Source organism: Anopheles marshallii, chromosome 2 (assembly GCF_943734725.1).
Source record: "Anopheles marshallii chromosome 2, idAnoMarsDA_429_01, whole genome shotgun sequence".
NCBI lineage: Eukaryota > Metazoa > Arthropoda > Insecta > Diptera > Culicidae > Anopheles > Anopheles marshallii.
Window position 1 is genome coordinate 43,035,010 of NC_071326.1, and position 144,179 is coordinate 43,179,188.

Sequence of the window (144,179 nt, forward strand, 5' to 3'; positions counted from 1 at the left end):
TTGGAATTAAAACCGAAGCTAAGTGCTGCACAACCAAACCTTCCCCAAAATGCCGCCATATTTGAGCCAAAGGTACAACACAATTCCCTCTGCTCGTTCCCGGTATTGTGTGCGTGCTGTTGGGTGTAAAATCAAATTGCAATTCACTCGAAACGGCCGCTAATGGTTCACTTTCACCGCTCGGGGATTGGGCGCCTCCATCCCGCGCCCATAGTGAGAAACAGCGTGCCTAGTGAGTGAGCCGCGCTCGAGACGCTGGTGAGTGAGTGGAAACGCGTATTACTAGCGGAGTGCGTGAGAATGTTCTAGTGAGATTTCTCGTTTCTCACCCTCGGTGCTCTCGCTTGCTCTGTGCGATTGCGCTGTTTCGCGCACATCCGCACCCAGTGAGAACGAGCGCATCGGGCAAGGTGAGAAGTGTTTCGGCACCCCGGCACCGTCCGGTTCGCCCCTTAATGGACCGGTACCGAGCAGCAATTGTTATCCTTTCGGAATGTTTGCTTCGTTTGCTGCTTCCCACGTGCGTGCTCCGGCTACCGAGCTCGGCCCCCCTTACCGGCACCGAACGATGGCCGGTTCCGGTTCCACGTGGTAGTTTGCGTGCAAGGAGCCTGTCCGGATCGACGCTTCAAGGACACTGAACCGGGGTGGGAAGTCGGTTTTTTTTTTGTTTGTTTTCGCCCCCCTTCCGCCCTGTCCAACATAAAAGCCCGTTCTGTTCTAGACCTTGCTCTCGAGCTGGTCGCTCTCGAGTGGTTGAAGTTTGCTCGCCGGAAGCGAACCGGGCACTGATTGTGTTTCGTTTCGTGCAGAACGAGCTGACCCGACGTGCGTCGTTTGCAGCTGTGTGTCCTGGCGACCGCTGCTGACCTCCACGCGTGCTGTGTAATGGGTGAAAGTTGATAGAGAGTAGAACGCTGTCCGATGTGTGTTTGTTAAATTAAAATCACGTTTCAATTTATATGGAAATATAAATTAAAGTAATTATTGTATTCATAAAGGGGAAAACTAAGGAAACGTTCAAAATCAGTCATTGTAAAAAACACATTTGTTCCTCCATTTTCCATTTATAGTTCTGACACTAGTTCCAACGCATGGTGTGCGTTTCAAGATCGTGACGTCAGCCATTGATTTTGTGAAGCGTTTCATTTTCCACCCACCGTGCCGTTGCCTGCATCGGGGGGAAAACTGTCGTTTGGGGCCAATAATTGAAACTATCGTAAATCATTGTTGGGTGATTCCGATGGAGCGCCGATTTTACGATGTTTGCCAAGGGCCTCAGAACGGTAACATCTGTGGCATTGAATGACGCCGTTAGCTTCATTCTAGGGATTTTTGCCAGGCATCGGCTCGAAAGAAAACAAAACACTCGGCGAGTGTACACAAACTAGTGCATAAATGTTTATTGCGTTTTTGTTGCTTTAAATCTTGCGAAGCTTTCCGTCTCCATGGTGAAAGGACCACAGACCACTGTGTGGTGGGTGTATCGGTGGAAGAATGGCTTTCCCAGGCCCGGAATCCGCGGCATGCAATGTATACTCTCCTGCTCGGTTGATGGATTAATTTTATAATTATTCTTGGCAGTTACTTGACACGCTACCGGGATAATACTAGTCAGGTGCATTCATCACAGAACACAGGCGGAGAAAAAAAGGGGAAGGAGGGGGGGGGGGGGGGGGGGGTGTTTGCAAAAAGTGTGCCCAATCAAACCCTTTCTTGAATTTCTTAAAGACATGTTTTTAATAATTGCACCAACGGAAAGAGGTAAAAAAAACCCCCGCGGCAATTGGTATTTTCATTCCCCCAAAGTGTTAGGTTTGATGGGGTGGCCATTAGCCAAAACGTCACGAGATGAATTTTAAACGAAACACGGACTTGTTGATTAGCCTGTTGGGATGAATTGTTACGATCTTGTTTTGTGTTTGTGTTTTGCATTGTACTCTGTCCAAGGAAAGGTAATAAACAAGTAACTTATTACACAGGACGAGGAACGAAGCGTTAATCGTTAGCGCTATCGTTTCCACCCTCGTTTGCCGTCGATATAACCCGACTGGCGTGACAAACGGCTACGGTTCTGCTGATGGCCATTATTCATTGTGGATTGCTGAGGCACGCCGCAAGGGGCTGCATACTTTTGTTCAACCACTTTTCATCCCCTTTCTTATCTGGCACGAAATAATAGCAAAAGCGGAATCTCTTCTTCGGTCGAACCAAACCTTGGGCGTGAGACGGAAGGTCAGTGTCTCGCTACGGGAGGGAAACGTGCGGTCGTGTGTGGCGTGGTAGGTCACGAGGTTCCCAAAATAGACGATACGCACGGTCGAACACCCAAAGCGCATGCATGGGCAGCATGAGCTGTCCGAACATTCCGGTCCTACCGGGGCAAACCACACGTACACGGGTAGAAATAATCAAGTGTAAGCCACACCACTCACCACGACGGCAAACGTCACGATGCAGCATCGAAAGGAATTCTTAATTCTTTTCGCCCCCTGTTCTATCCCAGCGTGTGCTGGGGGTGCCTTTTATCATGCACCCTATACTGTCACTAACGCAAAAAAGAAACCCACCCCCCCACCCAAATGGGGCGGAGATCCGAGCGGAGATGATCTTGAAAAGCGGTGGCACCGGTTCAGGTGACGATTAGAATGCGTGTCAATCGGTTCGCGAGGATGGCGCTGACCTACGGTTACGCGTGATCACAACATAAGCCACCGCCAACTGTTACTGGTACGCTGCACCTCGCAACCAGCTCGAACCGGCTACACCCGGGCAGTGTTGAAATCGGTTTTGACATCTGGCGGAAAAAAGCCATACCCCCCCCCCGTCGTCGTGTCGTCAATGGGGGCCGGTTGATGGAAAAGTGCAGTGAACCGTTGGTAAAATGGTGGTCACTAACGGGACCAACGGGTAGCAACCATTTCCCGATGCTTGACAGAATGAATTATCACACCGGACAGCAGCTTATGGAATCAATTTTATCGAGCAATTTGTCGGGGGATGGAAGCTCATGTAACGTTCAATCAGTCTGATGTTAGGCGACCAAGTGGTTACCGGAGTGGAAAATGTGTTCATGTGCTCAATTTATTTGCGTTTCAATGTACGGCAATGAATGACTGTGGTTAGTCGAAAAATATAACATTGTTAATAGCATTACCGTAAGCCAAATTTGTTATCCAAATTGCATATTTTTAGGCGTATTTTTTAAATCACCCTAAACTCCATACCTCATTTTGTTGGCTTAACTGTTCGTGGCAGCTTTAAACAAGTTCCGCATCACGTCACCCAAATGTGGGTGACGCTCTGGTGCACTTCGAATATAATATTAGTTTGCACCTTTAATGCCGAATTAGTCGAAAAAGACCTTGGTGTAAATTTCTAAGCTTCATTAGAGAAATATTGTGTTTCGTATAAGAAAATAATTACAGTTAAGGGTTTTTGACGCTCGATGCTTAACCAATCTCTCAACGTCTTTGGTGGTGTTAGAGAGCGCAACTAGAGTTTTCTATATTTAATATGACCTTGTTTTAAAGAAGAGAAATTTAAGTAAAAGTATTTAAATAAATTCTTGATCAATAGTTTAAATACTTAAAGATGAGTAAATGGGAATAAAAGATTTGTTATTATATTTTATTATTATCTGTCTCTGAATGTTTTCCTCATCTGACCCAGGTGTCATATTAGACGACTGATCATGATGACATGATCAGTTTGTTTATCAAAGTGGGCAATGTTTACATGATTGTTGTCAACTTGAATTTTTTTACGTATTTTTCCCGTCATGGGATAGAGCGAGAACTGATTTGCTTATCGATTTGGTGGATCAGATCAGACTGTGCTGTTCACTCGTTGATTATGAAGGTGCAGTTAACGAGCTAATTCTACAACACCCCCAAGTACACTTGCCGATGATGATATCAGCTGTGTGGACGTACGTTCAGTGATGCTCTTGTCTGTAAAACCGACCGAGATGCATCTTATAATTGTTGCAGATGCAGACACAACCTACATATGAACAGGAGCACAACAAATAGAAAGCGAACACGCAAACAAGAAGGATGAACGATCGTTATGCGTATTTGCACATTTTGGCGCCATGTTCCTCGGGAGAGCGACACAGCCGCTGCCGACTCCCTGACAGCTATTTTTGACCGTTCGTAATGAAACTACCGCCAGGCAGTGAGAACAAATTTCATCCACACCCACACACACACACGGGCACGTTGTCGCACATTGCCCAAACCTTCGGAATAGTTGACGGTGTTGGTCGGTGGCACATTCTGCACATTAGACGGGGGCACACTCTTGTCGGTTTCGGCTCACTCTCTCTCTCTCGCTCGGGGGTTTCGGTCGGTGGTCGGGTATTTCTCTCTTTAACCCTCACTGATGAGAGGCGGGAGAGGAGAGTGTGGATGAGTGGAGGCAGGGGGAGGCATATCCGCTGGTTCGGTTCTATAAAAGCGCAAATCGCGACAGAGAAATCTTTTCAGTTAAACTTCGAAACCGATCCGAGCTAGATCAAGGTTTCCCGGCACACGATCGTCCATTTTGTGTTTGCGGTGTTTGCGATCGGTTTCGTTCCGCGCTCCTGTTCCTGTTCTCTCGGCAGGAAGAGGTACCACCGCACCATTCGTGGCTGCGCCAACAGTGTGCGTGTATGTGTGCATGTGTGTTTGTGTGCTGTACGTGTACGATTCATTCAGCAGATCAGCGAGATCGGTGATTGTTCTGCCACGTGGTTGTGTTGCTGTGCGAAACGTTTTGTGTTTTGCTTGTCCCACTACGTCCCCGTTCCGGTGTTACATGTGGTTTCGTCCGAGAGTGGTTAAATAGTGAACCGTTCCTCTTTTTAAACTCCAAACACGTCCCACTCCACTCCTACCCATCTCATCCCTCACTATCCGTCACCGCCGGTGGCGATTGTGGACAGGAGGAGAGATAGAGGGCGCGTTTGTAGCGGACGATCAGTAGCAAACCGATAGCTCGAGCGCCAGGTCTTGCGAAAAAAAAACACCGTCGGACCAAAAAATTGCCCCGAACGCTCATGCCATGCGCAGCTCAATCTCTCAGCTCTTCTCGGCAGCGACAGACCACAATGCCGAAGGGCCCAACGCACATCAGCTGCAGGTGGCAGCAACAGCAGCTCCTACTCAGTGCACTAACGGCTATGCAGGTGCGTGTTTTCGACTTCAGCCGGTGATTTGCATCCGCCGTGTTTTCCGCTAACTTCAACAGGAAGGAGCGTGACCGGGTCGGGTGTTGGATTATGATGGGATTGGGATTAAAATAGCCAAACGCGCTGGGTGCGGGGTGCAAACCGACGGGGTCGACTGTTCGTCTGTGATCCTCCGTACCGAGCGGGGAAAACAATTGCCAATTGCGACGAACAGATTGGGTGATGATTGATGTACGTCCATTAGGATAGGAGTGTGAAAATCGTGTGCACATCGTCAAGCCGCATACAGTGCCGCTGTTCGTGGATCGGAACCAGCGGAACGGAAAGATTTTAATGCCATCTGCTCGTGGAATGTTTACGTTCACTTTTATACCTCCTTTACCGGTGTTCGTAGGGTTTCAACAACTTCATACATTCAATCCCATTATTGACCGATAACGGAAGGATACTTTGGAGAGTAACAGTTAGTGTTAGGAGCTTCCCCGGTCCGGCGATGATATAACGACGCGCATTTTACCACAGCTGGCCCGTCACGTAATACCGCCAGTGCAAATGAGACCGTTCGGCTTTGGCTATCTTTATCATAAGTGGGACAGTGTGTGTGTGTGTGTGTGTGCGACGAATCGCCCTTGGTGAACATGTTCCACATGGAGGCGCCTAATCCTCAAAAGTGAAACATACCAGGCGCCTCCATTAGTAGTTAAAAATGTGAAAAATAAATGGTACAAGCGCATTTTACCAGCTTCACATGGTATTTAGCAAACAGAATGACGAAATTTGCATTTATTGTAAATGAGTTTTAATTGCAACAAAACTTTAATCACCTCAAATCCTCCCCCCCCCCCCCCGGGGTACGATGCGCAGAAGACGGTCCGAACGGTAACATTCCATGCACGCTTCCTTCGGTGTGTGACCGGATACCGTTTTCTTGTGTTCCGAAATGAGTGAAGAAAAACAAATGGCCCAAGGCCATTCACAGCGAGCCGCCGAGAGCTTGGAGCGTAACGTACTGTGTGAATCATGCCAACGAAAACAAAATCCCCCCTCCCCTGAAGATGGACGCTGTGGATGGGCGGGAATGTGTGGCGGTGCGGTGGGACAGATGGCAATCGTAAGGTCAACATGAACCGTGTGATATATATTTGCGCCGGGAGTTAGCTGATAGATGGACAAACAGAATGTTTGGTTCTGTCCCTGCCGTCGTGCACCATTCGTAAACGGTCACCGTGTGTGGCGGGCTCGAAGTGTGGAGTGATCGAAAAGATCCACTGTTTAATTGATTGAAGCTAAACGTCCCGCGATGAGTGTGGATGGGGATATTTGTGCACGGGTTTGAGCCGCTTAAGGCGACATCCGCAAGGAATAACTCTACACAGTTCATTGCCCGTCGGTTGCACTTCACGTTTTGGCCACCAGCTCCAATTGACATCTGATACAGTTCGACCGTTTTGATTATGTGCGAGCGATTGTGTCTCGTTAAGGCTAATTCTGTTCGAGCGCGACACAACGGTGCGGGTCGTACGATTCCCTTCCTTTATGTTCGGCAGTGACCGGTGACGAAACGATGATGATTTACCGTACCGAGCGGTTTTCGGGTGGCTTTGTGCCGGTTGGACAGCGCGCGTCCCACGATAAATATATCCTTCGTGAAATTAATTAGCACCGTCAAGCAAGTGCCATAATTAAAATGAAAACACGTACCGGGATCGTGCTGTGGCCGAATTCCTGTTTATTCTGTTCCGTGCCATTCGTTTGTGTCTTGTTCGATTGATTGACGTACCGTGCGCTGATGCTGTGCCCAAAGCTGGGAAGTCGCCTTGTCGCTAGCTTGTTGCTTTATTAACCGATTTGTTTTCCCTTCCGTTGTCCAGGACACAGTGGATCAATTAAAGATGTATCAAAGACAGACTGGAATTCCCGCATCGGGGACGGAACAGCGCAGCTCAACGGGACTCTCGGGCGAGGGACGTCCGAAACGGCAGAGACCGACTCATCAGGTAAGCAACCGTTCCCGGGGGTTACTTAACGCGGTTCGCGTGTGCTGCAAATTACCGCTTAATGTCGAAAGTTAAGTGCAACTTGCAAAGAACGATACGACGGGGGAAAGGGAAGTCGAGTCGTTTTCCGCGTCTGGAAATGATGTGCTCGATTTCCGCCACGGCGTTACCGAATAGGGATTTGCTTGATGCACTTGCCTGGGCCACGGTGCAGTCGCTTCACGGTTCAAACGATAGAAGGCTTCGTCTCGAGATTGCGACACTGCGGAAGTACACGAATTACGGATAAGTATCCGCCGTGGCCATGAACTTTCGATTTTATGGTATCTTGAAAGGCTAAGGAAGATTATCTTTCCGGATCCGGTGGAAGAATTCTTGGAGCAGCTTGATTCGGTTTGCGTTAGGCAATTAGGCAAGGAACTCAAGATAGCTTAATCTCTTAATTCTCCTCAGTAACTACCGGAATAGTTACTTTTTGGTCATGAAATGTAAATTAAAATTCTCTCCACCTCAATAAACTTTTTTATTTATTCTTCATGATTGAAATGAATTAATGAATGTAGTATTAAAAATACTAATTAGTTTGCTCCGATTTTAACAACCCTTTAATATAAATCTAGTGCAGACGTAATTAAATCACGGTGAAAGTTTCGCTTACATAACCTTATACATATAAAGAAAAACTCGATTTAGACGCTCAAAACATGCCTGCAATGCATAACTAGAAAATAGTTTGCCGAAAAATAGTTCGGGCTGAAATTAGTTTCCAAACTTCAATATTGACTAACCGTACCGTGCGTTGGGAGCAGTACTCGAGTGACGTGTTTTCGCCAATGTTTCTCTTTTCCAGGGACCGGGGGGATGCGGGACGCGCTGGAGGGGCCGGGCTCAGCGCAGAACGACATTATTCACCTCAAGAGACGGGTGGGACTCTTCAGTGGGGTTGCTTTAATTGTCGGTACTATGATTGGTAAGTTGGACGTCGCCGCAGATGAAAAACCCGCTCGACGCAATGTCTAACGTGCGGGATCGTTCTTCCCTCATCCGCAGGGTCCGGAATTTTCGTGTCGCCATCGGGTTTACTGGTGAGAACTGGTTCCATTGGTGTGAGCTTTATCATTTGGATGGCCTGTGGATTGCTCTCGTTGTTAGGTAAGTATTGTGTGTAGATTCTTCACTAATCAATATAGGACTTATGCACATCCGCCAAAAATTCCCATGAAACGAGGCTAAGGACTTAAAATAATTTGGATAAAATAATATGTCAAATGGATAAATGAGGAATGAAAGATCATTGGACCAAAAGGAAGGTATTCATCTTCCCTGCAAACTACAGCCAAACCTACAAATCGTGTGCGTCATTGGGTCGTATTTTGGCAGTTGACAAACTGTCACCGTTTCGTCTGCACGTCTGGTTTGTTTTGAAACAATTTAAGGAATAATCTACCGCTTCCTAAGAGCCACCCGTCGAGGATATCGCGTAAGGACCCCACGGCTCATCATGGCTGTCAGTCGAGACGTGCGTCACATCATGCCTTGCGACGCGGCTTTTTCGGTCTGCCCCAAATACGGGATCAGTTACTTTCGCTTTGCTCCGGTTCTCCTTTACTCGCGTTCGGCTTTGACACCCGGTCGAGCTGCCCGTCGAGCTGCCGTGTGATGCAACGTGCGGGCTCTTTGTTGCACGCGGGATGCGACAGCGATTGTTGCGCGATCGCTCCCGACCGATCGCCGTGTGACACTGTCCGTGTGATGTCGCACGTTGCCGGCCGTCCGAGTGGATAAGCATTTTTAAAAATAGCACTTTTACCGAACGGTAATATCTTTTATTTGCATAAAAGGCCAACTCACCATAACACACTGGGCCGAGCGGTGATAGCAAGCTGCTGAAGATCCAATTGATATGCAGATGAGGGCCGAGGGTGAGGCTGTTGGGAATTGGGACGAATTTTTCATTCCCTGCTCCCAAACGAAGGGTGATAAATTTTGGCCGTGACCATTTCTAGAACGTGATGCGCTATTGTTACATTTTGTTTTAATTTGTGCAATGAGCCATTTACGCTTCTTGCCATAATTGTAGGCTCATCCTGGTGAGCTGTGAGCGCTTGTAGGCAGAAAATTACCTTACGATCAGAATAATGTGTATACGTTAGAGATATAAGCACGCTTACACTAATTATAGTTTGAGCTTTTTTGTATGAGAAGAAATTAAATGTAGTCATATAAACTTACTTATAGTTATTGTGCAATTAGATAATAAAATTGTTGCAATTGTAGACATTTGAAAATTTAATATTCTAAGCTATAGAATATTATAATTTTCAATTTTATAATGATGTAATGCATAGGCATATACATTTGTCTAGGCAGTCATAAATGATCATTAATAGTTGAATAATTAATAAAATAATTTAACTGAACTTACCGCCAATGGAGACGCCTGGTGTTTCATCAATTTTAAACATTCAGAGAGGCTTGATATAAGAATTAGTTGCGATACTTTGATGCGCAATAACAGTAACGCCGTTGTATTGCCATTGACAAATTGGTTACCCTTGAACCGTGTTGCGTGTTGCCAAATGGAATTGTTTGTTAACAAACAGCTTAAGACATCTTTACGACGGTTGGACGGTTGGTCCTTGCCTTTCTTTTCTAACAATAAACTAACGCGGATTGTAAATGAAAATTAAACCGCAACGAACGACATCACATGAAAGTGGATGAAGCCATCTAAATGGGTGCCGAATCGTGAACGATCCATCGCTCATGTGACTTTCCTGCTGTTTGGGTGTAAGTGGCCAAACGACCACGTTAGAAGATCATCAGATCTCCTCCTTAGCTTTTCGGTCAATATTTACAAATATTTCCCATCGAACGACGAGTTTGCAGCCGGCTGTGCAAACGAGAAAAGAAGTAACTGGCCGTTATTAATAGCGAGCGAGCTTAATTGCATGACGCAGTACTATCGCACACCAATCGTAAGCGTACCAGCGATTTTTTATCGAAATTGTTATGCGAACAGTGACGATTCCGTGCAAGAAAGTGTAGCAAAATGATGCGGGCGGCCAAAAATAAACCTTACACACCCATTTTCTGATTGATGAGTAACTCAAGAAGGTTTTAATTGCGATAGCAGATCTAATGCAGATGAGCTTTCTTGTGCGCCGCGCCATCTTTCCTGCGGAAACGCACGTAACCTGGTGTGTGCGAAAGAAGCGGCGGGAAAACTTTGTCCGTGAAAGATCAAAGTTATCGACGGCAAATGGGAAAGTTGTGTGGGATCTGCATGAAACGGAATGAAAGTCCTTCTAATTTATGCATTGATAGTTACCCATTTCGTCGTATTCCTTTTGGATTTTTCGGATATGAATGACCTTCGAGGTGGAACAAGGGAAAAGTCTTGAAGGGGAAGATGTATTACAACTTTAGGTACAATAATTCCTTTGACTCGAGATTTACCTCGTACAAAATATCCAAGATGTTGTTGTCAAACTACGGAAGTGATTTGAATATGTAAAGGTTGCGCTTTACTGTAATGATGGCGACTCTTCAAGGCTTGCTTATTGTGCCAATAACCACAACTAGTAACAAACATACATGAAAATAAGAACAGCTATTTGCATAAACAGTTATTGGTTAATAAAATATCATCCCGGCTGGTAGCGAGACTCGCTTGGCTAATAAAACCCCGGGCGGAATATGCCGCAAAACGAGTCGTTGAACGATAAATGAGCATCGTTGAAACTTTGTCCCGCATGAACGCGTCGTTGACCGTAATTAAACCGGCGGACGGCGGAAGGATGCAATTGTCACGCTGCCAAAAAGGAAAGATGACTACCGTCTGACATACCGGCGGTGTATTAAAAACGATCGCCGCAATACAGTGCGGCCAAAACGACCAGACAACCGACACAACACAACCGAATCCTTGCAGAGTTGCCTGCCCCTGCCCTGCTGATGCTCTGCTAATCCACACTTTCTCTCTATCTTTCTCGTTTTATTTGCAGGTGCATTGGCGTACGCTGAGTTAGGCACGATGAATACTTCGTCCGGAGCAGAATGGGCATACTTTATGGACGCGTTCGGGGCCTGGCCCGCCTTCCTGTTCTCGTGGGTGTCGACGCTGGTACTCAAACCGTCCCAGATGGCGATCATTTGTCTGTCGTTCGCGCAGTACGCCGTCGAGGCGTTCGTGTCCGAGTGCGATCCGCCGCTGAGCGTGGTGAAGATGGTGGCGATCCTTGCGATCGGTAAGTGCGAACGAACAGGCGGCTGGCGGGAGAATGAGAAAGAGGAGAGAGAGAGAGAGAGAAAGAGATAGTTTGCCAAGTGCGCGGGATAGGAAGCGACGATGAACGGTTGCTTGCGCCGGGATGGATCGTGGATGGGGTCTGCCCCCATTTTCCACCCATCGCCATCTCCATCCACCCAACACGGTGTCCTGTGTCCGGTGTGCGCGGAACAGGGAACTCCCCGATCTAGATCCGTTCTCGTTTCGGTTCGTTGTTTTGGCGTTTGGCTTGGTTGGTAGTCGGTTAGAACTGTTCCCATTCCATTCCAGAGCATCGGACAGGCATACTGTTGTGAGGCCGAATGTGGGACGGAATTCTGCCATCCGCTTCCGTGAGCTGAAGCACTGGGCAAAGTAAGGACAACACATCGCATACCATGAGCGTTACTTAAAGAGTCCACCAAACAGAGAAAGAGAGAGAGCGAGAGAGCAACCAGGCTCGTCACCTTGACCTCTGCTGCTTTAAAGTGTTCTCTTCTTGTAGAATCTGCTGCGCATCTGGTGCACCGGAATTGGGAAGCGCACGACGTGTCCATCCTGTTCCGGCTCCGGAACACCCGACCCGACCGGTTTCTCTCGTTTGGTGTGGCTCTGGCACTGCTCGCGTGTGCATGCGTACGTCGATCCTTCCTGCCGGCCATCTCGAACCAATAAACACACGCGCTGCACGCGGAACAGGAACGGAGGAACTGGGCAAACGCCGCTTCTTTTGCTATCTTTTCATTTCATCGCCCATTCTTCCATGCATCCATGCGAAACTTATGCGCGGAACAGTTGATCGAAGCTCGGAAAGGTTTTGTTGTTTTCGTTCGGCATATGAGGGGTTTTGTGAAGTTAATCCAAACGCTATCAACGGCATGCAAATTGGTGCGATCAATTTCACAAAACATCCTTTCTTGGTTCCAAATTGATCGGTAAGGTGTACAGAAGAAGAAGGTTAACTAAAATCGGACACGGTACCACAACTCGCTTAGTGTAAAATTTGCGTCTTTAGGGCAATTACTTCCATACTTATCCATCAATTTGAACATTTGCCTGTTTTGCTTTTAATTCTTACTTCAAATTTGTTCATTAATCCAATTCGTTCAGTTAATTAATACATTCACTTTCTGCTCGGTTTAGGAGAGATATACAGACAGTATGTTCGAAAAGATTGATTGAATTTGCACGATGCTTAAGGTATCGGGAATAATGTTGTAACAAATTCTAATTAAAATACTGACAATTAATGATGTTGCTGCCGAAGGATATCGCCATGCGTTCATGTTCAATATTAAAATACGTTTTTTTTAATTAAAACTCCATTCTGCGAATGGCGAACAAGAATATCTCGGAGATCTATTAACGAACTGACTTCTAAGCTGTACAGAATATTCTTTTAAATAATTTACCAGCTTTTGAACGCTTTTAAATCTGTTTGATTTCTCATTGCTTGTCACATTTCTGTCAAATTTTTAGTCCAACATTGCTTGTTTTCAACTTTAAACGTCTGTTATTTATCTATTTTCTAACTTATTTTAATTACGACAGCTCTTCTTAGTATCCCCTTATTACAAGTATCTATTTTCTTAAAAAAATAAAAAATATTAAATACAACATAATATAATATAAGTATCAAATTATTTTCCAATGTTTTCGACAAACTGCCAGAGGTTGCCGCAAATTTAGAGCTTTTTTCACAAAAGAAACGTCAGTTTTCGTATTTTTTTATAATTTGTATTAACTCACTCTTGAATGAGTACACTTGCATATAGAAACATTATTCATTCAATAGACGCGATCGATGTTCTATTCAAAAATTCTCCAAAATGATCTTTTTTCGAGCTACTGAGTGTATATCCTTCTTAAGGTGTGTCTTGCTATTTCACTTTATTATTGTTGTTAAGCTAACACGCCGCTAGATGTTAGTTGCTGATTTTTTTTAAACACAATCAATTTTGACCGATCTGTCTTATTTAAAGGCCTTAGCCATTTCGGATTAAACGTAAATAAATACAGATAGTTTTTGTTATTGTAAATATGTCTCATAAGTTAAAGGGTTTTTTAAAGTGTTTTTCGGAACAGAAAATCATAAGATACGCCAAAAATTATCTCAAAATATTATCCAAATTTTTTTAAGTCTTTCATTTAATACATTTTCTTACTGCAAGTCGATCAATATCAGTCCATGTGTTAAGCCTCACTTCTTCCCATCTCATCTCACTGTCCTACGTTCTTTTGTTGCGTTGCGTAAAATCAATTACTTGCTTTAAATTTTGCTAACATCTCTCAACGTTTTACTTTGTTGCAAAACAAAACCGAACACATACGCGCGCACCACCACAACATTAAAAATGAAACGAAACCAAAGCAATCAATCTATCCTAACGTCTTGTTGCCGTGCCGTTCCGGAAGCTTGCCGCGTCGTCTTGCGGTGCGGTTACTCCTGGGCCCCACTAATCGACCCGCTTCCGTTTTGTCGCTCTGTTTTTCCCTATGTCCCCCCACCCGCACAGTGAGCATCCTGTTCGTCAACTGCTACAGCGTGAACCTTGGCATGGCGGTGCAGAACGTGTTTACGTCGGCGAAGCTGATCGCCGTGCTGATCGTGATCTGTGGCGGCGCGTACAAGCTGTGCCAGGGGAATACGCAACATCTGCAGAATGCATTTAGCGGTGCGACACCGTCGCTGGGTGCGATCGCGACCGCGTTCTACACCGGTCTGTGGGCGTACGACGGTTGGAACAACTTGAACTACGTGACGGAGGAGATCCAAAATCCGAGCAAGTACGTACGCGGCGGCAGTTTCGCGGAATGAAAACGCAACACTTTGCTCACTCTCTCGCTCTCTCTATTTCTCTCCCATCTAGGAATCTTCCACGTTCGATCATCATCGGCATCCCGCTGGTGACGCTTTGCTACGCACTGATCAACGTCTCCTATCTGGCGGCCATGTCGCCAACGGAGATGATCGAATCGGAAGCCGTCGCGGTCACGTTCGGCAACCGCATACTGGGCGCGATGGCATGGCTGATGCCGCTGAGTGTCACCATCAGCACGTTTGGCAGTGCGAACGGAACACTGTTTGCCGCAGGACGGTAAGCTTTGGATGGTTGAGGTTGACACGTAAAGGTCCTTCGGTCTAAACGGCCTTCAACTCTTCACAGGCTCTGTTTCGCTGCCAGCCGCGAGGGACATCTGTTGGACATTTTGTCCTACGTGCACGTTCGTCGACTAACACCGGCACCGGGGTTGATTTTTCACGTAAGTATTTCCGTTCTCAGGAAGACCACCTGTCAGCTGAATCTAGCCAGGACTTCTTAAAGCTACTACAAGCTGCTTAAATCAGATAAATCTCTTATATTAGGAGGTGGTCTAAGTCTGTGATAACAAACTCAATTTTGCTCAAGATTCAATTTGGATATTGCAACGTCACATACGTCTCAGCAAGTTAGGGCGTCATCAACGCCTAATCAATCATTCAGGCACAATTTCCATACTTCATCATACATTTGATAGACCAAGCGAATCGAATGTTTGACATGTCTGATCTAGGCGATCATTTAATTTGTTTCATCTGATTCAACTGGAGACTATCCGATCCGATCTCTGAGCTGATAATAAGGTGCATGAAGATAATTATCTATCAAGTTTATTTTAGATCTTGTAAAAGTTGATGCTCTTTAATGCATTGAAGATACCTGATCTATCTCTGGATATCCCACGTCAACTTGATCAGGTTCCTCAAATGACTTCCAAATTGTCACTTGAACTCTCATAGTATATAATGAAATATATAATAATTCACAACACAACTCAAAATCTCTCCAATAAAAGTGTGAGTAAGTGTGTTTGAGGGTACGGTCAGGAAGAAAGACACTATTAAAATAAGGGCATCTTAAGCTTTGCGGTAAGATTAAACATTTCCCACTGTTTCTGATTGCCTTCCACAGTCTCTGATTGCCGGCGCGATGGTGCTGTACGGTACGATCGACTCACTGATCGACTTCTTCAGTTTCACCGCCTGGATATTCTACGGTGGCGCCATGGTGGCCCTCATCGTGATGCGCTACACCAAACCGAACTACCCACGACCCTACAAAGTAAGTGCTGTTGGCGCAACCTGCCGTACGTCGCCTCACGTCTAATGCATCTCCTCCTCTCCCGGCAGGTCCCGCTTATCATTCCAATTTTGGTTATGGTCATTTCCGGCTACCTTGTGGCGGCTCCCATCATCGAGAAGCCGCAAATCGAGTACCTGTACGCAGTGCTGTTCATACTGGCTGGGTTGATCTTCTACGTACCCTTCGTACACTACGGTTACCATCCAAAGTTCATGGGTGAGTTCAGCAACACGTACATACGGCCGGCCAACATACGATTGGCAAAGGGGGTTTTAAAAATAGCACTTAACACAGCTACGACGGTGGTTTGTTTCGTGTGTTGTACCGCTACTGCCAGGTCGCTGGTTTTTCACCGGTAGATTTCGTTTTCCTCCGCCAATTTTCCCACCGTAATGATCGGTGAAGGTTATTGTGTTGTGCAAAAATTATTAACTTCCCGCAGGGGGAAACGTAAGTGTGAGATATGTAAGATCGAGTGAGGGTGTGATATTTTAGGTTTTATCGAAAGTTGCTGCTTATGTGCTCGCATCGGTCGGAAAGGAGTTGGAGCGAAGCGGATAAATGATTTACAAACAAGATGGGCGAGGAATGCCATTGGAGATCTGTTTTGCATGTTCTGTAAAAATAACCAAATATGTCTTATTATAAAACACAGGATAATAATCTTCTCCGTAGCGTAAGGACCTACTACGTCATGTTTGTCACTTCTAGCTTATTAGCTTAGTTTAGCTAAGCTAACTTATTTCAACCACGTAGCCGGATAGTCAGTCCTTGCCTCGGAAGAACTGATGGGACTCTTTTCTGTAAAGACTAGAAGATGCTCTGTCGATTATGTTCGGGCTATAATAGATCCTGATTGCACAGAGTCTTCTACTGGCAAGAATGGAATTCGAAATCGTTCATGCAATAGCAGACACTCTTCCATTACTGCTGCAATATTAAAACACTGTATGAGTGCCGGTAGGAACTCTTTGGTGGATGCTTTCTTGGTTCTATGAAAAGGAGTACATATTTTGGAGTTAATTTAGACAATACACTAGCCGTGAAAGTATAAGCTTTTGTGCGCATAATGTAGTAAGGTTCGCAGGTCGTGAATAGCGGAAATTCAAAGCTGAGATATGACGATCACCAAGGAGCTTTATAAAGCCCATCTAGGGTACTCGTGGAAGAAGTTATGAATGTGGAGATACTAGTGCTGAGTGAATTTTATTCAGATTTATGAGTCTGAAAGAACTTTTAAACTGATTAAATGAACCGGAATCTCTATTCCAAAGATGCATGAATCCTCTAAGATTACTACGTAAATCAGGATCTCCACAATCATCAGTTGCGAAAACTGATCCACCATTGCTCTGAGGATTCATGAGTATGTTGAGACTCGATTCTCGATTTGATTGACTCTTCGCTAAGGATTCATATGAGTGATTCTTCTCGAATGATTCATTAAGCACAACACTAGAAGGACTTTAGGACTTTATCCATTCTCCGACTAAGTCAATCCGTAACCCTTGACGACATCATCGAATAAGAAACCCTGCACCATATTCTCCGGTCTTCCGGTATACCTTTGTGATATCAGTTTGTTTTGTGGTTGAAACATACAGGTCAATATCTTCTAAGTTAATCTAATTGAATGACACACAAAGGTTGGAAACATCTTCGATGTCAGATCAGTTGATGTTTTTATGAGTCACGGCATAACTAAGAAATTAGTTTCAAACTGGCCTTCTTTTTGTGCTTCTTGGGGAAGTGATCGTACTACTTTCTACATTATTTTCATAAAATATTTATTCATCTCCTTTTCTCTCTCCCTCCAGACAATGTCACCCTCTTCTTCCAGATGCTCTTTGAAGTGGTTCCAACGACCTCGATGGCAATGTTTGATTAGAATGGCGATAACATCATCAACAACAACAACAAACACCCACCCAACGAATATACCCGGATCGTGGAAAGCAAGGCCCTTCTTCCTCCAAGACCCAACAGCAATTTAACCAGCAATGGCACAAACCTGTAAAGCCAACGGATGTATTTTACCCCCCACATCCCATTAGCATATTGGGCTGGTGTGGATGTGTGGTGGAGCATCCGTCGTGTGTTGGCATTAGTAATATAGCGCATCAGTTAGCAGTAGTGCCCCGTAGTGGATAGTGTATGTGCTACGTACTTAATCGCAAAATGCAAACAGCAAACAAATTGGCTGTTTATCCTTTTTGTAACGCTTTCAAAACGCGGAGTGTGCGACACTGCAGGCAAACAAAGGAAAAGCAGAACAGAAAAGCGACAGCAATATGCAACAGTTTGTTTTGCAACATAGCAATAATATACAATATATACCATATTGTCCGTACTTACACTGTTTGTGATGTAAGAGGAAGATGTGTACGTGAGCAATGCTGTCATGCTGTTGCAGGAGAGAGAGAGAGAGAGAGAGAGGAGTGATATCCCACCACTGAAAATAGGAGAATTTTGTCAACGCGGATTGCATACCTTTCGCTCGCACAGTGGCTCATTTTGTTCGACACGCCTAAAAGTATGCAATTGACAGGCAGCATGCGCTTCTTACGAATGTTTGGGACAGCAGCATTGCTTGGGCAATTTAGTAGTAGTGGGTAGTGTAACCAAGCTACACGAAGAGGAAGGCATCTGTTGCCATGGAAAGGGAAAGTTCATTGCTGAGTTGATTGTATACGGGCAACAACGTGTAACTCACACAAAGACCACCACCATAGCAAACCGGAAAGAGACGATTAAAGGCAGCATTTTTTTTTTTGTTAGGGGGTTTAGAGGCAATTGTGATCAATTTGGTTTTGTGTCTACCTATTGCGCCAGCCAAACTGCACGGATCATTCCCGAATGGTCGTTTCTTTTGTTGTTGATGCTGTGATTTTTGGAGCAAATTTTTGATGTGTTTCTACGTTCGAAACGGAAAGCACACCGCGTGCGTCCGTGAGTGGCCAGTGAAACACGACCATTTTTCATCATCGGCTTGGAGTGCAGGAGTCGATGAATGATTCCCCCACCCTTCCTTCCTCATTGTGGGTGGGAAATTTTAAATTTTGTGCCATATTTTTCATCCGGCTTTTCACCCCCTTTCCGCCGTGGCCGCGATGCAAACCGGAAGCGAATGTGCGGGATTCGATCGGTGCACCAACGGAGCTATCATTCCGCGCCGAAGGATCGCGCGAACCTTCCGAACAACATTGTCCAGAGCCTCCCTTTAATCGTCTCTCTCTTTCTCACTGTTTGCTTGTTTGTTGTGTCTAATATACTTACTACAATGGGTTTGTTCTTTTTTTTTGATGAAATATTTTGAAGATCTGAGGGACAGTAATTGGGCCATCGGGCGTAAAGGTGGTTATCCACCGCCTCCACGTACATGATAATAGCTGGCAGGGGTTTGACACCATTCTGATGGCCAATGTGCACCAAAACAACCACCACCACACAATACACGAACCAAACGGGCATAAAGACACAGTGGAAACCAAAACACAACACCAAATGGACTGCTACATGAGATTGGATGTTAATGAGAGCTAAAGAGGAATGAAATAAAACTTTTGGACGTGGTGCCAATACGCCACGCACGTAACAATCATTACTTTAACAGTGGGTGTGCGTAGGAGGATGGCGATACGAAGGGATTGATTAGCAGAGGGAAACCAAACCAAGAAGTGATTAGTGTAATACTGTTTATTTTGTGTTAAAAGTATAGTTTTCTTTTTTGCAAATTGATAAAATAAAGAGACGTTATTTATATGAGGAAATTGAACTACAAAAGGATGCGATTCATTGTGTCTTACTATCGTGAAGGCAACAGAAACGGAACAGGTAAGACTACGTCCCATTCCCAGTTCCATTCATATAAAATATTTTTCTTGAAAGCTTGAATTTTTGAACTTCAATCGGACTGACTTCAATAACAGTCCCATAGAAGTCGTACAAAGGAGGCCTATCGGAATAGCTTACTACAGCGCTTAATAAAACAAAAATAGGACATACAGGAATATTAAAAGACTGCCCTATAAAAGTCCTAAAGAAGTCCCGTAGAATTGGTTTAAGACAGCCTGTTCTGTTCTGTAGTACTACTGTCAGACTTTTGCAGGACTTTTCCATGAATGTCCTAGAACACTCCCAAAGTGCTGTCAGAGGGTAGCGCTGAAGTAGACCGATGAGAGTCCTATAAGAGTCCTAAAGAAGGTCGATACAAGTCTTAAAAAGGTCAGACAAAAATGAATATAAAAACAATAAGAATCCGAAAAAAAAAGTTCGATCAAACAGATAACAACAGACCGATAACAGTTCATTAAGAGTCCGAAAAAAGACCGATATCAGCTCGAGTAAATTGCGTGGAAAATTACTGAAACCACCATAGAAATCTATAAAATACATGCTAAATAACACTGAAAAATGCTGAAACCTAAAATTGCAAAAATCTTCGTAGAAACTCCTTGGAAATTTATTGGAAAACCCTGTAAAAACTGCTGGATAACCTGCAAAATTTGTTTAAATTATTGAGAAAAATTGATATATATTCTGTTGAATATTCTATGAACATAGTAATGAAAATTTGCTTTAGAAAAGTGGTGGAAAAGATACAAAAAATTCTTGGAAAACACTCTGCAAAAGCCAGGAAAAACTTGAAATACCCTTAGAAATGAAAAATTCTTACTGCCTTATGAAACTTGTTGCGTTACAACAGGCTTTTAGAATGTTCGATTAAAAAGCTCCTTTTGACAAGTCACAAATCGTTTTTACATTTTTATGGACCATACGAGGTACACAAGGATTCAAAAATTCACTTTTATTATTAAATTACTATTAAAAATGTCAAAAAGAGACTCGAATGAGCGCCGGCACGTGCTTATATCCTCTCGATCCCTTCGGTCGTCATCGATTCAACGCTTCTTCGGTCTCCTTCGGGGCCTGTGAGTCGACTGTGGCGCCCTCTGTGGAGAAATAACGTAAACTCGATCGGCTGGGTATAACGATCTCGGTCTGTTTACTGTTTACATTTGTTAACAAACTCAGTGTCACCTGTCCATTTACTCGCTGTAATCCACTGTAAATTTGTTATTTTCGATTAATATAAATTTACTATTTCTATGAATGTTTGATAGCAAATTGTTAAACGAAGAGTTTGAAAAACAGTTCCCGATCATGCTGATTGGAAGATTGATTGATTTGAAACTTTTCATTTTAGTACGATGTACTTTAAAAAAATTAGTTATGACACTTCCGTCGAATGTTATCCTGGTATACGAACTTGCAAAATCAGACCGTTTCTGGACACGATTGACTCATACTGACTGTCCGGTTCTCGCACCTACCTACTAAGAGGACATACATGGAGGAGCGATCATGTCGTCCGAGTGCCTGGTTTCAGATACCAGGGCAACAGGGCTATTATCAATCGTTTAATTTTTGTTACCTCCTTCATGGATGTCGTCCTGGTATTCGAACTGAAGTAAACGGATCGTTTTGGGGGGACCAATGGCACCTTTTTCAACCAATGGCGACCTTTGGGCCGATGGTACTATACCTCCTCCATGGATGGATTCCTGGTAACAGAACCGGCCAGTCAGTTGAGTCAATCGTGTCCCCCGAATCGGTCAGTCGAATTTAGTTCGAATTTGGCAGGTTCCGACACCAGGGTGTACCATCCACGGAAGGGGTAACACTAATCCTCACCCGTAGAACTTTTTTAGTACGACGTACTGAAATGAAAAGTTTCAAATGAAATCTTTCATGTCAGCTTCCGGATTGGAAGATTTTCTATTTTAAACTAATTAGATCCACATGAAGCAATTTTACTTTTCAAACAGAAAACATTTCGGCTTATTATGATGGATATTTTCCACACTTGTTAAGAAGTTTCCCAGCAGTTTCCCATGAATTTTCCATGGAGTTTTTCTCGGGTTTTCATACAGTTTTTTTTAACAGAATTTTTAACCGGTTTTTATCGAAAGCTTTAACAAATGGTTCATACGCTCACTTTCTAGTTTTTTTTTTACAGATTTACCAGTATATTTCCTCGGAAATATCATCAAATTCCTCCAATTTTCACTCGTTTTTTCTTGGTTTTTGCAGATTTATCAACATACTTACCTGGATTTTCGCATATGTCTTTATTAAGTTTTCGTCAGTTTTTCGCGAGAGTTTTCTATAAGAAGTGGAGTGTTTTTTTATCAAATTTTCATCGAATTTGCAAGGAGTTCCTAGCAGCTTTGCACCGGGGTGTCAAATAATGTTTGATAAGGGGTTTTCTGCATGTTTCTGTGGGGATTTCTGCTGGGCTTTCTCAAATGCTTTACCCATGTTTCGTCTGCTGGCGTTTCTTAAATGCACTTCCCATGGTGTGAAATTGAACCCAAAATAACACCATTCAAACACGGTTGCTGTTTCGTTTCTGTTCATTCACATTTCGATTTTATTTATCGCCATCTTTTCATCCGTTTCGTTCGTACTTACAAAATTAAACCACATTTTGCTTAGCATTCCATTTCGACTGTGACCGCGGAGCGTAGAGCATGTGTCCTGGCACCAAAACCACTCCAAACGCACACATGCACAATCTCCCAATCGCTGCTATTGCTTACTGCCAACCGATCTCTTTCCTATCTACGTGACATCCTTCGGGTCGGGAAAAGTGTTTTTTTTTCCCGTGTGTTAATGTGTTTGTTTGCAGCTTTATAAATAATCGCCCCTGGCGCTGAAACTCGTGAGTCTCGCCAAAACAGCAGTAATGTGGCCACACTGTTTGGACTCACCGAGTGTTTCGGTTTTGTTTGTTTTGCAATATATTTAGGATAATGATAATTATAGTATTTCGTTATAGAATAATAATATAATAATAAATGACTATTTTTCTCGATTTCTTAATTTTTCCCGTCTCGCCTTCGCCGTTCGTTTGGGATGTGGTTTCGTTTTGTTTGTTTATCGCCACCGTTCGCCAACTTGCCACACCATGCGTGTTTTCAATTTTTACGAGTTTGCATTTTGCTTCCCACTCTGTTGATGAGGAGGGGGGCGTGCTGCAGAAATCTTGACCAAGGTACAAGGGCAAAGAGCTGATTGATTTGTAGTGTGAAAAAAAAGCGTCACGTGCGCGGAAGCAACTGCACCTACAGTAACGATGTGAGTTTAATTGTGTGTGTGTACGTGTTTAATTCTGGATTTTGATTCTTACGGGTAGTATCGTTTTTAATCTGTTTATCCCTTCTTGCGACCGTTCTTGATATAGTTGGAATCCAAACAGATGAAAAACTATCGTACCTTCTTTAGCATTTCCTTTTTCTGATTTTGTAATGAAAACAAAATACAAATACAAAACCTAAATCAGAAGCAGAAGCGTTTTGGGGAGGCCCGGTGGCATGATGGTAGCGGCGCCGGTCTAGTCCAATCCCCCGTACGCAGGACCGACTATCCAGCTACGGATAAATAAAGTCACAGAAAACCGTAAATGGCAGGCCTTGACCTCTTGCGGTTGTGTTGTGTTGATAAAGAAGAAGAATTCAGAAGCCTAACCAATATTTTGCTAGTTCGCAAAATATCACAAAAAAAAAAACACCATCAAGTGTAGTGTGGCGTAATGTATGGAAGATCCTGTACATACATATTAGAACAAAATGTGCAGCTCCTTTGAGTAGGAGACTATTTTTGGCAGCATTTTTTTTTTCAATTTTACATACATTTCTAAGCACTGGGTTTAGAAACATGCTACAAACGATTCGTTTCCAACACTTTATAAAAAAAATATACATATATGGGAAAGGTAACTGTAAATAGTGAGACAGATTATTGGAAGATTCAGTGGAACTATTTCAAAAGAATAATTCATTACAAAGGAAACAGTAGGAACCGGCCGTGGTACACGCATTTGCAGCACTACCAAACCTAAATGTGAGCAGTTTGAAGATAAGTAAGCGCTCCATGTCCAATAGAACAAGACAGATGCGACGGAAACAAACATCCCATCGAGTTAAGTGAAGGTGCTTCATCAAACAGCGTGTTATGCCCGACCTCCACTTAGCAGAACGAAATGCAGTTTAGTATGCTTCTTGTCTGACAATTCCACGCAGCTACTGAAAGTTGTTTGGCCATCCTTCACTACACACGATCGCGTTTGTCCGATGTGTCCGAGGCAAACACTTACGCAAAAACCTCTCATAGCAATCATACAAATTGATCACGACGCTGCAAACGAAAGCTATAAATCACAGTCAAATGTACAATAAATACGCACCGTTTTCTTGCGTAACTATTTTTTTTTAACGATACGTGTGGGGTGTGTGTGTGTGTGTGTGTGCATGCGTGTGATTTTTTTCTTCTCTTTTTTTACTATATAAGGAAGGCATTATCCTTCCGCACTTGCGCTTCCGGGAGCTTAATTGCACACAGTGTGTAAAGCGACGTGAAGGACACTTCGGACCCGAGAGCACGATTTGCATCTACATATATATATATATATATCTATTTATATAAATATGTGTATGTATATATATGTACTATAGAATAGTTTTTTGATTATCATACAATTTGTGAGGTAATGTAAATTTGGAAACATTGCAAAAAGCGGAAGCGGAGAATGGAGGGAAAATTAAACACGAAGCATGACAAATGAGATGAAAAACGGAGAGGAAAAACGTTAGCACGTTAGTGGAGCATGCTGCATCATGTGTTGGCGGAATATCGCACAGGCCAGAAAAAAAAACATTCACAACCACAATAGACAAACCTTCGCATTTGCATCAAGCACCCAAACCCATGCTGATACTGAACGGGCCGGGTCGATGCAAAATGTTGTTGTTATGTCTGTGTTTGACATAAGAATGTTCTATATTCCTTTTATGATATTCACTAACCACACCGCCATTTTTTCTTGCCATCGAACAAACGATTTCGCAACATTTTCACAGACCCGGCCCTAAGAGCGAAAGAGAGAGAGAGAGGGAGAGAGATAGAAAAGCGGTAGTGTTCCTTTGATTTTCTTTTTAAACTTTTTCTACTACAAACTAGCAACAGCACGGTGGCGGCTCCATTTCTTCAAGCAAGCAATTGGCCGTTTAATGTTTCTATGCACATACACACACCACACCCACCCACACACACAGACACAGCATGTTGCACAGAGCGCTAAGTAGGTTGCTTATCAGTCGTGAGAAGTTAGTGATCCGAAATTTTTTGCATCGCACTGTGTGTAATAGTGGTTGACGTAAAAATTTTGGTGAAACAGTGAATAGGTCTAGAGGCAATCTAGCTCATATTGTGGAGTCAGCGTGTTTGGATTCGCGTCCACCGTGAAAACCGAGGCGGTAACTTTTGCGCTTTACTGGCGAGCTTCGTAAGACCCGTTTCGCCCTGACCACAGACTAACGGTTGCGTCTTCGAGAGGCAACCGAGTATCAGGAGCGGTCGCGCTGTGTATCTGCAAGCCGCTCACAGTGCTCACAGTGGAGTGGATTGTTTGTAAACAGCAGTAACGGGCGCTAGCAACAAAAGTGTCCGTGTTAAGTGAAAGTTTGTGTTGGAGACGCGTCCTTTTATTTTGCGTATCCATCAAGAGAGGCTGCGTCTAAGTGTACGTGAGATCAGTCGTTACGGTTGCGTTCACACACACATAAGTGCATGTGCGTTGCTGGCTTAGTGCGTGTCGGTTCGCGTTCTCTCTCCACTCTGTGCATAGTTTGGGAGAGCGATCCGGCGTGAGTGGTCTGTTTGAGTGTAATGCGTGAGCGTTCGGTGATTCCAGGCGCTTAGGGTGCATCCAGACGTGAGCAACGCATTTTCAGATGCCATGAGTGAGCACGAAGCGCGAGCCACCCAAATGCTTTGGGTACCGCACTAAAAGATATTGGTGCTTTCTTTGGCCGGAGCAGCAAGACTGCGCGCTCGCCGCCAAATGGGAATAATCAGTCGATGGTAGAAGGCGAAGTAGTAGAAGTAAGGGAGAATGTGATGACAGATAAGCCAACCGCAGGAGGAAATTGTCAACCCAGCGAAGAGCGCACGGAGAACGAGGTTATGCTGGCAAAACCCGTTGGAGGCCAGCTAATACAGCAGAAAGACAGACAAGAAAGCGTAGAAGTTTTGCCTAGTAACAGCCTGCAGGAAGCACTTGACACGGCGAGGGAACTACGTATGTTCACGAAAGACCGCAACAACGTCCATAAGGACATAAAGCGGATGTCGGTGAAGATTCTAGCCGCTCTTAGCAGTGTGGAACGCGAGCTACAATCCTGGAAGCAGCGGGAAGAAGGAGTTGCGAAGGCGCCTAGCTATGCTCAAGTAGCTCATGGTCCCACAATGACACCAATCATACCGCAAGCAGGATCGTCAAAACGCGGAAGAAATCAGAGATCGCCGGATGAAGAGGATGAGGGGCAGAAGAAGCAGAAGAGTGACACCACCCCTCAACTCACGCAGTGGAATACAGTTCCCAAGCGGAAGCAACAGAGAGCAAAACCCGTAGAGGATACTGCGAAGACTAATCTTCCGCAGAAAGCAGCAATGCGGCCGTAAAACAGAAGCGATTGTCATAGGTCTGAAAGAAAAGGAATCCTATGCGGACATCCTGCGCCGCGTTAAGAAAGATCCGAAGCTTCAAGCGCTTGGCAAGCAGTTTTCAGACGCACCAGAGAGGGCAACATGATCTTTGTGCTGAAGAAAGCCGAAACAGCCAGCGGTACTGGCTATAAGGAACTTTTCCAGGAGTCCATAGGAGAAGATGGAAAAGTTACCGTACGTGGAGACGAAGCGACCATAGAATGCCGTGACATTGACGAGGTGACCACAGCAGAGGCAGTCGAAAACACACTGCGAAGCCGTTTCGAACTAGGCAGCGCAGGACTCAATGTTAAGCTGAAGCCAGCGTTCAACGGCACGCAGACAGCGCTTATCAGAATGCCGGCAAAATTAGCAGGGATTGTAGCAGCCGTCGGTGAGATTGAGGTTCAAAAAAGTGTTATCCAGTGATTTCGAGGGGTTCATAATAGCCCAGGTCAACGGGGTATACTTCTGCAGCTACTATGCTCCCTGTTTCCGCGAAAAAAAGAGAGGTAAACAATTAGCGCGAATTGGGCTGTGTAAGATCGATGCAAGACCTGGCGATCGATCGCTGCGAAGCAGCCTAAAGAGAGAAGCGCAAGCGAGTTGGGAACAGTCTCATTGCTGAACTCATACAACGAACATCGCGTGCGATCAGAGAAAACTGAACTACAATTACTAAGGAAATAAATTTCACTCTAATGAAAATGCTTAAAAACACTCCCCAAAGAGAGTTACGATTTTAGAGTGCCAAAATCCATAGCCATGTATCTATCGGGATTTGGCGACACAAAGATTCCAACCAGGCAGGGAACTTTGGTTCCAGCTAGCCGAACGAGAGTCTTACGTCGGCAATATAAAACTAGGGGAAGTAGATCTTTCTATCCCGTGTTATTTCGGTCCCATTGAAGAAAATTTGGGGAGTTACGCTTCCTATCCATGCATAGCTGTATACGTTCAGAGGATCGCGCAGGACCTCTGGTCAGACTGGGCAATAGCAGAATCCTGGAATTTACCCGAAGGACTGTCTGGGAGTCATCCCGTAAACACGAACTGTCTGGGTTATTATCCATCAGCTCGACTGTCCCCCGAACAACTGATGTTTATGTCAGGTGTAGGGGTATCTCGTGCAGCTTTCGAGTTTTGCAACGAAGAGACTCCACTGATGAATGAGTTACTAGCTGGCGTGCAGCTGAAACTTCAAGAATCATTCAAGAATCACACTCTATCCCGTTTCCAACGTTAGAGGTGGTTCTGTGGGACAGATCCCAGTTGAGACTATTACATCCCCCCTCCCTGCTGCAGAAGGTTTCCTTGACTCATCCTATCTATATAATGTAGACAAAGCCTCGAGTAGCATGGCGATACTTAAATCGCTAATGCCAGTAGCGTATGGTACTACAAACGTCGTTCCAGAGCCTGCACGCATGCAGCTTAACGGTCTGTATCTCGCTACAACGGAATTAATCAAGCTGAAAAGCTATGAAACTATTCCGTATTCTCCTATCTCAAGGATTGGAGACATAGTCAGGAAGGATGTTGAATGAGACACCTCTTGGCGACTGGCGCAAGGATCCCAGGTCAAAATAGCACGTCATGTTCCACTGTCCAAGATTCGCCGGGCAGCGCCAGCAGCTGAACGACAAATGCGGAACGGAGGTATGCAAGTCGAACCTGATGCAGTTGATGCTACAGAGCGGAGATCTGTGGGAAGCCGCAGCCAGAACGATGCGTCTGATCCTGGTGGAGCTACAGCGGCAGTGGAGAGACGACCAGGCGACCGGTCGCGCCTGAGTGTTAAGTGTTCTGTGATATGTCTGTGCAGTGAGCGTCAGTAAGTGTCTGATAGTGTATGTTGCTAGCGCGTTACCTAAGTCAGCGTGAGTGCCACAGCACTGCCCCTCTCACGAAGTTATACCGCGAGGTGATCCCGTGGGAGGGTGCATAGGGTCCAAGGAGATTTTTTTACTGGGTAAAAATCCCATGTCGCCCCTAGTGGTGTCTTTTGAAGATTTTAAACTCCTTGTCAAAAAAAAAAAAAAAGCGCTAACTACACGACTTGCTGCGTGCTGCGTGCAGTGGCTTTTTGGTGAATTGTTTCTGTAAACCTTGAGCGGGAAATATATTGCCGTGTGTTGATTTTTCGAGCTCGAACGGTTTGTTCGTTTGCTTTTCATGCATATGCATGCCCTTGCTCTCGTTTGTAATCGTTTTCGTTTTTGTTTGTATGTTTTCGTTTCACCCTATCATTTCATCCTTTACCTGAGGCAGCGTAATTGTATGAGCGTCTTTTTTTCTACTTGTTCCTCCTACTAACACGTTTCGTACCGCTTCCACATTGCGTGTGGGAATAAAAATGTGAGAGGAGCGCTTAGCATCCCACTTTGGCTACAAACCTTGCACAATTGCAGCTTCGAGAAGCAACGAAAGCAAGCAGCAAACCGCAGGCACACATGCGGCACACGGACATCCGCAGCTAGTCGAGAAAGGTGTACATCGATCACATGGCCAGAATTTGTAGTCCCACTCATTGGTCGATCGTAGTACGGTACGGACGCCTGTGCGGTTCCGGGGTGTAGTTGATGCGGGCACGCAAATGTTGCGGCGATCCGGGAACACTTTCCGAACCACGCCGAGGTGGTGGAGATGGGGAGGTAGAATTAAAGCTACAATTGTGGAGACGGAGGATTATCAATAGAAGTGCGTTCGTTTTCCGGCCGAGAACACTTAGTGTTATGCCCTATGATACTTACGGTCTTCTGTTCAGCAACGGCGATCCGGTGTGGCCGAGCTGTTCGAGTTTCCGTTGCAGAAGTAGCGGTGATTGGCCGCGGTTTAATCTGCAAACAAATAGATGCATCAAACAAATGCAGAAAAAAATCGGACATATTACAACAAAGTTACAATAGTTACTATCTGACTTTTGCTTACACATGTGCTTAGACTGTGCTAGACATGTGCTTGAAAAAAATCTTGGGGAATACGTAAATGTGTCTCTGTTTTGAACTCTAGCAGATATATCGATGTCAACTTCAAATCGATAATATAACGTAGCGAATAATATTTCATTATTAAGTGGAATATAAAACCGAGTGCTGAACTGACCATGGTCAGACATTCTCAACTGTGAGCGGTTCAAGAAGAAGAAGCATTGGAATTGAATAATAAGAGAATAAGAAGAGTGGAAATAGAACTTGACTTATGTGAGATAAAATATAAAGTCAAGAATATACAGGTATGGCAGGCAAAATCCTTCGAGGTAGCGCGCCATGAAAAAGAAATCACACACGTTAGTACATGTTGAAGTTGTTGGCCTTAATCCAACTTTCTCCAAACTAATATCTTTGAATCTAACGCAAGGTGACAAACATAGGAGCTCACTAAATCGCTCACGGTCGAGCACCGTCGTCTACCATCATTCCATCTTAATTAATGGGCATATCACATATCTATCCATATGAACGATCTAAAAAAAAAATAACTGGCTGGATCGTCCGGTGTCATCCTAATGACATGACCAACCTACCGTTGTCTGGCGAGTGAGTTTGTGCGAAAAAATGCGAGGAGCTACGAGTATCTTAAATCTGAAATGCAGTTTCCACATTGCCCACTAGAATCAAGTCTCTGAACTCACCTCGGTGGAGGATCTGGACTACGGTGCCGTCGATCGGTCGCTGGACTGTTGAGCACGTGCGCCATTGGTGGTATGGCGGACGGTGGTTGCACTACCGACGTTGCCGAAGCACCGGGAAATGCTCCCGCACCGTAAATAATACCGGCAGAGCCCGCCGTTGCTGACATATCGAAAGGATTCGTTCCATAAAGCTGTGGTTGGTGCAACTGAAGATGGTGTTGTTGCTGCTGCTGCTGCTGTTGTTGTTGCAAGTGTTTCTCCTTTAGTGTCCGCTTGTCTCCAATTGTGGTAGTTCCACCAGTGCCCACACCACTCGTCCCCGTCCCATTATTATTTATGTTCAGCTTCACGAACGAGGCAAACTTTCGCTTGATATCTGCAAAGGAATTGAACCATCCTGTGTGTTGTTTTTTTTTCGTTGACGGTCGTATTGATCGGTCCAAAAAAAGGGAACGACCCAACAAACACGCAAAAGAAATTCACCCGAGCAATGAATGAATGAATGAGCGCAGTTTGATGCGGTGGGTGGGTGTGTGTGCAATAGAGACACAGTTTGTTGTCGTCCATTTGATGGTTGTATACGATTGTGCATACAAATGCGTGCAGGATGAGGGCCAACGATAGCCATTGTACAGAAAGCGCAAATGATAATCAATAAGTAGTATTGCCACGCACACACGCACAAACGATTGAAGGCGGCAGGTGGCGGCAAATAGGCGGGCGAGCGGCGGGTAAGTGCAACATAATGAAACAACAATCAAAAAGAAGAGATAGAAGAAGAAAAATAAAACGAAACTAAATGAATGCATTCCAAATGACGAATATGACGGGTGTTGATCGCGAAAAAATGTCCAGAGCGCACACAGCACACAGGTCTATCGTTTACGATACACACACGCCACAGGTGACAGGCGTGATCATAAACAAACCATTGTGCACTTTCAGACGCTTTCGTCGCAAGCCACACACATACACAAGCTTAATGCAAGCGATATCTATAGCAATAGGGATGGAGTGAATCGTCCATTCACGTTACCTGTCTCTTCTTTACTACCGTCCGGTACTACCATCCCTCCATTGCTGATTCCTGCGTGTCGTTGCAGCATCGCCGCACTCGTCTGTCCCTGGTGATGATACACGGTTTGGCTAGTAGTGGCGTAGAGGGGGCGATCCCCAGACAACAGCGTGGGTGCAGTGGTGCCCCCACGATCAATCACCTTATCACCCCGACCGGCACTTTTCATACCGCGGCTGAACGTGTTGAAGAAGGACGAAGATTTGTGCTTGGGACTTGCTGTGGTACCACTCGATTGCTGGTACACGGGTATGCCGGAAGCGGGAGCTGGCGGCATTGGAGCTGTCCCTGCCGTAGGTTCGTGATGTACGTAGAGCGGGATTGCACTTTGGTGTAGGGTCGGGGTGCTCAGTACCGGGTGTACCCCGTGGTGTACGGTTCGATGAGAGGGTAGAGGACTGTAACGGGTTGGGCGGGGCGATGCTTCGCTTGCCGAAGGAACTGGGGAAGGTGAAGAGTACCCGTAAACAACTTGCTGCTGCTGTTGCTGCATTGCTTCCCTTTGCTGCTCGATCAGCTGATTCTGTTGGTGATAGAATCGCTGTAGAACTGAAAGATAGACAAAATAGGAAAATGCAATCATTAGTTATGAGTTCATTTAACAGTCAGTTCGCTTGCCACTCACCAATTGGACTAGTGTTTCCGTGCAGATGTCTATACTGCGTGTCTGATTCCGGCACCTCGTGCGCCTTGCGGAGTAGCAACAACGGTGAGGACGGATTACTCGCTGGTCCAGCACCGTTGGCATAGAGCGCGGAGGATACTGGCATCGGGGAAGGAGAGGTAGACACTGAGCAGGCCAACTTCGATTCACCCGGCGGAAGTGATTTGCGCTGTGCAAATGGTGATGTCGTTAGGTTTTTGAAGATACTTTGCCCCAAACTGCTCAGAGTCGATTCCTTCTTCGGGCTACCGTTGCCGTACTCGGAGGCGGTGCGTCGCGTAAGAAACGGCGAGTGTTTGTACTTTCGTGCTGGTTCGAGGGAACCGTTTCGCTCCAATCCCGGTCCACCTCCGATACCCGTCGCTATCGGTACGCTAGTGCTAGTAATGGCACTTTTTGACTGCATTTTCGCTAAATAGTAGGCCTGGGGCGAGGGTGACCGGTGCGGATCGAATGCGGCCGGAGAGGAAGACGAGGTAGGCGGCGTGTAGGTGGTGGTGGAGGTGGCGGCCGTTGCTACTGGTGTCGTGCCTACTGCTGCCGAGATGGAGGATGATGAGGAAGCTAGACTAATGTTGCTTAGTTTGCTCTGAAGAAGTTGCTGCTGTTGTTGCTGTGATCGTTGCTGCAGATTGCTGAGGTTACTAGGTGCTTCGTTGGCTATGTGGGGGGATAGGATGGTGGCGGTTGACTTGATCGGGATAGATGAAGCGGCGATGGCGATGGTTTGTTTTTGCTGGTTCGATTGCGCCTGGACCGCTTCCGTCATGCTTCCGAGCGGTGTCGGTATTCTTTGCACGCGCACAGCCGGGCAATGGAAGAAAGAGGCGCAATAAGACAGACAGAAGGAAAAATGAAGCAACCGGCGGGAAGCAGCAAATCGGCGAGAGGAAAAGAGAAATAGAAGAAAAAAGGGACAGAATAAGTGAAACTAGCATAAAGAAAACACGGCACTTAAAACGACCCCACATTGATATGTATGTACAATGCTACGTTCTTGTGATGGGACTGGGCTGGCTATTTATTTGCATAATTCTAGAACGATCAAGGTCGTCGCTAAGGTTTTGTATACTTTTTACATATCTATCGAACCAGGGAGAACTCTTCTTCTGCTGTAATTTGCGGTGTGTGTAACTACGATACCTGGAACGGTTCAGTTGGATCCACTTTCAAATTTGCAATCACAGTACACGGTTAGTAATGGTTAGCATCTGACATGCACGAAAAGTATGACTAATGGGTGTTAAATAATTGTTTTCATAGGGAATGAGGACATTCGAAATAGGGGAAAACAAATTTTTGACAAAAATAAACAATAAAATGCAAAAGAACCGCAGTACAGTATGGCCAGAAAGCAGATAAACACACAAAGAAAGGATAAAGCATCTAGACACAGGTATGTATAGGTGTGTGAAGCATGTGTACAAACAGTATATATGTTTATATGTGTGTATATGTGTGTGCGCGAAAACGATAGCAAGCAAGGCGAAAGGACGTATAGGACGCGTGTATAATAAGGTGATCGTAGGTGTTTTGATTGTGTGGTATACTTACTCATAGAACAACTTAAAAATTACTAAAGAAATAGTTACCTACAAATAAGAGAAATCAAATTTTAAAACAAACAGCAAACAGACAACACGGGAAAACATTGTTAAGATAAGAAAAATAAAACGATGGAAATTTCTTGCACAAAGATTGGATATACGTTTTCGGTTGAAAAGGCCAAGAGAACCGGTTGAAACGGACGATAATTTAGCAATTTTTGTCTTAAATAGAAAACATTAGTATAAGTTTAGCAGTCGTTAAGAAGAGCGTTAATGTGAGATCAAATTGTAACAAAACTCACGCAGACAAACTTCGATCAACAAGTTTCAAACAAAAACAAATCATTAACATAGAGAACACGTGATTCCTCTGCATTCTGCAGTTGATTGTGCTTAGCTCGGAAAGAGGATCTGTTAAAACAGAGAAACATCTGCACAATAGCTATAAACGTGTTTGGAAAACAAAAACATGCCGAAAAATGTAAAACGTAAAATCTGTGTCGTCGTCGACAAACAATCCCCAAGGCAAGGTGGGGACTGTGAAGGCACTAATTCAGTTTTAAACCGTATTGTGGAGAGTTGAGAAACAGTACCGAGGTCGAAACAGTGTTTGCTTACCTGGGTTGTTCCAAGAATACGGCCCAGGTTCGAGGGGAAGTGACGGAAGCGGATGAAGCGCTCGGAGGTTGTGGGCTAGTAAGCTGAATGCCACAGTTGACAGCCACATTACGGAACCATTCGCCAACGTTGATGTTGGTGTCGTGTTCGGCACGCTGTAGGAAAGCGTGTCTCAGCAGATCCGGATATTTTGGTCGTGCTTGATAGTCCTTCTGCAGGCATAGCTGCACAAAGTCACGAAATTCTGGACTAAAGGACTGATCCTCTGGCAACCGCGGCGGATTCGAGGTGAGCACTTGCGTGAGCACTTCGAAATCGGTCACACAGCCACGATAGGGAAATACACCGGTTGCCAGTTCAACCAGCGTGATACCGAGGGACCACACATCTGCCCGTATGTCATACACTGTTTTTGCTGGATCGATTCGCTCCGGCTGAAAGTGGAAGAAACCTCGTATTGCTTTAGTGTTGAGCGAGCGAGAACATTACATTGAGGAGTCTTACCGCCATGTATGCAGCGCACCCGGCTGACCGTGTACGGGCATTCGAGTCCACCAATCGACCACTGATGCCAAAATCACACAGTTTAATATTACCCCGATCGTCGATCAGAATGTTCGAGGGTTTAACGTCCCGGTGGATCACCCGGTGGTTGTCCTTGAGGTAGGCCAGTGCCCGTACCGTAGCCACCGTTACCTTACCGAGGATTTCTTCCGGGACCGGGGTCTTGGACTTTTTCTGCAGTTTGTCAAAGCACGTCGTCATCAACTCCATGCAGATCCAAACGTCTGCATCGGTGATAAAGCAACCCAGACACTTCACTATGTACTTGCAGTTTTCCGACTTCAGCACCACGTCCAGATCCATTATGATTCGTTTGTTTTCTTCGTCGTTACCGGTGCGTCTCATTTGCTGCAAAGGAAGATGTGGTACTGAGTAGCAAGGAATAATCATGCGACTGAACGTTTCTTACCTTCACAGCAATGATGGCACCGCTCGGATTGTGTCGCATTTTTACCACATGACCGCTGGTCCCGTTCCCAAGTTCGCCCAAATCCTCCAGATCACTGAGCTGCGTGCGATAAATCTTATCGTTTATCTTCAACTGTCCGCTTTTGTCGACGATCTTCTGGAACTTGAGTTCCGATTCACTACGCCGATTGCCGGATACGATGGGCAGATTCAAACCTAACGATGGTCGATTGGCTACAATAGAAAAAGGGAGAGAGAAAAGGAAAGCAGGTTGGTTGATGATAATACGAGAGTAATATTTTTTGTATGCGTCTCTTACGTCCTGACCCTCCGCCCATGCCACCGCTTCCGGTGCGATTGAAACGATTCGTCGGCGGCTGCGATGTGATCGGCAGCGACAGTGAGGGAGTCGCACGGGGGCTCTGGATCATCTGTTCCATCATCGTGATGCGGTTTTCTATGGAACTGCCGGACATGGTGGTGCCACTGTTCTTTCCGACTTCGTTATTACTGTTGTCGGAAGGGGCGGTCGGGTGCGTTCCCGTCGGTAGCATTGACTCCTGGTGTTCTGGCCCCGGCAGCGCCTACCAAAGTCGATGGTTCGTCGATACGCGGGTAAACAAAGCACCCGAAGCGAACCGTGCCCGTTCGCGGAGGAAAAGGTTCGAACCAACTTCTCCTCGCTGCGCTTACTGCACCACGACGCTCCGCATCTGAGGGTTCCGAGTCGCGTTTCGCTCACAGAATCGGGAACCTGCACGGAGAAATTGAAGGCGTTTTTTGGGAACAGGAAAGTTTTTCACCCGATAATATATGATAAATATACTTTTCTTTTCCTTTTCCTTTTTTTCTATAAAGTGATGTTTCGTAGCTGTCATTGCACTCTTGAAGTGGAAGGGTTGGACACGGACGCAGACAGATTACTGACAGCTGCAAATTTTATTTTGGAACTATCAATATTTTGAATGATTTATTAGTTTAGATTCAATGGCAGGCGATGAACTTAAAAACATATCACATGTCATGCACGTTCATGCATTTAGTGGAAAAGATTGCAATATATTTTGTGATTCAGAATGCACCACTCCACAGTGGATCGACCATTGTGCAACGTCTCAAACAATTCCCAGTGAAAAACTACTAAGATTAAATGAAACTGATTTGCGTACACGCAATGTAGAAATTGGGAATCCACGAAAAAACGAACGCCTTTGTCTTTGTTATAACTGTTACTAACCTTTTTTGATTGAAATCAATGAAAATACGAATAAAAATGTGGAAATGCAGTAGGAAGGTAAAGTATTGAAGTTGACTATTTAAACTAATCCGTTAACTGTCAAACAGACCGACGCAAACTGTGCGTATCAGTACCCTGGCGGCACAAAATCGCTAAAAGGAAAACCGATTAGACCCTGTCGGCCAGATTGTACGAATAGGCGAGCTGTCAAACCGATGCAGGCTATGCTACCCTTGTGTAGATATGTGCGTGTCCGCGAGCGTGTGTGTCACCCAGCTCGTCATCGTATCTTTGCCTTGTGTGGTTGTGTACCTAGCGTTGTTTGGCGTTAGTGGTGACTCTACGTCTCTACGACAGGGTATTGCAGACTGTAAACAAACAACATATTCTTTGCCGGAGACGGCCAATATTTCGTTTCCAGATAAATACGGTAAAAACGAATATAAAATGTCCAAATTGCAAAAGAACGCAACGCGTTCGATATTGGAGGAAATAAAGATGGAGGTCGAATCGCACAAAAATTCGCCAGGTCCGGCTCACAGTGGCAAAGACGGCGATCTGTACGAGGAAGAAATCACATTATTTGCCGATTTCGACATCTGCCTCGACATGGACGATCCCAACCTGTACATCAAGGTGATCGGGATCGAAACGGAAACACCCATCATACAAGTGAACGACGAAGTGTACCGGGGGACGGCCGATCTAGCATTCGGGACAAATGTATTCTTCGAGAAGGATCCCAAAGCTACAGCCACCCTGGATCCCGTGTTCGAGAACAACATCAAAGATATGTACCAGTACGTGGCTAGCACGGATAAGGTGCTGCGAATGAAGCGAATATTTCTCAACGCAAAGGAACAGCAGAAACAGGACCAACCCGCACCTGGACCAGCCGCGAACGCACGCGAAAGTTCCGAAGACGAGGAGGTGAGCAATTGTGAGGTGAACATGACGTATGAGGAGGCGCTTAATTTGCATCTACCCGATGGCGGTGTTCCCTGTCGAAGCATCTCCGACTATTTGAACGGCGTAGCGCTAATGGAAAACCGCAGAATTAAAGGCGAACCCATGCAGGATGAATGAGCAGCGGAATCGAACCGTTTCCAGCTAAAAACATGTGATAAGTGGTGGCTAGCGAACAAACAAACAATTCTTTCCCGGTTCTTTACTACACACCTGGCTAGAAATACAGTTTTTACATAAAATGCATTAAGACGGTCTTGTCGATAGGTTTTATTTTGTATACGATTTATATGCATGTATATTTATAAAAATACGCTAAAGAACGAACGCTACGGAATTACGAGGAGGAGGGATTCGGTGGCGTGAAACTAGGGACGAACCGGGTTTTCTTCCTGGTACACCTGGGAATTACATCGGGGTCACTCGTCGATCGGGAGATGTATTTAAAATTCAACTGTTTGTTTATGTTTGTGAGCGAATGTGGTTGGGTGTTGAATAGAACGAGAATCAATGTCTTATGGAAGGACCGATGCAGAGTGGTGTTCCTGATTGTTAAAAAAAATCCACCAACGTTCGCTTGTCTATCACACATGAATAGGGTGGCGGTGCTCATTGTAGGCAACATTTTAATCTTGTGTTGGGTGGTGGGCTGGGCACATGAAAGACGTTATGTCCGGCAGTGTTTTTGGTGGAACATATTTCATCTTCTTTACCATCGTTGCTTCAATTCCACTGCATCATGCATGTCTAGCACCGATCAGCGTTCTTCCCATAACTGAGGCAAAAAGCTTCCCCATATCAAAACAACGAAGCTTTTGTAATTTCAAAGCTTAATCACATGTTATTCTGCAAACACTAAGTGCCTAAGATGCGCACACTTGGCAATTCAATGGTTCCGCCTCGATCGGCGCGACATGTGTGGCAGTATAATGCTGCAAAAGCATTCACGATTTTGCATACGACCACTGAATCTTTGTACGTTTTGACGCAACCTATCGTAACAAGCTGCATGAAACGTGATTCTTTCCTGTTGAAGCTTCTAAAAGCAGCATGCACAATGTAAATTGATGTTGTATTCTCTGTCCCTTCATTTTACTGGCAGACCTGGTTTTTTTTGCCATTGCGGTCCTATTATTTGCGTTACCGTTTCCTACAAATCTATCGCGGACTGTAGCTGTGCTTTATACAAGTTCAAATTCTTAAAAAGAGAGGAAAAAAATCCTATCCCTATTCTGCGACTTCCTGCCAGTCCTGCTCTGCCGCTGCTTTTGCTACACGTTCCCCGATTCTTCTCTGTGTAAGTTTTCACAAGTAGTAATATTATAATAATAGTGGTTTATACGAGTAGTGATAGTGTAGCAGTAATTCTTAATATTTTTGTTTCACCCAACGTCCGTCACGTTCAACCCTCCTCGCTTTACTGTGGCCCTATCACGCTGCAAGAGCAATACAATTAATCACAATGTTGTTGTCATTGGGGGGAGTGGGGTTGCATCTTTGCTTCATGGCTGCCCACCTTCCACCTCCCACCAACAATAAGGGAAGAGGCAAACAAATGTGTATATGACCACCCGATATCCGAGGAATGCTTAATAGTTTGACTGTTTTCGTGTGTTTCCTCGCGCAAGTGTAAATAGGCAGCATAACATCCGTGCCGACAACGTGGCGCTCTACTAGGTGGCGTCGTATGTATGTGTAGCAGCGTATATTTCTATTCTATTTAGTTCATAAAATGGCGCCACTAAAAGGCGTCCAAAAACCGGAAGATGGATACATGTTTGTGGCTCCCACTTCTTCCAAGAAAGTCCTACATAATCACGAACGGTCGTCAATACACACTTAATCCCGGCTGAGCGCTAATTATCCCATCGGTATGTGTTTCAACGCACGAAAACGTAGAATAGCAAATTTAGTAACTAATCGTTATAACGCGCGGAATGTGCATATTCTAATGTGGGTGCGGTGCTGATGTGAGACAACTTGGAGCCTCCTAGCCGAACGGGAAGAATTTCCGAACAAAAAAATCGACGAGCGCCGCTTCGTGCCGACTCCACTACGAGACGCTAGAACGTCTAAGCCCGGAGGGTTGGAATGAACAAATTTAAAATTCCAAAATATGAACTGTTATCGCTATGTATTCCCATGCGTGGTATGGTTTTGATGTGACTTCACTCGTTCACTCACGCCGCATGCATGTTGGAGGGTTAGGTTGAACCGACTAAATGATGTGCACAAGCACGCACGCGTTTCTTCAAGCTCCACGCTTTTCTACAAGCTAAAGTGTATACTGTACAACAGGTGTCTCCCTTGTGTGTGGTGGAGAACACATCCTAGAGCTTCTCCCCGGGTTGCCCGGACACAGGCACATTGCATCAGAACAGCAGATCCGTGACACGTGTGCCCTGGCTCCAGTTGACCGTTTGTTCGTCCGAGGCGGGCTTAAGGTACTGAATGCTTTCCGGTTCGCCCGTTCCGCTAAGCAGCGGTTCGCCGGTACCGCCGTTCAGGATCGTGTCCGATGGCCCGTTAATGCTGCTATGGCCGTTACTGTGCAGACCGTTGTTGTTCGATCGGTCGACCTGATGGTTGTGGTGAGGGTGATGATGATGGCCGTTCGGTACGGTGTGCGGCAACGTATGCTGCTTCTGCTCACCGTTGTTACCGTGGCCGGTGGCGGATTGATGACTATTGCTGCTGCTGCTGCTGCTGTTCGAGGTGGTAAGGCTTCCGTTCGAGCCGGTGCTGCTAGTCGTACTGGCTGCCGATGGGGACGGTGTACGGGTCACTCCCAGCTCGAAGGTCGTGTCTATGGCGGCTTTTACTGGGGTATAACTAGCGAACGGGGCCGAACCTACAAAATGGCGAAAGGAAGAACAAAACAGTGCATTCAGTACGGTTGCTATAGATTAGTAAAATTTGTTTCGTTATTAAGATATACATTCAAAAGCTTAAGAACAGCAAAAGCACAGCATCATTCATCATTCTAATTTGTCGCTTAAGTTAGTAGGTTGTTCTGCTAAACGATCGATTCATTGCCGATGGGAAGAACCACCAGACGCGTGGTAGTGGTTAGTGCGGCCCGCGGTTTCTGGTGCACCCGCCGGAAGTACACGGTCGTCTCGGCCGTACGCAGTACGAACGGTGCCACTGATGGACGGTGCGAATAGCGATGGTGGCTGTGTTGTTTCTGCTGTGCCCACCACTGCTCATGCCGCGCTGGTACAGTCACTCGGTGTTGCTGCTGAGCGGATGAAATAGTTTTGCTCGCTTTCACCATCCCCGCAGTGGTGGCAACTAGCAGCGGCTGCTGCTGCTGCTGCTGACGGCAATGGTTCCGACGTACGCCGGGAACGGTTTGGTCATGACGACCGCGGTGCTGCTGCTGTACCGTCTTCGGCGGGCGACCCGTCTTCAGGACAACTGAAGATGCGCAGCGTGTGAGAAAGAGGTCAGGTATGAGTAAAAGAACACAACACGGGCGAATTCTTTCCTTCTCGGGGCAAAATCGCCCAAGGTATGCGCGCTGTATGTCGGTATCTTTTGATTGACAGCGCCAGCAAGGAAAGAAAACGATGACGATAGTCAACATCGTCAGAAGCGAGAAAGAAAGGTTGCTAGTTGTTGCCATGGCGATGCGAAAGGTTGCCAGCAAAATGAGTGTGTGTGTGTTTGGGGCTACTAGCGAAGGGTGACGTTTAGCGAATTAATGCCAATTCTAAATGAATGTAATTAGGGTAACCGTAATGAATGATGCTGGCTGCTGCCGAGTGTACAAGCAAACGGAATGGCAGGCCTTCTTCGGTCTCTTACAACCATACTTGAAATCATTTTAAAACGGAATAAAATTAAATTACTATAAACTATAACAAGGTAGCTTAGAATGATTTAAATGAAAACTATTCTTTTCAACAATATTTCGTTTAACACTAGCTCGGAACAGATATGACTTTCATATGAACGCTGATTAGAAGTTTAACTGTATTTTTTTATATTTCGAAAGGAAAAATCTGTCGAATTTTCATGAGAATTATAATTCCCAAACGGAAATGTATCACAAATATTGAACCGTTTGCCGATTGAATTGAAAACTTTTATTAATGTAAAAAAAATCTTCAAAAATATACCAATGTTATTTGCTAACGTTAGTTCTCCATCTATTTTTATGTTTCAACAAGTAACCCATTTTGTCATACAATAAAAATAATTGGACATTGTGATCAGACAGAAAGCTCTCAAGTTAATGCGAAAGTTTTCATGCAAATGGGTCTATTAGGCCAATGTCCCTGCCCCTGAATATGACAGATAAAATCGGTGACGGAGCAGTGTCATCGGCCTTAAGCAAAAGACCGAATGGGTTAAATGGAAAACAGGTTATGTTGCAAAGTTCTGGGACAGTAAACACCTGTGTACGTTCTATTACGTAGCCGAAGAAGTCCTGGCCTCGCGTGGAGTTGACAGGTTTAAGGCGCTATTCGACTCACGATCTTCGTAGTGTTAGATCGAACACTAAGACACTAAGACCGTACGGTGGTCCACAAGTTATGATGAGTTTTAGGCCTTACAGTATGTGACGTATTGGATTGGGCTCTGGTCGTATGTTTCAACTCACTCCCCACGGCAAGCAGCAGCAACCCAACAGATGGAACAACATTAATCACAATGATGCGATAAATCACCTGCTTCTAACCTCAAAAAAAAGGCTCACCCAATGAAGAAGAGTTCGCCAGATATGCATCGTTTCCAGCTGAGTGATCATCAATTCAAACACACACACACACACACACGATGAAAAACAAACACCGGTTCGGACAGTCTACCCTTGCCTGAAACCTGCGGAGTCGCCCTTCCCCCTCCCATTCCTCTCCTTTTGTTTCCTTCTTGATCCACATGACCAGTGCTGGAGTTGTAGCCACAGGCACAGAGGTGATATTAATACAGGCCCCGGCCTCATATGCTCGTGGCATTCGGGGATGATTTTACGGTACTTTTTCTTTCGGATGAAATATATGTGGAACCATAATTTATCGAACACCGATCGGGATGATCTTGCGGATCGCGAACGCGTGTGGTGTGTGGTGTACCGTTTTCCTTTTGGGGTTGTTTTTTTAAGGTGTAGCATTCAAGGTGCTCTACACCAATTAGGCGCTGGTGGGAGGTGTTTCATGCATCATGCATCCCGTTCTATTTTCCTTGCGGCCGTTGTCACGCTGTGATACCACCGGGTCAGATTTGGAGAAACAAAAAACGGAAACTTTTTCAGCACTCGGAGAAAGCCGGCCCACCGTACGATCGATCGACGATGATCGCACCGCGCCGCTGACAGCTTCGTTCATTGATGCGTGCCCCCCCGAGTCGGGCAGGTAAGTTTTGTCGCGCGGTAGATATCGTTGGACAAATTGCATCTTAAGTTGCTAATGAATGCAACAACACTGCTGCACAGCTGCACCTTGTAGCCGCGATCCACTCCCCGCCGGGCAGATCTTCTCTTGGGGGCTGCCTAGGTTTCGCCCGGTTTTCCCAATTCGTATCGCGTATCTGGTGCTGCGTTTCGTGACGCTTCACAAACAAAACCCTTCGGTAGAAAGTGATAGTAGGGCCGCGCGCGTGTACGTTGTGCGTCGTTGTGTTGGAACATTTTCCTTTTTCTCACCTAACTACCTTGATTTTCACCGTCTAACGAAACGGCGGTGTTGGCAGCGGGTGAAAATTAAACAAACACGATCACGTTCACCGGGCCGAGTTAGCGCCCAGGATGGCCCTAGACGCGGAGCGGCGCCAGACGTTGGAAAAATGGTGGGTAGGAAGAGCAAAAACACAACGACCAGGCAGGCTTGGGCAGCTTTGCAGCGCCGATGGCCAGCAAATAAAAGGGAGAAGCTAAACACACAGCACACACCGAACGGTTGCGCTAGGCTCAATTAAAATGCCGGACCATTTATTTTCCCTCTTGTTGCGCGGGGTGCGCAATAGGATTTTCTTGACCACCGTCGCTTCTGATTATGGTGCATCGTTACCGGCCAGGGCTGGAGAGCGAGCTTTAGATGTCTCAAATCGTTTGATAGTGAAACGTCGCTCGAGAAAAGAAAAACAAAACGATGACCATTGCATGTGCATTTGGCCTGCAGTAATAGCAGCAGAAGCATTGCATCGAACATACCGCAGGAGCTTTAGCGCGATCGTTTCGTACGTCGATTGTGTGTGATAGCGAAGATTAGCGTCATTCATCTGCTCATCTGTCCTCCCTTGGGCGAGTCCCGGAATGTACGCGACTTGGCCACTTTGTTAGAAATTATATGAAACATGATAAATACACTAAACGATCCAACACCAGAGGGCGATTGCATCGACAACTGTGGATATATTGATCATCAAACAGGAATTCCCCGTTCCCACAGCAAACAAAGCAATAATCCATCTTGTGTAAGGGACAGTTCCGACCTTCGTAATGATGTCGTCGCGACGTGCTAATGATGCGTCACCGAAATGCTATCCTTTTGTTCGGTTACCCGGCCTCGCTACGGTAGGGTTGAGCAGATTGCGAACAAAAAACAAACAAGCAGTTCATACGTGTCGCCATTCCCGCAGGAAGTCATCAGCCGGGTAAGGAAACCATTCGTGCAATATCCGGTCGATTTCCCTTTTGCAAATACATTCGACGTCACCATTCTACAACTTGGGTCGCTTGTCTTGTCTTTTTTCTTTCTTTCTTGAATTTCGCTACTCCTACAAGTAGCCTACCGAGCGTCCCCTCCAAAGGTGGCTAATTTGCTGATGGGAACGCAAACCCACACACACACACACACACGCGCCCTATGCACGTTAAAGTGATGCTTTTCGCTCGCCCATTCTCAGACCTAGACCCTAACCCCTGTCCAGGCAAAAGACACATGCGGGCAGGCGGGAACGGGAGCAGCAAAGCTTTCTCGCCAATTAATTTGTTGGCGAATGCCCGAAAAGAAGAAAAATACACTGTGGCCGGCACCCGATGGGCGAGTTTTCTTTGCAAAATTTTCTTCAACGGGTTTTGCACAAAACAAAAAAACATTTCCCTTTTGCGTCTGCAACTCTATCATCGACAGAGTGCGTTCCGGTGTGCTGCTAGCATAGAGAGGACCTTCAGAGTTTCTCGGTCGGTTTAGCGAACGAAGGGGCCATTTTCGTGCTGGACGCGCTTTGCGCCCATTAACCCAGTTCGATGCCGCGAAGTGGTATGGCTGATTCCACCGCCGACCAAACGGGAGCATTGTTGAGGATGCGACAACATTGGGAAATTCCTTTCTCACCTTCGTAAAGGGAAGAGAGTAATGTTATGTTTGATTTGGATTTAACTGCAACTTATAGAGCTTATGGGTATTTTGTGCACAGCCTAATTTCTTTCTCGATACACTTTCACTCACGCTGTTAGCATAACAAAGTAAAAAGCACACCATTGACGTCAATCTGCGCTCTGATGGCCTGAAACAGGCATTAATTGTCGTTCCATGGTCAAAGATCCTATCGTCCGATTGCATTGCATCACAGAGAGAGAGAGGGAGAGAGCGAACCGGGCACATGCAATTGCAGGCTAATAAATGCATCATCACCGGCCATCGGCACTGGTAGATAAAAATTTCATTTTCATCTACGATACCCAACCACAATTGGTTCTCCCGAACTTTGATCCACACGGGTCCACCTCCCCACGGACCGATATGGTTGGTTTGTTATACAGCCCAATGCTGATGCTTCGTCTCCCGGTCCAATCAGTCTCAAATTTCGGATCGAATTGCAGCTGATGCAACATTGCAACATTACCCTACGTGTGCGAACAGCGCGGAAGATGCTTCGGTCGGATGGGTCGGGATACACCGATCGGATCTCCGTTTGCTGCGCGTTGTGCAATCGGTGCCGTTGATTGGTGCCGCGGCAAAAGGAATGAATGGCCGGAACGAAGAAAGCGAGCGTGTATGCGTGGTGATGAAATTCTTTGTCCGACGAACAATGAGTCGTGACAGTGTGATTGAAGTTTTTATGATCCGATCAGATCAGTCATAACATTGATAAACGTTCGCTGGGAATAGAATCCTTAGGCAAATAAAACAAATTTATTTTACTGTAGCTTCAAGCTGCCAATAAGTTAGACAAAAGTTTATATCGCTATATACAAGTAGTCCCCGTGATACACTATTTATGCGGACCGCGAAGATGGCCGTATGTCGAATACGGGTGGCTATACAATATCGTTTACACTATAAATTCGACACATTGTATTTTTGCTCGTTTGAGCATGTTTAAGCATCAAATTTAAAGGAACGATTTTTTTAGTTTTCTATTTTAAGATTTAGCACAATAAATTGTACCGAGATGTTAAGTTTGAGAGTCCGAACAAATACCATGCATCCCGGGGACTATCTATATTTAAATAAACAAAAAAGTTTGATTTTTACGTATGTTTAAGATTTTATTTTCACAACACAAAAACCTAATTCAATCATGCTTTTACGTTGATAGTTAAACAATCACCCTGCCATTTTACTTTAAAAAAATAAACTAACACATTTAAGCTAAACACATCTCCATTTATCGACTGATCCGTAACAGTTGCTCACTGTGCTACTGTGGTTTATGTTCGCTTCTATTTTAGGATCTTGTTTATGCTGCAAGAGAATTCCATCGCTATAAATGGGCATCTTGTTTGTTTAAGTAAAAAAAGCGGAAGCAAACATGGCCCCGTTCTCTTAGACGGTGCATTCATCAAATATCGGGTCTTCGCGGCAAACCGTTCTCAAAACGTCAATAGTTCAATAGTTCCCATTTCGGGTTTGCTTGGAAGCACTCGCGGATGAATAAGCTTTTCAAGATGCGACGAATAAAGCATACGATTAACATTTTTTACTCTACAACCGGCTGGCGTTGGATTCCTACGAATGTAACTTATTAAGTGTTTGCTGTATGATGTGCTCTTGCTTACCGAATCACGACGTTATCCCAGAATGTATGTCTAGCGCGTCGTTGGGCAGAGGGCAGTATTTTGGGGTGCGCAAGTAAGTGCCGACAGTGTAGCATAAATGGCCGTTAGCAGCGTAGAAACGGAAAATTACGGAACGCACAAAGATTACACATACGACTGTCTGCTACGGGGGTTGGGTTACGGGTAGAAAGCGGACCTTAACGGCTACAGGATATATTTGGTCGGGGCGGCTGGGGCAGTGTGTAGGAGGTGCGTGCGAGTGTGTGCCATACTGAACTCTAGGAGAAAGGAGCAAGAAATATACGGCGGGACGGGAATCGGAAAGGGGGGGAGGGGGGGGGAAACAAAGGCACAGGACAGAAAGAGAGAGATAGAGAGAGAGAGTGGGTGGAAGAAACAAAATATGGGGGTTGTATGATTGGCTTCTTTTTTTGCTGCTACAAATATTACGGACTACTTAGCTTACAGCTAGTAATGTTGAGGATTATGTACTACGATTGCTAGCTTACTCTGCTCTGCGCTATCCGAGTATCGAAATCGGATCGTGATGGAGCACGCGGGAAGGATTCGCGGGGAAGCAAGGATCGCGGGGCGGATCAGGATGGGAAGGTGTCGGACACTTACCAAGTGGCACCGAGGAGAGGAGTTTGTTCGTGTGCGAAAGCAGCCCGTTGTCGGCGAAGGCTGGCGGGACGATTCCTCCTCCACTGCCCCCATTCGTGTCCGTGCTGTTATCCGCATCGTCGTACCCGTTCGTATCCAGCAAGGACGTCTCCGACGGATACTCGTACGTGGAAGTAAGCGAATCGTCGAACTGAATTTTGAACTGCAATGGAAGAAAAGGGAGAGAGAGAGAAGATCAGATTAATAATTTGGTATTACGATACTAAATAAAACTTTAATATCTGAAGCTGGATAACCGAAAGACCGATTTTATGCTGCTGTGTTCGGTTGAATATACCGACAGTTATTAATCGAATCTGATATGTACAATATTTCACTTTAGCAAAATTGATCAAACTTCAATAAAGTTCCGGATATCAGGGCACCAACGGACAAGGATAGCTGCCCTAATGCTTCGAGAGGTGCAACATTAGAATATTTGTTGATCGAACGCCAACGCCAAAACCAATCATATATTACTTTTTTTTATGAGTAATGCAAGGATTATTTAGAAAGTATCGGTTTCAGGCATTTTCTTCTTTGTGTAGCGATTTCTAGGACTTCTAGGTCTAGTACAAGGACTCTATACAGATCGTATGTCATAAGAGAGATTTGGTTGCTCTTGGGAAAATAATTTAAAATAAACCTGATGCTTAGGTGTCCGATGGGTATACTAAATGTACTAAACCGGGAGATGAAAAAGCCGGTCTTGACACGACAGGACCGGTTCAAAATCCTATCCGGACCGTGGTAAAATAAGTCTCGTAAGCCAGAAATGGTGTACGAAGTAGGGTGTTACGCCAAAAATAAGAGAGAACCATTCATTTCAACAGAATGCTCCCAATTATTTATGTACCAACACCAACACCTCGATAAGACTGTTGGGTCATTAATGTTGATAGAACTTGAGCGAACTGGTTCGTTCATTGTAAAGAACTGAACGAACGGTACAGATCTTTCGTTCTTGTTTGTCTCGGATCATTTCTTTCGTTCATACAGTTCGCTCAACCTACCGTTCCAAATTTACTAAATTTCTACATTCGATGGGCAGTTCGTTTAACCTGCCGTTCTCGGTCACTCGCCAAATGTTGCTAGATTCAACGGACAGTTCACTCAACCTGTCGTTCCAGGTCGCTCCACGTACGTTACATTTCGTTCAACCTGCGTTACAAGCAGTTAAACATGCGCCATTCAACGTGCTTCGCTTAACTACTTTTAAATTGAAAGCATAATTCAACCAACCTGTCTGTACAGATTGCTCATTCCAGAGACTAATCGCAAACTGCTATAACATTGATAAACGGAATCCGTTCATACACTTAAAAGAACTGATCGAACTGTACAGGTTTAGTTCATATGACCCAACTCTAGTTGAGACTGACCGTCCAGTAAACAATAATAATTAATGTACGTGAATTTCTGTCCACGAATCGATTCAACCATGGATGGCAAACATGTTTCAATAATCGAAATAATGATTGCTATCGACCACGTCTAAGCAAACCCCGCTCATAATCGTGGAGTGACAAATTTCAGTGCAGACATTACCAATGATAAACACGCGGCAACCGAACAAAATCTGGCGGCACTGAATGTGCGAAGTACATCTACCGTAACTTCAAATAGCTGTGGTCTTCAGCATCACCCACCATCGTTGTTGTCGAGTGTTTGCTTGTTTGTGGTACGGTTTTCAATTTCACATCGCGCATCGTGCTAGTGCCCAGTTGCCCGAAATGACCGACAATTGGTCCACGGCATGAACAAAACCAAAAAAAAAACACCCAACCGGAGGTTCCAAATCGGTGTGTGTGTTTGTACGAAACGTCCCACAACGGTTGGAAATGGAACCGAGGAAACGGTGGCGACGAGGTAAAAAAAAACCTAAAATTGAAACACACGCACCACCACCACCACCACCCCAACCGATCAAAAAGGAAGGAAGTTTTATTGTGTGTGCGCGCATTCGCATTAGCGCACCCCCAACAACAGCACGCGGGAATGGGGTGTAGTTTTTGCTCGGATTGAATGTGGGTCGCGAAAAGTAAAAATTACAACACCCAGAGGTAACAGAGGCTCGCTGTGGGCAGCGGCTCGTCGGGAGGGTGAGTTGGAGAAGGTTTTCCGCCCCCTTGGCAAGGAGCAATAGAGGGGCTCTGTTGCATTAGGCAGCTGGAACTAACACTCCGGGCCACTTCTCGCACTGTCGGAAGCCACAAACAATTAGTGTTGTCTAGCACAGAGGTGAGTGCCTAAAGCGAGGTGTGTGTCTGTGTGTTTGTGTCGACTGTACATGTGAGCGAGTGAGTGTGGTGGCTAGGGGGATGATGAAAATTGGTGGAAAACAGAAGAAGGGAAAGTATGTGCAGCGGTTCGCAACCGACCCGAGGCGTACCCACCCCGCCCGTTGGGTTTGGGGAGAGCGCCACGATGGAAAATACAAACGAGTCCACGCGAGAAAAGAAAATTCCAACCAGCTAGGAGGCATACACAGTGGCGCCGAGAGAAACAATAAGCAGCACGTACAAGATGAAACAAATGAAAAAAAAAACCAAAAAAAAAATTCAAATATCACCCACTTCCCAGTTGAACCCCCCTCACAATCGACACGAGCTTTTGGGAAGTCTTGCAGTGTGTTAGTGTGACTTCGTTGTTGCGTTGGTCTGGGGGGAGGTGGCGCATTTCCGCAGTAAAATCACATCACAGCTACATAACGAGGCGAGGGGAGGGGGGGAGGGAGAAAACATGAAGCGGAGGTAGGAGAAGGATGGATGTAAAATAGTGTCAGGCTGGTGAGCATACGACGGGCGCACACACAAGCCACGCACTTCACTACATTCAACCGAACTGCAGCTGAACGCGGCTTGAAACGGGTGATTATGACCTATCAAAACATAATTTACCACTGGTAACTATATTGTTTTCACTGTTTTCATTTACTGCTCCAGCTTTGGACTGTGTGTGTGTTTGTACTTTCTTCACTGCCACGCTTGATTCACTTCCATTCGGCCACTCGACCAACGAAAAAAAAAACATGGACCCCGTTGTGAGTAGGATAATTTATGACCTTTTTCTAATGCGCTCCGGGCTGACCTAGCTTCACCCTATCGAGTTACGCTACATCAAAGCTGATCACATTCATTACTTGTCAGTGATACTGACGTATTATGAGCAGCACGTTGGTCACATTCAGAGACTGTGCTCGTCCGATTAACTTGTAAATGAAGGAAATTAGTAGTAAATGGTTGAAACTGATGTATTAAAATGCATTTCAACATTGTCTTATTTTTCGGACCGGTTTTTTTTTTGCGGAAGTGATTAATCACTTCAAACCCACTCGGTACATTCATCTATCGGACGGGAAATATTCTACGGGACCGGAAGTGCCAAAAATTACGACTTTACGAGCGTAGCGCATACAAAAAATTCACCCTTCCACTGAAGATAAATTCTACACGCGCCAATTCTGATGCTGCACTCTCGGGATGGAATGAATATGTTGAGCCACTTTGCTGTGGGGGAAATGAGCATCACTTTCCGTCCATCCACCCGCTTACTGTGCCTGCAAACTCATGGCCCACGGGGGGGTTGTTTTGTGAATCACTCCCGAATGGGTTCTTCTTTTCGCGCGGGAAAGCAAGCGCGTAGTAACGGGTCTTCCATATCATATTGGTGTTCAAGCACTTGATTTGGCTTGTTAAAACTTCTTCCAACTGGAACTGTGCTGGTACGCAATGGGGGTGTGGAAAGAATGAGAACATTCAAATGGAAAGCAATCATGAACAACCAATTGAAGGCAAAATGTTTTAGGAAAGCGCCCGCCCGGGACTTGTCTTCCGAGTCAACGACGTGGGGGTGGCCCAAGGAAAATGGGTTGAAATCCAAACCCATCAATTACGTTTTACTTCCTGAATGAAAATTTATTGAGAAGCGAATGACCCGGCAGCGTTGGTTGGTGGTGGTTTTTTTTATGTAGAACGTTTTCTGCTGGCACACATTCGACAAGAGAGAGAGAGAGAGAGAGAGAGAGAAAGAGAGTTGGGGTTGCAATCACTTTACTAAACGAGATTTTCATTGAATTTCAAATTGAACGTCGAGGAGGTTTGAATTTGACTAATGAGAAATGAAGTTATGCTGTCCGTGCTTTTGGGGACGTATCTAAAATTGAACAAAATGACCAAAACAGGCGTTTGAAAATTCGTAAGTGCTGATTGATTCAAAGATAATGCAACCGAAGAAATTTGGATTGTTCTAAACATATTACAAACTTATTAGGAACAATCATTTCACATTGAAAAAGAAAATCATCATACAATATGATGATCTTGCTAGAATACCCTCGATGTATTCAGATTGAATTTGATCGACGATCTTTAGTATAATAGACAGATTATATTATCGTTTAATTGGGTATTGTAGAGATAATTCAAATCTTACAATTCGCAATTTCGCTATTTCAAAAGTGCGATTCGTGTTGATATTAGATTCAAGTTTTCCAGTTTGAAATGCAATCTGTTGCTACAAGAATCTATCTTGTCTGGTTTTTAGGTCTAAATCTTCTGAATTCGGGCTTTTTTTAAATTTAATTTCCCTTATTTCCTTTAGTTCTGTAGTAAATCGTGTTTACGGGCGAAATCTGAACAGAAACTCGTAAAGGTTCTGTCGTATAATCATTAGATCAAATGTAAGTATCAATACTATCGGGCAACCACAAACACCAGTAGCATAACACTTCTTTTACTTTCTCGTTTCAAGCAAAAGGAATAAGTTGTTTTCTGTCCAAATAGTGCAATATTTTCTTCCATTTCACATAACAATCTTTGCACTTCACTAGTTGTGCAGTTTCCCAAAAGGTACTGGAACTGTTTAGTTCCTTTTATCCCTCATCGGCATTAAACATTAGCATCATCGGACAGGTTGCGAACATACAATCAACAACACATCTTAATGAATGGAAATCTATGTAGTCAATCAATATTTCTAACCCCAACACGATCGATTGATGCAACTTGAACTACGGCACTGCCGTGTCCAAACCAACAACGCCTTACGTGACTTCTTGTGCACCGAAATGGCATCGTCGGGGGGGGAGTGCATGTTTCCTTACAATCTATACGATTTTGCAGCAAAACCATGCAATACACCTTCTAGTGGACCTATTGGTCACGGATAGTTCAGCAAAAAAAAAGGCGATATATTTCAATCACGATCAACATCTGCAAAATGGAACGCAAGCGGCTGCAGGGAGCGCAAACACCGAGCAGAAACAACATTGATCTGCAAATGCAGTTGTGTCGTGTGGTCTTGGTAAGGTTCCCCACCGTGACATTACTTAAGTGCATCGATTTGTCCATTCGCTCGTGTTTCTTTCTTTCTTTTGCTCGAATCGGAGCAATCTATTGTGACAGTTGAACTCGGACTATCGCCTGCCCGCCCGTAATCTGGTTGGCGTGCAGCAGGAGATATAAAAGCAAGATGGCGCAATCAATAGATTGCACTGTGACCGAACAGGAAAATAAAAAACAACACCGGGAAACCCAAATCTATTCATCAAAATGGTACGAGGAAATGAAAGTGGTTGCGATTAAATTAACAAGCTGCAAAGTATTACTTTCCAACAACATAAATGAGCATAACAAATTGTCGATCGGTTGTTGGGCGTTGTTGTTTTTTTTTTTTTTACTTCTTCGGGCGGTGTGCTCCTCCTTCCGTTCGGCTTTTCATTTACAATTCCACTCACACATGTGATCATTTGGCGCATTTTATTCGCCACCACCGATCGTTGAGCAATCGTTAAATGGGTTTGCTGCCGTCCAAGAGATGGGCTGTGTGTTGCTGTAAGATGCCGCAACCAATTTTTGATGAGCTGCATCAGGTTTGCTGACTGCTTAACGGCCTTTATACGTGTCGCGAAACGGCCAAACAGTGCAAAACGTGCTGTTTTGTTAAATCACCAGCAAGTTGTTTGTTTCCATTTTTTTATTATTGAATAAACATGTTTTGTTTCTTTAACAAAAAAAAAGTATGTTCACGAAATAAAGCGTGAGAAGAAAAAGTGCAGGGAGCTGATGACTGCAATAGATGGATAAGCGTGCTAAGGACACACCGGAACACATCTGGTCGATGTATTAAACGTTAGCCACCTGGTTCGATTGGATCGTGCAACTCTAAGGTCAGGTTACCGCCTTATGCTGGCAGCATGAAAGTAAAGGCAGCACGTGCTTCAACACAGTCCGATTGCAATGCTTGCATTTGCGAAATTGCACTTGGACCCGTCGTAGAAGCATCGATGCATGTGCAGGTAACAACAATAGTCCAAACGAAAGCGAATGCAACTGCGTTCACATCCACGTTTTCATTTTCTGCAAACTGCTACGCCACCATCTACGGGGGACCACTTTGCTTACCCATTCTTACGGGCATTCTTTGATAAGAACGAGCTTAAAATGGTTGCATTCGCATTAGCGCATTTGATGGCGCCAACAACAAAAAAAAACTACACGCGACTATAGAACCCCATCTCCTTAAATGGAAAACACAATGACGCATATGCTCGTTACGCCGTGTGCTAATAGGAACTAGAAGAATATATGCAAACGAAAACCACCAACTGTGTAGGGGGAAGCGTACCTCAACATGCTAGACAGTCAGCATTGCAAAAAAAAAGAGGAAAGGAAAAAGAAAAGGGAAAACAAGAGAAATTGTGAACGCATGCACTTGAATGCACTTGAATGCATCGTGCTATAAGTGTAAGTGTATAGCGTGGGTTAAAGTAGAGATTGTGCTATTGATTTAACGATTCAAACCGCGTGAGTCATAATGTGGAGAATGGGAGGAAATTGTAGCGAATATACGGAATAAAATATTGGCTTGAAAAGCAAGTTGTTCCGACAGTGTCCTCTAAATTTGTGAGCAATGTGTGTCAAATTGACTCTAAAAATCTCGACGTCGCACGAATCAAATTGTGGTTTCTTATAGTAGAAGCATTACCGTATTGTAAAATTTGGAATTTGGAATGGAAATTGACTATTGTCCAATTTCAAATTTTGGTCGTTTTGTCAACAATGTTCTCTTTAAATGAATTAGCTCGGTTAGATTCTTTCATCCATTCGTGAACTTGTGAGAAGCATCTCAATCATGCCAATCGAGAGCCAATACAACAATATTCAAAGAGAATAACCGAGGTATCTATAGACCGCGTCGGAAGCAGTTCTGATCCCACCGTATGAAAACACGACTTATTGCCATTGCATAGTAGTTAACTTCGGTGTTAATGCACTTTCGAAATCGATCACGATCGAGTGCCGCCATCAGCCGCACTTGTTCTGGCCTCCAGGACGAAATCTCTGTTAGGGCCTACTCCTCTGGCCATGAGTACCTAAAGTAACTCCTCTGGCCTCTGAACAAGCTTGAAGAATTTATGGATTGGGTCGTCCAGTACTAATGACATTGACCAACCCAATGGTGCCTGGTGAGTCTAGTTCGCTGTACGACAGTGAGTTCGTCGTACAGCTCGTAGAGTGGCTCCTCCATTGTCCTTCCTTACATACGAGATTAAAAATCCTTCAGAGTTCATGACATGAGTTCCTCCCGAGCGTGACTAAAAGGGTTTTGTCAGTTTTGAACAAATCCCAAACCTCAGATGTGAGACTCTTCTGCTTTATCGGCACCACATCCTCAAGCAGTGTCCGCCAGGCCTGCCTTTTCTGGTATTCTTTGACTTTATTTACACGTGGCGGAAAAGTCAGTCCTGCGTACGGAGGATTGATCCGAATGGGATTTTGGATCAGTCCTGTCGTTTGAAGATCGACGCTGTTATCAATACACCACTAGACCACCCCCTCAGATGTGAGTATCGGAACTAAAATAGTTCTATATAGTTCCAGCTTCGTTAGTCACACTCTCACACTTTAGAATTTCCACTCTTCCATTCTTCATTCTTCATAGCTGTCAAACTCATAATGCGCAGTCGATAAACGCAATGTGCCTCACAAAAGGTCAATCCACAAAGGTCTGCCCTGTACATACCGATGGCGTAAGCCTGTGGTAAGCATCGAAAACTTACTTGTAGAAAATTAGAGTAAATCCTAATAAAGAAACAATAAATACATTAGAATCTCCATTGCGCTCTACACTATATTGCAATTTATCTTGAGCTTAGCACGAACCATACATAATGCAAAAGACATGCAGCCAAACGGTAAGTACGTTAAGTTCGCCACGCTCTCGGAAAGACAAATGTGTACATAGCGCTTTGCTATCTTCGTTCTACTAATTTTGCAATTCATTCGAATGTGACCTCGAAAGTCGATTCAATTCAATGCGCGTTTGTCGCCATGCTCGCTTCCCAACCGTCGAACGCCCGCAAAACCTAAACCAACAACAAACCACAATTATGAACGAAAGTGCTTCGGGGGCTCGATAGTAGAGGCGACGGCATGATAAATGTTGCTGGTGCAGCACACAATGCCCGAAACGGCGTACATTATTACCACATACGTACACCGAGAGTCGCCTTGTACCCCCGGTGTGACGTTAACGTTCAACTTCAACTTGGCGCTGTTTGCCCTTCAAGAAGCAGCAGACCCGCTGCATTGGCTTCTTCCACCACCGTGGGTCCTCCCGTCCGGACGCTAGAGTCGTTACGGTCGAATGCATTCGCGCGTGTGCATCGTAGGGCTTCTTTAGCAGGGCAGCTCTTTCGGGGTAGTATCCCTTTGTCGCGTTCACTTCCACTGCTTTGCTTTTGTGTTAGTCGTAAAAACCCTTGCTTTTGTCTCGCTGGGTTGATCAAAGTGAAGAATTATTGAAGCACCGCGTGGCAGGGACGACGCTAGAAGGAATAATGCAACCCAAATTGACAGCACAATGACAAACGAGACACACATTGTGCAATGGGCAGACACACATATTTTTTTGTTTTAAGCACTCATGCAACAACGAAACGAGCAACGAGCAAATGACAATACACGAAAAGCCCTTATCGTTTACAAAAAAAAAAAACAGCAACCCAAAAATGCATCCTTTCTTTCTGCAGACATTTGCATAAACGACGACATAATGTTCACAGGCCTTCCGGGAAAGGGTGGTGGCTTTGGTTGACAACTTTTTTGTTGTTGTTGTTGTTGGCAGTTCTGTTTTGTTTCGTTTAATGTTTGTTATTTTCGGTGCTGCGGAAGTAGTAATACCGTCGCCCGGTGACAGTGACTGACGACAGACAGCAAAAGCAATCACAAGATGAGTTGGGAAAACCATTGCGAACAACTACTTTCGCTGAAGAAAATTTTGCAAAAAAAAAAAAGGCCACGACATGCATCAAGTTTTCCGGTGCATTTTCTTTTCTGCGCCCATACCTTCGGCGTACCGAATGCCCACGGTACAAGATTGGTTTGCTTAAGACATCAGCGAAGGTGACACTTGGTCACCATATCCTGGGTCCGGACGCGTTCGACAAACAGGGAAACGGACCGCTTCGTTTGCCGGTGTTAGAGATTGTTTTTCGCAATGAAGCAATTTTCGTGTCCGTCACGCAAATTGAGCCGCAGCCCGCGGAATGCCCCTTTTCCACCAGCCAAACGATTTGCATGACCGCACAAAACAAATCCGTGGTCTTCGGGGCTGCCGCACTGTAATGCATAATGCGACTAGGGGCATACGAACCGATACCAGGGCACCAATAAAAAGGCCAGCAACAATCGCATTTGTTGCCGGGACGTCCGATTCACTCCTACGCTACATCATTTCCTTCCACCGTTTTTCTGCCGGACTGGCTGTGGTTACCGAGCGGACATTATGTGAGCAAGACATTTATACACCGTCGTCGCTACAAGCCAAACAGGTGACAACTGCGTGTTTCGGGGTTTTACGGCATTTGCGAGCAACTTGCACGTGCCTTCATCTGGTCCACTGGCAGGCCAACCAAACAGTCTGGGTAAGCCAAGTGTACCAATCACAACGGAATGAAGGTGAAACCAAACGGAACGACGCTTGCAGTGATCCAATTTGTGTGGTACATTTTTTCGATGATGTCATTCGCGTGCTTTTGATGTCATCAGCATGAATATATTTACTGGCAGTGGTATTAAAATACTTATCAAATCACTCTATTCCTTTTCCTTCAGTGAGACCCGAGTGAGGTGAATTGTTCAAGACAAACTACAAGCATCAAAAGTATGAAGAGGAGCATTTACTAAAAGATAGGACTGTTAGGAACGTTTTTGAAATTCGTTGAAAAGAAATAGCCACGCTAATCTTGTATCTTAATTAAAGACCCTGAAGAAAACAGCACTTGATTCAACACCATAACAAGCGAATCGAAATAAGAGGGCGTTGGGCGAGCCAATGTACTAGAAAGGACTATCGCCACTTAATACAATCGCTTCCTACTCAACCAGACGTTAGTCAAAACCCACTGCCTGCCCGTTCGCTATTGGTCCCGAAGGCCATTGACAACCTAAACCAAAAGTGCTACGGTCAAGTCGCCACCAGGGAGTTGAGTTTTGTGGAGAAAAGCGTGGGATTTTTTATTTTTCGACGGTAGCCATCAACAAACTTACATTGTATCGGAAGTTTTGATGGCCTGTTAACCATATAGCGTGGCCATCGTGATCTTGACCTTAGTCAATACAACCTGTCCCACACCCGTTGGCCGGGCTGATGTCATTAGTCGTAACACCTACACGGCTGGGTTTGTAAAGATATTATTTATGTTTTCTCTTCTAGAATACTCTGAGTTTGTATAGTCAGGTGTCATGTTTCTTGTTCACAAGCGTAAAGATTCCTAACTAAATCCACAAGTGTAAAATTATATTATATTTGTTAAGAGCGGGAACGGGATGCCTCGGGGCTTATAATGGTAGAAAAAGCAACATAATCATGAAGATGCCAAGATAGATGTGTGACATTAATGTTGTAATTCCATCACAACATCATTCACTTTTTGTTGATCTCGACAGGACTTAAAGCAAGACCACCAACATCATTTCCATTTATGTTGGAAAGGAATTCCAGGAAATTGCATCTCATAACTATCAAACACATTAATGCGTTAGTTTTTTCTACACGAAACCGAACAAGGAGACAGCAAACGGAGAGAATTAAAACATCTTCCAACCCGCCCCGAATTCTTCGGCGCAAAAGTGCTCTTTTAATGGTTTAATGAAAACATTTCCATCTACTTTTGGGTCATGGTGTGGAAAATAAAGCTATTCCTCTTATTTATTTTTTTTTTGACAATTCTCACCAGTATTTATGTTCGTGTACCGCGCGGGCGGCGCACGCCACGGAATGCAAAAGGTAACTCCCATCAACAACAGGGCGCGAGCGAAACAAACATCAAACCCTTCATCAGTCGTCTTGCTTTCCCGAAAACATTCTCACGGCAAAGGTAAGATCGGAGAAGAAACATGATGTGACCTCTCGCTGTCCGACGTTCTTGAGCGTATTCTTATGGAATTTTTGATTTTATCAAAATTCTACGTGACGTGACGATGGTGGTGCGAACATGAGAAACACACACCCCAGCAACACGAAACGTAACTTGTGTTCCTCTTACGCGACATTTGGCCTTGACTGTTCACAAAGCTTTTCAAAACGGTGCGGGATCACTGAACCTCACTGAACTTTGTCACCGAAAACATATTATGCAAAACTATTCCACCCCTCTCTGGGTGGGTTTGTTAGACATTTTCGGCATTGGATGCCATACAGAACGATGACGTACAAGTGGTCGCATAGCTGCATAATGTCCTCCTGGCTCTCTCGGTACACAAATCATGCACACAAAACAAACGGTAACAGTTGAAGAGGATGGAAAGGGAAAAGTTACCGAAAAAGTTTTACGATCTGTTCGTTTTTCTCACTCGACTTTAATGTTTTGGATTCACCGGGAAGGAATATACATTTAGGAACGTCTCATTTTATCCATCGGAGTGTTAGAATTTGGCATAATCGGGTTGGAAACTTTCATACCGCCAGCGTCATTATCATTTGCGCACGGTTGGTTGCATGGTTCTAACTTTCGCTGCCAAATAGCACATGATTATGTTTGTTATGTCCCATCAAAGCGAAATGAAAGGGGAATAATCATCCAGGGTGAAACAGCTACGCAGATTAAAATTACACACTGCAACCTTACATCATCTGCATAATGCATCGATGCAAGTGATTTTGACTTCATTTTGCATCATTTCGTCTAACCATCCAGGGGTAAAATGTGTGTGTGTGTGTGTGGATAAGCTCGGTTTTATTATTTGCATCCCGTTTCGTTCTAGCTCGTTTTGTCAGTGCCATAAAAGCCAAGCATGCATGGGATCGGGATTAAGGAACTGCAACTAGGTACCGTTCTCCCCGCTAAAAGATCAACCATAGAATTTATGATGCACTGGCTGTGCATGATGACGACAGGACGACAATGCATCATTCTGTGCAGCACATTGTAAATTCATATAATCCCACCCCTTTGATTACACACAGGACGAGCAACACACATTGCACGCGCATCCATCACGGGTACGAAAGCTGTGTGGCAATAATGTCAAAACATGATGCGCTTTTCGTTGTGCATTGGATGGTGTGGTGTGCCAATGTGTGCTTTGGCTTTTATTTTGGTTTTGGATGGTGTGTATTAATATGCATGCGAATGCAGTCCCCGAATAAGCGTGCAGCATCACGTGCAACCCGCGAAGAACAAAAGGAAATTAATGTACGTTCCCAATCAAAAAGCTTAAATTATAAGCTTGCGTACATTACGTACAAAGTTGCAAAGTTCATTAGCTCATCGGCAAACCCGAAAAAAACAAAAAATCAACATAGAAAGCTGTCATTTGAAGGAAGATGTTACCTGGCACAATAAAAACAAGGACAAATCACATTCCATTGCTACAAATGGCACATCCCATGCGAAGTTATGCAGTACAAATAGAAAGCCCCAGTTGCTTATGCCAACACCCGAGAGATCTCCGAGACCATCAGTGGTGTGACGACAAGACAAACACAGCCACTATTCCCTATCCGCCTGCCAGCTGACGGTGAGCGGGTTTTTTTCTATAAACAAATTAAAGCACAATTAATTTATGTAATGGAAATTCATACGCCTAGTGAGTAAAATTGATCGCACTTCGTGTGGCAGGCGCATGTTTGCTATTGAATGCGATACATATTTTTTTTCTTACTCGTATCGCGTTTCACGTGCTTGCATCATTTGCATCTGTGCGCATTCATCAACTTCCCGTGGTGGGATGGATGGATGTAATGTACGACGTGTACGTGCTGGTACGTGCGCTTCCGCAATTCGTTTTCGGCGAATGTAAGGTGAATTATGGGAGAGAGAATGCAAGTTGCTGCCACTGTAACATTACCGGGTACATAATTTTCGGTATTTAAAAAAAAACACATAAGTTTGTACAAGGGCTATATTTTAAGCCGGTTGAAATCAGAAATGGCATTCAAAATTCCTTCTACGTCACAAACATTAACAAACAAAGGGCAGCTGAAAAATACAAGATTTTTTAGGTGACAGAAGAACGCAAGCGCCTATCACAACAAGCGCAGCACTTGACATTTCAATGGCCTTAGAAAACACTACAACCGCAGCAGGCATAGTTCAATGCAAGCACATGATATCACAATGGCATTGCAGCTTACCACACCAACAGTACGACGGTAGAAGTGAAGTACCGATCCGAGGAGTATAAACGTATCCTAGTATGGATTTTCACAATCAGACGATGATTTTTTTTTCGTGAAATAAAGCATATTTAATTCGATAAATGCAGTAAACATTTCTTCGGATAAAATAAACATCGATTGGTTGTCAAAATCCTTCCCAAAGCGTGTTTATACTGGTCGGATCGTACTTGGCCGGTACAGTTTTATAGGGTTTTCGATAAGGTGCGCTTTCATTGTGGTATCATGTGCTTGCATTGTAGTATTCCTGCTGCGGTTATGGTGTCCTCCATGGCCGTTGAAATGTCATGTGCTGCGCTTGTTGTGACAGGCGCTTGCGTTGTTCTGTCATCTAAAAAAAACCCTGCATTAAGGCGCTATTTCTCTTTTTTTCCAAATCGCTTGTTTAACAGCAACATGAAACGTTTGAAATATGAGGTTGATAAAAATGCATGAATAGAGAATTGAGGTTAACAAAATGACAGAAACAGTTTTTATTGCCTGTTCTGCCAGGCCTAGGCAGAGGAAAAAAATCCGCAGGCCGAGCATGTTGATAAATGTGCGAATGGGGCAAATAGACGAAATAAAAAAAAAATGGCACACGAATTTACGCCATGCCCGGAATCAAATTTGACCATCCGTTACCTTTAGCTATGGTTGTGTTTAATGTTTTCTTTTCCACCCGTTTTTGTGATTCTTCTTCCACTCTACGCAGCTTGACCACGCTTCCTCAACGCACACAGTTCTCTGGTTGATATCAATTCTTTCCCGCACCGCAGCAGAACAGCACGTGGACGCGTGAGCGTGAAGGAGCACTTTTTGTCACATGAATTTAATTTCGTTTTTTTTTTGGGATAACATTTTTCTTCCGATGCAGTACCACACGTTTAAGCGATTTATCACATTCAGTGCTCGGCTAATTTGCAGCTGGCCGTTGTTATGGACATTGATAAAGTGCTTAACTGTACACGGGACGCTGGCGAGGCTTTTATTGCATTCCTTCTTTGGTATTGTTTTGAAATATCTGCACATTGTTATTTATAATATGCTGCAGTTTGAAGAATGTGGTCGAAAATCCGAACAAGCTGTGTAGACATGTTTTTAAACTAAAGGTGAAAATATGAAAGACAGCTCTATGATTAACTTGTTATGAACCTAAATATTCAATTTGACGCGTGTTACTAGAGCCTGTTTGAATCTGTTCTTAGGGCGATGATCCACAAAGACAAATGCGGCAATAGAGATATCCTTTGCATGATTTGTGATATCATCTGGTCGTATTGCGTTATTTGTGGAGCTGTCGTGATATCATTCGATAGGATATCAGAAGTTCAATACAAATTCAAATTATAACAAAATCTTCACACAACATCTTATCGTAAACATTTAATACTGCAAAAACTGGTACAGAATGCTCCGCAACGAATTTAGTTAGCTAGTTTGTATTAATTGACGCGAAACGCGAGATGTTAATTAGCTTTAAATTTAAGGAAGATCCCGCGTTCGTTCCATGATTTACAGCCCGTTCTAGTGGAATGATCGTGCGGTTTACAAAATGGGGTCAGCCATAGAAGTTTGACGATGTTATTTATTGTAAGGCGATGATCGGTGTTCACTCCTACGTAGAGAAATATTGCACCTATGAAAGACCTCTTGGTCACCGCGAGCACAAAAATAAGAAAATACAAACCCAACATCTAGTAACGCTCATTCGAGACCATCTGGTCAGAATTATTGCGTTGCGTAAATGGGAACGTGGATGTGAAATTAGCTCCAGCGGTTTAAAGAGCACACCAAGATGATCACAAACACAGAGACCGCACCGCTGCGCAGTACGCAAAAAGAAAGATACAGTTAGGCTTCGCCGCCGTCCGAACCAAGAACAGTTGGGCCCTCCGGGTCGCTAAACCGCGAAATGACGCACAAGTGTGTGAGTGTAAGTGGGTTCTTCGTGGGGATATTTCACTGTTTTTGACTGCTGGTTTCAACTTTCCTAATCACCGTGCATGTACAAAACGAAATGTGCAACGGACTTCTAGTGAAGACCCGCAGGGATTGATTGACTTCTTCCGTTCCGGTGTCTGTTCTCTTTCCATCTCGTGCTGCTGCGTAATCAGGGGGTCTTTCTCTTGATGCGTTGCAATACGCGTGTGTGTGTGTGGAGATCGCAGTTTACGCAGTACCACACGCACACGTGGATTTGGAGGAACTCGATGCGATTTCTCGCCCAGTACACTCAGATCAGAAAACAACGGGTTAAGACGATCTCTTCCTCATTCTGCACCGCGTTCAAGATCACGATCAGCTTACAACTCTTCCCTCGTCTGCTTCCAAACTTTCTCGGCGGTCGGCGTTCTGCTTCTAGATTGACGGGCGGGCTGCTTGGAGCACTTGGAACCCAACAGCGATCCCTTGATGGAGGTTTGTCTCTTCCGAGGGTTGGCCGTGTAAATGTAGCAGATCATTCCCGTTAGCTGCGAACCCCAACACCACCAACAAAAGGGAGGAGAAGAGTGACCTTCTTCTTTCGGGCTGGTTTCTTTCCCTCTGCGAACGTCAATCGAGGTTTACTCTGTGCCTTTTCCTTTCGAACCACCACACACACACACGTGGGACGGCATTATTGTATCTCTTTCGCACTCCACCGCGGCGTGTTCACGAAGCAAGTGTTCCAAACCACTGGACAGCATCCAGTGTCCCGAAATTATGCCATCGTAAGACGGCGGTTGACGCTAGCAGGCCGCCGGGTGAAGAACATTCGACTAATCGAGGCAAGTAAACAAGTGAGCACAATTTACAATACTGCACACCGAGCACAAACGGCACGAAACCCGATTCCTAAGCGACATTCCCTCTTGGGCCTGCTCTTTCAGCTTTCGGTGAAGGGGAACGCGCGTCGTTCTGCGCTTCGCGATGATTCGCGATGAACCGTGCAGTCATTGGACTCATTTTGAAAGCCGGCAACGGAAAAGGTGCGTCGCCGACCCATTTTGACCGTTTTTCTGGCCGTTGGATGGTCGACCAAAACCTGATTTAACTGTCCCTTTGGGCAGGGGAAGATGTAACACGAATACGCAGCACGAATGCATGGTAAGAATGTGGCCTTAATATTCACGCAGCGCAAGGTTGTTATGGTGGTGAAGGTGGGCAGTACCTCAATCTCGAAAGTTAGATCAAATTTCGAATCCGATAGCGGTTTTGTGACCTCATTCTTATGGTTTACTGCTCGTAGCTCTGTTATTGTAGAACAGTTACTTTATTACTGGGCAATGCAGAGGACACTGACACAGTTGCGACCGGTTATTATTGTCATGAAAATAACACCGTACAATCTGATTTCCTTACAAAAGAGAATCATCGTGCAGAGGAGACTAAAGATATGCTGTCCTCCAGGCGATGTCTTGGAAATAACACCAATATTTCTTTTATATATTTCACAAATATAGGGATTATGAGAATACTACGGTTTACTCTGGTCTCTCCTCAGTTGTCGATGAATATTATGCTTTGCTTTACGATGGATAACTTCATGATCTTTGAAGTATTATTTCTGACAACTTTCCAGCTTGAGGTATTGCATACCCTAATGCCCATAGTGATATATCAAACAACTTCACCCGCGGCACCCTGAGTTCTTGAACAATGTGTTGCTAACAAGCGGGTAACTGGATGTACTGCAGCTGATTATCACAGCAATCAATATGCTGGTCTGGTTACTCAATTGCACTCGTGCTACCATTGTGCCAACTCTCCGGTTCATGGTTGTCTCCCTGCACAACGGTCTATGCTATTTTATGCTTCGCGTCACTTGCGCAATGTTCCGTGTTTGCTCTTTGGAAGGTGAGAAAATCGCAAATCAGAAGGGGGCGCGACTGATATTAAAAAAAAAAAAGCAATCACTGGTATCATGATGCAATCAATCACATTAAACGAGCGACGCTACAACGTTTTTTTTTATACAAAAAACGGATTTGGGTGCCAGAGAAGGAAAAGGGCATTTTGCAGTACTTTCACCTAAAGATGACCGAGGCTTTGATCGCGGATTGATCGGTAACGATCTGCTGATACATTTGTCCACGAGGTGCAGCAGTCCGAATGTGGTTCATTTTTCGGTTTTCATTCAACTCTTGACAAATCACATACTTTTGCCGTATATTCTCTTTTACTACCAAGGTTCTTATTGGTATATTGGCATATTTGGCAATTTTAACTGTACGATTGTGGGGCGGCCCGGTGGCATGATGGTAGCGGCGCCGGTCTTCACACGAACGGACCGGACCAAAATCCCATCCGGACCAATCCCCCGTAGCAAGGACTGACTATCCGGCTACGTGGTAAAATAATTCGATACGGCCAGGCCGTTCTAACGAAAAAAAAAAAAAAAAAAAAAAAAAACTGTACGATTGTGTGATCTATAGCTGGATACTAAAAAGGGGAAATTGTATCGTTGGATGTTTATTGATGCGTGACAGACAAACATAACACCACCTCCACCTACTTTGGATAGCTTGATCGAAACTACCGCGCAACAAAATTAACGCTCAATATCCAGATTAGTTGAGCCAGCCCCGTGAAGGCGGTGGGCTATGGCGGCATTTTCCCAGCAACATTGTTAGCGTCACCGATTGTCTGCGCACAGCAGCCTGCGTTGTCTGCATCGGCTTCCTCTTTTTGTTTTGCACGCACTGGAAGCAAAAGTGCACACGCGTGCAGCGCATTAATGTGTGTTATTTCATCGTACCAGTCGTGTACGAACTTCCACCTTTCTTTGCATGCGCGTTGCTTTTCACCGTGTGCTTGCCCCGCCGTGGGGTTGCGTGAATTTCGTAAGTGCGCTTGAGCCGCAACAATTGCACTAATTTGCACGTTTGGAAGCTGTTGTCGGGATCGGGTGGGTACACGATGTGTATCCAGCCATCCACAATTTCCGCTATTTCCAATCGAGAAAATAAGCTGTTTGGTTTACAAAAATCGTCCCGTGCTGCGAAATGGGAGCTCTGTTTGCTTTAAATATATGGGTACAGCTAACAGTGGTATAGCTTTACCCGTACGACCAACACACTTTGGGTAGCCGAGTTCCGTGAGAAATGTTCAACGATCCAATTAAAGGTAGACCGACTAATAAGAACTGCTTAAAACGGAGATAAACCAACACATTTCGTTGGTCACTTTTAGTCTGCCCAGCTGAAAGGAATGCAGCAATTATGGGCAATTATGAAAAGCAGATAAGACCACATTTTTACAGCCCCATCAAAAGATGGATTAGATGAAAAGCAAAATCCAAAAGCCCACTACCAGCGTCGCTGCATCAAACGGGCGATGCGACGATGCAGCCATAAAACGCACCACTGTGAGCCATCGCAACGGTACCCATCACTTTCACTGAAGGGATTAGTTTTCGATATCGAGCAGCGGATGGATCAAAGTGTGAGCATGGCCAGCAGGCAGTAAACAAACAAAACTAGTTCTCGTATTGTTATCAACATTTTTATGCGAGCCTTTACGCGGTGGTTTCACCCATCGCTGAGGCTTATGTGCGGTATAATATGGCCGTAATAGCCCTTAAGTATATCGAGTGGAAATATTAATCAATTTATCTGATAGGTATTGTGGTAATTCATTTGTATGATGGATCAATGAATTATTGATGATTTTGTTCTAATTTTAAGGATATATTTATGCATTATCTTTCAAGGGAGAGTTTTAATTAAGGCCGCAAATCTTATCTTCGTTTGTTGATGATTTGTCTTCCTTTTTTGTTTGAATTTTTGTTGTTGTGTAATCTATTAAACCTGATGCACCCGAAGCTTGACAAGCGGTGTCACCGCGAAAAACAAAGAACTAACCACTGTTTTTCTGACTGTGATTGCAATTGTAATCCCTGCGGTTTTGCTTCCTTACATGCCAGTCGCTTATCAGCAGAAACACTGAAACATTTCTGTTTTGTTTTTTTGCTGCAACAGTTCAGTCGGTCGAATTCCTTTCACAACCCGCACTACCACCGTCTGTTGGACTCGGACATACGTTACAGTCATGCGCTGATATTTCTTATCTTTTGGTGGGACCCATGGTCAAGTGAGACATCTAACACAGTAGCAATCTGAACAGGATTTTGAGTTTTATTCCTTGATGGTTTGGAAATATCCAGTCTTAAAAGAAATTAGAATATCATTAGGAAGATTTTTTTCTTCCAAAAGAAAAGAGAAAAACAAAGAGATGTATTTACAATAACATAACTTATTTGCTTTAGAATTCAAATGTCATAAGATATAAATATAGATATAGATATAGAATCATGTCCCATATTTTGGTTCGAAATTTTATGAACCCAATTTTCAACATACACAAAAAAATGGTTCAAGAATGTGTACAATAGTTATGTCATTTATCAGCATTTGTGTACATCTTATTAGTACAATGTTCGCTAATAATTTGTCCGTGCAATGGTTAATGTCCTCACTTTCTAATCGTAAATAGACAATCGGTGTAAGTTTCACTCCCAACCATCATCACCATAACGAGTTGATCGGTTTTCAATTGACAAGTAGCTGTCTGTGGATTTAGCGCTTGGAAAGGATCTGAACCCCCCGTACAGCAACTTCTGCCGCAGTGTGCATTCCTGTTTCCAGCGACATGCTCATCCACGTGTCCGTGTCGTCAAGTTGATCTGTCTTTAAATGGAAAATTGCTTAGCAAACACGCGCACACGGTACGAGTTTTCTCTTCAACTCAAAAAGAGTGTTCCACGCGCCAGGCACAGACAGCGGATCAAGATGGACCGCAAATGGACACATCATTTCTTCGGTACACAAGACGTTCTTCACGCTGGACGGACACGCAAAGGGAGGAAAGATGATGGTGACGTGATGTCGGCCAATATCGACAGCACAAACCGGTGGGTGGGTGTGATAATTGCGCTTCTCCTCCGGTGGGGAAATTGAAAACTCTTCGCTTAGAGAAAGATTTACCGCATAGTTTATTTGTGCTGCGTTTGCGCTGAATGTATTTGCCAGGCGGTCGCGAGCTGATGTTGTTTTTCTTTGCAGCCTCTTCAAGGTTCATTAGTCTAGGATACGAGACAATGATTTTAGCTTGCCAACTGCGGGATGAACGACAAAACGTGGGTAACGTTTGCGGTAGTAGAAGATCAAAAGTACAGGAATAATATTTGCCCATGAGTTATGTTTGTATTAACCGAACCAAAGTACGAAAATAACATTCTTAAATTGTTATTTTCTACTTTTTGCGGTTGATACATTTCGCACCACTAAAGTATAACAGTATTATTACTAAGTATTTATACAGCTTAACTAAAAGCTTTGAGTAATAAAAATAGATATGCAATAATTTATAAAATGATTACCTTTTAAAAAAATAATTTCTATTTAGATTTTATATATTTTAAAATATTCAATAAAAAAAATCTATAGTCAAGATATCCAAGAACTAGAAAATTTAATGTCTCATAATACCAGATTCTGTTAGTGTTTGCAATATGGTACCACACTGTAGATTTAAGACAATTTTCTTATCGATATAATACCGCTGGTAGATAAATAAAATATACTCCACATTTACTATAATAATTTAATTATCAGATAAAGGACGGCATAAATTTTGCCATAACGCCTGCAAGGCATAACCGACCCCGAAAGAAAGCTCGTAAACGAAACGGTCCCAATTTATGCTTTGCAATTTAACACCCGAAGCCATACTACGATACGGTCTCTCCAATGGATAATCATTCCACTGAATCTTATTCTAAACTGTGGCCCTCCACGCTTCCATAGAAGAACCAGACATAAAGTAACACCAGCTTCCCTGCAGCTAACAAAAAACCAACCGCGCACCGATAAATGTCGATAAAATGTCCCCCAATATCAGCCACTTCGCTTTCCTTGGTACTAACTCGCGCCACACCACCATTCTGGGGCATTTTCCGGTGGCATCGAAACCATTGCATTCGCGGCAAGCGTCGTCAACTCGGTTTCGTTACAGTACATTTGTGCGCATATAGCCGACTGCGAACAAGTGCACAGCTCCTGATCGGGAGGGAGAAAATCTCATCCCTCAACATAAGGAAACGGAATTTTACACGCCTCGCCGTCTCGCCTTGTGCTGATTTTATGCTGCCGAGCGAAACAGTGGCCAAAGCAGCGACGTTTGGGGAGGCTGCGCACGTTCACATGCACAGCGCCTAGACGCATATACATGTGGTGTTTTTGCGCTGTGCATATGTATCGATGGCGGTGCGGAAAACTGCGTTTCAACATTCATTAAGAAAAACCATCTTCCAGACGAGAGAGAAAAGACCGCGATCGATGGTTGTGAGCGTTGGATTTTGTTGTTGTTGTTTTTTTTTTTTTGGTTTGGTGTTCGTTTCCAGTTCCTTCTTCTTTGCTTCTTGTTCCGTTTTCCCTCTATTTGCCTTACATCAACAGTGCATATGCGTGCTGAAACGGTTGGAACGGCAAATGTTTAGTGGCAAACCACTGCTGGTGAGGAACGGGAGGCGAAGGGAGTGGAGTGGTGCACAGCAGATGGGCTTCCACGATCGTACGATGGTGGAGCAATTTTCCGCCCAACACACTGCCACCAGAGAAGTGGCTAACCACTCAAAATATATGCTCAAATATCCACACCGGCGTTTGCTTCCTTTTCAGTAGCAACGCACCACCACACGCCAGTCTTGCCAGGCTTTTCCTTTCCATTGAGGCCGCGGGGCCATCAACAAACGGTGCGCGTAATGAAGCTGATTTTCCGGCGACGACGTGTGCCACGTTTGCGAAAAAAAAAACACACACACACAGAGAACCGTGAAAGTTTCACTTCACCAGCAAATTGCATGCCGAATCCCAAAATTTGCACCCCGGCACAGGTGGGGCATTTACAGTGGTTTAGCAGCGTACGTTTGTGCGCACCACCAGGAAGGAAAAATAGTAGCACCGAGTCATAACGCCCGGTGGAGTGGTAGCGCTTATCACAAAAATGGAAAGAAACACGGGCAATGTTTGTTCGCGTCTCACACACGTGACGTGTTCGCGAGAGTGAGCGCTGTTAGGAGCGGTCCAGGCTCTTGAAAAGCTGTTTGCAAAACTGGCCACATACAGTGCGGCAAGCGCGTCGGAACAGAAATATTTACCATTAGAAACGTTTGCTTGTTTTAAGAGAAAAGAGAGTGATAAGAGCGAGCGCGGTCCATGTTGACACAACAATTCATAACTATTGGCAAAATAGCATCACTGAAAAACTGGACATACCAACACAACCTAGCGAATGAAAATTTTCCCTCGCTTTTCCATATGAAAACGATGAATTTCATTGAATTTCACTAACTTAACTTTTTTGACAAACATAAGCTAAGTATAATAGTATTTTTACAGCCAGAAAACCAGACTTGGCTATTAGGAGGCTGAATTAGATTCGATCCATGGATGTCCGTGTATAAGACCGAACTCTTTGGTACTAGACCATGGGACCACATACGGTTAGATCCCGCAAAACTTTAATAAGAGTGAGCGATCTTTCCTGTATTTCGGATTATCCAAACCAATCCGCAAGAGAATTGCTGTCATTGCCACGACAGGCAACTAAATGCGTTCTATTTTGCAATAAATTTGCTCATAAATTGAAACTAATTAGATTTCACAGCATAAATCGTAAAAAAAGCTTTCATCTTTAGCCATGGTTAGTCGGTGTTCGACGTCAGTCTTTCGCACACTTACCTTATTACTTCTACTAGTCTTGTTTCTCATGCTCGATTTGCCATTGATCACGATGTAGGCGTTGGCAAATTCACCGTTGCACGGCGATGGTGGCCCGGTAGGCAACCCATCGTCCGGATCGGTCGAGGTTTCTAGCGTCAGGTCACCCAGCACCACGAAACCGGATTCGCCAGGCTGAAATAAGAGGGGAAAAATAAGTGTTTCCATTAATGTTTTGCATCATTTGTGACAACAGCAACAAAAACCCCGGGACGATATAGCTTTAAACAACAGAAGAAGAAAAATCTAATCTCTCCCACCATGGAGGAAAATGCGAAAGCACCGAATTAACAACAAATTACACGACCAACCCTACTTCCGCCGTGGGCATTTGTTTTGGATTCTTGAGAAGGAAGGTGAAACACAACTTGCGGCCCAAGTAAATTAGAAATTCTAGCAAAAGTTATCAAATAGCAATTAGTGCTGAACCCGCGCAAAAATAAAATGAGGTCACGAACGTTTTCCGAACCTGAACAGCGTCCCAAATCCGACAGGTTTATCGTGCGGATTGCAGCGTTTTAAGTATTTTCTCTTGCTCCACCGCCCTGTAACTTTTGGTTACTGGCGAGCCACAGAAGAAAACGGTTCAGAATCGCTTAACGCTGTTAATGACGATGTTGTTTTTCCTTTCATAGTTGCTTCCGGTCATTGGAAATGAATCGCCAGTGGAAAGCCCCTCTCGTCTGTAGAAGAAGTGTCTTACAGTATGCTTACGGCCTAACGTGACACGATCAGATAGAGATTTGCAACAGCAAAAAAAAAATGAATGTGAAATGACTTTTAATTAAAATGAAATTGGAACTCAAGGTTCGTAAGCCGAAAACGGAAACGTACTACGACTGCTACCATAATGGGTAAGATAGCACCGACGACGCGAGTTCAATTGTCAATCCCAATGAAACTCACCCGAATAACGTGACGAAATAGAGTGGTAAGCTGTCAAAACACTGATTCAAGCTAAAGAATAACACAAAAAAAACTCTCCACTCCGATCAACGTTCGGTACAGCAGCAGTTTGTCCATTTAATTTACCAGCAACCTCTTGCTAATGATGAAGCCGGGGTTTCATTTTTTCATTAACAGAAAAAAAAACGGGAAGCAAATACTATTTCGGAAGGCCAGTAAACAAATCGTTCGTTTCGTGATGATTTCCCTAAGAGGCGAACAGCAACATGAGTGTGTGTTAGCATAATACCATCAAGCAAATGACCTTTATTCAGCGATTCAATCTTCTGCACTTTAAATTTCGATGCAAACGCTGGTAGCGGTTCATCGTGAGCAATGGCTATAATAATTACCCATCTAATTACGCCACCTAAGTCTCGAATCAGCCGAAGGAGAGTTCGACGCAGAAGCAACGCGGTGAGTGTTGCTTTAATTAAGATGACATTCGGATTTTTTAAGCTTTATTGTGGAACAATCGGTGGAAAACGTAGTGCGTGAGAGGTGGAGAAAAATGCAGCGGTATGAAAGGAAGGAAACGAACCGGAACACATATTCAAAAATTAAAAAAAAGGAGACACAAAGTGTAATAAGCTGTACGAAATGTAGAAAATGATTGTACGAGTGTCGTGCGATAGTTACGGTGCGGTGGTATACAACGGTTTCCTTCAATTTAAACAGCGCAAATGTACACACCTATCGAATGAGTTTACGATCTGTTCTTGATGACAAGAGGGTGGTTTATTAGTTGCTACTCCAGAACTACTTTAGTACCCAAATTGGAGTGCCCTTATAATGCAAACAAAATCCCCCAAGACACGTCTGTTATGTTCAAACGTACCGTTCAATTCGATCGATTCAAGTTTTGGTAACGATGAAAAAAAACAACAGAATCAACACACAGCGCGCCGGTTGTTTGTCTAAGAAGCGTAAATAAAGCGTAGAAAAAAAAATGTTCATCAACAACACATTTTCGAATTGCGAATAAAGATCCACACACATACGCGGCCAAGTGAAAGCAGTGTAGTGCTGTTTTGGTGTGTGATGGTTCCCCACATTTGATGGCGCAATGGCAATTAATATTCATTGGCGTAAACTATATTGTGAGCTACCATCACGCGCCACAGCACCATTTCCTATGGACCGGCCACCTTCAAGTCTTTGATGTGGAATGGAACAAAACATAGCAAATCCTGCTAAGAAGCAACTATGATCGATCGATCACCGCTGCATTCCAGCGCGTAACCCTTTTAACCTTTTTTTTTCCTAAACATACTGTGGCCAGCTATAAACATACCACACACACTGTAGCTTTACGCGGCAAGTTCACTTTAGCGAATGATGTTTACATTTTTCCCACTCGGCACAATCTCTGGCCCCAAAGCCGACACGTTGCAGGAACGCAAATTTGTCCCAAGCACGCGATTCCAAGTTTCGATTTATGACCCAAAAAAATCCCACAGACGCCGGGGTTCGCTTGTTAGTATATCAGTACAAATGGTAAATAAAATTTCAGAAACAAGCACCAATAAATAATGACAACCTGGTTAGGCGTACGTGCGCCTGAAGCTCGTCTTTGCAAAAAAATAAAAATGGTTAAAACTCGCATGTACATATGACCCACAGTGGGTTACATATTGCGAGGATCACAACGCCATTCCAACGCTGCGTGGGTGCTCCTAGAGCATCGCCAATTGAGCGTTGCTGCATCGTTGATTGTCTGGCCCCGGCCCCATCTGCGATGGAAAGTGAACGAATGAACCACACCGGTCACCGAACGAACGTGACTAATGTTTTGCGCCTCCGTGGCCACGGTACAACAGTTGGCACGTTGCACGTGAAAGGAAGCGCTGTTCAGCGCCAAATGGTGCGAAAGCATCCGATAGCACATAACAAATAGCGACCAACGGATGAGCTATAAATATTATCTCGCGACTAAAGCTGTTGGACGAACGCATAAAGAGTGCAAAAGTGAGTGGGGGTCCGATAATGTGAACTAATGGAATTCGTGTGTTGGCGGGTTTGTGCGGTAGAATGCTAGAACGTTCTACGAAGCTATGAACACTGCTAAAACATGCTCAAGAACCTCGACTGACACGCAGATACGCCGACAGCGAACCTAAAAGGTCGATGACACACATGAGATGGAGACCCTGGAACTGATCCAGCCACTAAACGTCAAAACTTGTGACGAACGTCTAATCACCTCAATTTAAAATGGTTTTCCGACTCGTCAATTTGCTCGCGTGTGGTAGCTTTGTTACGATCGCGCGTGCGACATTCAACAAGATCTGCACGAAAACGATAAGCGGCAAAAGCAGGGAGGAACGAAGGGAAAGCCCATGATCGATGTCATTGTCCTCCAGCGATCGTCGATATCGCTGACACGGTGCGTAGTACGGTACCCTGAACATTAGCGCACACCTGGAAGGGTGGTATGAGGGGTGGGGGGTGGGAGATGTTGGACGAAGAGAAGCAATGTCAACGAACATGCCGCGCGTTGTGACTAAGCGGCACAAAGGTTGTCATGAATTGTGCCACCTTTATCGTGGTGTGAGTAGTTTTCCCATGCTCCACGCAGTTCGCGTTCTGAACTGCCAAATCCAACAAATTCGGTTGACTATTAGCTGTAATAAACGTGTTTTTTTATCATATAAGCTTATAAACAAGAGGAGCAATCAGAAAAGGTCGATCACTGTCAGTGCTACATTACGATCTGATGTTGGTTTTGACATTTTAGCATCAAAGATTAATAAAACAAAGATAATTTGAATAAACTTATCCCGCTTGTGAGTTAAGTTCACGTTGAATTATTATATTTGAATGCTGACTCAATAATATTTGACAGCTGTCAAATAATGCATGACATTATTTCTGATTTTTACCGAAACATTGAACAAATCATAATAACATTTAACTTGGTTGGAAAAAAGCAGAAAAGCCTCCCTAAAAACAATAACTGAATCTGCAACGTCAGAATCCGTAGAATTGAACGTTGCATAAAAAGATAGTACTAGAGCCTGCACAGACATCTGTTTATACTTCATAAAAACTCAACTCTGCCACACAACACCCAACAAGTAGCTGCCCCCTGCCACACGAAAAGGTCTGTGCACATGGCTTCGTGTGCACAGTGCGAGCGCATGAGCGCGATATGAAATAAGTTCAAGGCAGTTCGCGACCCCGTCATCCTTCCCTGCGCTATCGCACGCTGCTTCTTCGCCACGCTGGCCGGTAGGTTCCGCTAGTGTTGTGCCGTCGGAACTGGTTGCAGCGAACAAAGAGAGCCTTGCGGATCGCTGTCAATGGTGATGTGCGAGCAACAGAGCCTCCCTCCCATATTTACTTGCCCGGTTTTGGATTCGTTTTTCCTCATCCATCCGATCGGTTCGTGAGAGTATTTCCGGCTTCTTCCCACCAACCACACACAGCTGCTGGCACAAAAAGGGCACGGTCTCGGGCGTGTGCTGCGAATGGCTGCTTTATTGGGCATACATTTTGCACCTCACAAGCGCTCACACTCGGTTTGGGCAGGCAGGCTCCGGTTGAAGGGGTGACCTACAGCCCCAGGAAGAAAAGATCCCCACACAGTGAAGAACTTGACACCCGCCGGCTTCGGGGGAAAGTCTTGTAGGGTTTCTTTACTCGGCAATGCTTCACATGCCTGCGGTCAGTTGGCAAACCAGACCAGAGTGATTCCACATTCGAGGTTCGACAAGTTCGACAGTATATCATTATTACCTGGTTTGTTAAACAACGCTTACCGGCGAGGAAACATAGTACAAACCGGCGGTACCAACATTAGTGCTCTAGGGCGCCGTAATCGATGCGTAACTAATTCCAAAATTTCATAATAATATTTCACCCCACCCAGGTCTCGAAAGTGTAAAGGGGACAGGAGGAGCACACGGTGGGTGCAATACACTGACATACGCTGGGTTGCATGGAAAGATTATTGTGCGTAACGGCATCGCCGCGTGTACTACTAAACACACACACGAATCGTCAACCGGAAGGACTGAAATCACTGCGGACAATTGCGGCAATAGTTTTTCCTCGTGGTTGTGGGTGGCAGACAGTGGCATACCGCTCATAACTCACTGTGCGGTGCAGGCCGGGTCTCTCAAGCGTGACGCGCGGCCCTCCGTAAAGGGGGCGGCGTTGAATTTCCCCCCGGTGCGAGTCGGTGGTGGAGAGCCTAACCGCCCCGGTTTCTATGTGACAATGTCACGTAATCGTAGGAACACTGCTGGATCAGTGCGTCTGCATACTGTCGGCCATCGTGCCTTCACACACGGCTAGTTATTTCCCATTTTTGGAAGTAGACACTGCATCATACTTCAAACCACTATCCCCTTACAATCGATACCCGCGGGTTTTGCGCAATATGGTTAGCGTAATACATTGTTTAACTTCTACAAATGGCTTGAGAGTGCAAAAGAATGAACCTTGCAGGAAGGGAAACTGATAAAAGCAACACGAATCGACAAGACGTCCTATTTTCAGACACATCAGAACCCGCAAAAACAACAATGTTGCAACGGAATGTTTAATTATGGTGGGCACTTTACCGTGGTGGACACCTTCTTACTGACTTGATCAAGCTCCAACCAAACTCGGAATCTCCCGGAAAAAAATCGATGGCGATCGAGAGAATGCAGTAAATGATAAACGCAGTTTGACGAAAGTTGTCCTGCGCACAATGGAGACGTGAAGGTCCTCGAGAAATTTCAAGTTTTTTGTTTTAAATTAAATTGTTCAGACGATCGCTTTCAAAACTCGACAAAATGGGTTTTTTTTTGCGATGTACAAGACAGAGACAACACGGCCGTCGTGTTCAAAGTGGACGTACTACTGCTAATGTCCTTGAAGATCGCGAGAAATGACAACTGCCATCGGGCGAAACCGGCCCCACAACACTACAAATAAAACCCTCGACTCAGAATCCAAAGAACCCAGCAGTTCTTTCAGCCAGGTTGGCCGCCGTCATATGAAACGAGCCATAGTCAACTCCACTTTTGAAAGGCGGGCGTTGCGCTTGTCGTAGTTTCGTGTGCAGTGTTGTCCGTTTCCTATGCTGACACCGGGACCACGTTTCATTACGTCGCGCCATGCGCTCTTTTATTATATACGAGAATCTTTCGAACAACCGGATTCGAATGTTGGTCGACGTAGAACAGGTTTGGAGCCCGCAGCAGTTGGTTCTTTGTCCGCTACGCTCGGCAACAACTCAATTTTCACCACAAGCAACGATAAATGCGAATGGCCTTTCTGTTGTGCAACGCGAGACGGCGTGAGGTTGTGCATAGTTTGCTAAAATAAATAATTGCGAAATAAAGCAAGTGAAAGGTAATCCGGAGGAAGTGAGTGCTAAGGGGCAACAGCAAACGGATTGGTAAGTAAGCATCTGATAAAGGTAAGCCGGGATGATGGCTGCAAACAGCAACAAGAGGGCATGAACAGGCCTCTCCTCTCTGCGAGGTAATTGTAAAGTGAATGGAATTTCTAATTACAAAATTCGAGAAGCTAAAGTAAGTAATCATCGTGGAAATATTTACCATTTCTTAATTCCAAGATTCATTAGTTAATGTACCTACGGGATGTGGTAGCGTCTTACCCCGTTGGGCTTCATCAATATTTCGCAATTCCCTCAAAAATAACCTCCGAAATCTCTTGCACCCCATTCTGGAACTCAGCTGCACCCAAGCGCCGTAACATCAATGCGAATTGCCAATTCGCAAACGAACAACTTGACCCAACGGCAGATACGAAAGTGGTAAGGAAACGAGATCGTGTCTGACGTCCGAACTCGCTGCCCATCCTCCTTATTCGCAGGTTTTGCCTCTACGGCCAACTTCCGGTACAGAGTACGCGGCAGCCAATCCCACACTCTGCAGCCTGCTTGTACTGGTGCCTGCCCTACTCGGCAACTGCCAAACTCCCGGATGATCACCGAGCTGCGAACGGTTCTCGAGTGATCTTCTCCAATATTCCAGATGGAAAATGGAAGCGCACGAGAGGAGCGCGTAGAGGCGATAATCGCACACAGTCGGAATTTGAGTGCTCATTTTCGGTTATCGATCTCGGGGAAAATCGACTCTCCCGTTTACTCTCGCCCTTCCGTACCGCCCCACCTGCAACGGGTGATATGAAACGGAAACGCCAAAAAAAAAAAGGGAAAGACGGCACAACACGGCAGGCAACGCACCCAAACGCGGAGATTATTTTCACAGCATTCAATCAAGCATCGCAGAAGTACCATCTTAATCTGAATCCTCTCCAACGATCGGCCCTCGGTGAGATACCTTTGCAGCCCAGTCAGCGCATTAGCGCTGGGCGAAATGAGGAACACTGAATTTCCACTCGTGTGCCCCCCCCCCCCTTTATCTGGCCACACTCCCAGTGAAGCGAGGAAGAAGCTTAACCGTTGCGTGTGGAGTGAAATGCAACACAACGGAGGAGATGGCGATCAACTCCGCCATGTTCGGCAGCCGACCGATTGGTTCAGTACCATTGGCAGTGTTTTGCGTTTGCAAAAGAAGTACACTAACGCAGTCCAGTAGCGTAGCGTAGTGAAAAAGGGATTAAACAAGCATATTCGCTACTGGTTGCGATGAGAGAGACAGCGAGAAGAAGGTGTGTGCACCAGGGTGACCCACATTCGATGGAAAGAATGTGTGTCATCGTTGCTTTGCTGTCAAAAATGAATGTTCTCCGACGGAGGTGGTTTCCCGAAACAAACAATCCATCACAGGCAGTGATTGCTTAAGCATTTTACATATTTTTCGTGGCATATTCATTACTAACCGAACCCTCGCCCTCGAGTCTTCCGAATGGGGTCCAACCGCAAACACTTTCTAGTTTACATCTAGAAGAAACTAACGACATTTCTAGTGTCAGGCAATACACGCAACAGGTGCTAACCCAATCAAACACTGTTCTAGCATTCGTGATGCACGAACTCTACCCTGCAGGTATGAGAATGGCTGCTTTTGAGCGTGTGATGCATATCGCGGGACACCAATGGTTTGAGGTTTTATCACCCAAAACCACACCCGACACAAATAAAAAAAAAATCGTATGGCTGCGCCATTTGCTCCATCAATTAGGCTAATGGCAATTATTGACATATCGCACAAGAAAACAGGGAACAAAACCTGATGGAGCTCGTTAGATGACATTTGCGTTGCACGTTGTTGGTTCTTCACCGAATGTTTACACGTTTTAGCGTACCGTCAAACCGGTAGCATATGTTTATTGCCAAACAACTGGTTCGACTATTTGGCGTAGGTTCATTTATCTACAACCAGCGCCAGTTAGCTGCCCATGCAACGCACTTTGTGGACTCGAGTAGCAAAACAGGCAGGCAGGAATATATCGCGCGCAGTTTATGTAATCTAGCGAGCCGATTAAACAGCGCTATTGGCACTAAGCGGGCCAAACAGCTCGCCCAGTTTGAGCTTAAATATCGTCTGTGAATTGTGTCACAGAATTGTGAGTATTTGGTCACAGGTAATTTCCAATTTGCAGCTATAATATCGTCAAAGGCTTTACACAGCGAGTATAATGACAATTATTGACCAGACTGAGTGCTGTGCCATATTCCTCTACTCTAGTTCGAGAGTATAAAGAAAAGCCAACCAACTTTTTTATAATATTAAAACAAAGAAATGTGGAAAGATCTAATGAAAAAGTAATTATGTTCCCCTCCCTCGCAAAGCATGATGCGTCACCTAAAAACATCAAACTCTTAGCGAATGAGTGAAAAATCTTCTGCTGTCTATTCCAGCTCAACACGATCCCAAGAATCGCCTCCATTAGCACGGCGTAAACGTTTTTTCGCTCCAGTTTTGCTCAAACTGAAGCGTTTATCTCGACAAGTCATCGAACTACCACCCAACGACTGATGCGTCATGGTGCGAAGGTTTATTGTGCATTACTCATACTCAGGGGTTAACGTAGCAAACGTATCAACGTAGAACGTGCAAGGTGGTATGATGGAGAAAATGTATTAACAACGCGTTGGTTGTTTTTTTTTCTCTCTAATAATTACACACCACAAGAATACTGGTGCAACAAAGACGGTTGGGCATTGCGTTAATCTACTTTGTCACTTTGCGGGGAAATCCAAGGCTGTGTCATATGTATCTTGACGACGTAAATATTAGTATGGAAGATAAGACAAAAAAATGTGTTTTTTGTTCATAAACATCTTCTACCGTACAATTCCAACGCCATTTAGCGTAACGAAAGTGAATCTTTTGCGACACCATTCCCAGACATAAGCCGTTAGGAAGTTTTTTAAATATTCAAATTCTAACTCGCCCAACAACGGCGCAGAAAACGAGAAAAAAACACTCAACTTTACTACGAGCATGACCAAACAAAAACTTCAAACAAATTCCAACCGGGGGGGCCCGTTGACGACAAACACATTTGAATGTTTGTGATACATTATTCATTTCGCGATTACATTTTTTCCTGCGGTCGAGCCGTACTGCGTGCGAGTGGAATAACTTATTGGCTACAAGCGGCGATGCGGGCCCAATACGCATGCATGATGGAAACGCATCGCGAAAGAACGAACCTCGGCGGTGCTAGCAGACGGACATCATTCCGTCACACCGAGCCCACAACGAAAGGGACTCTGGGCCGAGGAGTTGAACATTTGTGTGCAGAAAATCTGAAATGCAAATTAGCAACCTCTACCGGGGGACATCTGGGCGATGACGATTTCCACAGTGCTTCCCATTTGGTTTGGAATGCGAATGCGATTCTTCTCGCGCAGGGAAAGTAACAACAGGTAAACGATCATATTTCACAACTTGCCAGTTTGTTTCCAAAAGGTCTCCTTGTGGGCACTTATTGGCAGTTGCTTCCAAAGTCGTGCTCCATTGGGAAGGCAAAACTCCCTAAGCAAACCTCACCCTTGCGAACGATGATGAATCGTGACGGGGCGATGTTTGCACACAGCATCCCCCAGCACGCTGCTGTGGAGGAATGGAGCCGAAGTTCAATTTTTGCTCACGAGAATGTGGTGCGCGATGGGCTGTTGGCTTGGGAGCAATGCCCGGAACCCGGCCTGACATTTGCATTTGCAACTGGCTACGAGTGTGCCGCGGTGCAATAGCGGGCCCCGCATTTGCGAGCCTAAAAGGAAGCCCTTTTGCACCGCTATTTTACCAATGTGAAACCCTTTTTTAATCAACCGATCGATCTTGATCGTGAGTGTGGTTTATCAAACCGATACAAGCGAACGGCAGTTTGACAGCGGTTGCAAAGTGTGCATGGCGATACGGAGTAGGCGTAAACTTAGTAAGCTGTGACAACGTATCAAAAACCGTATTACAACACCGCGGGTCTGTAGCAACCATTTGTCTCAGTCTTGGCTTATTTTATATTCATCTTTTCTGCTTCCTGACCCTTCAACTAGTTGTCTGGCGTAGTATCGAAAACCACAAACATGGACATCATCTGCACCATTTGCTGGGAATCGCTGGAATGTGGGCGCATACTGGCCACAACATGTGGTCACATCTTCCACGAAAAGTGCATCGCGATCTGGGCGTTGCGGAGCGACTGCTGTCCCGATTGCCGCACCGAACCGTTCTTCCCGATGCGCATAATACATTTTATCTGGCAGGAACAGATCGACGGCCAGGAGATGCCTTCACCCGACACGAGCGTGCACGAAACCAGCTCGAGCGAATCCGATCTGCCAGATCGGAGAAATAAATCGGCGCAGAACGTTCCATCTGGCTCTGGTTTCGCACCGCAAAGCACGGCGCATAGCGCGGGATGGCAGATGAGTCCTGCCAACTCGCAAAAATCAATGGAGTTTGAGCTGGATCAGCGATCGGCCGGAGGCGATGGTGGTTGCGGTGTGTGCAAACGGTTTCACTTTTTACTGGAGAAAGCCATCAGGCTGAGAACCCTCGTCAAGAAGTACGAAAAGGCACACCAAACGGGTTCGGCAAGCGCTACGCCAGCGAACAGGTTAAAGCTGGCGGAATGTTCTGACCCGGAGGCCAAACGTCAACGATTGATTTAAAGGCGAAACGGATAGAACCAGCAGCATTCAAAATTATTCGTTGATTGAGCTGCTTTCAACACTGACCGTGAGAGAAATTTTTATGCCCCAGATTAAGAACCACCAAAAACTGAAGGCTAACTATAGGTAGAGTAACCTTTTAGTTGTATCTTGATTTTTTTTTCGTTTGATTTGACATTCTTTCTCTTTTAGTTTCACAGCGTGCAAGAAACCACCGATCCCGGAAGTAAGGTGCAGGAAGCGTAAAAAAAACAAATACCATCAAAGAATCAGCTTGAAGCGGAATCATATTTTCGTTTTCCTATGTAAATTTATTTTCGAACTCCAGTGCCGAGAGCGGATTTGGACATGTACGTCAAACATATGTCAACTAAGCCACTGTGTAGCTGACCATATAGCTCTATTCAATGAATAAACAACGTTTAACCAAGAAACAAAAACGCACATAATATTGGACGTATTGGAGATAATCTTGGCCATCTTGGTTCCATAACGACTGAACCCTACAATTTGTTTGATAATCCAATGATGAACCGCACCTCCTCAAAGTCTATTTTCGTCCAAAAACCCCACACGTCAATAAACACCTCGCAGCCACGAGGAGTTGACGCAACCTGTATTTTCCAGTTCGGAGTAGACCAATACTGTGTGTTGTTGAAACCAAGAGCTACAGACTCACATCTGCACCACCTTGTGTGTGTGTGTCTATTATCAACTCCATCCACGAAATCACAATAACTGAACCCTAATCAAGCCGCCGTTTTGCAAATTCTACTGATACAGCGCACGATTAGGGGGAATGTTTCCGGTGGAACAAATCATACGGTATGAATCATCGTGGCAAAGAAGGTGCAGCTCGGCATTGACCTATGGAAGCATCACGCATACAGCACCAGCAAAATCATTGATTTTGCTCTCTGCGTTGCTGCGGATGTAGCTGGGGCCGGTGCCGAAGCACCGAGGGAAAGAAATTTAGGTCGATAAGATAGGGCAGCGTCGCACGATCGAGTCAATGATTGAGTGACCCAAGCCCCCTTATCGCGCTGGCTGGATATTAGACCAGGGAAATTAGACTTAAAATGTTACATACACACAAGCGTAATCCCATGCGTATCAGAGGCGCGGAAGGGTGTACCCGAACTTACCTTGGGCAGTTCTCTCGGGCGTGGCCGGATGATGACACCATCGTTCTCGATGTAGTCCGGCACGTCCTTGCGGTCGCTGAAGTTAAACACCATCGTGTTGGTGCCGTCCTGCTGATGGTTCGGCGGTGGTTTCACCTTTTTGCGTGCCGGCACTAACCCGGCCAGCGGCGACTGTCCAGCAGCGGCCACCGTCGTCACGCCTGCCCCACCGACCCCACCCGTACCCCATTTGGCCACGAACGATGTGGTACTGTCAGGGATCGCACTGATACTGTTGTTGGCGGTGGTCTGTTTCGCAACACCACTCGCACCGCCATTATTCGGATTATTCGCACTGGCCACTAGCACACCACCCACAACACCACTGCCGGTCGTCGTACCGGGTCCAGCATTGGCCGGCGGGGCCACACCGTTACCGTTAATGCTGTTCGGGCCGGACGACGCCGGACCGGCGGGTTCACCACTCTTTTCGCGATTGATTTGATTCTTTTCGATCTCGCGCCGCGTCAGGGATGGCGCGACCGACGTCGCGGATCCAGCAGAATCGGCACCACCACCAACACCACTCGCGACGACCTGTACCGCACTAGAACCGACAATACCACTGCTATGTTGATTATTATTTCCACCACTGTTCGCACTGTTTGGTGAGGTTACGCTAGCGCCCTCTGGCGGTAGGCGCCCGTTGACCTCGATCGGTACCGCCGACGAAGCACCGTTAGCCTTTCCGGCGAGGCTTTCGCGAGACTTCGGTATGGGCGGGGCGGGTGGTTTGGTGCTGGGAGCTGGCACACCACTGCCGCCACCTCCTCCACTCCCAGGAAGGTAGGATTTGACAGCTCCATTGAAACGGAACTGCGTCGTAGTGCCGGCCCGGGCAATGTTCTCCATTGCGGTGCGCGAAATCTTCCGCACCGAGCGCTGCTCACCGTCGGTGTCCTCTTCCTCCTCCGCTTCGTCGTCGTCCGCGTCGTTTTCGCTGCCGCCCGCCGGATTATCCCGTGCGTCTTCGCTCTCGCTCGACTCCGGATTGACCGTGTAGGATGTTGTGTTGCGCCGTCCGGTACCGTTCTCACCGTCCACGTCGTCGTCGTCGTCGTCCTCTTCCTCTTCGTCACTAGTAACGTACTCGAGGTTACGTCGATCGTGCAGCACCGACGAGACGGTTCCGTTCGCAGCTCCAGTCGGCGTAGAGGTCGCCAGATGTAGACTGCCAAGCTTGCTCGTGAGTTGCTGGATAGAAGGCGAATCGCAAATTCCCGACGGCGATGACGACGCTAGCACCGCTGCCGTCGGTACTGCTGCCGTTGCCTCCTGTGCTGTATTGCTGCTGTGCTTGTGTTGGTGGCCACCGTCTGACCCTGGAGGCAACGTCGCCGATGTCGATGTCGACGTCTTCGTCGATGGCGGTGTCTGTGTCGTGCCGTTTTCGTAGTTGTGGTGATCGCGCACCGTACTTCCATTCTTGAGTGCGTTCGTCTTCGCGTCCGTCGGGTCGGATTGCGTACCCGTCGCGGTTCCGCCATCACTACCGGCGCCCCCGACGTTGCTTTGCATGTTCTTCGCGAGTGCGACACCAACACTACCGTTGAGTGCGGCTGCGGTCGTGTGTTTACTTCTCGCCGGTGGCGACGGTGGAGTGGATTCCATCGTGCCACCACCCATCGGTGGCGGTTTGTTATTGTTTTTGACAGTTGCGCCGGGTGCGTTCTTTAGGTTGTTGACAGCCTCCAACGATTTCGGTGTCGGGGGCGGTTTGGCTGAGGTGGCCTGATGCTGCTGCTGCTTCGGACTAGCGGTGCGTGGCTTGATATTTGGCTTCTTGGGGCTTAGTGGCGGTTTCGGATGGGTGATGGGCGGTTTGTCACCCGGTCCGACCGCGGCAGAAACGGCAGCAGCCGCTGTTTGCGCACCGGCCGTTGCCGAACCGGAGATGATGATCGAACGGTAGCTGGCCACCTTCGTTGCTACCTCGCTGCCGGCGTTGTTAGTGCCGGTCGCGCCACGGCCACCGCGTCGGTTCGCATTCGCCTCGAAGATCTTCATCGTCTGCTTGACCACATCGGGCGGTGGCCGTTCGTCAGCATCGATGATCGAGGTCAGCCGCTTCGGCTTCGGATCGCCCTTCTCGCGCCCGTTGATGATCTTCTCCTCGATCGTCACGCAATCGCTGACCAGCAGCGGCAACTCCGGTGTGCCACCCGGGCCACCAGCGGTACCCTTGCCGTTCATCAGCATCGCCGTCGGTGAGACCGAACTGGAAATACCGTTGGTTGTGCCGTGCACCTCCGTACCAGCCGGGGTTGTCGCAGCCACCGTCGTCGTTGCCTGCGCGATCTCGTCCAGTATGATCACATTGCTGCCCACCTCGGCAGAGGACGACACGGCAAGGGCCGCTGGTGCTGGTGCTGTCGCTATTGCTGGTGCTACTGGGTTGGTACCGTCCCGCTCCCAAGCCTTGTGATCGTAGCGCACCAGAGCCTCGACTGAGCGAGCACGCTTGAGCAGGACCGCGTCGGCACCGCTAGCACCACGATGATGCTTGGTGTAGCGATTGTACTCGTTCTTCTTCTCCACCTGGCGGCTCGCTCGCGCATAACTGTTTTGCACACCGCGCAGAAACTGTGCCGTCTTGACCACTCCACCACCCTGCTGCTGCTGCTGCTGATCGTCCTCCTTATGTTGCTGCTGCTGAATCCACGGCTGTTGTTTTGGGGCGAAATGGTGTTGCTGCTTCTGGTAAGGTGGCTGCAGAACTACCGTTGGATGAAGCTGTTGCTGCTGCTGCTGATGATGGTTATGGTTATGGTTATGATTGTTGCCGTTTCCGTTGCTATAGTGTTCGCGTTGCGGCAGCTGCTGCTGCTGCTGCTGTTGGTGGTGGTAATGGTGATAATTCTGCGTTTGATACTTCTTCTGCTGATGACCGACACCACCACCGCCGCCCGTACCCTCACTACCGATCGATTGTTCGCGTTCGCTCAGATCTTCACTCTCTTCGTCCAGCAGGTTGTTGAGGCTGGTCGCACGGCGCATACTGTTAAGCGACGGACGCTGTTTGGTGACGGACTGGCGCAGGGCCAGGCTGAGATAGCGGCAGCGCAACCGTGACACGATCCCGGGCCCGTACTTCAGCTCCTCACCGGCATCACCGATGGCACCGATGCCGCCACCGCCTCCTACCACACCACCACCGGTCGCATCCAGGCCACCGCCGAGCACCGTGTTCTTTTCGTAGACGACGACGATCTCCTCCGCGGCCGTGGCTGCGACCATCTTCCTTGCTGCGACGCCGTCCCTCGAGTTGGGTTGCTGTTGCTGCTGCGTTTGACCGTTCACGCCGAGCACTACCGACTTGCCACTGTTGTTGTTACCGCTGCTACTGTTGCTCACCACGACGGCACTGTTACACACGGTGGACGAACTTTCACGCTCGACGATCACGCCACTATTGCCAGAGCCCGTGCGGTTCGTTGCGGTTACGATGGCAGCACTACTGCCGCTGTGTTCCGAACCGGCATTGGAATGCGAATGAGCTCCGTTAGCCGTCGGGAGCGACGTTGGCGATGGTCCACTTGCTGTCGGCTGCACCACTACGGCTTCACTTGCTGTGGCTCGTGCGCCACCACCAACACTACCGCGATGCGGCTGCTGGTGATGTTGCTGTTGGTGGTGGTGGTGGTTGTTGTTGTTGTGTTGCTGCTGCAGGTGTTCATTTGCCCCATAATGAACTCCGGTGAACGATCCGGGCGTCGTCGCTGTCGGTGACGAAACTGCTCGTTGAGCATTAACGGAAGGTGGAATCGTATCATTATTGGGTTTCAGCAGTTGCGTGAGGCTGTGCTTATCGTGCTCGTTTTCCACCTGGCATGAATGGTGCAACGTTTCGCTGTCCGGCACTGTACCATCGAGCGGGGAGCTTGTGTTTGTGGAGAGGGTATCTACACACACAACCACACAGAGTGAACAAAACGAGGAAATAAACAAATTCCATTGCGTACGTGAATGGTGATGATGGGGAGCGCGCACACAACATATGATCGATATGTACACACATGGAGAGAGAGAGAGAGAGATAGTGCATTAGGATGGTATTAGTGATCACATCAACCGTGCATATTGGATACATGTGTTGTAGGAAGGCCCGACCCCCGGTACGGATGGTTGATGATAACGACGTGTGGTGGGTGCAGTGCAGGAATTTAACACACAATGACGAATGTCGGAGGCAGCGAGGAAACGAGATAATGAAAGGGAAGAGGAAAATAAACAACAATGAATGATTAGTTGAGTGATAACACAACGAAAACACACGGCTGCTATAATTTACCCGAGACACAAACCACGTATAGAGTGTTTCGTTAAATTACATTTTACACAACACCATTACGATAACATAGCTAAACAAAGTGCTTTAAGTTTGTTTGCACGAATTGGTTTTTATCTCACGGTTAAAATCGTTAAAACAAGATTATTTTTAAAACATTAACTTACGTAGAAAAGTATTTTATATAAAATACACTGATGTTTATGGTTCATAATACGAACAATTTTAAATTCAGTGTGTCGTCTAAGGTTTTAATAACTAAATTTAACAGCATTTTTAAAGCCAAACAAGACAGCTACAACTGCATTAAACCAAACAGCCATAATCGGGTGAACACAAGGGTTATTATTTTATAGCACACGATCGTTCCTATACTCTACGTTCGTTCAACTATTACAACAATGGTGGGGGTTTCGGTACGGAATACGATCATTTAAACGCACAAGAAATGAAGTGCACAAGCCAGCTCCTATACACGAGTGGGAACGAGATCGCAAAGCCCTGAACCGCACGCACGGAAAGGAGAAATAAAGTCTAAACATAAATCAAAGTACCGCTGCCCGAGTTCATTGCCTTCGGCGCACAGGGCACTGATGGTGCTGGGCTATGGAATGGTAGCAGGTTCATTGAAGCGATCGCGATCGTTCGCCAAGCGCAAGATAGGTATTCATTTACGGAAACAAACTAATGAACACATAGCGATACGAAGGAAAAATCCTTAACACTAATGAAGATTATCAGCGTTCTTTGTTGGTGTGTACTGATTCTCGTTTCCAACTTTCGATCGTTCATACGAATGATTTCAATGAAAGTGAAGATGGAAACATTTTTCAAAATTAAAAAAAAAAACTAATTTTTATGGTTTTGCCCATGGAAAAGGTGCATCGGACTACAGTAAATTACATTGAAAATGATGTAGTGTCGTCCAAAAGTTCAATGTGGCGTTCGATAAATAGAAACCGCTCAACGTAAAACGGTACATGTGGATGAAAGTCCGTAAACAAGGTTATTTTCCCATCCGCCCAACGTCGCATGTTGAATGATCATATGCCTCCGAGGTCTCGATATTTGGGGAAAAGAATGAGGGAAAGGGCCAGATAAGGCGTGTAATAAAATGGGACTAGCTAGGAAGCATCAGTGCGGCGCTATCGCTCACTGTTTCTGGTGCTTTTCCACGAACAATAGTGCTTTCTTCGGTCCTTTGAACCTTTGATCTAATGAAGATCCTATTATAACAACAACGGTTGCTTTTTTCGTTAATGAAAAGCTTAATTTTAAAAACGTTTCGAATGCCACAAGCTAAATAATCGGCAAGGGGAAAAATAAACATTTATTAGTATCTTTCGATTGGTAATTAAACTCTGCACTCTGCGGAACACTTCGGCAGGGCTCGGTAAAAAGTGTTGAGTCGACAAATAAAAGTGCTTGCGTCTGGTCCAAACCTCTACCATTCCATTGCGACAAATTGCATGAAAACGTTTTACTGTTTTGCCATGGTTAAGGAAAGCAAAGGAACAAAAACATCCGATTAATCGCGTGAGTTAATGCGCTTTTTGTACAAATGTATATGTAAGCACGATACACATGCCATGCTGCGTTTTGCATTTGACATCTCCTTTCTCCCTCCCCATTTACCCGATCCCGGCTCGTGGAATCCGTTCCAACCGTTTTGGTGCCACCAAGTTTGGTTAAACTTCACGGCGGTAAAAAAAAAACAACACCAAAAACAAAAAAAAACTCCGATTGATATTTCGCGAAAAAAGTGTCCCGAAATGGAAGAAAGCAACCAAAAACAAAATGAGCGAATGTCGTATCCAACCTACCGGATAAACACGTTTCGATGATTGTTTGGAATTGTCTCTCCACAGATCGTCACACATCTTGTGCATAATGCTTTAGATGGTGTTTTTTTTAAAGTTCGAATAATGAAAAAAAAAACAACCTCAGGGGCGTCGTCGGCGTCATCACATTTCGACCCATTTAGCCCGATTATTGTCACTCGGTTCAGCAACACTATCCTCTAGTGTCTACATTTGCATATGAACACATCGCACAACACAGTGAACTACCGAAAGCCGCCTTGGCCACCGTGGTGTCTGGGGGCTCTCTTTCACCCCAGGGCGCGGTTTCCAACTAGTACGGAATTTTATCTATATTCAACAATAAAAAAGACAATAAAAAAAAAGATTGCCACAGCGGCACATTTGCATTCCGGCACAACAAATTTGCATCGGTGGTAATAGTTTTTTTTCTTTTTATTTCACCAACCAAAGCTGGCAACCCTGCTACCAAGCCAAAATCAAACAAAATCGAACGCATTTGTCACCCGGTTTTTGTTGTTTTATTTTTTACATGCGATGAAGTAAAAGTAAGAGAATAACAAAAAAATAATATAGTGAAGAAATAGCACAAATTGAATGCAGCATTATTTCACCGAAAACTAAAACAAAACCAAACGGTGCGGCGGATTGACTTTTCGTTACACTTCGCTTACTGAGCGATGCAGACAATACAAAAGCTTTTAAATCCTTTAAGTGATTGTAGAATACGGAATGACTTCTTATGCGGCAAATAGAAAAAAAAACACCCAAGATTGTCCAGCAATGGAGGGGTTTGGCATTAAAAAAGAAACAAAATCACCCCGGCTTGGCCGCAAAAACTAAAAACTTCAAATTACATTCCGTATTGTGTGTCTTTCGGGGTGCCGAATTCTAGTTTTTCCAATGCGATTCGAATGATAGAACAAAAAACTAAACACAAAATTATTTACTTAGTTAGTTGATCACTGTGCGACCACTTCTCTCCTGAATTTTTGGTTAATCAATGATACCTTCCGATTTTTTTCCTCTCTCCTACACAGATGGGCTAATGAATTTTTCATCACACTTAACAGAAGAACGTTGGATTTTCCTTCTCTTCTACCACCGTCCATCATCCCCGTCGTAGCGCACTTGACACCTGATGACGCGGGCATGCCCCTGGTCACCCATTAGCGCGCAGCACACGTCTAATTAATGAGACCCGCGCTCTTCAGTAACACACCGTGCCCGTACCCGAAGCCCTCCCACAGCATGATCTTTCCGCTGTACTAATGCGTGGTGCAACGGGGCCACAACTAATGCGTCCATAGCACAAATCACTAATGCTGCCACCCCTCGCCGTAAGCAGCAGCAACATAAAGAATAACAAAATATTGTTCCGACAAAAAAAATGCATAATCAATTACCAAAAGTCGTGCGAGGCGACGACGAGAGCACCGAATTTAATTGCAAGCTCAAGCGCGAATTCCACTTTGTACTTTCTATCCGAAGGCAATCGAAGCTCCCCGCGAATGTGCGCGCGCTGCTACTGAAATTCGCTCGCGTTGCTTTGTTTATTTAACAAAAAAAACATCCCCCCCCTCCCACGGTTCCCCGATGAGCCACTGAGAGACAATTGTGCAGCTAGTGAATGCTGTTGGACCACATCGAGCCAAACCACATTTTCGTACGTGCGAAGGTCGAAGCGCCACAGTACGGCAGCGACATTTTGCAACGGGGCATACACCGGCAATCGAGACGATCGCCGATTCGGGTCGCTGTCTGTGGTGGCCGGTGGTAAATTGAAACAAATCGACGACACGTTTACTGTGTGGCTCAATGAAATGTAACAATTTTAACAGCACTACTGAAGGACAGTGGCAGAAAGAATACTTCCTAATCACCGAGCTGGTTTCTTTTTTGTGGCGGTGTAAATTGCTGGCAAGTTAGGGGAAGTTAATGGGATACTCAAGCAGAGGTGCGTGGAACATAATTGATTTGAGTTTGAGCTTTAACTTTACCCCATACGAGTGTCATGGGAAATCATTCAAGATATTAACAATATTGCAGAAGCGAATGTAGTAGACTGGAAATTCACAATTCGCAAAATTATCCTTCGAGAGTCATCCAAATCGAACAGTAATTTTATCGTTGAATAAATGCAATTTTGCCCCTTACATAAATTTCCAATCGCGAAGCTAACAACAAAATCATTTCCTACATTCAGAACCCAGCAAAACCTGTCACGCGTTAGCAGCGCAGTTTAAAGCGCTACCGCGAGCTGATAAAGGTAGGTCGGCGATGAAGAACTCGCACATACAAGGCGCGCCCGATAAGCTAATCGTCGCTTAAGCCTCCCCCACGAGAATAGCAAAAGTAAACAAGATGAGACGCGGATTCTTATCGTGCCGGTGTGGGGGCAGCCCTCGGTTTCGTGCGGCTCTTTTGCACTTGTCATGCTGCTCAGTGTTGGAGATGTGTTTTATGTGCCAGGATCAATCGATCGGCTTAAAGCGCGTTGTGTGTTTAGTGGAGCGGTATGGTAGTTGTAACGAGGCGAACATACAACGGAGGATTAGGGAACAAATCGCACCCGTGAGTCATCCAGCGTAAGTGGTTTTCCACCGTGATAATGGAGAAGATCGGCACCTCCACCATACTACACCACCAATAAGTCGTGGTGTCCAGTATCCCAGTGTTACGATCAAAATAAAATCTCTACAGATGCTTTGAGCACTTAATCGATTTGTTCTTGTATTACTTTAAGTTAGAAAGTTGGGGCGGCTCGGTGGTGTATTGGTAGCGGCACCGATCTTCGCACACCAGTCCAAAATTCCATCCGGATCAATCCTCCATACGCTGGACTGACTATCCAGCTATTTGTAAATAATGTCAAAGAAAGACAGAAATTGCAGGTTTTAGACCTCTTGAGATTGTTGTTTCAATGAAAAAGAAGAAAGATAAAGATTTAAGACGATACTTGTCAAATAACTTAACCTGGATTAAACAAGCAAGACAAATGCTGTGTTTTGACATTTGTCCACCAGCTGATCGAAACTTTCATTAGGTAAACAACCTAACCTTCAATTCTAAAGTGAACTTGGCTTGCAGCGGATAAGGCTCCAAATGTCAAAACGCATAAAAAAACTTGAGGTATGATCGACTTCAGTATCGATATATTAAATAAGTAATAACCATGCAACAGTTAGAAAAAGGATCATCAATCACAAGTTCTACATCGCTTCTTCTTTTTCTTTTAGTTTTATGGAATCTTAACAGTTGATTTCAATACAAAAAAACCAGCTATGATATTTTAACATTAGCCTTAATTATGACTTCTTAATAATGCCAACCCAACCCAGATGAGATTCGATCCGCGACCCTTTGGTGTATTAGATCGAAAACTGAGGAACGAAAACCATGGATTCTCTCCTTCTACTACACTTATGAAGCCAAATATAAAGAAAAAAATTGTGTTGACCTTCCTGTGCTCCTCCGATATTATTCATTTGTCTAATAATGGTGTGTACCTTCGGTTCAATAACGTTTACATTGCGTTTACAAATAAAAAAATAATTATATATTGGTAAAAAGTTTTGTGCAAAGACAAATAATAACTGAAAGTGGTTGATTGGTAAAACACACAATTATTTTTGCATCCTTCCGTTAGCTATGTTATCGAGTAATGGACATTAAACAATAGATACCATGACAATTATTGTTACAGAAAAAAAAACAAACTGAACCTAATTAATTGATTTTTCTATTTACACATAATTGTACAAATGTTGCCAGGGTGTAGATAATTCTGTGCTGTACTGTAATCCCTTCACCAACGGAGTTTAGCAATTTACCTTTCGTTCCGGTTCCGGCGTAAAATGGACTACCAACGGGGAAGCCGCCGGTGGGAGTGCGCGGGTGGGTTTGGACTGGCGATGATGCCGAAATGGCCGCAGCCACGGTGGACGCCGAATCATGCACCTGTGTCGCGACGGCACCGATCGTTTTGGCCAGATTCTTACGCCGCTGGATCAATTCTTTCTTCCACTGGGGGATAACGTTGGGGTCGAGAGCACCACCGCTACCACCGCCCACCGTCGATGCAGTCTGCTGCCCGGCAGCTGTTGCCAAAGCGCCACCATTGTTAGTTGCTGCATCGGCCATCATGCTGTGAGTGGGTGGCGCGCGGAGGCGTTTACGGATTGAGACAAAAGTGTTGCAGCGGATGGAAAATCGTCACACCGGGCGTCGCCACTCCTGCGTCCTGTGTGTGTGTGTCTGAGTGTTACGACGAGGATCGATCCTTTACTGCTGCTTTCCGTTCCCTTCGCTTACGTCCTATGATCGACAGAGGATGTTTCACCTTAATTCAGTGGCCGGCAACCGAAATTAAAACGAATAAAAGATGGAAATGGTTAGATGATTAGATAAAGCTGAGCTGCAGAGAGAGAGAGTGAGAGAGAGGATACGACGATCCAATTTCATTTTCCAACGTAACGATTTAATATATTTCACGTTAAATATAAACCACACACATGCACACAAACACACGGACGTACAGATGCAAACAAATAGGTTAATTGTAGCATCAGGCCACGGCACACCGCTGTCGTTGGGAAGTTTGAACTACCGGTGTCTCGCTTTTGCAGCCCAACCCCTACTCAATTTCCACACGATTCTGTCCGCATTTCTAATGCCGCTGTTGACGGCTGCTTTCACTAAGTTTTGTGTCTACTTTTCTCTCTTTCTTCCATCTAAACTTAATTACTTTTGTGCGGCTGACACTGTTTGAAATATATTCCCTGCCCGCGAACCCATCTTCGCCCATTTTTGCCACTGATTTTCACGCAATGAAACCGTGAGAAAGGTACAATAATCCATCCAACCCTGGGCTGGGATGGTGGCGCGCGAGCTGCACCCCGGGGGACCTGCCCCATCTAGCCGACGTTCGTTTCAACCATTCAAATGCAAATATGTCATTATTTTCTACTAAAATCGGAAAACAGATTGCCACCCATCGCTTCATCTTCCATTTCCCCCCAAAATGGTAGAGGGAGGGTGGTCACCGTTGGCTGTCGGTCGCCTTAACTGTTACGGATAGAACCCCCCGGTTTGGGGCCAATTTCCCAGTGTGAAATGTTATACTAAGCAACACAGCATCGCGTCAATTGTAAACGGGCGCTTGGGGACTGCAATTGCCACCCGTTTGCCTCCGAAAACCGTCACCCAAGTTCCGGGGGAATGCTTTAAACGATTCGTTCATTAGGAAAAGTTTCGAGCCGATAGCTGAGCGCTAAAGCATTCCGAGCGAGGTCCGTTGCGGAAACAGTATCAGTGTGATCAGTTTTTGGGGGTTACATCGTTTGGTTTGTTTGGTGCAGCAATAAAAACATTACTCCCCGAGACAAGTGCAATTTGGGGAAGGGAATTGTTGGAAAGTACAAATTATCCCTGGATCCCGGGTGGATGGCTTTTTTGTGCGAGAAAGTTGAATACGGGAAAGGGGGTATTTTAGGGGAGATAAATCTCACTGTTTGTTTTGCAGAAGAGTTGAACAATAGGAATATCAGTAAAAATATTACATAAATTATTGATTTAAGATGATAAAGAAATATCCGATCCTAGTTGAATTACTAATACAATTATACTAATATTGGACTAGTAAATAACTCTATGAGTGGCAATGGGTGTTGATTCCAAGGTCCACGACGATCGTTCAATAAAAATCCCATTTGAATCTCTCTGTGGCAAGGAGTTCAATACACAGGAGGGTGGCAAAAACTATTCTTGTCCAATATTTAGGACAGAAGTCATGCTGATATGTCTTTATAACCAAAAAACAAAAAGAGAAAAATCGATGGAATACTATAATTATTGTTCGATACCATAGCCACTTTTCTTGCATATTCATTTTGTCGTCATTGGTGTCGCTTGGTGTAGCTTATATTCGTATATTTTAAGTAAAACAAAGTTAAAAAGTGATAATATACACCCAAATTTTTTGAATCGTAATACCTGAATACGTAATTTTCGCTAGGTTAATTCTCTAATCTTGGGCTCGGTGGTGTATCGGAAGCGGCACCGGTCTTTACACGACAGAATCAGACCAAAATCTCATCCTGACTATTTCGCTACGGGTAAATAAAATCAGAAATGGAGGACCCCTAGACCTATTGAGGTTGTTGTGCTGATAAAAAAAAAAGAAGAATTGAGCTCTAACGGGGAGCTAAAGTTATAAAAATCAAGTTTTAAGAAGATATCTGTCGATCATCCTTAAGTATTTAATACATTTTATTCGAAACTTTTGAGCTGTTGCAATGTCGCACAATTTCTTGAAGAATTTCCATGGAGGAAGTAACATACAATTTTAGAAAAACAATCCAAAATTATTGACAGTTTAGAACAAATGTTCACTAAAAGTTCATTCATGTTTCTAGAATATGAGATACATTAATCAATCTTGTAAAATAATGCGAAAGTTACTATGTAAAGACATTTGTCGAGCTAGTGATCGCAATTTTTCGCTCGAACTTGGTAGGAAAACCAAAATATGGGGAATATCTTACATTCTAATAATAGAATAGAAGCATGAAATTGTATGCAGATAAAGGAGAATATTGAGCAAGCCGTCCAAGATGTGAACAGTAAAGGGATGATATCAGGAAGATCCATAAGAATGATGGATATTTGGCACAAAAATCAATAAACAATCGATCGATAAAACAGCATCGATTAAATCGCTCAACAAGTTGCATTTGTACATTGCTTCATCAAACACCAACCACCAGACTTCATACAGTTCGTTTCACACAACAAGGCAGAAAAAAATTCTCCCTTCTATCGGTCTGCAACAGGACGATCGTACTTCTCTAATTGAAGTGGAAGCGATACATTTTTAACACAACTTTTCCCCCGTCACACGCACATACCGCAACCGGTTGGGCACGGTTCTCTGTGTCACTGTCCACACCCTTTATCATCGACTGCCGATCAACAATATCGTTTGGACATGGGTGGTTTTTTTTTCTTATTACCCACCCATCCAATGTCCACTTTCCCGAGATAAAGTGCCCACCGGTATGATGACACAGAAAATGTACCTTCCTCCCCCAACAATGCCTACCCCCAATTTTTCGAGTGGCGTGCCGTATGTATCAAACAAAGCAAACCCAACAAAAGCTCCGCCAGTTCTCGTTAGAGAGTCGTTTTTTTACGCGTTGAAATGTTAAATATGGAGCCTTCTTCTATGTTGTCTCATCCGCACATGCAGCGTGTAAACCGCTGGGACCGGTTTACAATTCGGTGTGTGTCAGCGGTAATAAAATGGCATGTCAGCGTAACACACTTACGATCTTCGCCAAACTGTACCATTCAACACGTCGTCCTCCACTTTCTGCCCTTTCTGGCAGGAGCGCAGTGGAACCGGGTGGACCGGATTTTTGTATAATATTTTCAAGGACGGTTGTGCACGGTGTCTTTTCCTATTTTGCAATCACCGGGGAGTACTTTCACCTGAGCGCGGCTCGATTCAACAATTTCGCAGGTGGATGGCCACTGCACTCTTGTTTGCGTGCATACTCGCGCGAACGTTTTGAAGAGTGCCCATGCTACCAAGTGTGTGTGTGTAAAAGGGCACATTCGGTTTATTGGCTTAGAAAACAACATAAAAAAGTCAGATAGAAGTGAACCTTACCGGCGAGGTGTTTATGCGTGTTTTCATGCGTAACAAATATGTTCTTCTGCTGGGCACGGGCGATTGGTTGGACGAAACGATAAAACAAAAAAACCACCCTCCCATTGCTCCAGAAGAGGGTGTGAAAACTGTGGGGTATCATTCAGGGAAAGACTTCACTTTTTTCTCCTCTAGAGTGGATGTGCGAGTGTGTGGGTTTGTGGGCTTATGTTCGTTGGCTACCCTTAATCTGTTTCGTAATATGAAGGAAAGTAATGGGCAAGTGAAAAAAAAACGGCTCCAACAAAACACAACCAATGGGAATCAATTTTCAAACCGTCCGGCCGGTTGGTTTTGGTCAATGGGTAGCCGATTACTCGCCGATTCAGGATGGGTGTAGAGGGTTTTTCCTTTTGTTTTTGCTTTATTAGCTTCACCCGGCCCAAGGTGCAAGATCTACCACCATCCCTAATTGATAATCTTGCTGCCCATTACGGACGGACAAGTCACTGAACTAGGTGTAATGGAGCTTTAATTGGAATGGGAGAGGGTACGCTATGGTGTAAAAAGGAAAAACTAAATCAATTACATTCCAGCATTCCACACCTATTGGAGATATTTTGTTTCCCCCTTTGCTTACCGGAAAAGTACGAGCAATTAGGGAAAGTAATAGGAAATTCCGAGGCGATCATACTGATAATTGAACGAGCGTTACATTGGAAAATGAATACCCGGAGTTAAATAATCTACGTATTCCAGCAAAGTGGAAAAAGGTGATGTTCGGGTTTTTTGGTACAACTAACGATAAATGAAGCGCCCCGGTGGTGGGTGGTAATGGCGCCGATTTTCTCACGACAGAATCGGTCCAAAATCCCATTCCGATCCATCCTCCGTACGCGGGACTGGCTGTCCGGCTACGGGTAAATAAAGTCAAAGAAAGACAGAAATGGCAGGCCTTTTGAGATTGTTGTGCCGGTAAAGAAGAGCAACTACAATTATATGACAACAATATAACATATGTTAATTCTGTAGTTGTCTTTTTACGAACAAATATGTCATTTTCCTATATTGGATATAATTGGATAACTCCTTGAGCAACTATATCTGCTGCAACGTAGGACTTCGGGTGGTAACCTGCTGATCAGCAGATGTTGGACATCATAGATGCCGTATCATTGAAGTTCCGAGAAAATCGATTTTTCTTCCTTAATCTCCAATAAATTTCAAAATCGTCAAGGTTTTCAATTAATAACCATTTTTGTTAGTACACATTAACGGACTAATTTTAAATGGGATAAAACGTATTAAAGACAATTAAATGCCACTAAGTTTGTTAACATCTTTTGTTTATTCACATTGTTGAAGCTCTATCGGACAGGCACGAACCTCAGCTAACGCTACCCAAAATAATTTCAAATTATTGGTGATCTTCGTGATCACCTGTCACTCCGTGTTGGGATCGAAGTTATTGGAGTAGGTTCTCTGTTTGAGGTATGGCATAAACAGTAACGTCCTTCGCAAGACGGGATTGCAGATCTATGGAAAAGCGTCATTACCATTCCAGAGGGAATATTTGCCCAAAACCTTCAATCACTTCTCTGGGAAATTGTCTGCTGGTCACATGCAATTGGTCTCCACTGATACTTCCTGTTATGATGAAGTTTATCTTGACCAGGATTTCCTCCCTGTTTGTTAGATTGATGCTACCCCCAGGAAGAACGATTTTCAATTGATAATTCCGCAGTACTTTACGGAAAGCATAAAATATCTGTTTGGAACTCTGGCCTTTCTTCAAATAGGAAAAAAATCTGGCTTCAATTATTAACACATTTTGGGTTTTGTTTTCCTATCGATGGAACTATGTTCACGTTGAAATTTGTTTTTCCAGCACCTGCTTCTATCAATCCTTACCCCCAGTAAACGAGTACTTTCGATGAATCATCGGCCACAACGAAATTGTCCTGTGCTAATCATTGACGGTACGGCCCCGACCCATACTGAACTGACTTCGTTGTTATGCAGTTTGATCACCTTTACTGCTTTGGCTTCTTATCAACATCGAATCCGTTATCAATGATACTTGCGATAGACGGTATAGGAAATCAATAAAGAGCAAAACCTGTCCAGAGACCAGAAAACACTAAAATAAATAAAGCCACTAATGTACGGCACAGCGTGATCAGCTTGATTTCTATTAAAGTTCCGAAAGAGAGCACCGAAAATTCTCCAAGTTTTTTTTCCAATACTTCGCTCCGAAAAGGCAGGAATGGCGGAACCTTGGACATTTGTGTTTTTATGTTTATTGGATGGCTGTTTTTTTTTTTTATCAGGTTGGCCCTGTGCCATTATCATCACACTGTGCGCAGTTGGCCGCTGAAACCTAACCCGCAACTACCGCCTGTCAATCATGATCGCCAGTCGCGACCATCGTGAAAAGCGTGTTGCGATAAGATAAATCAAACTGGCCCAAAAGAGCTGGACCGTGCGCGCGTAGGTTAATTTTGATGGCGAGCTCAACTTTCGATAGTGGTTTTTTTAAATTTTTGTTTGGTTTCTTTCCGTTCGAAGTTACTCTCGGGCGGTATAGTTAGCGCATTCAATTAAGGTCAGGAAACTTGGCAAACCTGGCAGGCAAACGCCACTTCCTATTGCCGAGACCTGTGTCAAGGGTTAAAGCACAGGCCGCGAAAATGGGTGTGTTGGAGGCGATGGATTTCATTTTCCAACCCTCCACAGGCGGGCGACCGCCTGGGAAAGATCGGAACAACAGAGCCCAACCAAATGAAGGGAATACACGTCACATTGGTGGAAAACGAAGCAAACAAAAAATATACACACCGCCCCCACAACAGTAGGGAAGGCACGGACAACATCCGGAGCGGCATGGGCAAACAATATCCGAACGAACGCAGAGCGGTCTCCCGAAGCGGTGGCGCTGAGAAAAAGCTGTCAAAAGTTCATAGGCACACACACACACTCAGATTTAGCAAAAAACAACGAAAAGCGGCGGAAAAACAAGCCGCCCTGTTGTATATCGACAGCACGAAAAGCAACGCACCGCACTAGCGTGTGTGGAAAAATCGCACTGTGTGTGGGATTGATGAAAAGCGGGGAAAAAAGGGAAAACACAACAAGTGCCGACCCGTCCGCGGGACCGATCACAACAGAGCAGCCCTATCCTTTTCCTAGCCCTATGTGCGGTACTTCAATATGCAAGAAAAGAAAAGAGATAGGATGACAATACGTCACAAAGAAACAGGAGTGAAAGAGAGAGAAAGCAACCGATTCCATCTTTGTTGCTATGCCGGTGCGAGAACGAGATGGATGTGAGCGGTTCAGCGAAGCGTTGGAACCGAACAACAACACACCGCAACTATAGCAGCTGAAGAGTTCAAACAACTCTTTTGCGGACTCTCCCCCCTCCCGCCAGCACCCGCACACTTGTTCCTCTGCCCCCCCTCCCTTCCCTTTTCACCAACACTCCTCGCAAGCGCACAAAACCGTACGCAAAAGCAGAAACTGGATCGAACAACATTTGCATCATGGCGCACCAGGGGTTCACCGCACTTCACGCGGGAGGCTTACCAACACACCCAACCATTAACACGCACCAACACACACACAGCGAGTGGAAAATCCGGCGCTTGTGTCATATATAGGAAACAGTTGTCTAGTTTTCCTTCCAATTTCCGACCTCCGAGATATTTGGGAAAGCCTATTGTTTTGTTCTTTTGCTTCACTGCTATCCAACCACTACAACCGGACTAGCGAACATCTGCGGGTATTTGTGGCGGGGTTGGCAGGAAGAGGGAGCCCCTTCGTGTTTCCAACTCCAATGCTTCAATCCACAAGCCTTTCCCCCACAATACCAGATCACATCGAAACCGGCCAGACGACTAGATCAAGAACGGAGGAGATACCTCTTGCATGTCTGAGATGAGATAGAACGATGCGCTAGCGCATCTTCCTATCTCGTTCCCGCCAGAAGTCGCAGCACAGGTGTGTGCGGATGGTGGATAATACTCATCAAGCTTAACGCCGTGTTCTGGCGTTCCTCCTCTTGCCACGTTCTAAATATCGCGCTTTCTCTTCCCTTCCTGCTTCGTCTGTTCCATACACGCAGGCGCACACACAGACAAACGTGCCTCCGGTCGATGGCTGCTGCGGATGGATTCCAAAATCGACGGCATCCTCCCTTACCAATCGTACGTTGCGTGCGTGTGTGCCGTGTGTGTTGCATTGTTCTACACACGCACGCATTGGGGGCCCGTTTCGGTTCTTTGCTCCCGTTCCGATTGCATCCTGCGTTTCGCTCACTCTGACTAGGCTTATTTTGTCTAGCCAACAGGCAACACGGTGCGCTGTTACGTTGTTGTTCGAAGGCTACGGATCAAAGTAGCCATTGCGTGAATGTAAACGGAAGCAGGCTCAAGAGTTTCATCCCATCATCGGCTACTACCATGTCGCCTTTCTAGCTGCATCCGTCATCAAACCGGCTGGTTACTATCGTGTCTCCATTTTACAGCTGTATAGATGATATCTAACCTTCTTTTAACCAATTCTAGCGAACCCACGCATCGTTATGGGTGTTTGTTCCCAGCCCCACTTTTACACAGTGCACAGTTTTCACACCACCGCGTGTATTTTCTCATGCTCCATCATAAAAGCGAATGAAGATTTAGCATCAACATCTTTAGCTCTATTTTCTACCCAGTTCCTCTTCATTGCCGAGCTTGGGTTGAACGCCTCACGGATCTAGTAAAACAAGTGCAGCCGGAATAGCTTCGGGTCCAACAGCAACGGCAGGCATCAACGGAAGCGGACAACTAGGAGTCAACAGACAGCTTTCGCACTGTTTTTAATAGCCACATGGACTGTAGAAAATTATAACGGGCATGGTGGTCGTCGGCAAACCAGTTGACGTTGCCATATTTGAAGTTTTCACTCGCTCAGAATAACAAACCACACCACGCCAGCCAACTTTGGGGAACTCTGTGACACACACACACACACACACACATACGCACACATTCAAATTGCACGCACAAACACACACTCATACAAAAAAGGACACACTTACTCGTCGCTACGCTAAGGCTTTTCCTTGTGCCGTCCTTTAACAAGACACACAACAGCACTTTTCGGATTTCACCACGGTGCACTTCTTCAACACGTAAATATAGTATTTCGCCAAGAAAACTTCTACCCTTCTTTCCCTTTTCTTTTGCTGCGTCGCAACACGTCAACACACACTCGCACTACGCGGGTTGGAAAAGCACGGCTTCTCTTCCTTTTTTCTTCGGCCAGAATTTCCTCGCTTCGTCGATGACTTCGAGAAAAAAACGGGTTGCGCAGAAGAAAGCTTCTTCTGTCTCACTCACACACTGGCGTGAAATTTATCCACACCGCGACATTCCCGTTTACTGTTGGTTCTTCCTTCACTGCACAAAGCATAGAATCTTTAGCATTAATTAACCAAAAAAAAAACTCAAATTCAAATCAAAACACTATCGCACAAGTGTCACGACGACAACTGCCAAACAACGGAACGGATCGATATTATCTGCGACTGCAGCGTTTGCAGCTCCGGAGTCTCTTCGGATCAGGTTGTTTGTTCTGTCTCCCGGAGGCTGCTGACACGCTGGACCGCCGAAGAACTGGAAATAGCTGACCGGTTTCGGATCGCGACGGAGAACGAGACACACCGGACCGTTGCACAAAGCGATAGAGACAGGGAGAGCGTGAGCAAGTGCCAGAGAGAACAGGAGCGCGCTTATATGTGCGTCTGTGTGTTGGTGGAAATGTGAAGCAAAGGATGAATACCATTAATCGAATAAAAATGCTGATAATCTTCAGACTGATGATGCTTGGTTTGAACAACCAAGAGCCACGCGAGCCCAATCCTTATCCTCCATGCACGCACGGCACTTTCGCACTAATAGTGTCCACTTTGGTGTGTACGCGAAAAAAAGGCAATTGGCACTAACGCCGGCCCAACACTGTTGTTCGTTCGCGGCTTGGTAACTTTTGAATTAGAAAACATTAGCAATACATGCTGGTGGCTGCATGTTGCCGAGCTTCCACCGGGCTTTACTGTGATGTGAAAGAGAGCGTGATCGTGTGTATGCCGGTTATTTTACTGTTGCGAAAAGAGTACGACTACAGCGCAACTGTTTAGCACTATGGGAGTAGGCTAAAATATATTTTTTTTGTCAGTTACCGTTTTTTTGGTGCGTAAAAATGGTGATGTGGAGTAAAATATTTTATTACTCGTATAAGAATATTATTACAAAATGAGGTGAGTTGCATACTTTTAGATAAGTTATGCGTAGCTATTTTGCACATCAACCACAAAAAACTGAAATAAAAAACCCTCATTCAACGTTTACCACTGTGCCTTTGCGTGTTTTGACAGCTCTACTGTCAACAATAGCTGCCGGGCAAAATGTGCTGTTTTGATTGAATAACGCAAGTAAATGTTGGTGTCGGTGCATATTTACTGAATTAAAACAGTCTTTTTTGGTGAACTAGTGACTTAAAGTAAGGCAGCTTTCCGCTATGAATCAAGCCGAAGTAACGAAGTTAATGTCCCAGCTGAGGATAGCCATTCGTCCACGCCATCGTAACTTGAAAAATCCCGACGGTCCCGAAGGCCGGTTAAACAAGTTGCGCAAAACGGTGACGGCGCTGGTAAAACACGAGCGAATCGAACTTAACTATCAGCGGGCGGATGAAGCACGCGGATACGCGGAACGACTGATTTCGGATGCGATACGGCACGGGGATTGCCACAAACCCACAATGGAAATGGCCGATTATTGGCTACTGGAGAAACAGCTGGTGCACAAGCTGTTCAAGGTGCTCGTACCGCGGTTCGAAGAGTACAAGGTATCCGCAACGCGAATGTACAAAGCCCCCAAAGAATACCCGGGCTGGTATCGGAAGCGAGCGGTTTTGGAGCTCCGAGGCAATCCTTATCCATCGCTGCTTCCCAACCAATCCAACAACCGGAACCTGCTGCATAATGTGCTGATGGACGAAGCGAAGAAAGACTACCGGAGGGAAAAGTATGCGGAAATAGCGGCCCAGATTGGACCGGAAGGTTCGCAGCCAGTGCAAGGGCCGGCCGGGGAAAATATGACCAGCAGCGAACAACCAAAAGCGGCACAACCGCAAACATAGTTCAGTGTGTATATGTAGCCATAACGTCATTTGTTTAGATTTATAGTAGAACGCGAAAACGATAAATAACAGTAAAATAAAGCAGCGCGAGCAATGGAGAAGATTCCCGGTCTCGCTAAGATTAAATGTAATACTGTGTGGCCGAATTGTATGCTTATCGATTTTCTGCGTTTTTGGGTGGCTCATGGATGCTGGTAGGATTATTTACAATCGTTATCTGGGGACGAGAGGACAACACATGGCATATCCTTCTGGTATTGTATGAACTGTTTGTACGACTCAAACGTACACTAGAAGGATACAATCGTAACTGTGTCAAGGATGTTGGGCGCATCGTTGTGCGTTCATCAAATTGGGTAGTACACGCAGGGCCGAATCATTATGGGATCCAACAGGCTTGAGTTCTCCCTCCCTCCACAATTCCCATCCGAAAACTAGCATTCGATGTTGGGGAAAAAATAAATTGGATGTAATATGATACGCGAGGATGGAACATTGAGTCTTTCACAGACAACTGTTTTTTTTTTCATTTCCAATCCAAAGAAAAGACTTGAAATTATGTGCGTTTCTTTTATTATTTTTTTTGTATTTTTTGCCCACCCATTCATCAAATAGGAAATTGTCTTCACCTAGAACGATGACGCATCGTGTGGTTGGGGGAAATTTTGGAAATCGTGCTGCGCTGCCAGGCTGCCAATCGTACATCCGAATTACCATACCCACATGATACATGAACAGCGTAGACTCCATGCTCAGCAAACTCATATTGATGATTGGAGCAGCCGAAAGAAATATTGTGCACGCAATCAACATTTTTATACCCAGTTCATTATTTTTACCCTCAACTCTCGTTCCTCCAACCGGCAGGTTACCGGAAATTGCACCAGCACGCACGTTAATAGCCTTCATACCAGCAGATGCGAGAGAAACCCGAGACGATAAGTTCATAAAAAGTCCGCAAGATATCAATTTAACAAACGACTCCCACCCTCCGAAACAGGAACGATATCGCTCCTTTTGGTTCCGACGAAACGCACCCTCTCGTCGTTCGGAAATGTACGCTGAAATTTGGACATGCTTCACTCCTTCACATCCTGTTCGGGGATGTGTGGATAGATGTGTTTCGGGGAGCACGTTCGTACAACCAGAAACCGTCTGTAGTTGATGTTTGCATTTGATTACAAGTGATGGCGGTGGACAATGGACATGATCATACCCTTACACATGGACGGTCTGACGCCAGCAAGACCAGACAATGACGACCGTAATGGCTGTTAGGCCGAGAGCTGGTTTTTATGGTTCGGAAAGTGCAACGGTCATAATTATGATGGCATAAACTCTTCACTGGGCGGGGGGGCCGAGGGACAAATTGTTCCACAGGACGGTGGACTTAACGACCTTCAGTATTGAACAAATCAAGCCTTTGGATAGCTTAAAGGAAATATAGCGTATATTGTAAGAACGTTCTGTATCATGTTACTTTCCACAATTAACCTACCAATGCGCTTCTTTCCACAATTTTGACGAATGCCCCACGGAACGGTTTGAGTGTGAGGTCGGCCTTTACCTGCAGTGCGTTTTCCTCCTCGCAGGGTAGCAACCGGTATCGAGACAACAGCTTCACCAGCATCGTTTTCATCTCCAGCATGGCAAACCGTTGTCCAATGCAAGATCTGATGCCGGTACTGAACGGTAGATAGGTGAATGGTTGAGGCTCTTCCGCGAACCGTTCCGGCCGGAACTGATGCGGATCGGGATAACAGTCCGGATCATTCTGCATGACGTAGATGTTGAGCATCACCTCCGTACCGGCCGGTATCGTAACACCATCGATAACCATATCGCCGGCCGAAAGTCTTCCAATCATCGGAACCGAAGGGTTCAACCGCAGCGTCTCCTTGATGACCAACTCCGCGTACTTTAGATCCACCAGTGAAGAATACGTCAAATCAGCAGACCCAATCTCACCCGTACCATAACTGGCCACTATTTCTTCGTACAATCGTTGCTGGCAGTCCGGGTTGCGGGACAGATAATACAGGGCAAAGCTAACGCACGACGAAATAGTTTCGTGTCCGGCAAACATGAACGTATCAACTTCCCCGCGGATATCGTTATCGGTCAACGGTTCCTCCCCATCGTGGCGGTTTTCCAGCAGCAGGTCCAAAAATGTCATCTTGCACGTACGATTCTCCTCGTCCCGGGATGCCCTGGCCGGGGCATCTTTAATCCGCTTCACACGCTCACGTATCACAGAATCCGTAAACTGATGAATGACCTGCAAGGCATCCCTGTGGCGACGGCCAGCATTGGTGCATGCGTAAACCGTATCGTTTGTTAGCAGCGGATTGAAGACCCGTTTGTACACCAAGTCAATCATGCTGAGGAAAGACACATTGCACAGCTGATCAACACGGTCAAGGTTCAAGATCATGTACACTTGCTACTTACGCTTCGGTTGCTTTGACAAATTGAACCTTGGGGTTGGATTGACACTCCAACCGTACACCCATTGCCGTCTCACAGATAATGTCCATCGCACAATACTGCACCGGTTCGTATATATTGATGTCCCGATCGCCCACTAGCGGCGCCAACTTAACCACCAATATGTCCGTCTGGGTGATCATGGTGCCGAGAAAATCTTGCAGCATCTTCAAGTGGAACGCCGGATTGATTACTTTCCGCCGGGTGGTCCAGTGTGTTCCACTAGTCAGCACACTGCTAATGCCAATCCACGATTGCAGAAAGCGATAGAAATTTGGCTTGATGATCGTTTTCGCCTGTATCACCTGCTCGATGACGCGCGGGTCGCTGGTGAGCAGTTTAAACTCATTGCAAAGCTCCTGCATGACCAGATTCTTCCCGTACCGATTGTGACAGTCGACCATCGTACGCAGTACACCGTCGGATGTGGTGTGCAGAAAGAGGTACGCACTGCCCACCAGCGGAACCGATGGGAGTGTCCGAAAGTGTGGCAATTGTTTCAGCAGAGCCGCCGCACGACGTCGGTTCCGGAATACTTTCCGTGTGAGGCACAGGATGGTGTAAAGTAACACGGCAAGAAATAGCACGACACTGATCGCCATTGCTTGGTAGATGCACTTCAAATGATCGTTCGCACTGTTCCACCGCACAGCATCTGGCAGATATTTATGTACTTTGGGAGGAGGCTATTGTAAACATGACTATCATAGTTCACTGGTGCTGATCCCAAGAACTGGACCACAGCGCTTATCTTGTACTCCACGTTGTGTTTGTGTAATCAAAAAATTCTGCGAAATGTTCAACATTGGTCCATTTTATTATTACATACGATTGAAGCATAGCAATCAATTAGTCCCGGACAGGGTTTACGCATACGATTTCTACTAATCTAGAGCCTTGTAGCCACGTTCTTCGCTGATCCTATCTTATCGCACCGGTCTCTCACCTTGGAACAATCTTTACGAACGCACCGTTTACCGGTTTTAGCGTCATGTCGGTTTTGATACGCAGAATGTTACTGGCGTCGCACGGCAAAAATCGATAGTTGGCCAACAGTTTCACCAGCATGGTTTTAATCTCTAGCATGGCATATCGCTGTCCGATGCAGTTACGGGCACCAACACTGAACGGGATGTAGCCGTACGGTTGCCGCTTGGCCGACGCTTCCTCGCTGAACCGTTCCGGATCGAACCGGGTCGGGTCGGGGTACAGTTCAGGGTCGTTGTGTAGCGCGTAGATCAGAATGCCGAAATCCATACCCTTCGGAATGGTAACACCATCAATAAGCATATCACCTGCCGAACGACGGCCTATGATCGGTACGGACGGATTGATGCGAAGCGTTTCCTTGATGATCATGTCGAGGTACTTCAGCTCCTGCAGTGTACCGTATGTAAGCTCCCGGCTCTTAGCATCCGGACCGACAATGGCCTGAATCTCTTCGTACGCCCGCTGCTGAATGGGAGCATCACGGGAGAGATGGTACGCAGCAAAACTGATGCAGGACGTCGTTGTATCGTGGCCGGCGAACATGAACGTATCAACCTCCTCGCGTATTTCCGAATCGGACAGTGCTTTACCGTCAATCTCGACGTTTAGCAGCAGATCCAGCAGCGTCATGCGACGCTTCCCATAAACGTCCTCTTCTTCGAGTTTTTCCTGTGCCCGCTTCCGTTCACGTTCGTCCTGCAGCTGCTGCTTGCGCTCGCTTATCACCCGATGCGCGAAACCGTGCACCACCTTTAACAGTTCCTCCTGACGGTTGTGTGCCTTGGTAAACTGGAAGGCCCATTTGTACTCGCGCAGGAAGGAGAAAAGCCGCTTAAGGATGATATCCGAGATTCTGTAAATGTAAGTGAAGTTAGACAAAACTCGTTTCTTGTCACACGCAGTCAAATTCCTCTCACTCTTTTACCGCCATCACATATTCCGAGTGTGGTTGCAGCTGTGTGTTCAGCTTTACGCCCATGGCGGACTCGGAGATGATATCCAGCGCACAGTACGTCACATGCTCGTAGATATCGAAACCCTTACCGTGTGGGCTCTTCCGCAACTTCTCAACCAACACGTCCGTCTGGTGGTTCATGATCACAAGGAAGTCTTCCAGAATTTTAAAGTGAAACGTCGGCGTAATGATCTTCCTGCGCTGGGACCATTTCGAACCGGTCGAAACGACCAGCCCCGTACCGAGCCACGGCACCATAAAGTCGTAAATGATCGATTTATCGATCGTGCGCGCTTGTATCACCTGCTCGATCACTTTCGGGTCACATATCTGCATCGAAGGATAGTTGAACAGGCTCTGGGTGATGAGATTCCGACCGTACTGCTTGTGGAACCCGGTAAAGGTAGCGAAGATACCTTCCGGTGTTGGATCTTTAAAGTGATACGCCGACCCAAGCACCGGAATCGAAGGTACGACGGCGAAGCTTGGAAGTTGCTTGGCAAGTTTGGCCACCGTAGCCCGATTCCGGATGATGGTAGTGACCACCCAGATGGTGGCAATGCCGACGAGCGTTGCTAGTAGCGCTAGAAACATCTTGACCACCTTCAAGGTTACACCGAATGGTGAGAATGAGATGTGGCACTCGAGTGCTCTGTGATGTAATGCCTTTGCGCCGGTCACGAACGATTAATTAAAGGGGCGCGATAGGAACCTCGTCGTACGCGGACACCTGCTGCTGCTGTCGTACACCAAAACAACTGAATTCGCGTTTAGCCGTGACGGTCAATAATATACTCTTGTGGGTGCTATCTGGTTGCGCGAGTGTGCGTTTCAGTGCGTTCAGTTAATTCGGTTCTTTATGCTGGTGAACGTGTAATGATGACCGTTTTGTTGTGTTTCGGAATGTTCCAAAATATACATCGATCAAGGCAGTGGTTGTTAAGCGCAGCATATGTATTGCGTGGAGTGAACCATGTGATTTTTTTTAAATAAACGTTTCGACGCAAACGCATCAAAATGATGCACGATTTCGAACAACTTTCGATTAATAATTAAAGGTTTATTGATTATTCAAAATGATACAGAAAGTAAATTAAGAAACACTGGGTACAGATGGGTGGGACTGGATTATATACTTTACGTTATCAATGATACACCTGAAGAATAAGAATGATGAAATGATACAAGGTACAACTGAAATTTCACTTAAAGCCAACTTTGTGTAAGCAAGTGCAAGTGATTAAACCATAATCTATACTCTAAATGAATATAATTCTAAATTCAACGTATATTCTTGAACTTGTTCAACGACCACGACCTCAAACAATACCGAAACCGTTCCAAAGTAATTGAAAATATTACAAAAGTAATCCATCGATCTAAAAGTGATCGAACATAACTATTATAAGGAGAAAATATAAAGGCAATTTCCTCTTTGCGGCTTAAATCCAGATTTCAGCAAGTCATATTGTGGACTGTGCGTAGGTTTCAAAATATGATGCAATCATGTCGAATGCCGTCTGGTCACTGCCCATGACACAGCAGATTAAACAGAATGGCTTCTCAAACAATTGAAAGTAGTTCAAAAGGTCGAAATTCAAAAGTGAAGTTCATGTTTTCTTTACACAACTGCCAGGGAATGAGCCGATAAGTGACGATGGTAAAATTGGAAAAAATAATTTATTCAGTTAGTTATTGAATTAGTTAGTTCAGATATTAGTGAATTCATATTTATCTATTTTTTTATTTTTAGAACACAACTAGCTTTCATTGTTAGTTTTACTAAAACAAGTTATAATAAGTTAATTTTGTTTGGATAATCTTTTCTTTTTGTTGGAGTTTGCGTTAAAAAGCAACAAAACCAAACAATAAACTAATGAACTAATAATAAGCTAATCTTCAATCAGATTTTCCATGAAAAAATGTGCTTTTCACGCTTATAAACGTTCAGAATAAAGATAAAGCAATAGAAAAAGAATGCCGGAGATTTCCCAATGCATGGAATCACAAACGCAAATAGTACTGTGTAAGGAAACAGGATATGATTGTTTTGATCCATATTCTAGTAGACGTGACACGATTCTTATCTAGTGCTTTTTGTCGCCCACCGGAAAGGAAGATCAGTTTTGAATGGCAATGCCGTTCACCAGTAAGTTTTGCATCCGCCCAATAAGATACCTATTTCTGCTGCAAAAGCATCAATACAAAGATGATTGCACGGGGCAACAAACGAACTCTGTGCAGTGGGGAGAGAAGTGTGGAAAAATGCATCGAAATGCAAGAATTTGAATATGATTATATGGCAACCGGATGTTCTCCAGCGGAGTGACTTGTGGGAATGGGATGCAGACGTTGAGAAAAGGCGTTAAATCAAATATCAATATTGATGTTAAGCAAAAATGAACAACATAACAGGAAGACAAAAAAAAATCCCCTGCAAACCGTATCAAATTTCTGCAAACATCGAGTAGCGGTTCCAGCTGTGTCTTATTCTTGTCGTATTCGCTTACCACGTCACAACTTTGTGCGTTCGCTTCGTGCGGCAATCGAACCACCCACATGCTGGATGAATGTTTTACCTATCAAATCAACCGGAAATCGAAGATTGAAGATTATTTGTTTATTATTCCAGGCTATATTCAGCATCTCGCTGCCGCATCAAGCAAAAAAAAAAAATGTTATGAAAAATCAATAAGCCCTTCACAAATCTCGAAGTGGTTCATCTCTTGAGTGGCTTGAATCTCCGTATGTAATATAACCTTTTCCTACGCTTTTCTGCCGATCTACCCAGGAGAATAAATTTACTGCTTCTTCTAACGGAAAGAGATATGAAATGGTTATCAATTTATAGTTCGTTTCCGATGCATGCTGGGGTTGAGTTCTAGGTCATCTGCCGGTCGAAGCAGGAATTGATACGCTATAAATGAATTGCTGATCTTTACTATCACAATCCAGATTCTTCCTGCAACGCCTTATCTTGCACGCGAACCGAAACGTGATATTAAACGATGGTTTGTCCGTAAAGGGATCCTTTCACTCATCGATTGTCTAAAAGCTACACGTGTTTCACGTTTGTTTACGGTGGAGGCCCTTGGCACTCGTCTGGAGAAGCGAGACTTTAGCCGTTACCTGGATTTGGTCATCGTGGTATGGCATTCCAGAATTTATTACAATTATTTATCGAATCGTCCGAAAGCGGGGGGGCACAATCGGAACCCATAAACAACGTGGTCCTGGCCACCCTGGAAAGCCTTTGGAAATCTCTGCTACGTAGTGCAGCAACGGCGATGATGAATATCGGCGCCCGGGGTTTAGTGTTGCCTTACAGTTATCGCCATTTCAAAGGTATCTCCGACAACACCATTTTCCACGGCAGAACGTTCGGTTACGTTGCGGGCTGTTGGTTTGGCCGGGAAGCTTTGATTATAATTTATAACATCAACCGCCAATAATTCGAACAGGAAAGTGCACACCCGCACCGACACAGGAATGTATATGGAGCACGATGATGTCCTTAGTACAAAATACCTGCCGTTGCCGCTGATCAGGTGCCATTGCCGGTGGGGTAAAGTCTCGTAAATCAGGATCTGTTCGTCTTTTACAACTCGCTCCACGTGCTATCAAACGCACCGAGTGAAATGGTACGGGGTAGAAACGGGTACCGTGTAATGTTGTTTGTGTTTGATTTATCCGCTTAAGACTATCCTGCGGGGAAGGGCACGGAGACCGGCAGATGGGTGTTACAGCGAACGCGCTCAATTGTCTTCGATCATACTGACACGTTTGCGACGGTGATGCGGCGGGGAGACGTACGAAACAGGATAAAATTTATGCAGCATAAGCCACCATCAACATTAACGGGCCACAGGGCTAGAGGGTTGTGCAGAGTACAGTCCCCCGGTCAGGTGTTTCGTCCACCTTGAACCGTGCAGACGTCAGAGCTGCTTATCTCGAATGCAGAAACTGCTCTTCTTGGGTCTTGGGATAGTGTTTGATCGATGGTGCTAATAAGGTAATTGAGTGGAAAATATAGCGACTTTCGAAGGTAGTGCGAATAGTGCTGATAAATCATCTCGCTTCAAAATTCATTCAATGCAACACAAACAGATGGTGAAACATATTTCCATGAAAAGATGGACCGATTAGTAGTACCGAGAATGACATATCCTATCGCATTAGGAAATCGAACGACTGAAATCGATTATTCAGTACGGTACCAGTAATCCTGAAAGACGTACAGTGTACACGATTGCCAATTTCTTCAGAAAACTAATTATTCAACACATGTATGTTGGATGTGCACGTTGAAATTCAAAGTCATACACCGGGAGCATAAAAAGCTACCAGCGTACTAGATCGGCAGCTTCCACCGTAGAAATGGGCCACATTCCTTTGGTGTCCTTAGCAAAGCGAAGAAAATAATCAAATGACAAATTTACCGACTTCCAAGAATGCCGCGAGCTGTCCCTCATAATGCTGTCCACCAGCCCGGTTCAAACGTACTCGATCGAATGACAAACAGAATCGTCCTTTGATGTCCACGCTTAATTCCAACCGTGTATCCATTTAATGCCAACGAAATTGGATAGATGCTGCGATGGGTGGAAATCGGACGGTATCGGAGAGCTCTAATTCAAGGCGATCCGATTTTGTTTTTGGAAGGAATTTAAGGTATTGCAGCTGGGGCAAACAAAAAAAGACACACACACACACACACACACACCATTGATCGTTACAGCGTGAACAGATTTTCAGGTGCCTCCGTTAGAGCTGAAGGTGTTGGTATTGTGACAGCATGGCAAACCGAACGATTTAATTTGGCAAACAAATCAAATTATTGATTCCTTTGAGCGTGAGCACCTTGATGCCTGATGCGTTGATGCTTCTCGGAGATGAGCTTTGCAGCTTGACGAATTAATCCCCCACGAGAAGGGGGCAGAGTTTGTCCTGTGGCTTAGCGCCCGTAATCTTATTATTGATACCGCTTCATGGATCTTCCAGCGTAGACGGTCGTTCGGCGTTGTTTGTCTGGCTTTTTCGAGTTGGTTTGCCATCGTGGCGTTTCCAGGTTGGGTAGAAGATTATTCAAGGTGCGTCATAATAATTAAAAGCCATTTCAAAAGCCGTCTCATCAGAATGGATGAACTGGAATGGTGTTTTTTTCGTTGGCTTTTCCGGCAAGTGTTTAAACTTTGCTAGAAACCTTCCTAGCTGATAGTAATAATCGATAGCTTTCAGCCTAAAGGTATTGCCGTTGTTTGAAAGCTTTTCGCTCGGGATGAAGATGAAGTGTGTGAACCGAACGAACAAGCGTGTCCAACATTTTTGTGGTGAGTTAAAAGTTATTGTAATGAAAAAAGCCATGAAGTTGTTTCTTCCGTCCCGAAGAGCAATCTGCAGAAATTGTAAAGTTTAAGTTGTGTAGCGTCGTTCGTGAACGAGCGAGGAAGGTCCGGCAAGATGATGAATGTACATTTTCGTCTTATAATAGGTGAACATTAAGGTTACGTTTGCATATTTCCAATACACCGTCGTTGGCTGACTCGTCCATCATTAGTGTGCGCGGGAATCGCTGTACCAGAAGAAAGAATCACTGTAAAACTTCCTCACCACCAAAGATCCCTCACATTTCTTCCGGTTATGTGCCAGACCACCACCATCATGGTCCACAACAAAAGGTCATGGTAATAAAACAGACGGAGTAGCAGGTATGGCTGGAGCAAAGGTTCGTCAACTTTTAACAAAAGTTTCGCTTTTTTGACGAGTGGCATTGTTTTTCTTTCATCAAATTTTGAATGTTATATATTTCCCATCAAAGATGGTCTCAATTGTTCTGATCGCCTTGCGGCCAAATAAAATCGATCCGGTTCGGTTCCTGCACTGGGTGTAAATAATACAGGAAATAAAAATTCTAAAGGAAACGGAACAAAATACATTCTGAACCCGATTCAATGAGCCGTAAGTGATTGTGCAAATGGTGAATGAAGGTTGGATAACCGTTCTCGTGTTGGTCGTCTAGCCACAGTGAATGCTGTTATAATAAGCTATAATGGTAAATGTTATATTACTTTTAACTAATGTGATTACAAAAAAGTCATTTATAATATAAAATTGCAACATTTGGAATATTGTAATTGTTATACTAAAATGTGAATTCCTAACAGGTGGCGCTACCAAAACCAAGTGTTAGCGCATGTTAAATTGAATTTAGATTACTTTAGATCACTCGTTTTAGCATGATTTTGTCATGAAACTAATCATCAATTAGATGAAAAAACCGCTTGTTGAGGTTTAATTATGAAACTTGCCAGGAATAAACATAACATTTTAAATGTGTGAAAAAAGTCCAAAATGCATAGAGATGAAATTAAGCCATTATTAGAGCAACATGAACAGTAAAAGTAAATCCGTTTGCAGCAACACTCTTTGTAATCCGAGAAGCGGAACTTTAAGAACTTGAGATACATGAAATAATTAAATATTTTAAATATGGCTTTTGAATACTGCCTACAATACAAATAAGTATTTTAACCGGAACCGGAATAGCGAAATTTTCGAGTCCCTACAGGCATGCTACAACATCGTCACAAAAAGGTTAAGTATTATTGGATTTAACCTGGAATATGGAATTGATAAACCAACATTACTAAACACCATTACTTTAAAAGCTCATTGAATAATATTGAAATTTCGCTTATAAGTGACAAGTATCTGTAAATAACGTTGCGAAACAATATTATTATTTTACGCACTGTACATTGGTTGATTCCCTTAAAAACCGGACGTCCGTACTTGGTGAAATGGGAAGATGAAGATTTACCGCACTGGTGCCACGACGGTTCGAACGATGATGCCCCAATCATTGATGGTAAACGAAACCTTGACACACCAAAAAACCATCGACAAAATAAGCATGAATGTGAAGAAATGTATGACGGCGCTTCTCGTCAGATCTCGGTAAGTTTCGCCTCACTTTCGGCACGCATCGCAACCACACGCTGACTGCGAGACAGAGCCCATGGTACACAGCAGTTTATCGTACCCTTGACGGCCATCAAAATGCATTCATCCTTATAAGTTGGCCTTTTTTTCTTGTTGTTGGTTTCGCCACTTATCGCCCCAGCCCAGCGTCACCCGACAACGGAAAGGGAAAGCTTTGTAATTCATGATCCCCGCCAGCCATGCCTTTGGACAGGCTGAAAATGAAAAGTAGATGTCGGTCGCTTTGCATAGCATTCAGGTTGTGTTAATAAAGCGCCATTAGCACGGTCTGCGTTGGTGGCAATCTATTGATGATGGGATGAAAAGTTTAGGCGAAAGATCCGGGGGAAAATCGTAATGCGATCGACGTTAATCAAATACGCTTGCAATGTTTAATGATTTGGTGAAATATTAGACACTTTCTCATCACAACTTTTTCAACACTTTGCCGTTGTTTAATTGGGCAACTTTTACCAATTTGACTGTTTGCTTTTGTTTCACTTTTCTCTATCTTGTTCCACGAATTTTACGTTCCATTTGCTTTATGAGCTACTGTCGCTTCATTTGGTCCCTTCGATGGCATATCCTTCTCACAGCATGAAGCCGTCGAGAGGATAACATTCCTCAGCTGTGTCAACGCCGGAAAAAAAACTTCCAAAAACCGCCAACACTCGCGTGCAAACACTGGAAACGGCTATGTTGTCACAATTAAACCCCAATTAACTCTTGGTTCTGTGACAGCCGGAACGAAACGTGCCAGTGTAAAACATCAACCCCACTGCGGACGTCCGGGTGATGGCGAAAAAAGGGATCAGTTTAATTGGAACCGATTTGTTTTCATGGTCAACTAACTAAACTTGCACGGTGTAGGACCGGTGGGAGGTGGTCCGAGCAGCGAGAAAGATAAGCATTCGGGCGAACAAAATGAGCTTTACGGTTACACTGGAACCGATGTTCCGAACCCGGAAGACAAGTTTGCTGATGGTCCGGTGTCGCAACTTGTTTAATTAACCGGTTGAATGGACGAACGACGATGTGTTGGACGTTTTGGGAAGTGATGGAAAAAGGTAAGCTTGTAAACGGTCGATAAAAGGTTGTCACCTGTTTTGACTTATCTTTGGTAAGTTTGTGTTTGAGTTAATTATGGTTCTTATCAACAGGATTTAGTTGAGAAGAATTGGAACTAAGGCAAGATCGATTTTTTTTGGATGATATTGCTTCGTAACAGCCAATTTCCATGCTTGGGCTAAATAAATCAAAAATTAAACAAAGTTACTTACAGGTGAAAGTATGTTGGGTAGAGATTAGGTGTAATATATTTTAAGTGTTTTTTAAGCACGTAACACTTTTAGAACAATTTTAGAATATCAATTATACCGTTGTAACCTTATTTTAAAATTTAAATCCATTAAAGAATTTTTAATGTTTTGTTTTCTAATGAACGACCTGTAAAGTAATTCAAATGTGAGGGAGAATGGACTTAATACAAGCCGCAAGGTTGATGAGATTTGATTTGAGATTCCTCCGAGCTACTAAACGTTTGAGAAAAAAATAACAGAACAAAATGCTATCATTTAAGCAAAATAAAAAAAAACCAAAACAATTTATATACGTTATGCTAGAATTGAAGTATTAACTACAACATGTATTTCAGTCAAAATACAACATTAAATTTTCTTTTTAATCAATCAATTGTGTTTCTGCAGGTTATAAATTGATACGTTAATTTGAGTTTTCCATTTAATCCTTGGTGAAATAAATAGGATAACTATGTAACATCTCACATACAAGACTACTGTTTTTGATTGAGTTGTGTTTTTAAAGTTTTATAGGTAAAGTGCAAATAGGCCGCTCCTGACGAGCTCATTGGCCGATTCATAATACTGAAACTAGATTCACTTGTTGGAATTTCGATCTGTCCCAGTACATCACCATCAAGGCGTTTGAATTGGAAACGAAAATAAGATTATTATCGACACAATGACAGCATGCTATTGGTACCATTTTTCATCATTCCTCCGACGGTACGACTTCCATACAATTTCATTGCTCGCGTATGTTGATTTATCATTCCGTCGATTCGCCGGTAAGATGCCTATCAAGTTTTTACCGATAAAAAATAAAGAAGCTGTTTCCTATCAAGCGTATCCTTCACGTTACGTTCAGTTCACAGCATCATTGCACGACTGATGTGATCATTCGGCAAGGACGAAACATCTCCCGACCGGTTGTCTTAAATAAACTGACACCGTAAAAAGTCAGACACCGTACATCACATCAGCTGTGCCGGATGGTGGCAATGTGTAAGCAATGTTCAAGCATCGTTTGGGTACCGGCCCATGATGGGGTGTGTTTATGGAGAATCGAATTAAAAGCAATTTAATTTCATCTCCCCAATTGCCGGTGGGCTTGGCACTTTTAAAGCCTGTCAGTGTAATGGAGAAATCTACCGATATGGCTTTCTTCGTGTGAGAGAGAGTAAGTAGGAAGCAAAATTCCTGGAACACATTACATCCGATTTGGTGAAACCTATACACTTTTAAGTACCCGCTTCGAACGCATGGCTTCCGGTCTGGTGAAGCATGATTTATTCAATTAATTACTTACTTATTGGATTTTTGATTGGAGCTGAGGATGGATCGTCTCGTATACTAAGACGTTGTACAGAATGTCCAAGCATTCCATTAGTTGATCAAAACAGAACTAATGATGTGGCAACAATGAAGCTAAAAATGTTCAAACAAATAATAAAAAGTAGTGCAGATCGAATAAAGCAGATGGGTCGTTACATTCCTTTGGTGGCCAAAATGGAATTAATTTACCTTTTATTACCTAGATTTATCTAGATTGATATAAGTTCCACCAGCTGTCGCAGCATAGGTTCGAGAAGGACGGAAAATTCATTCGTGTTTGAGAAGCATCACTTTAAAATTGTGTATTCGTGATGATACACAAAACATAATTATGCTATTTATTAAAACAATACAATTTTATAAAATTATTCTAAACTAACCTAACTAATTTTTACAATTGATTGAACGGAAAAAATTACGTCCTATCTAGCAGGCGTATGAATTTAGAAGAAGTGCGTGTAACCACTGCCGCTTCCGTCGTTAACGTTACCTGGCACTATAACGCTCCTGATCTTGTCCGGTTATACCAGCAGTAACGCCAAAGGATAGCTTCACAGTTGTTATACCACATGATTATATAAACAAATAATTCTATCAAGAAAATAAAATAAAAATGACGGAAGTACGTGGAATAAATTAAAAGCAGAACGGAAAATAACATCCCGTTGATCATGCAAACTTTATGCCTTAGCTGAAACGGAAAACATAAAAGGCTACTAAAACGTAAGCCTCGATGCCCCCGCGGTCGATTACTTTGCGTAGTAAGTGATCCACCCCTGCCTACTGTGATTTTATTATATAGCTATTAACCTCCATTTTGTGGGCAAATTCACCGAAATCTCACGTTACAGAGCGTTAAATTTAAATGACTAAAAATTGCGTTTAATTTATTTGTCGGAATGTGTAGCTTCGGCTTTAGGTTTTAGGTAGTTGAACTTTGGTCATAATTTAAAAGTGCAAAACAGAGTATGCCCGATGATACCAAACCTTCAGATAAAAGCAAACTTTAATACCAGCTGATCCGTTCGTTTACTTCCATTTTACATTTACTTTAAGTAGAAAACAATCGAATAAAGCAAAGTTTACAATCGCTAGAAAAAAATTCTCTAGTTTTCTTTACGTTTCCATGCCGTTCGCCGTATTGTCGACACCCAGTCTAAACCACATTTCAAATTTGCTCTTCTGTTTTCGCGCTATATCCATGGCAGATTTGTGGATGCTGGTCATTCGAATTTTACAGTTACTGTGGAACAATTGTGGAACAGTTTTTCTTAGATGGGGAAAAACAATATTTTGAAAGTAAATCCTTTAATGTAACATATTGGAAAATTAATATTTCAGCAAAAATCCTCCAACAAAAAAGTGTCGAAAATGCAGATGGTCGAAGAAAACCTGCTCGTAATTACGGTGTTAAGGTGGTAACAGTGTAAGCTTTTTCTAGTGTTTTAGTTAACTATTACCTTTTCTGTGGTCTGTCCTTCCCAAAACGAAGATTTGTAGCCGACAAAAATAGATCGTTCACGTTACAGTACGTGCCGTGTTTAAAAGGGTGCCGATCCAAACTCCCATTGAGAACGTTCGATTTGGAAAGCGCATTTGTCATGGTTAGTGTCAGAACCGGGGACAAATCAAAACCACAAAACCTCATAACCTCATAACGAAAAAAAGGGGCCTGAGTTATGTTCTCACCATGCTCGGTCTCCTTACCGGCGCTTGTCTTCACTTCCGAACGCCGAACGCGTGCACAGTAAGTCAAACTTTCGAATGCAAATGCAATCGCAAATGGAAATGTGGGTCCTGAAGCAGGATTATGCGAATTCGTGACCAAGAAAGTTAGCCGTCCGTGTTCCAAAGAGCATATGCGTTTGTTTGGTTTCTTTGCTATCACAAATCAACTGCGTCCTTCAAGTTCAGATGGTAGAAGGTCCAAATTCAATGCTGCCTCCTGGAAGCAACATTTTTTATGCGAAGTCTTCCTGTGCTGTGTTTCTTGGACCAAATGCTTGTGGGGAATTTGGACGAAGGATGACTTTTTGACGTACTTGTACGATTTTCTCATTCCATGACTTATTTCATATTCATAGATGATAAGAAACCACTAGCGGGTACATCAAGATGCTTTAGCAATTTTTTTCGTGCTCCTTAAAGCTTGAACATCTTCTTCCCATCCAGCAGGAACTTATTTCATGTTGTGTTGTGTTCCATATACGTGTAGTAAATGTGTCGTGAGGCATCATGTGTTGTGAGCTTTTAGAATCAATTTATTAGTGTATATTTTTTCAAGCGTACAACTGCTAAAGCAATATTTGTTCTGCACTCTACATGGTACCCCGTTACATATCCTATCGTCTTAATCATCCTCCGAAAGCTTATCGATTGCCCACACGCCCTGTGGCAAAGCGTTGGCAGATGAATGTGACAGCATAAAAGCCTGCGGAACATGATGAAGGAGATGTGTGGTACTGGCACCATTTTCTCGCCGGTACCTGCATGCATTCGATGAAACACATGCGGCACGATGAAACACGTGCATTATGAATTCCCATCATCTTAATCCACTTGCACCGCTCAGCAAAAACTTAGTGCCGACACCCGACGGAATGGAAAATGACAACCAGCGGAGGTAGAACGCGACGGATCGTGCAAAACACCAAATGCTTGTGTTTCGGAGCAAACGGCGAGAACGTATCACTCCTTGCATCCTTTAAACAAGTTCATTTTTGACACGGCCCGGCGGAAGCGTCGGAAATGGATGCAGATTCAACATCATCCGGTACGTGGTGGATTCCATCACTAAACGGCGTAACTTTTCGACGCCACACGAACGAAGGATGCTGGCTTTTAAGCGCGTTTCCGGAACCGTGTCAAACCGAATCCTGCGAAATGAAGCATCTGCTCGTGAGTGTGTTCGCTCGTTTGTCCGCGGTGTGCGTTAGGGGCGGCTTTACCCATGGTCCACATTAAAATAGCGTCGAAAATGGATTCATCGCCTGCTAAAGTAAGTTAGACAGCAGATAGCAGACATTGTGTGCGATGAGTTTGCGTTGCTTTAAACCGCAGGCAACCACCGGGACATCGGTTTCCCGTTGGGAGAGTGTTTGGATTTGGAAAATTAATTTGTGGCTTTTGTCGTTAGTTGTGGTCGGTTCGGTGAGGAAAACCGAGAGGCAAGTTTTCTTGGCACAGCTTTCGACAAAGCTGTGGTACCTTCAATCCCCACCCGAAGACCGATCGTGCGATCGTTATCTGTCTTTCGTATGGCGCTCCCATTGCCGGGCGGAAAACCCACAATCATGTTACCCAATGCTTCCACATCGTGTAACTCTTGAACCGATAGTTTATCTAGGGGTTTTTCTTTGCAGCAGCAGACGGCTAGTTTGCTTCCTTTCGCGTGTGGTGTGGTTGAGAAATTAATATTCCAACCAGTTGCCAAACTAATCGCTGCGGTACGTTTGGCCGTTTTATCAAAGGGACGAACTTTCTGGCCAATCATTGTCGATTGTTTCAAGCTTCCGTTTATCTCTCGACACGTGACAGACGCTCTCGGACGCTAATTGTTAATAATGACTTGGATCATCTCGTTTTTGCCGAAAAGCTTCTGTTTCGTATCGGTTGACTGTTTGGTTTAATACACGCTTGGGTTTGCCCATTTGTTAGGTTTCAAGGGCATCGACCTTTTTCGGTTGAATGCAACCGCAGAGCCATGGAAGTTTGGCCATGTTTGATTAGAACAATCGATCACTCCAACGACAAAACGATACGATTGGGACATCTTGATTCATTGTACTAAATAGACAGATGCGCGGCGTATGTGAGCATTTGACATTTGACATTTGACAACCTTGCGTCAGATTTAAAACTGGTTATGTGTTTTTAAACAAAAATTGCTATAGTCTTCAATATAAATATAAGCTCCAGAATAATCGCTAACAAATCGATTAATGCACTAATAAGTTAAAATTTTATTTTAAACAAAAACAATTAGTATGAGCCATAAGGATAAGCACAAAAAAATTATCGTTCTTCGTAAAATAGACAGACAGTCAGTAAAGCATGAGTTGAATGCTAATGAGAAAGAAACAAACGGAAAAAGTATGATACCAGCGACCCTGACTGCTAATATCGATTGATGCAGTGGTGACATCAACGTGATCGTCACCTTTAAAGTCTGCCAAAATTGCATCTGTTTTCGATCAATATTCAGGATGGTACACAATACAGATGTTAAGATATGCTCAAGGATGCTGGGTGCCAGCCAGTTCAATCACTTTTCGACGAATTGAAAACATCTGGACATGGACGAATCAGAATCCATACAGAACTTTTTCAGTCGCAGTACTCACAAATGGCTCCGTGAGAGATAACTAACCAAGTCACTAAAGAAGATCTGCTGACAATCGAGAAGTTGCTTCAATAACTGCCATATATTATCTATACAAACAGAGTGAATATTGCTATAAACATACAAAAAAATACATACAGTTGGTCTCAAATTAAAATCACCCAATGTATTTTTCAGTGCATTAATAAAGTGACTCTCTTGCACCCAACCCACACAACCTCAAACCAAAAGACAACCTGTTGCCAGTCTATCGAGCTTAGATGAATGGAAATAAATTTCGGATAGATTAATGAAGCTTGTACACTTCTTTCAAAACAACACCACGATCACCAGCACCAACTTCGATTATATATTGCATTGACCGCCAGCAAGGTTCATTTCATGCAATAAAATTACTTCTCAAACCTGTCCCACACTAAGTCCGCATCGCTTTTACATAATAAATCAAATCCGATTAAAAGGCTGGCCTGGTACAGTGGAAGCCCTTTCGCTGAACACTGCCAAATAACAAACCATCAAAATCCATCACGCCGCAACAGTCGAACTGCACTGAAAGAAGCACGCACGGCCACACGCCACAGTGAAGTGGTAATAAATTTCCCACTGGTTTCAAGTTTAACTTTCTCGCCATTAGACGGCGAATGTCAGGGGTCCACTTGGTTCTTTTCTCGCCGGCCAAACGAAACCTTGCACTCGGGGGTGGAAAAGCATTTGCATGTTGCCCTGTCCACCATCTGTTTGCTTCTCACGAAAAAGTCGATGAAATTTATTGATATTCTTCCGTAGAAACAGGTGGTTGGTACAATTCAGTAGGTGCTAGCATCGTTCGGATTCTGCTTTACACCAAATGGTCGTTAAATGTTGCTAACGCATGGGGAAGAAACCACGTGCCCACTGTGAAGCCACGTGCGTTTGTTGCTTGTTTAATTGGAAGCCAAACAGTAGTGGCGCTTCGGAGCACTGCGAGTGCTGGACCATAACTATATTGGTTGCTCACAACAACTCTTTTGACGTTTTGACCGCAGCATGATTCCGGCTTAGCCGTTTAGCAAATCGTTACACCTGGCGCGATGCAAAGGGAAAACTTGGGCGCGGTGTTGAAACCGAAATTATCTTCTCAAATCAGAGCAGAGTAGCAGCAGTCGTCACACGCCCGCAAGCAATCGTACGACATCGTCATCGTCACGGTTCCCCACGGTTGGTGCGGGGCGCAGGGGCGTACCATGATAAATGAACCCTCATCAATCTACACTCTGCACGCTACCGTAAGGGCACAATTGGGGGCACCTTTTTGTGCTCACCTTGCCATCGTCTACGAATGGAAGGTGAAGGGTTCGGGTCGAAAATAAATCGTCTCATCGACTTTTCAGACCGCAGCATCTTAGGGCAACGTTTCAACTTACCCGCGCGATGGGCAATTCCCTATCGTAGGGAATAACTTCAAAGGAAATGTCAATGCTGAAGATTGCAGATGGTGGAACCTGTTGGCGGTAAGGTGTCGTGATTGTGTTTGCGGGTTTCTTCGGTAATATCATGACGCGGGTTGTTGCTGGTAAGAATCTTCATAAGGAATTATTTATTTAAACTCTTCTCAAATCAATTACATCACAGTGCAGGGGTCATCTGCTTTCATATTCGCATATCCTTTGCTGCACACGATCGCATCGCTTCAGCATCGATTCACCATTTAAAGCACTAGACTTCTAGCGTGCAATGATACCTGTTTGCTCTTTTACATCATCATCGGGTTTTACACAATATTGTAATCACCGTTTAGACACCGTCACCGGTCTCAAAATATCTAGCCAAATGCCAAATGTTGGTGCTGTCGGTGCTTAGTCATTTACCCGTACACATCGTCCCACGTTTGGTGGGTTGAATTTCAAATGGAGAGAAATCAATCAAGGGATTGACCGAAGTAGCACGTGTCGCTGTTGATGACGGTGATACCACACAAACAACATTGGCTTGGGTAGGTGTTGCTGTTGTGAAGCGAATAAAATAATACAGATCTTTCACACACCTTTCACAGCATTTTCGACACGGGTACGGAGAAATGTGGACAGCATGATCTAGGCGTCGGTAACTTAACCGCTCCAAAATGCAGCAATACGTACGGGGCTTAAAGGTGTTTGCTTACGTGGGAGCCATGACGGACAACCTGCCCAAAACATCTGAAAGCTGTCGTGGTCTGTTTTTTTTCCCCCCTTTCAACCTCAAACAAAAAAAAACACAAACAACTTCACGGCAATAGCTGCCTTAAAGGAGTTAACATATGATTGATAACAAACCATCCGGGGTGACCTAGTTTGTTTGCCCCGTGTCGTATGCATGCTTCTCTGCGTGCGTATGCTTTATCTCCTTCGGAAAGGAAGTTTTTTTCCCCATGGCTTCCGGTCAACTTCAAAGGATGTGGATCCAGTGTGGTTTGCCGTCTTGCCTGGCGAAGGAAGTCTATAACTCAAGTCAGCTTGGCGTCTAACTCTCACACCGGTTGCCGGTTAGCTTTATGGAGTGAAAAGTTCAACCTTCGCCCGGTAACACTTCCATCATAAAGCGGGGACCGTCGTTTCCAGCACTGTGCGGTAGGGTACGATTGATGGGAAGTCATTTGGCGTGGAGTCGTCCGTGGAGCGGAGAATCATAAAATTACGTTTCACCATGTTAACTCACGTTATCATTCGTTCATACTGCTTTTTTTCCGGTGGACGGTAATAAAATTCGGTTTCAGTTTTAGATGGAGCAGAAATTTCTTCGCCCAAATCAGCGAGACAAAAGCGGAGGCAAAGTTTAGAACAAAGTGGGAATTTAAGTTTTCGGAATAGTTTTTTCATAGTTCAACTATCATTTACGCTATGCAATGAAGCATCAGAGTAAGCGCTGTGCAAATGGGAATGGGAATACATTTACGCTAGGGAGTTCAACGGTTGAATTTGAAGGAACGTAGTAGCATTCCGCTTGCATTGCCTGGTCGTCGAGTTTGTTTAGTGCGCTTTTTATCGTGTTTTAATATCTCCGTGATGATGACTCTTTTGATTCGCTTTTCGTGCCGCTGAACTCTTCCGCGTGGTCAATCCCACTACAGCGTCTTGTTTAACATCAATGGAAGAAAATTTCTTGGCGGTATGTACCGTAGGGCAACTTCATTTTAAACAATAAACATCCCATTTACGGATGCTGTGGAGCGTTCGTCTTTTTTGTCGAAAGGGCGTTTCGGTAAACTCTGCGTTTGTTGTGTACGGCTCTTTACACACAATAAAGCAGGTGTGTGTATCATCTGCTTTATGGCTCAGAGTGAAATTAAAACTCTTTAAGTCTTCAGCGTTTAAAACCAGATCTACCAAAGTGGGTCATTTTGAGTGGACGTTGGAATGCGGCAAACCTGTCCTACTAGCTGCCAGCTACACCTGTCCGTGCGCAACGTCAGTGAAATACCTTCGAAAGCAATATTTTGGTGACTCTTTAAAAGAAATAAACCCCGTTAGAACCCGGTCTTAGTGCAGAAGAAACTTTTCTCCACCGTTGCTTCAAGATGCCGACGATTATTGGATATCGATCGTTCCACAAATCTGACCGACTTCTCGTTTCAGCTGACCCATCAAAGCCGATGATGCAGCCATATTTTAGCTTCCTACCGCGTGCCGCGTCCCATGTTATTGTCGCTGCGGGATCTTTCTTCCGGCGTGCTTAGCCGGTGGAATTGATTTATATGCTTGGCGCGCGCGCGCGCGTGTTCGCGTGCGAGTGCTCCTGCGTGTGTTGTCATCGAAATTTCCTCGCCGAGGGTGAAACTTACTTTTACTTTCCATCTGATACCACTGTCCCCATTCTGTCCTCCCCGATCGCAAGAGGAAAGGATTCGTGGCCTGTGGACCATAAATTGTGCCGAAAAAGCTTAATGTTTTCCCTGCATTGCTTTCTATTGCCGGACGTGCAGACACTGCGATTGCTGCCAAAATGTCTCATTTTTCACGACAGGAAGTGCGACAGCGTGTGTGTGTGCGGTGCGCGGTGGCTAACTAGAACTTTTCCCATGATTCATTGCGGGATCCTGGAGTGTAGGGCAATGTTTCTTCTTCTACTGCCAGTGGTACGGCACCTAGCTTACGGAGCGTTCTTTTTTGCTTAGCCACACACAACACCCACACTGGACGCTTAATATTTTGTGAATCGTGTCCAATAAAGGAGATAGTCTGGGGCTAGGCTTTCGGTATCACTTTTACTTTTATCGCATTTCGTAGCAGTGTCGCATGTTTAACAAACAACTGCGGTAGTGGTAGAACCACTTGGTACATTCCACGGATGTATGGCCTTGGATCAGACGCACGGGAAGGGTGTCGGGAAAGATGATAACCTTTCACGCGGAAGTGTCAGTGCTAAGTGGTGTGTCAATCCTTCTTTGGTTGCTGAAGAAGTTTGAAAAATTATCCAAAGGAATTGCGTCAGTATGATGGTGTCGAGATCCACGACGAGAACCACTCATCCGTTTTATTCGGAGGCTGCGAATGAAGGCATCGGTCATTGACTGATGGGGCGGTTTTATTATTTATGAAGCTTATTTTGCTTTTTCGACGATGCCTTATGTATGTATATTTTTGTATTTGAACATCATATTATACTTTGGATTTTTTTTCTTTTTGTTTTACTTCCTTTGTTTTCTTTATTTAGAAAAATGTATTTTTGACTTCACATGTAAGATAACATCGGGGCTGCCCGGTGGCATGATGGTAGCGGTACCGGTCTTCACACGAACGGACCGGACCAAAATCCCATCCGAACCAATTCTTTGTACGCATGACTGACTATATCCACGGGTAAATAAATTCACAGAAAGCCAGAAATGGCAGCCATAGACCTCTTGAGGTTGTTGAAAATTGAAGACAAATTACACCTAAATATCCATCCTTAATGCAAAAAATTAATAGAAAAAATAAAGTATGTCCAATAACAAATGATTGGACTTTAAACTTTAAGCCTAGTGCCATTAAGTAATAATAATATTCATGCACAACACATTGACGTTATAATTTAAAAAAGGTAAATGGGTCCTCGAATTAAAATTGTTCAAAAATATGAAATAGAAGGAAAAAACTTACTAAATGTTTGCATCGAGTCCTTCGTCATGGACCGCGAGGTGATCAAACCCTACAACATAAAAAAGCATGACAAAATCATGTTATGCCTTACCGCAATCATCTTTTCATCCGCTACGTATCTGTCCGCACACTTGTCAGAAGTAGACAGCATCTAACGTCTGGAAAGCGTTATTCCCTTCTGCCGGTTCTGCCTATGGGACTGCAGACATACAGACCAACAAAAAAAGGTTCAAAATTATTGTTCAAAAGGAAGCAGGAACGGCAAGAGACAGCCGCTACGTTTTTCCATCGCTCAAAATCAACCGTGACAATTGACGCGTATGCCGCTGCCTTACGGAACGGACAGGAAAATAGCACAGCAAACAAACGTGGATGGATGGTACTTGGCCCATGGCGGCGGTGTGATAAAATTGCCAGTGGAACGCGTCTAGAATACACTTATCTGCTTGCTCAATAGCGTGTCGGTCCTTGCGGACAGCGGACGGATCCATCGACCGGCGGGCAAGCTCTGTCGGTCGATTTGTTTCTTCGCCGACAGATGGGAGACAAATATTGAATTAACTACCCATGACAATCGGCCACCGGAAGAGGATGAAAATGCTATCGGGCAAGTGGAGAAATGGTGAAAGTGTAAGCAAAACAAAAACAAAGTTTTGCTTTACCTTCAAGGCAATCTGTTTGCTCAGTATCAGGCCGACCTTGATGGCATCGAACGTCACTCGCCAAGGTCATTCCGTCATGTTCCGATACGCGTGGCGACACCCTATGACGTTGCTGTTGGGAAGGATTTATTTACCGCTTTGCCGCCCACTCAGAAGTGAGTAATGAGCATCATTACGTGGCAGCTAATCGTAACCTTTCGCGCGTGCACCATCGGAAGCCGGTTCCGTATCGGTTGACATCTTGGGAAAGCGTGGGAAAAGATAAAGCACGACCGGAAGCTACCAAGCTGAAGGGCCCGATGGGGTTTTAGGCGGGTTGTAAATTGGAGAAAGCGGCACAGCTTTTGGTTGTCCCGTGTGCCCTTCCATGGATTGGGGGAAAACGGAAAGAAAAATTAACTAGGATCGTGATGTATGTTTTACCACATCCTGGGAGAGATTATGGCCTAGAATTGGCAGTAGAATAAAGCAGCAGTATTTACGACACAGCGATAACGTAATTCTAGAAGATGTAGAACATTTTAGTGGATTTCATTGGGAATATGATGCCCAAGTGACACATTTATGTATGGGACGTTAGAATTAAACATTAGTCAGTAAAAAGTGCCGTTGAGGGCGTCTTTTGTATTTTTGTTAGTTATCACCATATTTTGCTGTTTGCCCTGAAGAAATTTCAGCTATGTTGGAAATGCACTGGCTGTAGAATGCGGATTAGTTTTAGTACTTTTCAACGTAAGTACATTTTAGCTGGTTGGTGAAATCGCGATCTGCATCAATATGTTCCTATGCGCTGTTGAACAATGCGTACGAGCGAACACTCAAAACAGATGTACGAGGGTGTCATGCTTACATCGGGACACTCTGATTGAATGTTTGTGAGGTGATCTTAAATTAAGCCGCATCATGCCACAATCGGACAGTTTTTTGACTTCATTTTCACGAATAAAGAATGGTTTTGTCAGAATCGGTCCAGGTGATATTCGATCCACGACCGGCCGAATATTAACTCTTAACCAAAAGTAAAAAACTGACAGGCAGCCTCAATTTCAGTGGAATAAAGATATCTAAAATGAATAGAGAATGAAGGCAATGAGTTCCTCATTATCAAACATTTATTTTGAACAAAAGTGGCCATGATAATCTAACGAACATAGCTACCACAAACGATAATATCCAATTTCCTACGGTGAACCGCAAATATCATATTTTTAAATGATTAACCTCGAAAACCACAAACATTAAATGTCAACGACTTAAAAAGACTTCATACACCCGGAACATTGTCAGGAAGGGCAACCCTGCACTAACCCCTGCACTAACAGCAAGCACAAGGTTATAATTATAAGCTTTGAGACAGTTAACTGCAACGTAACGTAAAGCAGAACAGTCAAAACGAGAGAACGAAATAAAAAGAAAACAGCAAGTGAACGGAAGTCTCATAGAGTGATTTTCCCATCAAAACATTATAATGACATTCACTAGTGGCCAAGGCACGTGGGCTCTGTCTCCGTGTCACTATGGCTTAAAAGGAAACTACAGTGCAGTGCTCACTTTAGTTCGTATCCTCGCCGCCTGCAAACGACAGTGGGTTGAGTTTTAATTACTCTGTCATATTTATCAATGCAAGTGACCACGAATGTGTACCACCGGTGCACGTTCTTGAGATGAAGCTGGGTGCTTGCCTTCCTTCTTTGTGTCGGTGTTTTAGTGGAAACTGGAAGTGAAGCAGAGTACGCTTTGAACTGCGCCCGTACCGGAAAGCTTTGATGACGTAGTTGAATTGGATGCGGTGACGTGTGGGTGACTACTTGCATTGACGGATGATGTTTAAACCTTCCGCTTGACCGAACGCGAATGCTTCTTTTACGTCTGGGATGGAGGTGCAAGAAAATACGGTCTATAAGCACGTTTTTTCCTGCCTCACTATCTGAAGCGTTGGCGTGTGATGGAAAGCGCACCAAAATAAAACCCGAGCCAACTATTGTGCTCGAAAGGAAAACGGATTCACCCTGCGACCAGACTAGGGTGGGAGCATTGACGAACGGGAATGAGCGTAGTCCGTAACGTGTGCTCCAAGCCGAATGGCACTAATGGATGTGAGCGTTTAACGGGCCACGGAACGGTTTTGCAAAATGGTGCACAGATCCGAAACGGCGGCCCAAGATTGCAGACACACACACACACACACACACAAAACAAGCCAGTCAGAGATGGGAACGGAAGGATTAGTCAGAATGAGATAAGCAGGATAAGGGATGCTGCTTAAGATTGCGAACACGAAGCGGTCCCCCGCGAAGCAACCGTGGAAGGAAAGCATGGCGACCCATTCTTGCTACAGCATGGTGGCAGCGGGCTGAAGGTGATTCTATGCATTTTAGAAGCACTGCTGCATTCCGGCACGGTGCAAACGTGAGAAGCAAAACAATGTCACCGTCTTTACCGATCGTCCTCTTCTGCTTCGCGCTGCATGCATGTACCGCGCACAGGACTCGGTACATATTCATATTCTTGAAAATGAGAAAGAAAGTAACCCGACGATGGGTTGGTCTTAAACGTGGGAGCGACACCATACTGGCATGGTATTGCAATAGCGTCTTTTTTCTTCTTTTGTTTAGCATCATTCATGCTGTGTGCCGTTTCTTGTTCACCCATCCCATGTACAAGTGCTGGCAGGATAACGAAAACCTTTCGGGCGTTCGCTAAGGTTGGACGGCCACACATAACCGTGGTCATGTCGATGTCAATTTCTTCAAATATATGTTTTGGGTGGAAAGGAAAAAAATGAAATACACATATTTTAAGCTCCAAAATCAGAGCTTAATGTGCTTTCGATTATTTTACAATTACTTAATTTGATAATATTTAGTGGTAACTGTTACTTTCGATTGAATTTCAATACACAAATTTATTTTGTATAGCATCGGGTTTGCATGTGAATCTATATCGTGTGATGTGCAAAATAATGTGCTTATTGAATGTAATACACTGCTCAATCCACAACATTCTCTATAAATTATGATTATAAAATAATAAGAGATCATAATGGGGAGGCTTTATGTCATCAACGGTACGTCATACACGTACCTTACGGGGAAATTACAATTGAAACTATTGTTGTGTTTATTGAATCTTTTGAGAAGAGGCATTCATAATAATCTTTACTGAAAAGTCAGTCAAATCAGGAATCGGCTTTAAAAAGATTCATGAGGAGCAGTGGTGGATCTTGCAGGCCCAAAAGCGGAATGGTAGTTGGATCCTTAGAAGATGGATTTTAGCAGCGTTGAATCTTAAAGGATTCATGATTTTTTTAAATAAAGATTCACATTCATTTCATTCCAATGTCCTAAGAATCATTTAAATTATTACAACATGGCTTTTAATGTGCTTTCACTGCAAGAAGATGCAACTTATGTTGGTGTTGTGCTAAATTGAGTTGAGCCATGCACTGGAATACTAATAATATTCACATTTACTTTCCTTTCTTGCATCTGAGGTTTGCAGACATTAAATTTCATTCCGTAGCTTTGAAGGTTTAGGATGTGGTGCGGCGTCTATTGTAAAGATAGCTTGTGGTTACATTATATTATTCGGGACATAGGAACATAGGAATACAGATGAATAAAATCAAACGTTCAAGTATTTTAGTTTACTGGACCACTGTGCCTGAATAAGGCCTTCTCGTACACCAAAAAACCGTGTACACTTTGATAAGCGCATGGGGATTCGTACGCCTATAGTCCCTTCGTTCGTCAGCTTATAGGCGAATGGAAATTGATAACCTCTTGTTTGTGGTCTTCCCGGAAGCATCCGGTTCGTTGGAAATTTTCTTCCCGGAAAACCCCGGACGCCGGTTTTGTTTTCTATCTACTTTTCATTTTACACACAGTGCCTTTTCGCGTGGTCACATTGCGTTACAGCTGCATTTTCTCTGCACTCTCTATGCAAACCTATTTTCCGATGAACCGATAAAAAAGATATATGCCGATACGAATACGTTGTTTGCGGTTTGGTCGTGGAAGCTGTGGGTGAAGGGAAGCAATAAATGGAAACACACGACTGAGCAGGAACCGATTCGACGGTACCCATTGTGGCACCTGCAGTCGACAGAAATACGACACCGAAGAAACACTTCGCTTCGGTTAACAGTTCCTGGTTCGCTATGCTCGATTTGCGTGGGTTTGTTGGTTGAGCTGTTGAGCAAACGGAACATGTTGCCCTTTTGAGAGAGAAAAAGAGTAATCCATTTGTTTCTTTTCCATTTTAAAGCAATGAAATTAACAAGCAAAAGGCGTACGGAAGGACACTTAAATGCCACCGTGCTTAATGGTAATGGTTCGCATCACTTAATCCACGGATGGTAATGAAGTGTTGTTTTCGAAACATTTGCATTTGTTTGTCATATGAAAATTATGAAAAATATATAAATATATATAATTATATTCTATACTAGTGGAAACAATGAAACAATTTTTAAGTAATATTAATATTGTTTCATTAGCTTTCTTTCTACTGAAACGATGCGGAAGCACGTCTTGTTAACATCGCTCTGCTCTAACGTTCCATCAAAGGAGGCACCGAAAACAGCAGCAAGCGTAACTCGACGAAATACTCACAAATGAGCCTCATTACAGAACACCCAGCCATTCTGCCTATGCTTTATGCTAAACAGTGTGTTAACAAATGAATATATTTATCTGTGTCAAAAGCAAAGTAGAACGCGTTCTTACTCACCCGTGCCGCTTCGCACTGAAGCGAGATGACTCTAAACGAAACGGCAAAAAATATGCTTCTTGCTTCTAATTTTAGTATACTGTATGTGTGTGTGTGTGTTTGTTATCTGCCAAAATCGATTGTACCATGTAGGTTGGAGGATGGACTGAGATTTTCTGTTCTTTTTTTTACTGATGTTCTACATCTTCTACCATTCGCTTGGGGGAACGATTGGGAGGCAAGTGTGCTTATGCTACAATGGTAAAGGCGCGGACACATTGTTGACCGCTTTCTCCGATTTTCGCACTAAGGATTGTACTGTTTTGTTTTACAACATGGAGCCAAAATACAGTGACCCAGAAAGCAGGCGACGGAAAAGCGAGAACCTAACCTCGCACAAATCGGAACCACCCCACCCCGTCCACAGCATCGCGTGACCATTCACGTGCGTCAGTAGCTGGATGTAGATGGATCTCGTATGCACGGCCAGCCGATGACCCCATCCACGGTCGCACACTGCCTTCCAACCCAAAATGCTATCACATTCGTTGGGGCAATTTGCCAAAAAGTTTGGCGCGTAGCGTAACGCCGCGTTCAACATACGCGACAGCATGTCGACCCTTCTTATAACTGACTCATTCATTGTTCCCGCCGTACTTCATTCATATCCGCGCACGGCAGGGCGCAGATCCGCCACCTCTCTTCGATGCTTCAGTCACGGAAGATTCATCAGCGTATGTTTCTTTTTTTCGTGACCTCGAGAACAGAGTGCCAGATCGGGGAGTGTTTGTTTATGTGTTTCGATGCGATAAGTCTTGCCACCAGCATACGGTATCAGGGGGGAAACTTTTCGTGCGATTTTGTGGCGTTCTCAGTCCTTTTCGAGCCATCCTTATCGGTGTTCAATATTGTTATGTTTTGCCCAGTTGCGTACATTTATGTTTTAAGGCAACGATGGTAGTAAATAAAAAATGTGGTTCATTCCAGCCAGTTGGTAACAATTTATAACCAATCTAGAACTAAAGAGAAAGCGACAAAGTATGTTTTGTATGCAAAAATAGCTGTTGATTTTGAACAATACATTGTCAGAAGTCTATCAAATAGTTTAATGCATGGCAAAACTTTACCTTCAAGCAGAGATATACGGTCAGACGTTCGGATTATAAATGTACAATTAAATGATGAAAAATTCAAGAAAAAAGTAAAATTTTCGCTATTATTTAACCAAGTCGATTAATATTAATGAAAATAAAAAGTTCTCGCCAAGAAAAAGTACAATGTACAATTACTATACCACTTTGAAGTCATTTATTGTTTGTATTATTTCCCCAAGCAGCGTTAGTTTTGGGATGTAGCCTGTAATTCGACCGAAGTTGATATGAATGATTTTCTCAACGCCTTCGTCAGCGGGTACAATGTTCCACACTGGTTTCGGTAATCGTCCAAATCCAAAGTAAAAGAATACACACCGGCCAATTTTTTTCTTTTAGCTATCTCACCCTTCCTTGCAACCGACGCTTCATTCTCGTAGGCCACCCATTGATCGCCCTGAAACGCGTGCGGTGCCAACCCTTCCGTATCGTCATAACCCAAGGTCCATTCGCTTTCTTTAAACTTCTGGCAAAGCTCAAAATACGAGCAAACAGGAATTCCCTTCGAGATGGAACAAAGTGTCATAAGCTCTTGTGGTTCTTCACCATTCTCCATCCCGTTGACAATCGTGAATGGTTGTCCGAGTAGGAAAACTCCAAGCACGATCTTGTTCGCGGGACAGCTGTTATCAATCCAGTACTGCAAGGCACGCTCAAGTGTAATATTTGTATGCTCGTCTATATCGAACGTAGCTTTAGCAACAGGAGTCAAATTATTGTCGCGATGGGTTGGTTTTCGTTCACCCATACCCAAGACATGCACATAGTCGACGAATCTGAAATAGAAGAAGCCGATATTAGAAATATTAGATCCAAAGATGCCCTTCAACCAGTGAATTTACCTGCACAATCGCGCATGATCGATGTTTGCCCGATCGATCTCGACCATCACGATCATTTCCCACGTTGAATGTCCGGCCGCTATGAAACGACTTTTAAGCTCCTCTATCAGCAGGAACAATGATTCCTCGGGTCCATATAAACCACCGCCCCAAAACAACTCAATACCATCGATCTGGAACCTTTCCATGTACTGCAGTATGTTCTCGATAAGGGTTTCTCTGGAATTCTTCTCAGCTGCTAGCTCCAGGATTAGTGGACTCATAATACTTGCCAGAAGTTTTAGTTCTGGTTTGGTGCGCCTTAGCGCGGATAACTTTTTCCAATCACTTTCCTCCGGGTCAGGCTCGCCGAAAAGATGTACGCTCGAGAACATGTCAATTTCCATACGATCGTACACTATATGGGTGCACAGAGATGTTGGAATGTCTGCAATATCATAGCTATATTCACCACGTCTTTCTGTGGAGGAAGATGCCAAGCTGCACACTATTCGCTCGGCACTCACAGCACCGTTGGAAGGGTTCAACAGTAATAACAACAGCAAGGAAACGAGAGAAACTCCTCCAACTGCTGTGCTATTTGATCGATTGCTACGATTATCGAACATTGTTTCAATAGTAAAACTATTTTAGTCCCAAGACACCAACACCACGCACAACCGTACTCGAGCCCGCTTGAGTAACAACTGAAATGCTGTCACTAGCGTAAATATTGATAATCATGTGCAGAATCGTTCAGTGGATTATGCTTGTTTTGAGTTCAGTGAGTTGAAATTCTTTCACGAAATTATCTCGTAACTTTTTTTTAGAGGTCACAAAAGGTGTTAGACGTAGATTGTACTGTCTAGCTGGATGCTAAATCAAATCGAATGCGCATCTTTTTCTTTTTGTTTTTGGTAGTATTGCTTGACACTGGTTATTGAGGATGCTTCATAAGTAATGCTTCCAAATAATCAACATGGAATTTAATTAATCGTCGATTAATCAACGCAAATGGGACATCTCTTATGTGAAGGAATATATTAATGATTATATGGTTAGATTTCACTTCCCTTACTAAGTATAACAATTTTACCACTTTACCACTTAAAACAATCAGCAATTTATTTTCAGTTCATTTATTCTATTTAATTAATTTGGTTGCCCAATTCAACTGCTGTCGATTTGAAAGTTCTGCTCAACGCCTTCGTCAGTGGGTACAATGTTCCACACATGTTTCGGAAGTCTTCCATGTCCAAGATGGCCACCCATTGATCGCCCTGAAACGCGTGCGGTGCCAACTCTTCGTCGTATTGTCATAATCCATGATCCATTCGCTTTCTTTAAACTCCTGGTAAAGCTAAAAATACGGGCAAAAGCCCTTTCCCTTCGAGAGGGAACAAAGTGTTGTAAGCTCTTGCGGTTGTTCCCATTGATCAGCCACGTTCACAAGCTTGAATGTCCGAGCAACAAAGATGTACGATCCGGTTCGCGGGACAGCCGTCATCAATCCAGTACTGCAAGGCACGCTCAAGTGTAATATTTGTATGCTCATTTATATTGAACTTGCTTTGGACTGTAACTTTGGCCACCGGTATCGAACTATTGTCGCGATATTTTGGCCATCGTCTAGGCCTACTCAAACCATGCACCTAGTCGATCAATCTGAACGGAAGAAGAATAACGTTAGAAATGCGTTGTGAAGAAAGTGATTGAACATGTTACTCGCCTACACAATCGCGCGTTATCGATAGTTCCCCGGTCGATCTCGACCAACACGATCACTTCCCACGTTGAATGTCCGGCCGCTATGAAACGGCTTTTAAGCTCCTCTAACAACGTAAACCACCACCCGAAAGCACTTCAATACCATCGAGCTGCAACCAGTTCATATACTGTAACATGTTCTCGATAAGGGTTTCTCTGGAATTCTTCTCAGCTGCCACCTTCAACAAGGCGGGATATTAAACACTTGCCAGAAGTTATAGCTGCTGTTTGGTGTGCCTTAGCTTGGTTAACTTTTGCCATCCAATGTCTATCACATCCAAGACAAGAATGCCAAAGAGAAGTTTAATAACCTACAGGTCAATTTCTATTCGATCGTACACTATATAGATGCACACATATGTTGGAATGTCTGCAATTTCGAAGCCATGTTCGCCACTTCTTTTTGTGGAGGAGGTTGAGTAGCCACACACTATGCGCTCGGCATCAATAGAACTTTTGGGTGGTTGTGACAAAAATAACATCAGCTAGTAAAATGCATAGATAGCGCCAAATATTACTGCAGTAATAAAGTTGAATTAAATCATCAATACCATGCAAAACCATACTCGAGCACGCTGAAATGCTATCACTAGCGTAAATATTGATAATAATGGGCAGAATCGTAATATGCTACCGTTCGGTATGTAGAATGTACCATCCAGTCCTAATTTGATGAAAGCGAAACTAAACTTGTATTTTTTACTTAAGAAGTTTTGGATACTTTTCTTGTTGTATTGCTAGCATTTATGCTAGGGTAGATAAAATGTTTCTTCTGATCTTCGAATTATTTTTGTTGGCGTGATAAAACCGACGATTACAATGCATGTCTTACTACAACGACCTAATTACTATTCATTTATTTAAGAAAAAATACAAATTATACTCTTTTTCATCTTTCAAAATCAAGGACTACCTAACACAGGCAATATTTTATCGCATCCAAATTTGCCATGTATAACAGCATCAAAGTGAAAAAAATACTATTTTGTTTCGTGTTTGATGCGCTATTGTTATTAACTACTCTTACACAAACAAAGCGTTACAAACTATCATCGAACATCATGCTTCATGTAACTATCATAGCACAAACTGCTCACGCGAACACGAAACTCTAACCTCAACCACCATGTGCGGTACGGTTTGAATAAAATGCGCGCGGAAATGTCGTGTGCAATGGTCGTCGCGTTCGTGTGCGATAGCACTCACCGTTGCGCACGAAGGCATCTGAAATGAACGCTGTACACTCATTCGACTATCGAAATGAGTGGCCATTTGTTTACACCATTGGGTGATAAAATCGTGCCAGAAAAGTAAGAGGCAAAGGTGATTGGCGGCGTCAAAAGCATGATACTAAAGGGTTTCGCGTCACTTTGAAAGTTTTACGCGCTTTAGTTTTCTTATGTTTTATATAGTGCAAAGTAACAAAAAAATACATGCATTTCATAATGTTTTGGTAACACATACTTCATTAGAATTCTATTTATCGTTTTTATTCTGAAGTAATGTATAGGGCTATTTTCCAACTATTTTTGAAATGCTGGCAGTACTAATAATTTTAAAGTAAAATGGTGATTATTCAAAATAGTTTTTTGCATCACTTTTTATAGCAACAGCTTTAACTAATATGCTTAAACTTGTTTATTTTTCAATCTCCTAAAAATACCAATTTTTACACTAGCGGCCATTTGGTACAAACTGAAAATATCGTTTTACCCCCTAACCGAGCTCCCGTCATCAAAGTCGATTAACGATACCGAGAGAAAACAGAAAACCAACCAACAGCATCCCCACAGCAGCCTCCCAAATCACACAACCACCGTTTTCAAAAACACCGAACGACTACAACGCCCAAAGAAAAATAAACACTGTGAGTCCCACGTCAACTATCGTTCAAGTCCAGTCCGATAAACAAGACGGTTGTCTTTAGTTTTGAGAATACAACTGCCCAATTGCCTGCCGACGAAAAAGGTGCCTCGGTGCTTGTTTTCGAAAGCAGGTTCCTAAACCACGTTAGACAGATCGGCAGCATCGTCATATGAACCAGCAATGGTGATCGTCGTTTGGGTTGAAAGAAAAGTAAAAAAAAACACCTCAACGCAACGTTCATCTGCTGGTTGGTATAATTAAACCCGAACACTTCGCTTCGCTCATCCGAACGGGCGTTCGCTCGTACGCGTTCACGCGATGGGTGAGATCCCGGGTGTGCTTTGCAAACCAAGCTGAACAGCGTGAGCGCCCCAGTTTTCATGCCAAAGCGCTACGGTACGGACGGTACGGATTTTCCGTGTGCTGTGCTGTGTGTCTGGTGGTGGCGCGTGAACAAAAAAAAAAAAGGAACGAACCGGCCACGATCGCTTTCCTGTTGGTGACGTACGCGCTCTGGGTCAGTTAGATTGTTTTATGTGGCGAAAGAGGCGGTAAAAAAAATGGTCGAAAGGAAAATGAGCAAACTGACCGTGACAGTGGAAACGAACAGTGAAACATCGCTGTTCTCAAGAGGATTACGGTCGGGAGAATATTTTAAGTTCATAAGTATGGTGTGCATGCTGTAGCGCGATCTTGAGTGCGAGTGTATTAAAATTCCTGTTTTTTTTTCTTTTTCAACCGGAAACTATAAATTCATAAACTTACGTCTTGTGATCATCGCCCAGTAAACATTGCGCCGCCCGTAGATCGAAGCAACGCGTGACATAACCTGCTTAGCAATTTTCTTAGAAACTTTAGATCATCGTTTGTATGCGCCAATTTGCTTGCTTGCTTTTGCTACAAAATGTCATCCAACAGTCATCGCGTGTGTTTGTTTGCTAATGTTCGTTAGAAATATCCCAACTAATCCGGCTGTCGCGCGACGGGAAATTGCACCGTTCGTTATCTGAACTGTATTTAAAATAAAAAAAACGACACTTTTATTGATTCATCACCTGCTGAAGTATGCAACGGGTGATTAGTTTGTTTTGCTAGCTTTTCGCTCGGTTGGAATTTTACATCAACTTTCTTTTGATCTCGCTGTAACACTTACGCTCTAATCTGAAATCATCCCCGTAAGGGATCCTCCTCCTGACAGTGTAAATAAGTCACAAAATGAGAAGAAAAAAAATACTATTTTTAGCACAACGTGTCAAAGTGCCGCGAATTGTGAAAATACACGTAGTATGTGTTTGTGCATGCACGACAGTGTGTATTTTGCCACCCCTGCCTGTTTCTGGTGGCCTCTATTTTTGTCCCTACCCCATTACGGCTCTCTGTGATCCTTCACCTTTCCGTATATTTTTTTTTTGTTGTTGTTGGTTTTGGTACCATCTGCTTCTGTTCTTGAATTTTAAGCTTAATTTTCCTCAAAACTGTCCCACTACCAAAATTACCCTTCCTTTATTCAATGTTTTCTCACATCGTTTAACGTCCGGCGGGCCGGCAGTGATTCTGTGCGTGGTTTGATGTGGAATAAAAATAATTGGTAACCGTGGCGCACCGATGTTGTCGACGAGCGAACCTGTCCTTGTGAGCAAGAAAGCAAAGGAAAGAACATGAAAAATAAACGAAGAAATCATTGGTGACAGTAATAGGTGGTGGTGAGAAAAAGCGTATTGTTGGGTTGAACTAAAACTTGACCGATAACAATAGGAACAAGGAGATGTTTTCTTTTTCTGTGAATGTTGAGTTGAAATATGTGTTACACAAAAAAAAAATATCTGAAAATATCTCAAGTGTTGTGAAAACAAAAGTAGAGCAAAAAATAACGATGAAAAGGTAACACATAAAAGACAGAAGATACAACGGAAACCGAAGAAACAAACAAAGTATCGTGACAACGATAGCGAAAGAGAAAAGTTTAACTCCATCGTGTGTTACAAAAAACATATTATAACAAGAAAACAAACGAATATAACAGCGCATTCGCCAATGTCAGTAAAAACAGAACATCAACAGAGTCATAACCATCAAATTATAGTTATGCCCTTGTCGCATCACATAACACTAAAGGAGGAGCAGTCGACAAACCAAACAAACAAATTAATGGCACTCGTATCATCTCACCACCGTTATCCGCTGTATCGAGTGCTTTTTTGTTTGTTTGTTTTCCACGAAGCGAACCGGGAAATGACACTTGCCACACTCAGCTAATCTTTTGAAACGAATTCCACTTCAGCGTAAGGATTGAAGCTATAGAATGGGATCATCTAGTGAAGTTGTTACCTCTGTTTTGGGTGCGTTAAGGCTAGAATATTCGCAACTTAACTACTTGCAATAGGATACAACTCTGTTGTCCCCTTTCCGGGTGCAAAACCCAACACCGCTTTGGGCGGCGCTTCGTGTGAGGAATGGAGTGGCAAGTGTGCGGAGATGATGATCATCCGGGTTCCGGTGATTGCTGTTTGTTGTGTAGTTTTAATTAAAAAAGTAATGTCCTGGTGCACTGTGCTGTGCTGTGGGAATGTCCCTAACGGAAGAGTGACGCTCGCGTGTCCGTCGAGGCAAAAAGTGTTCGAACGAACGAGTTCAGTGTTGGCGCTGGCGTTATCGGAATGGGATAACGCTTTCCTCCTTGGTGTTCGATAGTGTTCAATGAGCTAACTTTTGCTCGTTAGCCGTCCACTGTACGCAGACCAGCCGTGTTTGTTCGGCCTCTGGGCAAATCGGAAAGCGAAACCGCATCGTCACTGCTGCTGCTGCTGCTGTGGCAGCTGTGAAAGCTCGTAAAAGTGCGCATTTTCCGATTTATTGCGTTGCTGTTTGTCTGTGTCGTTGTGCATTGCCCAGCTAATGGTGAAGTGCGGCAATTAAAGATTTGCTTTGCATCGATCCTCCACTCGTAACGTACGCTTGGTGTTGAAATATTACAAAAGCTGTGATCTTCACGAATAAAACGCTGCAACACCAAGGCTCTTCAACGTTCACACTCCATCCAAAAGACAGCAAAAGACGGTTTCTTTCAGCTACTTTATAGTATTTTGACGCAATGTGTTTTTTTTCCTCCTGCACCTTTTTCCAGTATAGTGATTTTGCTTGCGTTCCCGCTACTGCTTTAGTGTCAAAGTGTCGGCAGAAAATGCCTGCCCTGAATTACTAATCAGCCATAAATTCTCGGTGTAACAAGTGATTTGCCAAGTGAAAGAAGGCACCAACAAGCAGCAACACAAAAAAATCGTTCCAAAAAATTGAATCTGTGTTGTGCTCAAAGGAAAAATAATAATAATCATAAATCCTACCCAGCTAAAGCTGTAAGTGTGTAAGTGTACGTAAACGCCCAGAGAAAAAAAACGAGAAAGAAGAAAAAATACATCTTTAAGTGAAGCTAGGTACAACGTGTCCTTATAATTTGTGCTTGGTGCGTGGCAGCCTCTCTGCAGGAAGGAGAACCGTTGCTACCGTTGAAAAATTGGATCAAACGAAAAGCAAGGCGCCCAAAGCAACTCCAATGAAATGAATATCAGTATCAACGGAACTGGTGCCGGAGCGGCAACGAACAGGTACGAACATTATCAAGGGTTGAAACAGAATCATTTCATGCACCTGCTTCCTAATTAGGCAAAGGTCAAAGCATACAGGTAAAGTGAAATCAGAACCTGAATTGACTTCTACCATATTTCGGACTTCATGTGCACGTTGGTCCATAACCTTTTCGGTCGCGAGCCGCTAAGCAAAAAGCGACTGCGGAAGGAGCAGGGTACGAATGAAAGAAATGATTATCTTACGCTACACCTTTTATGGATATCGTTTCCTTTCTGTTGTTTCCTATTCCAAAGGGGTAATATTGGGGAAAGATTTCAAGTGGTTGTTTTTTTTTTGGGGTTTGTAAGCTAAATTTTGTCTACTTAAACACATTTCATCCATAATATTCAACCCTCCAAATGTCTTTCCCGTGAACCTTGGAGTTAATGAAGGTAAAATGAAGGTTTGTACAAAAGGGACAAAAAAAAATCCTATCGAGATAATGCACCATCAGAATACGGCGTTATCTGCCACTACGATGGGAACCGGTAGATAGTGTTTTCTGTTCAGTTGCTCGTAGAACAGGGTGCGTATAAATTCTTATCAATTTTTAAAGTGGTATGAAGGGAAAAAAAATGTAATTTTCTTGCATCGTTTGTCGCGGTTACTTTAATATCAAACCAAAACTTTCGCTCTCAGCGTGCATTGCTGCCTCGAGCAGTGCATTAAACTCGATGCCAGAAAACTTTTACGCCAAGTGTATTTACCTAGTTTACGATGGTTCACTTTATTTCCTTTGTGCCATAATTTAAAATGTTTTTTTTCCTGTCTGAATAGAGACAACCGATGATTGGTATCTTTGAAAAAAAAAACGTATCGTGATGGGTTTGCGTTACAGAGGTTTTCATTTTGAGACGTATTAAAAATATTTTATTAGAGTGGTATATGAAAATCTGTTTTCATGATAGATTTTGAGTACATATGATCAATTTTAGATGTTAAATTTTTGTTAAATAGTGTAAAAGCATTGCATTGTTTTTTTATTAATTGATTTTTTAAATATATTAGCTTAAAAAAATATTTGCGTGAAATTTATGACTTGCATGTCTTGGACATGTCTTGGATTGTCCGATTACTGTAAAATAAGAAAAGAATTGTTGTATAACTTGTTGTCATCCCCTTGAATTTTAGGTTCTTCTCGGAGAAAAACTTATGTAATTCATTTTTAGATTCTCTTGTTCTTATTTGCTTATCACTAAGTAATACTTAAATTGATGGAAAAGGTGGTAATCTTTCGGTCTGAGGTATGAACTAAGTGCTGGATGCATTAACACTGCCCAACCAAGCTTCCCGAGTTTCTGGCGAGTGTGTGGCATGGTGTTGTACCAAACTTTGGTCATTTCTGGTCGAGTACTAGCTGCAAACTATCTTATTTGTTGGCTGTAGACGATTAAGTATTTGACCATATGATGGAAATGAATAATGAATGGTTCCCTTCCTTTTTTTGTTTGTGAAGAACGACCAGGCCGTATTGGTTATAGCTATTGGTAACTAAATATCTCGTACAATTCACAATCGATTGGAAACATTTCCTACTCGGAGTAGTTAAGGGACACGTTATCCCGGGTATACTCTGCCAACGATTCATTTCTAGTCCCAACAAATATATACAAGAAGTGTCTATTTCCTTAGTCTTAGTTTGGATACCGTTTGTAGTACTTCTGCGCTATCGTTTCAATTGGGCAAGACATCCAATCATCTAGCTTCTTTTAAAATTCAACTTTAAGCAAATGGCTTATTACTATTTTATGATCGTTCTTCAATTCATGGGTCTACGACCACGAACGTGCCAGATAGCTTCGATCAGTTATGTGATTTTAACGATATTTTCAACAAAAAATTTAATCTTTTTACCTCAATCTTGAAACTTGAGACATATATAGTTTATTTATAGGATGTAAACCTTTCATAAAAATTAAATAAAAGGGCTCACCTTAAACCAACCCTGTATCAAACTACGAACCATTTATTTCGATTTATTATTGTATTTGAATAGTTTAAAAACATAGAAAACTTTTGATGTGGCTATTATAAATGTGCGAAAGACGTCTAACATAAATACCGATAATGCTGTCCGAAAAACAAACCGAGAAATACATTGTTTATTTACCATTAAACGATTAAAAAATTTTCTCTCTCAAATGATCAAAACATCAAATACCCATAAAAAAACGGTTCAATATCATGCAGCGTTTTGATGAGTTTCACCTGACACACATGGAGACGCCAGGTGGCTCACGTTCTACGAACGCCGGGCAGAAAAAAACTCGTTGAAATGATTTATCTATTAATAGTTATTCTATTCCCTGACGACTGCTTTCGTTTTTATCATTTTTCTGTTGTCTATTGGAAGGGTCATGAGCTAAAAACACGCTCGCACGCACCCTCCCAACACACTCATCTTTAGCCGATTAATGTTGTGGTGTTTTGACAATCGTTTGACGATAGAAAACCACCTTTAGCCTTTTCTAATACCTTCATCGTTATCCATTTTATCGTTTTTATTTGTTTATCGCTAGTTTTTCTTCTTTTTGCCCATACAAACTCCACTCGCATTGGACGAATCATCATCTAATTAAACCTTCACACTAGTTTGTTCCTGCCGTCCCATCCTTCACCGTCAAACGATTGCTCCTTCCATTCAAATCTCATTAAAAGTTGACAAATTGCATTCGACGGTACGGTTCGTATTCCACGCCACACCATAATCAGTGAAAATAAAACCATGTCAGAACTCTGCAACATATTGGCCACCTAACCAGCCCAAGTCGTTCGCACTGTTTTGACGGATGTTTTCTATTGCGCGATCTCGCCTCGTCTGGGAACTTCCATCGGTATGTTCTTTGAAAGGGTGAGTGAAGCCGAACCAACACGCCAAAAAAGAACACTCGCTAAACGAACGACTAACTTTCTTGACCGCTCGTAAGCCCACAGTTGGGCGAAGAATTTTTGGGAGTTGCCGCGAGTAAATAAAACTTCACCACTCGATAGGGAAAGGAGGGAAAAGGTGCGAACCAAACTTCTTAAAGTAAAGATCACTGATAAGTGTGTGCCCAACAGAAAAAAAAGGTTAATCAAACGAATTTTACCTTCGCAACGGTTGTGGGGG

The 144,179-nt window shown here is 44.3% G+C and overlaps 8 protein-coding genes across 8 annotated transcripts; 3 read left to right on the top strand and 5 right to left on the bottom strand.

Moving 5' to 3' along the window:
• The first annotated feature begins 5,049 nt into the window (after positions 1 to 5,049).
• On the top strand, positions 5,050 to 17,463 carry LOC128710515 (b(0,+)-type amino acid transporter 1). Its single transcript, XM_053805570.1, has 11 exons — positions 5,050 to 5,173; positions 7,048 to 7,173; positions 8,024 to 8,143; positions 8,224 to 8,325; positions 11,181 to 11,423; positions 13,960 to 14,230; positions 14,314 to 14,541; positions 14,611 to 14,707; positions 15,397 to 15,546; positions 15,615 to 15,783; positions 17,385 to 17,463. The coding sequence occupies exons 1-11, from the start codon at positions 5,050 to 5,052 to the stop codon at positions 17,453 to 17,455; spliced, it is 1,701 nt and encodes a 566-aa protein (XP_053661545.1). The 3' UTR covers positions 17,456 to 17,463.
• Positions 17,464 to 28,642: 11,179 nt separating this feature from the next.
• Positions 28,643 to 35,342, bottom strand: LOC128710204 (dual specificity mitogen-activated protein kinase kinase hemipterous-like). The gene is made up of 9 exons (XM_053805247.1): positions 34,945 to 35,342; positions 34,627 to 34,859; positions 34,158 to 34,565; positions 33,654 to 34,087; positions 31,450 to 32,279; positions 30,786 to 31,373; positions 29,750 to 30,146; positions 28,869 to 28,955; positions 28,643 to 28,781 (listed from the first exon to the last, which is right to left on the bottom strand). Exons 1-9 carry the CDS (start codon positions 35,177 to 35,179, stop codon positions 28,643 to 28,645), a joined length of 3,351 nt encoding a protein of 1,116 aa, XP_053661222.1. The 5' UTR covers positions 35,180 to 35,342.
• Positions 35,343 to 36,309: 967 nt separating this feature from the next.
• On the top strand, positions 36,310 to 36,948 carry LOC128708845 (uncharacterized). Its single transcript, XM_053803827.1, has one exon. The coding sequence runs from the start codon at positions 36,310 to 36,312 to the stop codon at positions 36,946 to 36,948; it is 639 nt and encodes a 212-aa protein (XP_053659802.1).
• Positions 36,949 to 39,200: 2,252 nt separating this feature from the next.
• Positions 39,201 to 92,298, bottom strand: LOC128718910 (mucin-19). The gene is made up of 5 exons (XM_053812527.1): positions 91,986 to 92,298; positions 82,006 to 85,946; positions 69,829 to 70,002; positions 46,403 to 46,604; positions 39,201 to 39,679 (listed from the first exon to the last, which is right to left on the bottom strand). Exons 1-5 carry the CDS (start codon positions 92,296 to 92,298, stop codon positions 39,201 to 39,203), a joined length of 5,109 nt encoding a protein of 1,702 aa, XP_053668502.1.
• A 10,063-nt stretch (positions 92,299 to 102,361) lies between these two features.
• On the top strand, positions 102,362 to 102,985 carry LOC128717996 (39S ribosomal protein L17, mitochondrial). The gene has a single exon (XM_053811671.1). It carries the CDS (start codon positions 102,362 to 102,364, stop codon positions 102,983 to 102,985), a length of 624 nt encoding a protein of 207 aa, XP_053667646.1.
• A 1,341-nt stretch (positions 102,986 to 104,326) lies between these two features.
• LOC128717997 (probable cytochrome P450 4d14) lies at positions 104,327 to 106,074 on the bottom strand. The gene is made up of 3 exons (XM_053811672.1): positions 105,437 to 106,074; positions 104,484 to 105,366; positions 104,327 to 104,416 (listed from the first exon to the last, which is right to left on the bottom strand). Exons 1-3 carry the CDS (start codon positions 106,072 to 106,074, stop codon positions 104,327 to 104,329), a joined length of 1,611 nt encoding a protein of 536 aa, XP_053667647.1.
• Positions 106,075 to 106,414: 340 nt separating this feature from the next.
• LOC128708213 (probable cytochrome P450 4d14) lies at positions 106,415 to 108,011 on the bottom strand. The gene is made up of 2 exons (XM_053803173.1): positions 107,380 to 108,011; positions 106,415 to 107,315 (listed from the first exon to the last, which is right to left on the bottom strand). The coding sequence occupies exons 1-2, from the start codon at positions 108,009 to 108,011 to the stop codon at positions 106,415 to 106,417; spliced, it is 1,533 nt and encodes a 510-aa protein (XP_053659148.1).
• Positions 108,012 to 133,179: 25,168 nt separating this feature from the next.
• On the bottom strand, positions 133,180 to 134,442 carry LOC128717998 (endochitinase-like). The gene is made up of 2 exons (XM_053811673.1): positions 133,835 to 134,442; positions 133,180 to 133,768 (listed from the first exon to the last, which is right to left on the bottom strand). Exons 1-2 carry the CDS (start codon positions 134,440 to 134,442, stop codon positions 133,180 to 133,182), a joined length of 1,197 nt encoding a protein of 398 aa, XP_053667648.1.
• Between the last annotated feature and the right edge of the window lie 9,737 nt (positions 134,443 to 144,179).

Coding starts and splice junctions, on each gene's coding strand:
- LOC128710204 (XM_053805247.1), bottom strand. CDS start 35,179: ATGCTACCGACGGGAACGCACCCGACCGCCCCTTCCGACAACAGTAAT. Junction 34,088..34,157: donor GGTGCGCTGCATACATGGCG/GTAAGACTCCTC, acceptor TTCCACTTTCAG/CCGGAGCGAATCGATCCAGC. Junction 28,782..28,868: donor CCGTTGCTGAACAGAAGACC/GTAAGTATCATA, acceptor CCACAATTGTAG/CTTTAATTCTACCTCCCCAT.
- LOC128708845 (XM_053803827.1), top strand. CDS start 36,310: ATGTCCAAATTGCAAAAGAACGCAACGCGTTCGATATTGGAGGAAATA.
- LOC128717998 (XM_053811673.1), bottom strand. CDS start 134,442: ATGTTCGATAATCGTAGCAATCGATCAAATAGCACAGCAGTTGGAGGA. Junction 133,769..133,834: donor GATCATGCGCGATTGTGCAG/GTAAATTCACTG, acceptor CTTCTATTTCAG/ATTCGTCGACTATGTGCATG.
- LOC128710515 (XM_053805570.1), top strand. CDS start 5,050: ATGCGCAGCTCAATCTCTCAGCTCTTCTCGGCAGCGACAGACCACAAT. Junction 7,174..8,023: donor GGCAGAGACCGACTCATCAG/GTAAGCAACCGT, acceptor TCTCTTTTCCAG/GGACCGGGGGGATGCGGGAC. Junction 14,542..14,610: donor ACACTGTTTGCCGCAGGACG/GTAAGCTTTGGA, acceptor AACTCTTCACAG/GCTCTGTTTCGCTGCCAGCC.
- LOC128718910 (XM_053812527.1), bottom strand. CDS start 92,298: ATGATGGCCGATGCAGCAACTAACAATGGTGGCGCTTTGGCAACAGCT. Junction 70,003..82,005: donor GCCCGAGAGAACTGCCCAAG/GTAAGTTCGGGT, acceptor CTCTTATTTCAG/CCTGGCGAATCCGGTTTCGT. Junction 39,680..46,402: donor CCTCTCCTCGGTGCCACTTG/GTAAGTGTCCGA, acceptor GCCATTTTGTAG/GTTCGGCCCCGTTCGCTAGT.
- LOC128717997 (XM_053811672.1), bottom strand. CDS start 106,074: ATGGCGATCAGTGTCGTGCTATTTCTTGCCGTGTTACTTTACACCATC. Junction 105,367..105,436: donor TTTGTCAAAGCAACCGAAGC/GTAAGTAGCAAG, acceptor GTCTTTCCTCAG/CATGATTGACTTGGTGTACA. Junction 104,417..104,483: donor TTGTGGAAAGAAGCGCATTG/GTAGGTTAATTG, acceptor ATTTCCTTTAAG/CTATCCAAAGGCTTGATTTG.
- LOC128708213 (XM_053803173.1), bottom strand. CDS start 108,011: ATGTTTCTAGCGCTACTAGCAACGCTCGTCGGCATTGCCACCATCTGG. Junction 107,316..107,379: donor TATGTGATGGCGGTAAAAGA/GTGAGAGGAATT, acceptor TTACATTTACAG/AATCTCGGATATCATCCTTA.
- LOC128717996 (XM_053811671.1), top strand. CDS start 102,362: ATGAATCAAGCCGAAGTAACGAAGTTAATGTCCCAGCTGAGGATAGCC.